The 139,114-nt window shown below is 45.5% G+C and overlaps 12 protein-coding genes and 1 non-coding gene across 14 annotated transcripts; 7 read left to right on the top strand and 6 right to left on the bottom strand.

Annotated features, from left to right (window-relative positions):
• Positions 1-9,035: 9,035 nt before the first annotated feature.
• Positions 9,036-12,033, bottom strand: LOC101069249 (probable phosphatase phospho2). Its single transcript, XM_003977364.3, has 4 exons — positions 11,930-12,033; positions 11,423-11,501; positions 11,200-11,294; positions 9,036-10,920 (listed from the first exon to the last, which is right to left on the bottom strand). Exons 2-4 carry the CDS (start codon positions 11,491-11,493, stop codon positions 10,355-10,357), a joined length of 732 nt encoding a protein of 243 aa, XP_003977413.1. The 5' UTR covers positions 11,494-11,501; positions 11,930-12,033; the 3' UTR covers positions 9,036-10,354.
• Positions 12,034-13,028: 995 nt separating this feature from the next.
• On the top strand, positions 13,029-17,056 carry LOC115252109 (synapse-associated protein 1-like). Its single transcript, XM_029846482.1, has 9 exons — positions 13,029-13,313; positions 14,044-14,162; positions 14,254-14,320; positions 14,863-14,936; positions 15,014-15,153; positions 15,276-15,427; positions 15,867-15,916; positions 15,998-16,154; positions 16,542-17,056. The coding sequence occupies exons 1-9, from the start codon at positions 13,112-13,114 to the stop codon at positions 16,673-16,675; spliced, it is 1,095 nt and encodes a 364-aa protein (XP_029702342.1). The 5' UTR covers positions 13,029-13,111; the 3' UTR covers positions 16,676-17,056.
• Positions 17,057-21,106: 4,050 nt separating this feature from the next.
• Positions 21,107-33,841, top strand: LOC101068791 (adhesion G-protein coupled receptor G5-like). Its single transcript, XM_011618510.2, has 15 exons — positions 21,107-21,527; positions 27,458-27,519; positions 27,904-28,169; positions 28,253-28,439; positions 28,523-28,568; positions 28,662-28,767; positions 28,971-29,093; positions 29,183-29,299; positions 30,020-30,062; positions 30,152-30,258; positions 30,387-30,502; positions 31,121-31,380; positions 31,466-31,565; positions 31,645-31,919; positions 32,365-33,841. The coding sequence occupies exons 2-15, from the start codon at positions 27,468-27,470 to the stop codon at positions 32,478-32,480; spliced, it is 1,914 nt and encodes a 637-aa protein (XP_011616812.2). The 5' UTR covers positions 21,107-21,527; positions 27,458-27,467; the 3' UTR covers positions 32,481-33,841.
• A 1,735-nt stretch (positions 33,842-35,576) lies between these two features.
• LOC101071674 (Y+L amino acid transporter 2-like) lies at positions 35,577-42,558 on the top strand. 2 transcript variants are annotated; one of them, XM_029846192.1, is made up of 10 exons: positions 35,577-35,815; positions 39,249-39,744; positions 40,116-40,241; positions 40,497-40,641; positions 40,730-40,853; positions 40,932-41,035; positions 41,116-41,212; positions 41,719-41,868; positions 42,002-42,185; positions 42,257-42,558. In XM_029846192.1, the coding sequence occupies exons 2-10, from the start codon at positions 39,285-39,287 to the stop codon at positions 42,322-42,324; spliced, it is 1,458 nt and encodes a 485-aa protein (XP_029702052.1). In that variant the 5' UTR covers positions 35,577-35,815; positions 39,249-39,284; the 3' UTR covers positions 42,325-42,558. The 2 variants fall into 2 exon arrangements, with proteins under 2 accessions (XP_029702052.1, XP_029702053.1); XM_029846193.1 differs by lacking the exon at positions 35,577-35,815 and adding an exon at positions 36,973-37,221.
• Positions 42,559-42,748: 190 nt separating this feature from the next.
• LOC101068336 (probable RNA polymerase II nuclear localization protein SLC7A6OS) lies at positions 42,749-45,161 on the bottom strand. The gene is made up of 5 exons (XM_003977360.3): positions 44,940-45,161; positions 44,176-44,490; positions 43,789-43,995; positions 43,574-43,703; positions 42,749-43,323 (listed from the first exon to the last, which is right to left on the bottom strand). The coding sequence occupies exons 1-5, from the start codon at positions 45,126-45,128 to the stop codon at positions 43,190-43,192; spliced, it is 975 nt and encodes a 324-aa protein (XP_003977409.1). The 5' UTR covers positions 45,129-45,161; the 3' UTR covers positions 42,749-43,189.
• A 1,048-nt stretch (positions 45,162-46,209) lies between these two features.
• On the top strand, positions 46,210-50,722 carry LOC115252021 (adhesion G-protein coupled receptor G5-like). The gene is made up of 12 exons (XM_029846191.1): positions 46,210-46,380; positions 46,591-46,642; positions 47,449-47,533; positions 47,615-47,740; positions 47,978-48,139; positions 48,223-48,277; positions 48,348-48,439; positions 48,529-48,647; positions 48,910-49,190; positions 49,325-49,427; positions 49,502-49,827; positions 49,915-50,722. The coding sequence occupies exons 1-12, from the start codon at positions 46,248-46,250 to the stop codon at positions 50,028-50,030; spliced, it is 1,650 nt and encodes a 549-aa protein (XP_029702051.1). The 5' UTR covers positions 46,210-46,247; the 3' UTR covers positions 50,031-50,722.
• A 235-nt stretch (positions 50,723-50,957) lies between these two features.
• Positions 50,958-52,671, bottom strand: LOC115251979 (probable RNA polymerase II nuclear localization protein SLC7A6OS). The gene is made up of 4 exons (XM_029846039.1): positions 52,483-52,671; positions 51,973-52,287; positions 51,684-51,792; positions 50,958-51,010 (listed from the first exon to the last, which is right to left on the bottom strand). The coding sequence occupies exons 1-4, from the start codon at positions 52,669-52,671 to the stop codon at positions 50,958-50,960; spliced, it is 666 nt and encodes a 221-aa protein (XP_029701899.1).
• A 5,717-nt stretch (positions 52,672-58,388) lies between these two features.
• On the top strand, positions 58,389-62,630 carry LOC115251973 (adhesion G-protein coupled receptor G5-like). The gene is made up of 12 exons (XM_029846023.1): positions 58,389-58,545; positions 58,756-58,807; positions 59,357-59,441; positions 59,523-59,648; positions 59,886-60,047; positions 60,131-60,185; positions 60,256-60,347; positions 60,437-60,555; positions 60,818-61,098; positions 61,233-61,335; positions 61,410-61,735; positions 61,823-62,630. Exons 1-12 carry the CDS (start codon positions 58,413-58,415, stop codon positions 61,936-61,938), a joined length of 1,650 nt encoding a protein of 549 aa, XP_029701883.1. The 5' UTR covers positions 58,389-58,412; the 3' UTR covers positions 61,939-62,630.
• Positions 62,536-64,571, bottom strand: LOC101073427 (probable RNA polymerase II nuclear localization protein SLC7A6OS). Its single transcript, XM_029846038.1, has 4 exons — positions 64,383-64,571; positions 63,873-64,187; positions 63,584-63,692; positions 62,536-62,540 (listed from the first exon to the last, which is right to left on the bottom strand). The coding sequence occupies exons 1-4, from the start codon at positions 64,569-64,571 to the stop codon at positions 62,536-62,538; spliced, it is 618 nt and encodes a 205-aa protein (XP_029701898.1).
• A 5,722-nt stretch (positions 64,572-70,293) lies between these two features.
• On the top strand, positions 70,294-74,458 carry LOC115251972 (adhesion G-protein coupled receptor G5-like). Its single transcript, XM_029846022.1, has 12 exons — positions 70,294-70,451; positions 70,662-70,713; positions 71,196-71,280; positions 71,362-71,487; positions 71,725-71,886; positions 71,970-72,024; positions 72,095-72,186; positions 72,276-72,394; positions 72,645-72,925; positions 73,060-73,162; positions 73,237-73,562; positions 73,650-74,458. The coding sequence occupies exons 1-12, from the start codon at positions 70,319-70,321 to the stop codon at positions 73,763-73,765; spliced, it is 1,650 nt and encodes a 549-aa protein (XP_029701882.1). The 5' UTR covers positions 70,294-70,318; the 3' UTR covers positions 73,766-74,458.
• A 3,758-nt stretch (positions 74,459-78,216) lies between these two features.
• LOC115251970 (matrix metalloproteinase-15-like) lies at positions 78,217-99,114 on the top strand. The gene is made up of 10 exons (XM_029846019.1): positions 78,217-79,065; positions 83,570-83,718; positions 83,840-83,962; positions 84,101-84,408; positions 87,339-87,500; positions 87,701-87,897; positions 90,166-90,304; positions 92,271-92,421; positions 93,150-93,268; positions 93,371-99,114. Exons 1-10 carry the CDS (start codon positions 78,946-78,948, stop codon positions 93,874-93,876), a joined length of 1,974 nt encoding a protein of 657 aa, XP_029701879.1. The 5' UTR covers positions 78,217-78,945; the 3' UTR covers positions 93,877-99,114.
• Positions 99,115-115,068: 15,954 nt separating this feature from the next.
• On the bottom strand, positions 115,069-120,085 carry LOC115251974 (7-dehydrocholesterol reductase-like). Its single transcript, XM_029846027.1, is given in 9 exon segments — positions 115,069-115,432; positions 115,435-115,825; positions 116,545-116,676; positions 117,599-117,803; positions 117,899-118,112; positions 118,207-118,297; positions 118,363-118,585; positions 118,711-118,810; positions 119,979-120,085. Coding segments are annotated over 8 exon segments (1,443 nt in total). The 5' UTR covers positions 118,800-118,810; positions 119,979-120,085; the 3' UTR covers positions 115,069-115,334.
• trnat-agu (transfer RNA threonine (anticodon AGU)) lies at positions 117,164-117,237 on the bottom strand. The gene has a single exon. It is a non-coding gene; the product is annotated as a tRNA-Thr (tRNA).
• Positions 120,086-139,114: the final 19,029 nt, after the last annotated feature.

The raw sequence follows: 139,114 nt of genomic DNA, 5'->3' as shown, positions 1-139,114 counted from the left end.
AAAATGAAACGCTCCAATAAACGTTTGATGATAAATGATGTGTGACCTACTGCTGACAACCATTTACCACCAGGTCATCAACCCCGTAATCCGCCCGGAAGACAGTTGATCTCTGTGATCAATCCAACTCAAACATGCAGGACAGTTAAAGGGGAACCGGAACCAGATTCTAGCAGAGGGCGTTCCCAGTGGCGGACGTGGCAGAAATGAGGAGAGCTGCAGATGTTTTCGGGGCGTCGCTCAAGTTTCCTGATGGAGGTAAAATGTTTTACACTTCTCAGTTGGCAGAACTCCATCATGTGCTTGAATGAAAGAGGAGGCCTTGTCCTTAAAACTGGAGCAGCATCCCAGAGCACTCTGCTTTGATTCCGCTGTCTGTCATCACTTTCAACTGTGTGTATGCGTATGCAAGTGTGTGTGTGTGTGTGTGTTTGTGTGCGTGGATGGGCGTGAATGGGCGTGTGTGTGGATGTTTTGAATGGTCCTCACAACTTCAAAGGCCCATTAAAGGGTTACGACACGGTTTTATGGTCGGGGGTTAGAGCTGGGTTTAGAAGAGGTTAGGGTCGGGGTTTGAGGGTTATCTGGGATGGTGTGTGTGTGTGTGTGGGGGGGGGGGGGGGGGGGGGGGGCAGTGTCCTTTAGAGCTGAGTGTAGTCGGAACTCTGAGGGGAAACCTGAGAGGAAGGACTCAGGTGATCTTTACTCGCGTCCCACCGTTTCTCCTCAGGATAGAGCAACAGCGCCCCCCTCTGGCGGGTGCCTCTATGACTCCAAGATTTAACCAACTTGTGGAGAACACAGAGATTTTGTCCGGTGTTCCATCTTCAGTGCACACTGGTGCAACTTAAAATGAAATAGGTCAAGGAGATTTAGATCTGGGCCATTACTGTCAAAAAGAACAATGAACATAGACTTTAGAGTAATTGGTAGAAAAGGGTAAGCATTTGTCATGTTCCTTCAGAGCGGGTTCTTTGCATACCTAATAGGATTTCACAGAACCTAAAAAATGTACATTTGCTTTATTGCAGCTAATGTCATATTTGTTATACACAAAACTAATTAATACATGTCACCCTTCCCTTACCTGAAGGGATAAAGCTTTTTTTTCTTTTCCTTTGGGGAAAAATGTTTGTTTTTAACTGCTGTAGCTGCAGAATTTTTCTTGTTGACATAATTTGGAATATCAATAGATTGTCAGTTATAACCCATAAATTAAATGAATGAACAGAGGAAAACGCATTGTCGTGAATAGTAAAAGCTGCAGTGGGGAAAGTTTGCTCCAAGCCACCAACAGGTCGTGGGAGAAACCCCCTTTGGGAAAAACAACCGATCCAGACGTGAGAGCACTCTGATGTGGGACTGACGGAACTACTAAACCAGTTCACCCATCACAGGGGAGGTGAGGCCGTATCTTTGGCTTAAGTTTGCGCTGCTTCGTCTCTTTGCTCCACGTATCCGAGGGAATGTAATTCTATATTTCTATATTTCCCCATGCTCTGCAGGTGGGTCCCTGCAGAGCATCAGTTAGCCCCAGTTTCATATGCCCAGCTCAGCATGACTCCGTCCCTCCTCCCGCCTCATCTCCTCCAGACCAGAGTGCCATCTCTTCTTTTGTGGCTGGGTCGACGTGTTCGCTGAGAGCGATGTGACCCCCCCGCCAGGTCCAGGTTTCTACTGAGAGCCCTCAGACACAACTCATATACAGCAGAAAGAGACGTGACAGGAATCGAGCTGAAATCGGAGCGTTTTTATGGAACTATAAATGGATCGACTTCTAATGGCTGAGAGCTTCTGAACAGATCTGACATCAGGGCACTTTTGAGTTGTTATGACAACAGACGATTACGTTTCAAAAGAGAATTTTTATTGAATTATATCATCTATTTGCAACCTCTAAAAGATCATTTATAAATGTTCATAAAGACCCTATTTATTAATATGTTATCTTCCACAAAAGGAATTATTTATGAGTCTGACTGAGGCAGAATTTACACTGATTCTATGTTGGTTTAATCCTTTTTTTATTTATTTTTTTTACAGTTTTTACATGACGAGCCATAACACAGAAGCAGTTTAAAAGTGTTGCATCGTACCTTTGTGTCTTCTTCTATAAACATGGTCCTCAGATCAACTGAAATTTATTGGAATAACTGCTGAAATAACATGGGACCATGGGAGTATTTAAGCATCCATAAAGAATCAACTCTGGCATTTTAACGCGATATTAAAAAGCTCCGAATCAACTGTAGAATCAGACCATTATTCTAAGTGGGATCAACAGTCCCATTTAGTGCTACAGTAAAGTTAATTTGGCCAGTAATATAACTCTAATTAAAAAGTCCACTGCACAATTGACCAAAAAAATGAATAGCTTAACCCTGTCCTTTAAAAGAATTTAACAAAATAGCCTTAAATTAAAGCCAATCTGACAAAGTGCATTATTAAACTGACCCTGCAGGCATTGATTAAACCTTTGTTGTATTAAGAATTTGGATAAAAGAGCTACATTTAGACTGGTGAACCGTTTTCCACTCACCCACCTGGTTCTGAGCAGCATGTTGTCATTACAGAGGAAATACAGAAATCCTCATTTCAGTGTAACACACCACCAAAAGAAAGACCAAGTCCCTGCTTATAAAACTGAGTCATCTGTCTCTCTTTCTCTCTCCTCTCTATTTCTATTTCTCCTTCTCTCTCTTGCTCTGTCTCTCCCTCTCCCCCCTCTCTTAATCTCCTCTCTCCTCACCTTTCTATATGCTTTTTAGTCTCGTCACTGTTTTATCTCCCACTTTTAAGGAGTCATTTTAAAATTGGGAGTTTGAACATAAACAGAGGCGGAGAGGAGGGAAAAAAGAGGTTGTGTTTGCAATGGAGACTCAGTGATGATGTTAATGAGGCTGTTTGGTGCAGGAGATGGGAGGGGAGGGTGTTTTTAAGGGTGGGGGATCCTTTTCTCCAGGAGTTGGGACCCAACATCTGTGACTAGGGATCATGTTGTTCAGGGGAGGTGTCTTTTAATCAGCCCAGTTTGACCACTTCAGTGCTGCTTTTATTAAAGTTTATGCTCCACACCGCGGTGCAAAGAAGAAGCTCTTCTCAGAGACAATCGGCAACAAACTTCAGGGTTGTTGGTCGGTCGATTATTTATTCTTGGCGGGGCGGGGACCAGGTTTTAGACCGGGACCATGCAGAGCCGCATCCGTCCTCAGCAGGCCCTGAGGCAGCTGGTCTACTCCCATGATCTGGTGGACGCACACAAGCTGCAGACAGTCCACATGGGCCCACATTATAGGCCATAGGTGTTTTTAGATCATTTAGATCACTTTTACTGTTTTAAACACAATTTTGATATGTTTGAATCTTGGAATATTTTGCCTGTGGGTTTTACTGATCATGCTTTGGTGCCATGTGGCGTTTTTACTCGCAACATTTTACCAAAAAGGCCTCTACTGGAATTTTAATTCATTTTTAGCATCTGATCTGAGTTTTAATGAAGCTCTTGGCTATTTTAGACTGGATTTAGGCAGAGGAAGGGTGAGTTCACCTGTCTCAGGCAGTGGTGGGACTGTGGGAAGACACAGATTAAAATGTTGCACACGCTCATTCTCACTGGTCACGTCAGCGGATCTATGAGAGATCCTGAGGCTAAGATGGTGGAGCTGGAACATTTGTTCAGTCCACAGAAAATCAAGGATCTGTTGAAATCTAACCTGAAAGCTAACTTGCTGGGTCCCAGAATACAAGGTGCCCTGGTCCAGGACATATTAGAGGTGGACGCACCTTCGAGCTTCTTCTTCAGCTCAGACGGGAACATGGAGGAGCTGGCTGACCCGGGACAGATCAGGAAGAGAGCGATGGAGTTCTACACCTCATTTTACAAGAATGAGTTTAAAGACAAAGAGGACATTTTTTGTGTTTTCAGTCAAGGACTGCCCCGGGTCACCAAGGAGACCAACCACCAGCTGTAGCACCCTTTGACGGCACAGGAGCTCTACCTGGCCCTACAGACAATGCAGGACCGAAAGGCCCTGGACATGGTTGGACTCTCTGTGGAGTTTTACAAGGCCTTCAGGGACATCCTCTCTCAAGACATCCTGGAGGTCTTCATTGAAAGCCTCACCACCAGCTCCCTGCCTCTGTCCTGCAGGAGAGTCGTCCCCCTCCTGCCAAAGAAGGGGAACGTCCACGATACTAAAAACTGGTGCCCAGACTATAAGACCACAGACTATAAGACTATAAGGCCCTGGAGCAGTCTTCCATTGGAACCAGACGTACGGTGTACCTGGCAGCTCAGTGGTCTGCCTGTCAGCCTCATTTGGGATGTTTTGGAGGTCTCCATTTCATCGGGGGTGAGTGTTGGTCTTCTTTCTTTAGGCCAAGAAAAGGCTTTTGATTGTGTGGAATGCAGCTTCCTGTGGAGAACTATGGAGAGGATCGGGTTGAGCACTGGTCTAATAACTAAGATCCAGGTGGGGTCTGTCAGGGCTGTGCTCTGTCCGGGATGTTCTATGCACTTTCCCTGGAACCCCTCCTCAATAAGCCTGTTTTTACCTGGTTTTAATAGTAATGCCATTTTATCTGCCTACGCTGATGATGTGATTGGTTTTTTTTAACAGACCAAGCAGATGTAGATGCAGTTTTAAACATTACAAACAGATTTTGTGTTGCGTCGGCTACGCGGGTGAACTGGGGGAGGAGTGAGGCCCTGTCAGTGAATAGCATCAGGGGTTCCCTGTTCTCCCTCTAAGCCTGACCTGAAGGAGAGACAGCCTCAAATATCTGTGTGTATCTGGGGAGTGAGGGTATGTAAAGGAAGAGCTGGGAGAACGGTATTGAAAGGGTGGAAGAGAAATGAAGAAAAAGAAGATGGCTGCACTCAGAAATGTCCTATAGAGGATGAGGGCTGGTTGTAAACAACCTTGTGGCCTCGCTGCTCTGGTGCCGTTTGGCCTGTTTGGAGCCACCTCCCAGATCCAGGCAAAGCTAGTTAACTTCTGGGACAGCTACCACTGGCTGCTACAGTCACTTCTATTTTTCTCCAGAGACTTATCCACCTTCCAGTTCATGGTGGCAGAGCGGAGCAGCACCATTCCTGGGCTAATGGGGGCGCTGTGTGGACTTCAGGACTGTCACCCTAAAGCAGCTGGTGGAGGCAGCAGGGCCGGTGCTGGCTGACTCCTGGACACTGAGTTCTGTGCTGGGACTACGTTTGCTGAGGCTGGTGGGCATCTACAAGGCCATACTGAACCTGGGAGTGCTCCAGCAACTGCGGGGTCATGAAGACATCCTGCGTTGCCTGAGCAGAGACCACTGGAATTGACAAACTCTCTCAATTAACAATGATTGAGTGTTTTACTATGTGTTTTATTATATTTATTAAACAAAAGTGTTCCTCTATCTCTCTCAGTGGAGCGTGCTGTGAGCTGAGTTTTAATGATTTTTAATGCGGCTGATTGGAGCAGAGGATGCTCCGATCTCTTAGCGTGGATGGATTCAGGGGAGGTCTCTTTAAATCACAGTTCAGTTTGACAACTTCTCTGTTGCTTTTATTGATGTTTAGGCTCCAAACAGCGACGCAGAGAGGGAGCTCTTTTAGAGACAATTGGCAATAATCTTCTGGGTTGTGGGTCCAATGATTATTTGTTCTTGAGTGGTGAGTTGAATTATACATCATGCAAAGCCGCGTCTGTCCTCTCAGCAGGTTCTGAGGCAGCTGGTCCACTCCCAAGGTCTAGTGGGCGCATGGAGAAGGACTCGCACAAGCACACATGGGCCCACATTAGAGATAACAGGGTGTATTTAGATGGTTTAGGTGAGTGTTATTGTTTTAAACACAATTTTAGTGTTTTAAATCATGTAATATAATGATCAATCCTTGCTTTTTTTTAGGAACATCTTACCAAAAAGCACCTATTGGCATTTTAACTCAGATTTAACTGCTGGTCTGAGTTTCTTCTATTTTTAGATGGGTTTCAGGCTGAAAGGCTGAATTCACCTGTCCGAAGCACTGATGAGACTAACAAAAGACAGAGATCAAAATGTTGCGCACTTCAGTGCCACTTGTCACATCACCAGATCGTTTGGGGGACTGAGATAGTGGAGCTAGAACATGTGACTGAGTCCATTAGAAATCCTCAAGACTGCCACGGGTCTCCAGAAAGATCAACCAACACCTGGAACACCTGGCAGTACAGGTGCTGCACGCAGCCAAAAACCCCGGACATTAATGGACCCTTGTGTTTTTTAAGGCCTTCTTAGACTTCCTATCTCGGGACATCCTGGATGTTTTTAACCTCACCAGGCCTCACCAGCAGTTCCCAACATCTGGTCTGCCAAGGAAGGGGAACCCACGGGATATTAAAAACTGACCCCCTGTGTCTTTACTCTGCACTGACAGATCCTTTCCAAAGCTTTGGCCATCCGGCTGAGAGAAAACATGGAGTAGTCATCCACCAGAACCAGACGTACAGCGTACAGGTCTATGGGAGACAATATTTGCCTCCTTAGGGATGATTTGGAGGCACTCCTCCAGAGAAGTGCCGATCTTCTTTCTTTAGGATTCAGGCTTAGATCAAGAAAAGACATTTGGTCGTGTTGAATGCAGCTTCCTGTGGACACCTATGGAGGTTTGGGTTCAGCACTGGTCTGTTAGCTAAGATCCAGGTGCTGTACAGTGACATTAAGAGCGTGCTGAAGGTTAATGGCAGCTTGTGCGCCCCTTTTAGAATCATTCGAACTGTCCTTTGGGGCTGTGCTCTGTCCAGGATGTTCCATGCACTCGCTCCCGCTCCACTAAATATGCTCGTCTGATTAAGCCTGTTTTTACCTGGATGTAATAGTAATGTTCCTTATGGCCTCTCTTTCTGGTGCTTCTTTGGTCTATTTCGAGCCACCATCGGACCTCTTGTTCCAGATCCAGGCAAACCTGATTTATTTCTTCTGGAGCAGTTACCACTGGGTGCTGCAGTCAGTTCTGGGTTCATCCAGAGATGAAGAGGGGGACAAGGCCTCATCCACCTGGCCAGTTTGCTCAGAGGTACCTCACAGGACCTCCTGTAGAGGGATGTGGCCAGCTGCTGAGTCCAGCATTTGAGCAACCTCTAACTCCCTGCAATGGCTGATCAAAAAGACTTGATGGCAGCACCATATTCAGCCCGATGAGGGTTCTGTGCAGTGCCGGTACTGACTGATTCCAGGACCCTGTGCTCTGTGCTGGGCTGCTCTCTCTATGCCTGGTAGAAAGAGCTCCGGAGCTCTGGAGACACAAACTGTCAGTGTGAGCGAGGAACCTTCTCCTCCATTACTGCAGGGGAGGAACGATCCCACGGACGCCTACACTGACCTCCAGCTGAGGTTTCAGCAGCCCTCTTCTGAACATTTACCACAAAACCCTGGGAGCCTCCAAGAGAGCGGACAGACGGTTTCTTTACATGAGCATTTTAAAGACAATAAAGGAGAAGAGTGTCAAAAAGAGAAGACACAGAAAGACTCAGAGGACAGAGTCCACAGTGGAGGACTCTGTCCTCCAATAGAGAATCTGTGTTTGAAATGAGCGTCTGTCATTTGGTCTTTCTTTGTTGTTGCTTTCAGCAGGAGACTCGGGCTTTTTTAGGGTTTAAATGGAGATTTTGATTCATTTTAACATTGCGTTTTCTGCCCCAGGTTTTATTGGCTTTTCATACGAAAAACAAACAAAAAAGGAATGGAGCAAGTGGTGGGTCCTTCATTTTGTGAGGGGAGAAGCTAAATTGGCAATTTACACGCACAGACAGGCTGCAGGACGGAGACACTTGTGATGTCCCGGTCATGTGGAAGCAGAACATTAAAGCCAGACTCGGGCTGGAATTCTACCTCTACAAGTCTACTAGAAACCTTTACACCCCTGTGGGGACGTGTCCTGTGTTCAATAACTGAACAAGAGGAGACACCTCAAAAACAATGTGTCTTGAAGAGTTCTTTTAGTATTTTACTATAAATCAAAGTGCTTTCAAAAGTCAAAAGTTTCTCTGTCTCTCTCTGACCCCCATAGTTACCCCCCCCCCCCCTCCCAACACACACACACACAAGCCTGGTCCTGCTCAAGGTTTGTTCCTGTTAAAAGAAAGCTTTGGGGGGTCTTATTGGGGGTCCTGGGTTTCGATAAAGCTCCTAAAGACTATTTTGTTTGTAACAGATGCTGTATCAATAAAGATGAAGTGAAAAGTCAGGAAATAAAAAAAATAAAAGTAAGCTTTGTTTGTGTGGACTGCGACTTCTGCTGCACATCTGCTGTCCAGTACAAAGATGTCCACCACAGAACCATCGTTTAGAGAATAAAAACTGAGTGTTCTTCAGCTCCTCTGAAGCCCCTGACTTTCATTCTGGTAACGCTGTCTGTTTTTATCTGACACATCAGAGATCACGGTGTTTGGGTCCGGCTCAGGCCGCCGAAGCTGATGTTCATCAACGTCACAGCAGAGAATCACCTCTCCTACCAAGATCTGGATCAGGATCAGTTACCGGGACAGTCGGGTCAACCTGTTCGTATTTATGGAAAACAGTGAAAAACGGTGTTTCTCAACATTTATGTGATTTAGTGGTGCCCAGCAGGAGGTCACACCACAGGGTCACACCCCCAATGCTGCTTAAATCCTGGGAATATTCATCATTGACATTGAAAACAACGCTAAACATCAGCAGACTTCTGGGCTTTTCTACCCAACAGAGGCGAGAACACATTCAATACTGAATGGCATTTAAAAAATACAGCACTAAATAAGAGAGTTCACATCCTGAGAGGCCCCTTTTTTAAAAAACTGCAAATATTGTAGATAATAAAACAACCAGGATTCACCGCTGGTGAATATCACTGAAAGATATTTAAACGATATAAGTTAAAAGATTTAAAAAGGCATAAATATAAACATGATAAAAATAAGTGAAGTTAAACTTGACAAACAGGAATACTAGAGGGAATATTTGAATAATAAGGAATTGTAAGGGAATATAGGACTTATTTAACTGTTTTATGAATAATAGTTCTGAAAAACATCCACAATTAAAACCATATTTTATTGATGACAGCATTTGATCAATAGCTTTCATTTGTGGCAGAGGAAACTTCTTAAACGTTGACGTCTGTGAGGGTTAAAATGATGAATTGATGGACACAAATCCCAACTCTTAGATCAGTAGAAGAAAAGTGAATAAAAATGGCTAAAAAGCAGCAACCTATGGAAATGACAGCCACAGGTTTTGTTCACCATCACCGGTGAATGTAAATTGTGATTTGTGTGCAGCAGCAGTGCTGGTTTTACCTCATTTGAGCAGCCGGCCAGAAAATGTGCACGATCATCTCTGTTTGCGTTGCTGGCAACAAAAAAAACAAACTTAACAGACATGGCTAGATTTTTAACAGTGCAAACGCCAATTCTAAGCCTACTTCCTGATTATATAAACATATTTTTTAAAAATCAATAGAGATGTTGCCAGGGGTGTATTTAGGGTGCTTTTTGTTTAGACAAAACTCTGTAAAAAAAATAATCAAAAAACTCTGTAAAATAATACCATGTGTCAGGTAGTGCAAATTAAAAATGAACAGCATTTTTCTGAACTTTTTGCAGCACAACAATTATAACATTAGCATGAGAAAATAATATTTCAGAGTTCTTGTTTGTGATAATATGAAAGATGTCACTAACAGCGCAGCACAACAGAGCACAACAGAGCTACGACTCCCAAAGTTCTGCCTCTCCAGTGTGGATCGATGCAGAAGCAGCACCCAAGAAAAAAATCACACAACTGAATAAATATGAGGTAGATCGATGGTTTAAAGGTCCTGGAATTAAAGGTCCTCCATTATTCAAATATATGATAATATTTGCATGTTTTATAGTGTTGTGTTCAAAGATGTGCAAAAGTTTGAGTGCGCGTGCGCGTGTGTGCGTGTGTGTGTGTGTGTGTGTGTGTGCACGATGCAGATTACTGGCAGCCTCAGGCTGATTTATTTCACCTGATACTGACTCAAAGCTCCTAATAAATGAAAATGCTGCCAATCTCCTGCTGGGACAGAACGAAGTAATAATTATCCGATAACCCCCCACCCCCATGACAGGGGGGTGTAAATCATAATGAAGATCTCCTATATTATACGAGTAGAACCTTATCTGAACTATGATCCACTATAAACCTGAACATTTACATTTTTAAAAACAAATCTCCTGGTAATTAACTATATTTAATGAATTCATTCATTGCTTCATTAATAATGGGTGAATCAATAAATAATCATAAAGCAAAATTGAACCCTTATCTGAATGAACGTCACATATTCAGTCATTCTTGTCTTTCCAAAGCTAAAATGTGATCCAGCCTATGGCTGCAAGCTTGCTTTCAGCTCCTGCAGGATGTCGCTGCCACTGCTCCAAGTAACGACTTTAGCTTTGAGACAATGGTTGTCTTTCTGTTTCCCAAGTTTAGCCAACAACTTTTCCAAAGTGTATCCCCGCCTCGGCATGGCAACATCATGTCCTCTGAGGCAAGAAGTAGGGCAGAGGTCGTTCCCGCCATCTCCCACGTAAAATATCCGCTTATACTCCGCGGCTCGGTCGCAGTGCTCCGACAGGTACAGCTCCAGGACTTTCCTCTTACACAGGTTCACGGGGCACTGCTGGCAGTCGTGAGAATGGTGGTGTCGCACCTCCATGTGGCCCTGCGCGTTGATACTGGCTGGGTTGGTGAAGATGTGATCGACCGCTGCACGGAGTGCAGCCGCCTGGAGGATCCACTCTATGAACATGGTGTTGGAGTCGGAGATGACTATGCAGTCAACGGTGCGTTTGTGTTCCAGAACAAATGTTAGCAAGTCTGCCATCCCGGCTGTCAGGGGGATGGTCTCCATCACACTGCGGACCCTGTCAGGACTGACCTCCTGCTCTCCTGCGCACACATCAGAGGAGACAAAGCTTTGGAATGATTCACCAAACTATTTAAAACTATGCGTCTCCAGCGTTCACATCTTCCACGGCCATTATTAGACAAAAAAGCCGATGTGAGGTCTTGAAACGTAGACATAATCAAAAATAAAGTCCAGGATATAGAAAAATGCAAAGTTTAAATCAACCTTGATGTTTCCTTACACGAAAAAGAGCAGCTCTCCTCAGCAGCAGGTACAATTCTAAGCAAATCTATACCGTAAAGAGAGGGACTGGCACTTACCTATGTAATTCATGACTCTGCCCATGAACTCTGTCCAGTGGCCTTTTGTGTAAGTATTCTTAATAGAGTCCGGAAGTGTCTGACCAGGAAGACATCTGACAAGAAAGCAACAAAGAGAGCTCAGACTGCAGGTAACCTGGAGAATCTGTCCCACTCTGTAGCAGGAAGCAGCTCCTTTATGAGGTACGTGAAGATGAACTGATATTTAACATGGATGTGTTACCTAAACACCCACGTGTCGCTGTTGTCATCGACAACAGTGTGGTCAAAATCGAACACCATCAGAATCTTCATTTTGTCACCTGTACAAAGACAAAAGTTTGACTTGGTAATAGGTTATTTGTTTATATTATCAAATAGAGCTTCATAAACTCTTTAATCAGCACAGGTCACGTGACACCTTCAAAAAAACATTCATAAGAATGGACACCTTTCAATCATACGTAATATTCCGTCAACACAAACATCCTCATATTATCCCTGGAGTCTTGGGGGTCATATAATGAACACTGCACAGTTTAAAAAAAAATTAGAAAACACTATGATTTCTATTATTTTATAAGCTTCCTTATATTTCCCCTGCAAAGCAGTCGGGCGAATTCAGCCAAATTATATTACAAAGGTTTAGGCATGACGGGGGTAGAATGGCAAAGACTACACGATAAATATGCATAATAATGTGACAGTAATAAAGCATATATTAGCGAATAACAATAACGCCAAACCCCACCTGTGTGTTCCTGCCGGTGACCGTCGCCTTCTTCTTCTTCGTTGTCTTATTTTGGGAGTTGTTGCTACTTGTGTGCTCACTGCTGCCCCCTACTGATGAGTTGGGGTTCTACATTACCTTAACCTTTCATTCCAATCAGCTTCCTTTGAGCATTGATGCACATTTTAAACTCAATCTGGAACATTTTTAGTTACCTACCCTTCAGTTACATCTATAAGTCACCTTCATGCTCAAGACACATGGAGTAACCTTATATTAAACGATCCTTAATGTACAGTTTTTAATGATGTATGAGGTCTTCTTATATGTCGTCATACATCATGGTTTAAGGATATCCAGGATGCACCATAAACAGAATGGCAAAAGGATAATTATGACTAAACTTGTTCCTCTGGATTTGCAGGTAAAATAAAAATGTGCTCATGCATTTATTTTGCATAAACTAAGAAACGATGTCTTCAAATTAACAGTTCCTGACTGTTAATACCAATCAAATTAAGGTCCGTTGGTTCTTAACAGTTAAATTGCGATTCTTTGAATGTTGCTCCTTTGAACTTTGATTGCCCCCACACACGCACACGCTACACGCACACTACAGTAATGACAGCAGTGCCCATATATGCCCACTAGGTGGCGGTAAAATCAAATTCACATATATTGCGGTCACAACTCAGAAAATTCAGAATATCAAATATTAAAGCCCCGATTTCTGTTCTGGCTCAGTGATGCTGAATAATGAAGGTTTTCCAAAACCTTTTGGTTCAATTGATTAGGACATTATTCATTAACATTATCTCAGTGCAAAAATGGTTTGGGAATATTTAAACATTGTAACCAGGAGAATCAACAGAGCAAGTGTAATGTCATGTTGAAAGGAGAGATATCACACGCTCATAATTAGTTAGTTAGTTAGTTAGTTAGTTAGTTAGTTAGTTAGTTAGTTAGTTAGTTAGTTAGTTAGTTAGTTAGTTAGTTAGTTCGTTTAAACTCCGAATCACTTGGTGGCGGTAATGCGTCACTTGTGACAGTCTCCGTTAGAAGGAAGAAGAAGAGTTGCCAGTCACGGACGTAACCAGCGAAGAAGAAAACGACGTCGGGTTCTTCCTGGTTATATGAAGTGCAAATAAAGCTTCGGTCAGATTATCGCTTTCCCAACATTGGTTTTATTTTATTCTGTCCGACATGTTCAAAAGTTTAGGGACGTGGTTGGGCCTGGAGAGTCCTGCGAATACGACGCCGGATGACGCAGAAAATGTGAAGGTGGAGCAGGAAGAAAAGGTTGTGGAAGCACAAAACGAGGTAAACAAACAACAGCAACCAGCTGATCAGGATGGAGAACCAGAGGAGAACCAGGAAAAGTCGGAGCAGGGCAAAGGACTGGGGGGTGAGAATCAACTGTTTCTCTAATGAGCTATTTCTATAATACATATATATGATTGTGATGTATAAAAGCCTGCACGAAAATAGAAATCCTGTGAAAAACATATCTATATACATACATGGCATTTTTGTCCTTTGGGTTGGCTAAATCATTAATATAGCTCAACCTTTAAAAGAGAGAATAGAGTGCATGGTGAAATTAATGGAAAATCAGAATTCTTCTGGACACATTAAGGTACAAACCCCTTCATGTTAAAGGAAAAGAAAACCAGATAAGACAGTTTAAAAGTCTGCTGGAGGTATTGTTGTAGCATGAACCTACACATATGTGTCTGTTGATGGGTGTGTATGACCTCTGCCAAGGAATTTATGTGAAAGCTGGCATCTGTCTCTCTCTCTGTCTGTCTGTCTGTCTGTTAATAAAATAACTCAAAATGTTCCGAATGGATTTTCAGGAATTTTTCAGCAAGGGTGGTAATTAGGCTAAGGAAGAGATGATTCAAATTTTTATATTGTTCCCAATTCCAAAGGTCATTTGACCCTCGATCTTCCAAAGATCAAAGCAAAGAAGCTTTTACCATATAGCCACCTACAATAATGTGACTCCTGGCAGAAGTGGTCATACGTATTCTGAACTGTTCTAAAGTCTCAGCACGTCAAATGGTAAATGACGTTTTGCGAACTGCCACGTGTGCGTGACACGTGCACTATCCTCTCTCTTCATCCACGGACAGATTTCATATTCAGTTTTGCCTCCACGGCCACAAAGAAGATCTCAGACTCTGTAGTTGAGACAGCACAGACCATCAAAAAGACTGTGGAGGAGGGGAAAATTGACAACATTATAGACAAGGTATGATTTCTCACCTTACTCAGACACGTTTTGCAGCATTTAGAAACTATTATGCCTCAGGACGTTTCAGGTATGTCCCATCTGTTTTCAGACTATTTTGGGAGATTTCCAGAAGGAGCAAGATAAGTTTGTCCAGGAGAAGAAATCCAAAAAATCAGGTACAACCACAGGCAAAAATGAAGTTGTTTATTCCTCCTGGATCTGTTCAATATTTCTGAGAAATAACGTCCAGGTTTGCCTCTTTATTTCCTGTCAACTGGCTCATCCGTTCATGCACAGTCCTAGGTGTGGACACTTGTCCTCTGACGTTAATATTACAGAGAATGCAGAATAATATTTAGACAGAATATTCACTACAAGGACTTCAGGTTTGAAGGGCTCCTCCATCATTTCCACAGGACATTAAGGTCATACCTTTCATTTCTCCTTTTGGCTGCGTTCCCATCACAGTCCTGTAGGACATCATTCATTTCTGACTCTGATTTCTAGGTTCTCCTGGATGTTCTTCAGCGTTGCTCAGGACCAGTGAGAACTTAGAATTGCTGCTCAGTGTGGGGCAGTTATGATAATTGATCCGGAGCTTTGGTATCAATCACAGCAGCACAGTTTGGGCCAGAGTCGCAATCTCCTCTTCAAACAAGACAAACTATTCCAGCAGCAGCCACTAATGTATATTTGTGTGCGTGCCGTTTCCGTCCAGATGCGGCTGTGCCTCCCTGGGTGGGCTACAACGAGGAGGAGACGATCCAGCAGCAGATCCTCGCTCTGTCGGCAGTAAGACCCAACTCCTCGCGCACCTCTGGTGAAACTGGCAGCTTTCTTCTTGCTGAACCTGTGCACTGTGATCCCAGGACAAAAGAAACTTCCTGCGAGACCCGCCCGCTGGTGTCCAGTTCTACTTTGACATGGAGCACATGTATCCTCTAGCTACAGTGATGCTGGAGGAAGACCAGCTGCTAAACCGCATGCGCTTCGACTTGGTTCCAAAGCAGTCAGTAGATTCCCGGTTCCCTGCCTGTTTTACTTTGTGTGCTTTCATTTGCGTGTTTGTTGTCTATAGTGTCGTCACATGGAAAATGTTACCTGAGAAATGTGCGTTGGTGCGTTCAACAGAGTGAAGGAAGAGGTTTTCTGGAGGAACTATTTCTATCGCGTGTCTCTGATCAAGCAGTCCGCTCAGCTCACAGCACTGGCAGCCCAGCAGCAGCAGCAGGATGTCGATGAGAGAGGGGCCAGCGTGTCTCCTGAAGACGTCATCTTAACAGGTCGGCCTTTCATCAATCACGCGTTAATCACAAATGCTCAACGTGGAGACAGACGAAAGCCGCTTTTGAAAAAGCAAGGCCTCTCCCATGAGGCTAAAAATGCTTTTTATCAGCATCCGATCAACACGCAACTAACAAAACAACCCGCCTTTATTTTACTAATAAACTACAGTGGTTGGTGGCAACATGAAATGTAATTATGCTACATAACCGTAAAAACACAAGATCAGCTGTGATGGTTGTCGGGGACTGGGATGAGACGTGGAGGGTTCTCAGTTCAAGCCCCAGACAAAACAGGAAAGATGTTCTGGTAGTAGGGGAAGGCGCCTCTGAGCAAGGGATCAACCCCCCCTAGATGGTCGCACAGGGCTGTGGACGAGCCTTCACCCACAGTGTGCACACTGCAACCTTACAGAGTTCCTCTGATTTGTTTTTGTAGACAAAGTACGGCCCAAAACTCCTCCGGTTTCCATCAGCGACATCCAGAAGGTGAGTAACTGAAGGTGTGCGGCTGTCTTCATGGTGTGTCCACAGATGAATCATTACACCGTGTGTCCTTGTGACGCCCAGCCACAGCGGGACGAAGAGGAGGACATGTCCACGAGTCCCGGGGTGTCAGAGTTCGTGAGCGATGCTTTTGACTCCACCGCCATTGACCAGGAGGACCTGAAGAAAGAGATGGAGCAGCTGGTGCTGGACAAGAAGGACAGCCTCCCGTCCCCTGATGGTAATCACCCCAACACCTTTCACATTATTCACAGCCATCATCAGAGTCACTTCCCTGTTCGTCTCTTGATGTAAATCAGTGGTGAAGCCTATGAGATGCACTGACGCGGAACTGGACCACGTGCAGCCATGAAACTTAATCCGCGAAAAGGGTTAAACAGACCAAATTCTGTTCAACTTGTTCTTTGTAGTGAGATTAGAGATTTTTAGAACATTTCACTTGGTTGTAGAGCCAAACGGCCAATAAAGTGGCCATAAAACCAGCTCGGTGAGGAAGTCTTGGAGCGTCACGCTCTGACCGTCTGTGTCCAGCCAGTTTTGCATTTTGTTATGAAATGGTTTGGCTTTAAAGTGACAGTTTGCTCATATGTGTAATGGCTCGCTGCAGAGTCCGAGGCAGCAGACTGGGAGGAGGAGTTGCAGCAGGAGCTGCAGGACTATGAGGTGGTGACCGAGTCGGACAACAAAGATGACCAGTGGGATGAGGAAATAGAGAAGATGCTGCAGGCCGACAACAGCTAAATGAGCGCTCCGATAGCATTTAAAGAAAGGGAAGAGTTCCCCCTCCTCTGCTCCTCCACTTCTGACGTTGTAAAGATTCTCCTGCTCGTGATGGTGAAAGTACTGGTATAGTCGCAGGAGTGACACTTCTGCTGTGCACGGTGGTCATGTTTATACTCAGAATTTATGATTCTGATCTGTTGCTCTCTTCCTCTGTCCTCTCTGGGGTTCATGACTTTGGCCACGCGGGGGCGCTCTAGTACAGAATCTAGATAAATGGCGTTTGAACTGAAAATACAATTTCTACTAATTTCATGGACGTCGATCCATGACGTCATACTATACTTCGACTTAAATATGTAAAATGACATATATGTAAATAAATGATTATAACATTTTGCAGATTTTTTGTCATCTTCTGTCCAGGCTGATATTTTGTTTCTCTGCATCGTATGACATATTCCATGTGAAAATTATTTTAGTTGCCATATGTACAGGCTGAATCTGAAACCATTTCTATTTAAACTATAAATACGATAAATATTACAATTAATTATGATATGATTTAAATAAAAAAAAACTCAATTTTGGTGGGTAAAAATTGGTGGTAAGAGGTAAAAAATAAACTTAATTATCACTTCACAGTCACTTTTTCTAGATTTAACACATTCTGCCAAAGGGCACAGTTTATTAAATAGGATTATTTAATGTTTTACGGTATCTGTTCATAAAAGTACAAAATTCAAATAACTTTCTCTCCATATATCTTTTGTTACTGGAAGTATTTAAAATAGCCAATATTGCAATAGAACCGTGTTGTACTACAATATTATACAGAATAATGCATCTTATATTTATGAAGATTCGGTAGATTTAGAACAAATGAGCTTGTGGTAGGTGTTTCATTATATCTAGTTATTGTTAAATATGAGATTAAACAAGGTCAACTTGTTAACCAGCTTAAAGCACAAAACATCCAAACCAGCAATTTTAGCAGCCTGACAGGAGAGAAAGAGACTAAAGTATAAATAAAGTCACTTCAGATTAATCCCTTTATATTGTTGCCGTGCCCATAAATGGTGTGTGTGGTGCATGATGGGAGTCTGCTGGAGCTCCTGGAATCTCAGCACTGCTGGTTCTTTTGTTACATGTCCTCACCGCTCCCAGCGGAACCATCAGCCCGGCTCTGAGCCGAACAACACATTTATTTTTACATAAAACCACAATGAGAGCGACTCCTTTCCTCTTTGGACTCTCCTCCTTTTTGTGATGATCATTCTAGTCCATGTGTGTGTGTGTGTGTGTGTGTGTGTGGAGGTGTGTGAGAAGAAAGTCAGCGGGTTAATGAGTCAGTAAGAGTGGAATTATGGGAAGGATTCCGGAAAGTTTTGGAAGTCGAGCGTCAAACACAGACGAGTCCGTGCATGCTCACGGCTCTGTGAGGGAGCAGATGGCGTCTGCAACACCAACACAGCTCCATCATCACACCGGCCCCGATGGATTGGAGAATAAAGAGTCATTTGCAGTGAGAATCAATGCGAGGATCAATAATGCCAATGATTTACCCCCCGTCTATTCAGGTGCACGTGGAGGCACACAGAGGAAATAATGAGACGTTTTAATGCGGCTTTGTTCTCTCCATATCTCACAGCCGTCACAGTCACCAGCTGTGTCTGGCTGTGACAGGAACACACACATGTTGCCATGGTGACAAAGCCCAGCAAAGGAGGAGCTGTGTGTGTGTTTATTGCTTGGTTTAACCGCCCTTTAATAATGCATAGAGTGCGCTCTGTGTGGAAACACACCAGCAGCAGATTTAACGGGCTTTCTTTCTTGTCTCCATCTTGCGCTCTGCACCTTCTAAAAGTCTTCAAAGCAAAGGGTGAAAATGAAAATGTGGTTTCAAGTTATGGTTTAAAGGTGTCACATTCACAGACAGAAGAGGGCTCAGTCAAAATAAAGTTTAAAACTAAGTGTGACGCCTACTGGAATTATTCTAATCTACCTTCTACTACTGTAAGAAACTGTCTTTTGTGCTTTATGACCTCCAATAACTGGTAAATGTTATAGATTTTAATGACATTTTTCGTTAATGTTGGTAATCAGCGTTTTTTTTAAAAATGGGTTTCTTTAATCTCTAATTTACTAATCAGGATAATCTGCTGCCTCCATCGGTAATCCTTTCACTGAGAGTCACCCTCGAGTACAAAACGAGTTAAATAAGGAGGCAGACAAACTGACTGAAGCTACTCCGATTAATTGGACTATTAATTTCGGAAATGAGGTGCACGGTGGAGGTCTGCACTTTATTATTATCCATTATTCATGAACCACTGCAAACTTTTAATACAGCAAAGTTCTGAGAATGGACAAAGGACGACGTGAGAGAGAGGATGAAGGTTTCGTGACAGCATCTGTCCCCGTTGCTCATACAGTTTCATCACACGTCTGCAGACGCCCGACCGCTGAAGGAACAAGACTTGAAAGCTTTGACATATGCCGACGTGTTTTATGTAAACCTGAAGTGAAAGCATCCTGGGTTTCCTGTCATACTGCTGAATGACGTCTTCTTTTTCCTCTTCCCACGAACTAAAGTCGCATGAACTGACATTCGATTGCTTCGACTTTTGACCTGACAATTCAAACTATTACATGAAAGGGAGGGGCTCTGATGAATTAGAATTGACTGCAGATTAAATCTTTACATTTGTGCAGCTGTCTGATGGACGATTCCCATTGTTTTAGGTTTATCTGTGGATCTTTAATAGAGACAAGAATTCCCTGAGAGAGCAGACTGCCAGGTCGGTCCTCACAGGAACAGTAATGTTTGGAGTGCACAGGGCTTTCTTGTTCAGATCTCAGCTGGATCTGATGCTGCAGCACATTTTGGCAGGAAACTCAAATTTCTGAGTCATTCCAGGGTTTTACCTCTTTAAACTAGCTTTCAACTCCATATCTCATGACAGGCCAGTTGTTTTGATCTGTCAGCTTATCTATCAAGGAAGGATCTTGTCTTTCTGCTCTTGTGTTTAAACAAATTTGGTCTGGTTGACTTTTGTCTCCTGTCTCTTATCACCAGACACCGTTTTCTTTAGTGTGTTTTCCTTCCACCTACTATGTTCTCGCAGCATTTCTTTTATGTGTGCTTACGCACGTGCAGGTTGGAGAAGTTGGACAGAAGGACGGCACAGCGGTCCTTATCTTTCCACACCTCAGATCCTGCACAGAAGCCTCAGGCTGCCAGACTTTCTCCTGTCAAACCTGCCAACATGCCTGGTTTTATATCTACAGTGCTCAATAAAGTGTCTGGGAAGATTCCAGTCACCCTGCTCATGGTCCTTCACTTTGTGTGTGTCGTTTCTTGTATGTGCAACAGTCAGGACAAGAATACACATTATATTGATTACACATTATAGAGTTGGAACATGTTGGGTATGTGAGGACATTTTGGCTGGGTCCCCACAACTTTGTCAGGAGGCTTAAGGGTTAAGGCTAGAAAGTTAGGACAGGGAAGTGCATTTTATCAATGAGTCCTTACAAAGGTAGAGGTACAAATATGTGTTATGTCTGTGTGTGCACCTGTCGGCCAGTGGGTGAGGCAGTGGGTGTTTTATTACACCGCACTTTAACTGACAAATACACAAAACTGCAGGTGTGTGTGTGTTAATAGAGGGGAGAGAAGAGGAACCAGGTGCTGGATCCGGATTTCACCTAAATATAAAATGTGGTGGATAAGAAACCTTAAGCTGTTGTGCAAGCATAAACAGTGGTTTTAGCCATGAGGTTTAAACATTAATCAACTTTAATAACTGCAGCTTTGTGCAAGAGTCACGTGTGTTTTACATATTTACTTATATCTTGAAAAAGCACAGGCAGATTTTTTTTTTTTTTTACTGAGTTTCCAATAAAGTATTTCATTAACAAACAGCAGAACCATAAAATCAACTGTAATGTCCATTGAAATCCACAGAAAAACAGAAAAATACCTCACACCCAAAGGTCACTTTAGCAAAACAACTCAACCAGATCCCTTAATAAAACAAGGTGAATATTTTATGACACATTTAAGATAGTGTAAGACAGGAAAACACCGTAAAACTCCCCGTACACACAGCTTCGTGGTGGTGTAAAGGGCGCATTTTGCTTGGCGACTCTGCAGCAACACAAGACCAGGAAGTGCTATAATAGCACAAAGTAATAGCACATATCTTGCGCGTTAAACCGTATATTACGCCTGTTGTGGGCAATGGCAAAATCCAATAGTTATATCTATGAGAGAAGAACGTTGAAAATTTGTTTTCAATGTGACCCGTAGCCCCCCAGCGCAAACACACCCTCATGACGCATTGCTGCGTAAACAACCCCCCGATAGTCCACGTTTAAGCTGAATACAAGAATAAGGTGACACCAGGTTGTATCTGTATTCCCATCATTTATTGTGAGAAAGAAAAATTGTAGCACATTTTTGAAAGAAACTTTCGCTTTGACATGTATTGCCAGTAAATCGGTGTTTTATTTTGAAAGTGCGGACCGGAAAGGCTCCCTCCTCCCTCGAGCCGCGGCTCTCGCGGCGCCGACTGTCCGCTCGCGAGCAGCAGGAGACGTTCACTGTCTGATCCTCCGAAGTTTTTGCGCTTGGAATTAAGATGTCCGTTCAAATGTCTCCGCGGTGATTTAAATACGTTTTCTAAGTTTTGTTTTCTTCGCTCTTTTACTCGTCCGACTTCGAGCGTCCCGCCGCCGCTTTTCTTTGACATTTTTTTCTATTTTAAAAGCTGTTTATTTGGAGCCATTGTGCACCTGCGGGCAAAGGTTTCTTATTAACCACGCGAATCAAAGCACCGGAAACCTCACCTGAGTTTACCTGAGCACGGTAAGAAGCGTAAATATCGCAGCAGACGATGCAGAACGAGTTTTATTTCAAATAATTTAGGTATTCGATTAGCATAGTTAGCACTCAGATTAGCAACCACTTTTTAAATTGGTGTCAGTGTATAATTGTTTGGATGTAGTTGATCTGTATAGCTGCACTTAATACTGGAGGGATGAAGGAGCTGCACTTTTATTGACAATTGTGGGACCAAAACCATCTTTTATCAGCTTTGTCACCGTTGTTAGTATTTGTCCTAGTTGTCCTTATTGACTAGTTTGGATTTCATGTTTTCATCTGAGGTAAGAAGTTCATTTGCTCCTAAATACTGATGTGAGAGACTGTCTGAGGTTTCTCGACAGTAGGCCCGATCAAAAGACACCACGTTTTTCTTTGAAGAAAAAAGGAAAGAAACACAAATGTGTGAAAATGTGTCACCTAGAAATTTGGGTTGACAACAGTCCCCTAGATCAGAGACGCAGCAGCAGACATGAGAGGGAAATGTATATTTAACAGAGTCGTGACTCATTCCAGGAACCCCGACTATAAAAGCAGATCATAGGCAAATTCACTGTTACCGGGGTGGTTGTGTAATGATTTGTGTGTGTACGTGTGTGTTGCTTATTGATTTATTCAGAGCCCCTCAGGAAATACCTGCAGAATTCCACCTGCACCTCCAATTTCCTCACAGAAGCCATCAAAAGGCAGATGAAGGAACACGTGCACGCTCCTGCAGGTGTACGCACGCTATCACTGCGGTGGCGCTGCAAAGAATGCGAGGTCTTTACTGGGCTGTAGCCTTGGGGAAATCCCACACACCCCAGCGATGTAAGATACAGTCCAACCTTTGAGCTCCAGAAGCTTCTGCTCTTCGACGGGCCGGGTGTTCATTTTGGCTTCGGCGCAGGTTTGTTTTCATTGTTTCCAGCTGGTGGTGGTGAGGAAGATATTGACAGGAGCAGTTTGTGTTGGAGGTCACCTTGAGAGAAAGGGAGGTGCAGATCATATCTTTTGTTGGTAACCAAGGCATCCGAAGTGCACTGAACCCAAATGAGATTACTCTTAAAAACACCCTGTATAGAGAAGTAATCCCTAAACTACATTCACTAACAAGTTCAGCGCAGCCTGGATGCATCTCGACTGTCCAAAGTTTAATTTTGTCAGCCTTATCTTAAGTTTAGGACTTGGTGTGAGCGGCCATATCCCATCTCCAGTTAACAGCCTCCAACCCCGACGTTGATCCCTTGACCCGCTCTTAAGCTCGCTGTCACTTCAGTCCTCTGGCTCCACACAAAAAGAGTCTTTTGTTTCCTTGAATTACTCTTCCACGCACATTCTTGTCTGCCCAACTGGGCTGCAGCTAGGGAAGCAGCGAGCACTTGTAAACGGATGAAAATGCATTTCTATACTGTCGTTTTCTAGTGTTACTGGTCACCTGCTGGACCAGACGTGAGGCTCACGTGGACTGTCCAGTTACCGGTGACACTGGAAACGTGGCTCCGGCTTAAGATCTTAAATGGCAAAATAGAGATTTGGTGTTTTGCTTGCCATGCTATTTCCACTTGCGTTGTTTTGACGCTCCGTTGTGGTTTAGATCAGGTGTTTCGGGTTTTTTCTGTCACGTATGCAGGCGATTTAGTGGTCGTGGCGCTGTCACTCACTTGAACAGCTTGGGCCGGGGGCTGCTGACTGTTTATCCTGACAATGCCAACGTCCCGCCCACTCACCCCAACCCCAGCTGCCGCCCCCCCCTCCATGACCTCTGTCTTGTTTTATCACATCACATGTGTGTAATTTGCATAGAGGGACTCTGCAAGTTTTTGTGTACTTGTACAAATGTGGTGTTTGTTTTCAGATTGATGCTATGTGCCAGACAAAATGAGTAAGATCTCAACAGAGATATGAGTCAGACTTCAGCGTCTATAGATGGGAAAACATGACACACGGAGGACATGTCAGGAAATCATGAAGCGACGCTCTTCTGGGGTCACCAGGGCCCCGTCTCCTACCGATGCCACGCCGCCACTGAAACAAGTGTCTGTGTGTGTCGTCACCGCGACGTGGAGGAGGAAGAAGCAGGGCAAGGCTGCAAGTGCCATGACAGAAATGACTAGGAGGGGGGGGCTTTGTTGAGAAGATGAGAAATGTGTGCAGCTCATGCGCTCGTTCATGCTGAATCTAACACTCACACCCACACAGGAACTGTGACCTGAAAACAGGGTAACATTCTTGCGCTGAATTGATGTGAGTGCCATACGGTGACAATAGAAGGGGAGAGTGTGTGTGTGTGGGGGGGGGGGTTAATGTGCCAGCAAGTTCCAACATGAGAGCTTAGAAAGGTGAATGTAGCTGGAAAAGATAAAGTCATTCTTCTACCATAAGAATGTCATATAAACGGACAGTATATTTATTTTTTTATCTCTCTCACACACACACACACACACACACACACACACACACACACACACACACACACACACACACTCACGTACACACGCAGTGTTAGCCTGTGGCTGATGAGGTAGAAAGTGTAGGCTTCGGTTGACTGATAACACCAGTTTATTGTTGTAAGCCAGTGTGATAAATTTCTGACTCACACCCCGTTTCAATGTTTTGTCTGACATCGTCGATGGAATCATCAAAGCCAGACGCTCACGTTTCAGTTTATTACCCACAGAGCTCGGAGACGTGAAACTTGTCTTCGTGCGTTGATTCCCAGGGTTTTTAGAGGTTATATTTAAATGATTTCCCTTTGATGAGTGCTGATTTTTCCCCACACTAAAAGTGCTGATTCCACATGTTTAAGGTGATGAAAAAATACATACAGATGTATTAATTCTCATGCTGCCAGTGTTAAAGCCTGAAAACATGTTTAATATTAATATAAGATGTGAAGAAGCAGCCAGTAGCATTAGAGTTAAAATCAAAGCACCTCATTTGTTAGCTTCATTACAAAGCTGGATTCTAAAATCTTCTGTTTGCTCACATCTATAATTAGTCCATTTGCAACATGTTTTACACTTTTATAGCTTCTGCTGTCCCACCTATACTGTATGAAAACCTTCACAGGGTGTGTGTGCAACACGATGCCCGTATCACAGGGGTGTGAAGTCGCGGAACTCAATTCTGCCTCTCTTAAATGATCAAAAAGAGGAAGCGTAGAAACCACAATTATGATGTGTGAAACAGTTTCTCCTATCTCCAGTCTGAAAAAAAAAAATTGATTTTGTAATGCTGTGGTTTGAAAATGTAAATGATTGTGACATGGATGTTTTCAGCTTACATAACTGCGACAAACAACACCCCCCAAACCAAACCACCAGCGCTCAGTATTGGCAGCGCCGGTCATTTAGGCGACCCAGATAGGCTCGTGTGTCAGTCACGCATGTCAATACCTGTGAAGACCTCCCGTTTGACGTAATCTGAATAACCGCAGTCAGCCTTGAGCGCATAAATGTGGTGTTTCTGTAGCATTTGAGGGGCTTAGAGACGACCTTGAGTCCCAAACGTGCTCTATAAATAGGGCAGAATTATTAGGCAAGTTGTATTTTTGAGGATTCATTTTATTATTGAACAACAACCATGTTCTTAAGGAACCCAAAAGACTCATTAATATCAAAGCTGAATATTTTTGGGAGTTTTCACTGTGAGTTTTAGCTATTTTAGGAGGATATCTGTGTGCAGGTGACTATTACTGTGCATAATTATTAGGCAACTTAACAAAAAACAAATACATACCCATTTCAATTATTTATTTTCACCAGGGAAACCAATATAACAGCTCAACATTCACAAATATACATTTCTGACATTCAAAAACAAATCAGTGACCAATGTAGCCACCTTTCTGTGCAAGGACACTCAAAAGCCGGCCAACCATGGATTCTGCCGGTGTTTTGATCTGTTCCCGATCCCGAGACACTGTTCAGAGAGGTGGACTGTTTTCCCTCCTTGTAAATCTCACATTTGATGAGGGACCACAGGTTCTCTATGGGGATCAGAGCAGGTGAACAAGGAGGCCATGTCATTAGTTTTCTTCTTTTAGGCCGTTTCTTGCCAGCCACAGTGTGGAGGACTTGGATGCGTGTGATGGAGCATTGTCCTGCATGAAAATCATGTTTTTTTGAAGGATGCGGACTTCTTCCTGCAGCACTGCTTGAAGAAGGTGTCTTCCAGAAACTGGGAGTTGAGCATGACTCCATCCTCAACCCGAAAAGGCCCCACAAGCTCATCTTTGATGATACCAGCCCATACCAGTACCCCACCTCCACCTTGCTGGTGTCTGAGTCAGACTGGAGCTCTCTGCCCTTTACCGATCCAGCCACGGGCCCATCAAGACTCACTCATTTCATCAGTCCATAAAACCTTAGAAAAATCAGTCTTGAGATATTTCTTGGCCCAGTCTTGACGTTTCTGCTTGTGTGTCTTGTTCAGTGGTGGTGGTTTTTCAGCCTTTCTTACCTCGGCCATGTCTCTGAGCATTGCACACCTTCTGCTTTTGGGCACTCCAGCTCTGAAATATGGCAAAACTGGTGGCAACTGGCATCTTGGCAGCTGCACGCTGGGCTTTTCTCAGTTCATGGGCAGTTATTTTGCACCTTGGTTTTTCTACACGCTTCTTGCGACCCTGTTAACTAAATGAAACGCTCGATTGTTCGATGATCACGCTTCAGAAGCTTGGCAATTTTAAGAGTGCTGCGTCCCTCTGCAAGATATCTCACTATTTTGGACTTTTCGGAGCCTGTCAAGTCCCTCTTCTGACCCATTTTGCCAAAGCAAGGGAAGTTGCCTAATAATTATGCACACCTGCTATAGGCTGTTGATGTCATTAGACCACACCCCTTCTCGTGACAGAGGTGCACATCACCTGATATGCTTAATTGGTAGTGGGCTTTCCAGCCTATACAGCTTGGAGTAAGACAACGTGCATAAAGAGGATAATGTGGTCAAAATGAATGGGTCTGGTGAACGCGTGATGCTAATAAACTGGGACGTCGAGTAGAAAAAGACCCATAAAATGGTGTCCAGAGGAGAACACCTAACAGCAGAGTGTCAGGTTAATGTTACGTTGGTGACATCTAAATATGGAGATTGTCCGTTATGTACAGTGGTCGTAAACTAAATATGAACATTAACAACAGTCGGCTGCGTGCATTTTCTTCCTCTACTTGTGGTTTTGCAGGATCCTGTCTTTGGTTACCAGAACGCTGTTCAGAACTGACACCTACATATTTAGAAAAATCACACTTCCTAAACAAATAGGGCGAGCACGGACGGACACCGCCACTTAGAGAAGTGTGCTGTGCCCCCTAGTTCCCTCTTTTATGCTTTTGTTTTTTCTATTCTATGTGTTTTTTTCTATTCTATAGGCTTAAACTCTAACAGGAAGTCATTATTGAAAGTCTTGTGATTAAAAAATAAATGGGACGAGGCGCAGAAAATAAGTGAGCCGTGAATATTTGTGGTTAAAATGCATCTGCATGTCTGTCTGCGACATTCACAGGAGTCTGTGACTGGAACCGGATAGTTTCATACTCGAACCCACTGCTGATAATTGGATCATATAGGGACAGAACGCTGAATGTCGGCCGCTGTATCGCGTTTCCTTGGAAGGAGAGGCAAAAAGGAAAAGACTGTTTCCATTGATAACAGCACAGAAAGGACCTTGTGTGTACTTTGAGTCTGCACTCGTTTCTATTCATTGATAAGAAAGTACAGAAAACAAGGTCTGGATGGGAAAGAAAGCATATTAATGCCGAGTTGTGTTACCGCTAGTTACAGATTCCTTGTTTTTGATGGGATGTGAAACATCGTGAGTGTCACGATTGTGGTTACAGAACAGGACTGAAACTTGGTTGCACACCCTTTTTCCTGCCTCTGCAGAAATAAACTATAGCGTTTAACAGCTTCGTTCCTTTGTTTCTATGTGGCAGATTATTCTCAATGGAGCTGCAGTGCCTGTTGGTGTTGACCCTGAGCGTCCTCTTCAGCACAGGTGAGACACGTTAGCTCCTGGGAACATGGAAAGATACTTAGATATCTATAGTAGGAATCTCCTTTTGCTCTAATTTGTCCTACTATACATTCCGTCTTACTGCTTATCTCCCAGTACAGCCTTCTCCTCTCTGCTGCTGTTTCTATTTCCAGTTGTGTTGCTAATCTTTTGTAAGGAAGCCTCGTTTTTAGATGTTCCAGCAGCTCTTTCAACAGTCTCTGTTCTAGTTCTCTTTGGCAAATCAACATTTTTTCTGTTTCTTATTAGAAATTAGGTGTTGTTTTTTTTTTGGAGGGGGAGAAGATTGTATATTTTATTTCAAATCCCGGTAATTCTCACCAAATTTGAGACAATCTGTGCCTTATCTGTCTTTGTGTCCTTCAGCCTCCTGTGAAAATGATTGGGATTTCCAGTTTTGTGGCACCTGGCGCCACGGCGGCCGCCCACGTACTCTCGGTGTCAACGTCTCCCCGGGCTGTAATGGCATCGCAGTCTCAGCCAATCAGAGCTCTCTGTCCATCTGGGGTGAAATCACCTCGCAGTGCCGGCACTCCCGCGTGATTCCCCTCACTGACACAGACGAGCTCAACTCAGCGGAGAGCCACTTTTGTTTGTACTGGGAGCCTTTTTACGACCAATTGAAGCTCCAGGTGAAAGATGGCAGATTTCTGCTGCCCTGAAAGTGAAGTGATGCAGGTGGTTTCATGCGTGAGTCTCTTCTTTTTTGCTGCAGTTCGGAGGAAAGAACCTCACTCTGTGCCCGCCCGCCAGCCTGCATGGCTCCTGCTGCACCGATCTGTCACATGACCGTAACGGACCCGATGGGGAATACGGCATCGTCGACGGAAGGCTCAAAGATGATTTGGTCACCGATAAAACACTGCTGACCTACTATTTTAATGCATCCTCCACTGACTGCAGTAAGGGCAAATCTGTATAAACACATCTAGAGAGCTTTTAACAATCTAGGCATGTAATTTATGACTTTTCTTTCCTTCCACAGAAGATTTATGTGATCAACAGAGCCAAAAATCCACCAGTGCCACCATGTAAATATCTTAGCCTTTGATGGTAGACGTATTGATACCAGTACACTCGACAGGATCCACGGATAAAAAAACGTGACGGTTCTGTTTGTCCAGGGTTTCTGGCGGGCGCCAGGCTACAGGGACTCTCGATCATCCCTGCGCTCGCAGCTCTGAAGTGCTCATGAAGGAGGATTTTAAAGGCCGCAACGTGACGTCGCCGGTAAGAAAACGGGGTTTTGTCACGTCAACTCGCATCGGTCCGGACAGTCGGCATCACAGGAGCCAAATAAAGCAACATAGCGCATTTTCTTAGCCAAAAGAACACGACTGTATTACAGGCGGGAAGGCTGCCGGTGCGAATCCCCTAAAACCCACATACCTCTGGTCTCGGTATCGGATTTATTTGCCTGTTTTAATTTCCAGCTGACGCAAGATGCTTCTGCGGAGCCAGCCATCACTGTCCAGATCCCCCCGGTTCTAAAAGAGGCCGCCAAAAACACCGACAAAGTCGTCTGCACGTTCTTCCAAAACAACTCCTTGTTCCAGGTATCTGCCCCAAAACGCACGTGCACGCGCACGCGCCGCTGCTGCAGGAGAGGTTTCGACTGGAACGCTCGCTTCTGTTTGTCTTTCAGGACGGTGCCCAGAACTTCAGGATTCTTGATGATGTTGTTGAGATAACCGTCGAGAATGAGATCATCCGTAACCTGCCCGAGCCAATCAGGATCGACTTTCGCCATGATGTCATAACTGTAGGTCACCACACGAAGGTTTTCTAATATAACTTTCTGTCCACGTGTCGCTGTGAACTCTGCAGTAAATTATCACAGAATTGGCCCAAGAGGAAGAAAATTAGCACCCGTGTCTCATGTCTGATTAGTTTTTCTTTTAGTGATGTTTCCTATAAGCTGCTTCTACACAGTAAAACCACACCTGGGGTTTTTCTTAGCTCACACATTGCAAACCAGATTCTAACCTCTAACCTGTTTGTTCCTTATTTGTCACACTCGGCGCACTAATGCAGTCATGCATGTCAGGAAAATGCTGCCTCGCCATTCTTTGTGTGTAGCGGGCGCCGCCATTTCACCTGAGTGTGTTACATTTCCCAGCACTGGCTGCTGAAGACAAAGAGCTGCTATTAAAGCAGACGTGCAGCTTTGTGGTTGAAAGCAAGCGAAGGAAACACATATGAAACATTGTTTTAATCTGATAACGTTTGCAGCAGAAACACTGATTCACTTTTATTCTCTTTGTTAATGTAGCTGGACTGACTTCAGGAAGCATTTTGCTTCTTTAGGTATTTCATTGTACTTTTAAACCCAAAACGTTTTGGTTTTTAGATAATAGCTTGTTTAAAACTGAATATAGTTGTTAGGACTTCGCCATTTGGTCGAACAGCTGCTGCGGCATCAGAGGGGCGGAGTCACACGAAGCCAAAATTTCCCTAATTGACTTTTCTTTTTTACCCCCAGAAATCTCATTCACGTACATGCGTTTCATGGGACACCAGGAAAGGTCGGTGTTTATTGCGGACGGATGCTTCTACGTTTGAGACCTTTTATTTTATTTATTTATTTTTTAAAAATGGGGATTTCTTTGCTCAGATCCTTTGCAGGTCCACTGGTCCTCGGAAGGATGTGAAACGCATCATCGTGGGTCAGAGCTCACCGAGTGCCTCTGCAACCACCTGACTTACTTCTCTGTGCTGGTGGTGAGATGATAAAAACTCTGCACAACAGTTAAATGAATTAAAATAGCTGGGAACACCAGCAGCTCGTTATTTTCTTGTTATTTTCTGCTAGTTTTGCTGCTCTGCTCAATTGTTCCGTCCTCTGACAGCAACTCCAACCAGGCCCAGTCTGCCACCTCCTGGCTTTGAGCGTCATTACATCTCTGGGCTGCGCCACGTCTGTGATCAGCAGCATTGCCGTCATCGTTTATATCTGCAGGAAGAGGTCATATCACCCTGTCACGATTCGTTGTTTGTTTAAATTAAGTCAGAATGCTGTAACAGATGCTAGCTTATCACTGTTTTCCAGTATTGAGTGGAATAGTTATAAAAAAACAGCAGCATGCTGCGATCCGGACGTAACGTCTGTTTACGTCACTCTTAAAAAATAAGAACAGTAAACCGATTAGTGTGACGAATATCGCAGTTTTCCGTGAGACACCCAGGTAAAGGGGGTGGAAACCCATTAAGTCATGTAATGCTTTAACCAGAGTTAAACTAGACGCATGCTCTGCAACTCCCACGCTGGCGTCTGGCACCTGGAACACAGGAAGTAACGCTTGCATCACGTATACAATTTTTCAACTTCCTGTTATTGGAAATGCTGACCGATGCCACTCGCTTATTATTTTGACGTAATAGCTCAACCACAACGGGCAAAAGCCACATACGTCCACCTAGTGGTGATGAGGAGGACACGTTGTCTTCAGTTATTCGATTTTCTCCCGTATGTGTCAACGGGGACAAGAATCGAATTCCGAGGAGACGCCAAAGTCTTCATTTGGTTCAAGCCGTGCGTGTAAACGTAGCGTTCCACACTTCTGTTCCTCTCTCTCTGCCGCAGGCATTCCAAGGACCAGGCCATCAAAATCCACCTGGGTTTAGCCTTTTCCCACGTCTTCCTCAATCTGCTCTTCTTCTTCACTGGTGTCCTGGCCAACGTCGGAGGTGCGAGCGTGTGCCTGTGGGTGGCGGCAGGTCTCCACTACGCTTTGCTCATGTCCTTGACCTGGATGGGCATCGAGGTTTTTCACACCTTCTGGTTGGTCTACAAGGTGTTCACCCCCAGCCCAAAGCCCGTCGTATGGAACGTCGTGGGTTTTGGTGAGTTTGTGACATAACTCGGTCACATGACATCCTGGATCGTTTAGTCACCGCCATCTGACCGTGCGTTCTGTCTGTTTTCTAGTCGCCCCTGCCGTTCCTGTTGTTATTCTTGTTGCAGTAGGCGACATTTATGGCAAGAGAGAGCTGCGGCACTGCGACGGCACCACTGATCCTTATTCGATGTAAGCTTTTTTATTCTGAAACATGTCGGGAAAGACTCGTTTTCGGCGTCCTGTTCTGAGTTTGTTTTTGTGATTGTAGGTGCTGGTTGAAAGACAACGACAGAGCCTGGCTGGCACACTACTTCACCACTATGACCATCCTGGTGGCCTTGGTGTCCTTTGGCCTTGTGATGCTCTACTTCGTTTTCAGGCAGATTCGGAGCAGGGAAGAATGGCGGCAGAACCGCGTGGCTTTCCTCAGCATGTGGGGCCTTAGCTGCCTCTTCGGCACAACCTGGGTTCTGGCCTTCCTCAGCTTTGGACCGTTCACGGAGTTCTTTATGTTCCTATTTTGCATCCTCAACTCTTTCCAAGGTTTGCACATGCTGAACGCCATCTCACCATCCAGTAGCGTATTTTTATCAGCGGCCACTGTTATCAAGCGTGTACACGGTGCACCGTGAGTGATTAGACGGGGGTTATTTTTATTGTTGGCATGGAGATTGGGTGGTTATATTTGGCTTTGCTGCATTGTATCAGCGTGGGAATGAGACAATGGCCGGTTGATCAGGGCCGTGTTTCGGTGGCGCCTATCTCAAAGCTGCTTCCTGTCGTGTGTGTTGGTTCAGGCCCAAAAACAGAGCCCTACCTTTCTCTTGTTACAGGATCCACGCTCTTTAGCTTGTGAAATTAGCTTTTTTTTTTTTAAAAAAAAGACATCCTCTGCCAACATCTGTAATCCTCACTACGTAATGACTTTATCTCCATTTAATGTAATGAATTGAATCTATATGTGTGTTATTTCTGTCTCCTCCTGCAGGGTTCTTTCTGATGCTGCGGTTCTGCATGCTGCAGTGGATAAGGAAGCAGGGGAGCGGCTCTTCTCTGGGCAGCAGCAGCGGCTCCACCAGACAACACATGCTTCAGGCTCAATAGAAGAGCTAGCTGGGAAGTGATGCAGCAAAACAGAAACCAGTCCGTGCTGAAGCATAGTTTTAGGATGACACGGTGTTGTGATCAGTATGTGGTAAAGAAGAGAAAGACTGTTCTCCGCCCTGGTGTGAGCAGAAGCGTGTCTGGAGTCTTTCTCTGTCATATATTTAGACTTGCTGTTAGTAGTTGAAATGTCTCACCATGGCTGAACTCTCCATATACGTCTCTTAGGTGTTAAATAGCACAGTCCAGCCTGACGTCGGCTCGAGCTGCTTGGCTCACCTTCGGGTGCAGAAGCGTCGGAACTCTGGGTGTGGATTTACATCTCAGGCTGAGAGGCTTTTATAAAGGAAATAAGCTCACCTGGTAGAAAAAAAACACCGCTCAAATTCCAAGATGGCTCGTAAAAATGTCACTGATGACATAAGAGTTTAGTTGATGCACCTTTGGTCACAGCATTTAATGCGTGGCTCCGTGTATTCAGCCTTTCCCAGTCACGCCATGTTGTTTTCTTCCTGTATTTGTGATGTTTTCATACCTTTTCTACAGATGGATCAATTGTGAGACCAAGCTAAATCATTTGAGGGGGGGACATTTTTATGGGGACGTTCTTTTGAAGGAAATTCAGGACCTGCTGTTGTCTGGATGTAGTTTTGCTTCTGATTTTGTTGTAAAACTACTTCAGATTTTGCTTGATTTCTTTGCAAGAGCTTGTTCAGGGCAACATACTGTAAAATGATTGTTCCTTCCTCCATCTCTCAGGATGGTCCAGGCCTGGAGCCTACCCTTCCACAATACCTAGACTGGGTCTAGTTTCTGAAGAGAGCTACTTTTAGATTTTAAATCAAAGGTTTCTGATAAACTTAAGCTTTTTCCTTAAGGAAAACAAGGGAAGTTAATTGGTTGCTGGCCTCTGGGCCATGATTTTTAGTTCGATGGAAAGAAATTATTTTATTAAAGCTTTATTTTTTACATTTTTAAACTTGGAATGTAGTTTTTTATTTGTAATTTTAATGATTTTGACAGTGTACATGCTTTCTTCTAGCACTTTAGATTGTTTTTTGTTTTTTAAGAATTTCAGTGAAGTGACTTGTTCATTTTTCCATTAGATTTCAAATATAGGAGCCAGAATATTCAGTGTAAATGAATAGAGATGTTTCCCCAGGAGGACTGTTTTATTCCTGATGGTGGTAGTTGAGTTAAATAATAATAACAGTAACAATCAGGTCTTTTTCAACTGAGCGTTTTATTCAGAAACCTTTCAGTTTTTAGATACTGTGATGTTTCTATTCTCTGACGATGTTTAAGTGATTTTGTATAGGTGAACTTGTTGCATTAAAATAACCTGCAAGTGGAAAAACCCAGTCATTTGATGTCTTCATATTTCCTCCCAAACACGAGTGCAAAGTTTCCCTCAGACATCTTTACCTTTGTGCTGCCTGTCTGCAGCTTTTGCTCTTACCCGCATTGATCAGCGGGCACTCAGGAAGTGTGTTTCTTCTGAACCACATAGAAACATCTGGGTCAGATGTAGGTTTTGTAAGTGAATGTGTAACTTTGTGGAGGCAGCCTGTGTGTATATATGGGTGTGTTTGCACCTTTCACCGCTCTCGCTTCAAATAGCGCCCATACGTTAGCAGCACTGCTCTAATTACACTCCTGGTCCTCACGCAGCAGCAGCAGCAGCAGCGTCAGGCTTGTGCAACAGCTCAGGCCTGCTCTGCATCTGTCATTCCTGCTATTGGACTCAATTCACACAAGGTTTTTCTTGGGGGGACAAATGATGTCAGCCCTGTTTTCACTTCGATGTGACCGAAACTGTGAATCAAAGGATGTCGCTGAGTGATCTCACAGTGGAGACGGTCACGAGTGAGCCCGAGAAAACATACAGTAAATAAGAACTGGACGTCCTTCCAAAACTGAAGACGAGAGTAAAACTGGTCAGAGGGGCTTCCAAGAGGCCCCGGCGATGCAGAAGGACAAGCACTGGCTCTCTACTGCCTATGAAAACTATGCTTACTTTATGTGTTAAGGCTATGGTTTAGTGAAAAGCTTCCAACCCTGGCAAAATTTCACAAAATATTCGGGCTTCTGCCAAAATTGCAGACGAACTTTGGCAGGTCGCCAACCCAAAGCATCCATCCAAATCAAGACTGTCCTCGCCATCTGGCAGATTTGAAGTTGTTTTGCAAAGAAAAATGGGCAAATATTGCCAGGTCAGACGTTTACCTCAAAATACTGCAACAAAAAAGTGCTCCCACCATATTCAAGGTAGTTTTCTATGTCTGGACTGGGTTTCTTCTCTTGAAGACGTTTCGAGAAGAAACCCAGTCCAGTTGACATGAAAACTACCTTTGATACAATGACCTGGATGATTGAGAATCTACACAGACTCCCACCATATTTATATCTAAACACTGGAAATATGTTCAGCTGCTACATATTTATCCAACTCTTATCGCAACACGCTCCCTAAATCCGTGTTTAATATGAGTTTAATATAAATTAAAACAGCGACTTTAGCGGCTGCGCTTCACTCTTTTAACCCGCCGTTTTAACGTCACTCCGCCACCAGGTGGCACTGTTTCGTTTTAAAAACAGCGGAAACGAACCACGCAAACCCCGCAACAACAGTGCACCGCGCGATCGTGATCCCGCCACTAAAATATTGGTTGTCCCCCGAATATCTCCGAACGGGCCAATTTAGCCCCCCGCTTAAAAAAAAAGAGATCAAATGAAGCATTCCACTCCTGAAAAACAAACGTCACTATTACAATGGAGGCAGTGACAAACAGGAAGATCAACATGTCCTGTCAGCGTTTCTAAGGATGTCGGCCTATTTAATCTAACAATTAGTTAAGTTGAAAAAGTGAAATCTTATATTTAGTCGATTCTTGGAGGGTCTATTATTATATTTGTATTAAAAACGTATAATTACATTCTTCTAATATAACACTTTATTACCGTGGTTATCACTGTCTAAATCGTAATAACGTAATAAGATTTCTATTGTAATACGTGACCCCCCTTTCCCCCTCCCCCCCGCCTATACTTCCGCCGGACTTTTGAGTATTTCGGGCGTCATTTTTGGGGCGTCAGCTTGGTGGTTTGGAAGCTGTCTGTGATTGGGCGCCTCTAATTGTACCTGGCGGAACACCTGTGCGGGAGCCGTGATTGACAGGTCTCCCCTGTCACCTGCGCTTTTATAACGTGCGCGTGGTGCAGGAGCGGGGTCACATGACGCCTCCTTGGTGCCGCAGCGGCAGCCAGTTGTTTACCGGCCCGATGCTCCAGTGAACGGTCCCGGTCGGCTGGCTGTCGGAGACAAACCACCGCAGGTAAATCAAGAGATAAACAACCCGAACGACTTGCGAACGGCGGCCATTTCGGGTGCAGCTGCTGGACTCGCTTCAAATTGGGCGATTTTACCTCCGTTTCAGGGACAAAAGAGGAGTCATCTCCGCGTAAAAGTGCGACAAGCTGGGCGTATTTAGCTGTGACCGGACGGTCGACATGAGAACCAAAATAAGAAGAGCCTTTGAGTTGGCCTTTAAAGTGTTTAGAGCCGACATTTCAGTCACTTTTTCTTCAAAAAAAATGTAAATTTTGATTTATTTTTAATTTTTTGGCTTGTTTTTACAAAACGTAAGCCTAATTTTGAAAATCTGTTAGCCGCTAATAACTGTAAGTTTATTTTGAAAGTCAAAGGCGGAAGTACATTAAGTGACAATGGCTCAATTAACAGCGTATATGGATGGGATATCTGCACATATTGTGGCATTAAAATGATTATTTTTTGACCTTTTATAGAGTGCTCCTATCCCCAGTGATCCTTACGTTTCAATCTGTCTAACCTGTGCTGCCTAATAGATGAAATTTGATTATTCATGGTGCTACAAGGACTAAGATGACCCTGTTCTTACTGTTTTTGCAGTCTTGAAGTCAATGTTTAAAAAAGAAACAACCCTTCAGTCAAATTGGAGAGTGAAAAGAGGAGTCTGGTCTGTCACGATGTGAGGGGAGAACAGTCGGGCACCTCGGGAGGGTGAACTTGTGACCATCCGGATGTGTTTAACAACAGGAGCAGCTGTTATTACTGAATAACTACTGTTGTGTCCTCCTATGTATAGGTGTTTGTTTTTGATCCTAGTATAGAACTTGAGTGCATTCCTGTGTAGAAGGAAATGAGCTGAAAGTCCACAAGGACAAATTGTGGTTCGACCTTCTGGCGCTGCTTCCACAAGAGGCCATTTTGAGCACAAATGAGAATAGATCTGTAATATAAAGATAACTCCATGGATGAAAATACGCAGATAAAGTGGCAGCCGAAGAGCCTCCTATCTACCCCCCGCCCCACCACCCCACCCTTTTTATTTTTAAAAGAAAACTAAAAACAATTAGTAGTTTAATTGCAGAGTGCTTATTGTTTATGATACCAACACACTGTTTTTGGAGGATATTTCTTCATATTGGGGCAGTAGGACCTCACAGTGTTCCGACAGCGCCACCCGGTGGCAGAGTGACGTTAAAGCAGGTCTAAAACGGTGCAAGGTTAAGCCCATCAGGGAGATAAAAGGCCGTGAAGGGTTTAATGTTTGAAGGAAAGTGTGAAAATGGCAGTTGGGTGTTGATTTAGGCACTAGCATGTAAATCGAGCGCTCGTCGCTTTGTTCGCTCATTGTTGGACCCAGTTGTGCTGCATTCTGCCTCATTGGTTATAAAGACAAGAGGCAGGAACAGACCAGTGAGTCACAGAGACTTTAGAGTCTCCAGTTAACCTGCTGAGCTTGTTTTGTACCACAGGAGGAAACCCACAAAAAAACAAAACACAAGTTTGACATCACCCCAGGATTTTGTAGCTATACTTGCAGGCAGATGCAGCATTTAAAAAAAAAAAAAAGAAGCATTGTGGTCACGTGTGACGGTCTGAGAATGAAGCTTTTATGTACTCCTGCATGCTAAATTCAAAACAGTGTAGAAACGGTGTCTATTGATATTCCATCTATCTTCACACAATATCATGTTTGCTTGAAAATGTGGCGGAACTTACCTGAAGAAGAAATGAGACATGTTATTGCAGGAGAAATTGTCTTGATTTGAGGGAAAAGATGGAATAAAACAGACCGGGAGAGTCTGGAGGAGCTGTCTTTCATAATGTGGAGCCTTTTGTGACCTCGAGCTGGGAAAGGTGCTGTATCTATAATTGTAACGGCGCAGGAGAAGGAGTGATCTACTCCCTTGGCTCTATCCTGACAGAACAATAGACCCTTGTACAAATGGAAAGTCCTCTCATTTCCTACATGTGCTGGTATTTGGTGAAGGTCGCGTGTGGGTAAAATCAGGTGCATCACAGGTCCTTCGCCTCATGTTTCCACACAGCTTCAGTAATTTCTTGAGCTGCATTTTAGAGCTCCACCTTCATACTTCAAAGCATCAGAGTAATGTTGGTATAGTCTTGTCTTTTTAATGGTAGCAGGATGGGGGGGGGGGGGGGGGGGGGGCAGAAAGGCTCGTGAAACCAGGTCGATAGTCTGGAAGGCGGCTTCTGTGTTTATTTATGAGCCCTTCAGATGGCATGCGCACCTGACATGTTGGCTCATGTTGTGGTTAAGAAGGGGCAAACTTCAATATGGGTAGGGGAAATTCAAAGGATTTCAGATGTTAATCTTGTCTTTTTTCCTAGTTCATTCGCACTTTCCACCGAAAAGGCTGCAGTTTTGTAGTTTACACCAGTCCTAGTCTTGATTGCAAAGGAGTTTTGTTGCTTTCATAAGGATTTTTGAGATGTTGGACGGAATTGTGCAGAACTGTCAAAGCTTTGCTCGCTCATTAAACCACAGGGATGCAACAAACACCCACTTTATTAAGTTCATTCTGGATCATGCGCACCGTTCAGATTATTCAGATTTAGATGATTGTTTTGTTAAAAGTACCCACAAAAGCTTTTGATCATGTTGTGCAGCTGAGTTTTTCTCTTCAGCCACATTAAAAGCAGCTGTGTGCTGGGCTACAGACACACCCCGTCTGTCTGGGTTGTTTTTCCAGAAACGGGAACAGAGTCTTTATGTGGTTGTGTGATTTTCAGATAAGTGAGAATTTGCTATTAATGGCTCTTTGAGTCATCTTCATGAGCCCTTTTCATTATGTGTGTTCTGTCAGTGACGAGGTTGAGGGCTGCTGTACCTGGGGTAATATTGTACTGCTGTAATGTGTCCCTCAAGATACAAAGTAAAGCACATCCAGAGCAAATTTCTGCTAATCCTGCTCTGCTTTTGCTCACTTATCCAGGGATGTCTGCTCAACTGGAGGCCTGGACGTTGCTTCCAGGGGCACAATTGAGTTTAGGAAAGACGGTTGAAATAAAGGGGGGTAGACGGGGTAGAGCATCCAAACTACTGGTGGTGTTCACGGTGGTTGGATCTGACATTGTTGTAAACCCTGAACATTTATTCCGTAATGTGATAGCAAAGCCTCGGCTGGCTCGTGTTTCCACTGTGGGGTGTGACCGTGCGGCGTGTGTGTTTTTGGCTGGTTATCAAATGTTCCCACGGGTCATCAGAGCAGCAGGATTTGCATTAATCAAATTATGAGGTTGTCCCATGAACAGGTCTGTCAGGAACGGTATTTACAGAACGCGGGACTTGTTTGATCCACTGTCTGTTGAGCTTGATACCGAGCTTGATATCTGTTGGCTGTGGGCCAGACCCACAACGAACCCCCCCCTGGAGTTCTCACTGTGTGACCCAGAAATGATTTCAACCTGTCGTTCAGGTTCCCCCGTGAGCTCCGAGCCTGGAGGAGGCCACCATGGCGCGTCCTGGAGAATCAAGAAGTGAGGCGAGTCCACCTAAAGAGAGCATGCAGCTGAAGAAGGAGATCTCGCTGCTCAATGGAGTCAGTCTGATCGTGGGAAACATGATTGGCTCCGGCATCTTTGTCTCCCCCAAGGGTGTGCTCATCTACAGCGCCTCCTACGGGCTCTCGCTGGTCATCTGGGCCATCGGAGGCCTGTTCTCAGTAGTGGGGGCGCTCTGTTACGCTGAGCTGGGCACCACTATCACCAAGTCGGGGGCGTCCTATGCATACATCCTGGAGTCCTTCGGTGGCTTCGTCGCCTTCATTCGTCTGTGGACGTCTCTGCTGATCATCGAGCCCACCAGCCAGGCCGTCATCGCCATCACATTTGCCAACTATCTGGTGCAGCCGCTCTTTCCGACGTGCGAGCCACCGTACGTGGCGTCCAGGCTGACCGCCGCAGCCTGTATCTGTAAGTACACATGTTCCAGGGCTGCTCATGTCTGGTTCTATCTGTAAGTACACATGTTCCAGGGCTGCTCATGTCTGGTTCTATCTGTAAGTACACATGTTCCAGGGCTGCTCATGTCTGGTTCTATCTGTAAGTACACATGTTCCAGGGCTGCTCATGCCTGGTTCTATCTGTAAGTACACATGTTCCAGGGCTGCTCATGCCTGGTTCTATCTGTAAGTACACATGTTCCAGGGCTGCTCATGTCTGGTTCTATCTGTAAGTACACATGTTCCAGGGCTGCTCATGTCTGGTTCTATCTGTAAGTACACATGTTCCAGGGCTGCTCATGCCTGGTTCATCTCTGAACCCTCCCCCCCCTCCCTCCGTAGGTTTACTGACCTTCATTAACTCTGCCTACGTGAAATGGGGGACCCGCGTGCAGGACATTTTCACCTATGCCAAGGTGGCTGCCCTCATCGTCATCATCATCACGGGACTTGTTAAGCTGTGTCAGGGTAAGTCACCTCCCTCCTGACCTCGGAGGGCATCGTTTTAGAGGGAGGAGGGAGTAAGATGAACCCAGGACATCGGGTTGCTTTTAATTGTGTGGATGCACATGTGTAATTATGGACTAGATCAACAATGGATGGTTCAACTCTTGTGCCGGGACACTATTTGAAACGGGCTCTCCCGGCTGGCCGGAGCAGATTAGATTTCCTACATTTTCTGTCACCTGATGATAACTTTTAATCGCTCTGCTTCTTTCATAGGCTACACGTCCAACTTTGAGTCATCTTTTCAGGGATCGTCCACAAATCCTGGCAATATTGCACTGGCACTCTACTCCGCCCTCTTCTCTTATTCTGGTTGGGACACTCTCAACTTTGTCACTGAGGAGATCAAAAACCCAGAAAGGTGCATTTAAAATCAGGATAGGAAATAAGGAAAGGGCTCAAGGCGGCTAAAAGCAGCCCAGAGGTGACGCAGCCTCTTGTCTTTCCAGGAATCTGCCCCTGGCCATCGCCATCTCCATGCCCTTTGTCACCATCATTTACATCCTCACCAACGTGGCCTACTACGCCGTTCTGGACATGAACGCCATCATGGCGAGTGACGCTGTGGCAGTGGTGAGTGGAGGAACAAAGCAGCAGCTGCACGTGCACGATCTGAACGTGCGCGGAGCCACCTTGTGCCTCTGATTTCAGACGTTTGCGGACCAGACTCTGGGCGTGATGAGCTGCGTCATCCCCATCGCCGTAGCTTTGTCCTGCTACGGGGGCCTCAACGCCTCCATCATAGCTGCATCCAGGTACCCGTGACCACACACGTGCGCTCCTGCTTTATTAGAACCCGTGACATGTCGTATTGGAGCTGCCCTGTTGTGTCCAGGTTGTTCTTTGTCGGCTCTCGCGAGGGTCACCTTCCGGATGCGCTGTCCATGATCCACGTGGAGAGGTTCACGCCGATACCTGCCCTCATCTTCAATGTACGGGATGGGATGTCGTATATTTTACAGCTGAGCGACAGTTTGTCCTGTTGGATTTTAAATGGTATCTTCCGAAATCATTGCGATCGTGTATCAGTCCAGCATAGCTCCAGCTTCTGATGAAATGAGGAGCCAGAAGTTAACTCTGAACAGCTTTTTAGCAGTTTTTCCTTTGGTTTAAAGACGACTATAAGACTACAGAGGTCCCAAAGGAGGGGCTGAACACACCTTTAAGCAGCAACGGTTTGTTCTGACCTGACCTTCACCTTTCTACTGACCGTCATTCAGCAGCCGGGTTGTTGGAGCCCGTGAGAGGTCAAAAATGATTAGACTTTTACTGTACTGTTCTAGACAAAACGCCTGTAGTCGGGGGGGGAACATGACAGAGCTGAGGTAAAGCGGAAACCTCCTCCTCACCGCGAGGGAATGGACCACTTCCTGTTGTCTTAAAGCAAAAACCTCGATGTATGTGAGGATAATGAAGTCCTTTTGCTCTTGTGTCTCAGTGTTTGATGGCACTCGTCTACCTGACCGTGGAAGATGTTTTCCAGCTCATCAACTACTACAGCTTCAGCTACTGGTTCTTTGTGGGTCTGTCCATCGCTGGACAGATCTACCTCCGTTGGCGAGAGCCCGAGAGACCCCGACCCGTCAAGGTGAGACCAGTGACACCGAGCTGCACCCGGTTTGGGTTTTTTCCCCCAACTTATCCTGCATGTGACTTGCTCGGCACACGTGTTTGAGGTCATTTAAACTCTAATTTTGCCTTCTGTGCCCGACTCTTCCCAGTTGACCTTGTTCTACCCAGTGGTCTTCTGCCTGTGTACCATCTTTCTGGTGGTGGTCCCGCTCTACAGCGACACCATCAACTCTCTGATCGGCATCGCCATCGCCTTGTCGGGCGTGCCCGTCTACTTCATGGGCGTCTATCTACCAGAGTCCAAGCGACCGCCGCTGATCACCAAACTGCTGCGTGAGTGGCGCACCCTTCTGCCGGCACTCCTTGTCCGCACCACTTCTGAACAGCGCGTTTGTCCCCTGCAGGTGCTTTGACCCGCATGACCCAGTACACCTGCTACTGCGTACAGACAGAGATGGGCAAGAGTGAGTGACGGCCTTTAACCAGCAGTCGGCTGAGAAGAGCCTGCGGCGACCGAGGAGACGACACTAGTGCACTTGTCCTCAGGAGAGCATGAACTGTATGACACTTTTGCCTGGTTTTATATCTTAGACTGCCAATAACATGTGCCTGGTCCTCTTTAAGTGGAACGATTGACTGATTTACCTCCAACACAACTCTTCCTCAGTTAAATAAAATGAAATCTTTTACCTTCAAATGAAAATTCAATGTTTTCCTGAGCCCCAGTGAAATAGCCGAGTGTTCAGAGCTGCTTCTGCAGGGTGTTGAGTCTTTATTTAATCCTTCGAGTGGCTGATTTATTCAGACTGCGCTGATGTCCGTCCCCATTTTGAGCCGAGTTGCTAAATTTCAGGGTCAACATTTGCATCTACTCAAGTCACCGTCTCAAATACTTCAGTTTGGTTTCAAAACTTTATACACATCTACATTAATTACACGGTTCTTTCAAAAGGGCACATCACACACACACACACACAGGTTTTACCTTCACATACAATAAAATACGAAATCACATTCCACCCACATTCCTGAAACACCAACATGCAACATCTCTAACGCCTCATACGTAGAAAAGAAACAACCCCAGCTGCACCTTTTCAGAAGTAGAACCATCACAATTATATATTTAATGCAGTCAAATTTGACTGACTTAAAACGTGGTGCTGAAGGTCAAGTGTTGACTCCACTGGAGGTTTAATGCCACAGGTCAACATGCTACAACGCAGATTTCTCTGGTTTTCTAACCTGCTATTGTAGCAGTTGTGTATTTATCTTAGTCCACCGAGTTTGGCGGCATTTAGGAATGAGTTTGCAACATCAAGGCTAGAAGGTGCCGATCAGTCTGAATCATACGTGCAGCCACCATCGTCTTCATCGTCACGTTCATCACAGCAGCTGAGCTCGCGCAACAGATCCCTCTGGTATTGGTGCCAGGTGCCCTGGCTGTACGAGTGTTCCTCCTCCCAGTAAGCTACACACACACACACACAGAGAAAACATGACTATTCCCATGGCCGCTCACTGTTCATGGATGCTGCTCATTAAAAGGGTTTGGTTTGATTTGGGCATCAACTGCAGTTTTAAGTAATTGAAACGATTAAACGACAATTAAATAAAATTAAAAAACACTCATTTGATCAGGGTTAGGTAAATTAAGACACTACGGAAGAATTATGTAGGTGTGAAGTAGGCAGGCCAAAGTCCACAACGTAGATACACACCACCATAGCGTTCCTCTTTGTCACCCTCTGAATCGCTCTCATCAGGGTAGTCGTTCCTCCAGTTTGCTTCATCATTTTCATCGTCCTCATCATCGTACACCTCCTCTTCGTGGACCACGAGGTCCGGCACCTGTTATAAACAGCAACATCCCAGTAAGACCAACTGCACCACTTAAACACAACCCCCCCCCCTTCCCATTCCTGCATCCACACACCAGTTCTCCTTCATCAGCATATGCTCGAACAGACAGGATGTCCTGGATCCACCCTGGTGTGGCCATTTCCTGGTAGTAAAGGTCATAGACGTATTCAGAATCCTGATCCCAGTTCTGCTCCCTCAGCCCGTCTCCAGATATGTTCAGGCGCTGCCGCAGCATCTTTGTGTTGTTGCACATGATCGCTTCCGTATCCGACGGCAACACCTGTACGACAGGAAACAGTCCATCATTATTCGCAGTTAGGATGTGATGCTAGCAAGAAAAATAGGGCCACGTTTCACACCAGCTTATTAGCGCTGAAACACACATCGTGTACAGATGCAGCTAGCATTACTGCCATCATAAATGAGGTGGGTTCTATTTCCTCTGCCAATACCAACCCACCTTGCTTGGTGACACACCTTGGTCCTCCTCGTCCTCATGAAGGAGATCTACCACCTGGATTTGACCTGGACATTTGTGCCTCTTCACCGTTTCTTCCACGAGAACATCAGCCACCGTCTCCTGGGGCTCAGGTGAGTCCAACAACTCTGTGCGGGATCTTGAGATTATTTTGTAGCGTTCCTCCCTCCGAGTGGACCATTTTGCATTTCTCAGTTTCCCAATTATCCGGTGGGAGCTTCCAGCAGACGGGCGCAAGGCATGGGCGACCCGTGGCCGAGCCAAGGCCTGTCGAACCTGCGTCTCAACTGGAGCATCCTGCCGGTGAGAACACACACTGTAAATTATGAGGAGATTTTTTTAAACTACTACACTTTTACAGTGAGTGAAGACATTGAACTCTGGGGAGCATTACCATCATCATCACTTTGTAAAAATTAACTTTTACCCAAATGGATGGTGAAATGGTGCCTAAAACGCTGTTCTGAAATCCAGACAGAACTAAAATCTGTTTTAATGCAACATTTCTGAGTAACCAGCCAGTATCGCAGCAAGCAAACCTACGCTAGCCGAGTGGCTTGCTAACAACAACTAGCTGACGCATTTCCTCTGAAACAACCCAACATAAAACTCATTCCGCCATGTTTACGATATTCCCCGAGGCGTTAATTAACGTGTTTTTATCCGTTTCCTTGCTCCGTTGGCACCAGGCGGCATTAGCCAGCACTGCCCGGTTAGCGCCGTGCTGCTGTCGGCGGGCCTCTTACCTGTGTCGCTACCGTCGCCACTAGTTTAAAGACGGAGCTTTCCACCTCGGCTTCACTGGGCTCCGGAACCGTTTCGCCTGGACTCTGAGACGTTTCGGGACGGATGCGTTTACACGCCAACAACAAGGCATCGGCTGGGTCGGTCCCCCTTTTTCGCTTGACTCGCAGAATCGTCGCGTTTGGATCCATATTGACGGAACTCGTTTTGATGACGTCAAGAGGAGGTTTTTATGCCGCAGCAACTACAAGACGTCACATCCGGTTCCGCCGTGCGGCCTATACCAACAAATTAGAAATAATTACCTGCGGTTTTGCACCAATATGCAATTAAAGTGTACTTGAGCGGACCTGTAATTAAAACAATGCGTTGACTCAAACGTCAATTTCAAAAGCGAGATGTGAGCGATTACTCAAAAATAGAGAAGGTTTAAACTTTGTGAGAGACTTCTATTATGAGAGGTTTAAATTAATATGTCTTGCATAAAATAGTAGTAGTTATTATCACAAAATTAATTTTATTGATTTATTTATTTTGTTTCATGCTACAAAATAATCAATACAGTTATAATTGAAAATCTGATTAACCTCTTTGGGTCTGAAAGAACCACATTTCCACAAAATATTTCAAAATGTAAATAATAGAAGTGTCATAAAATATTGTTGATAGTACCTTAAGATCAAACTAAATATTATTTCACTAATGACATGTTGAAAAGGAAGTTGAAAAGATCCTTAACTGTAGTCAGATTTTATCATTTCCCTCTGCTGTGTTGAACTGCTCATGCACAGATGAAGTGAATTCTGTTGTTATTAAGGTGTCATTTCAGTCACCATATTAGTACATTGCGTGCATTCAAATGAGGGCAGTGGTTTTGTTTCTTGTTGTGACATTTAGCACGATGATCATGTTACATGGGAACTTCCTCTATATTCCATTTTTAAAATAAAGATCACTTGTAGATGCTTTGTCTGTATATTATTATTATTAGAAGTAGTAGTAGTATAATTATTAGTATTATCATTATCATTATATTATCATTATTATTATTGTTATTATTATTATTATTATTATTAGTAGTAGTAGTAGTAGTAGTACTAGTACTAGTAGTAGTAGTAGTAGTAGTAGTAGTAGTAGTACTAGTACTACTAGTAGTAGTAGTAGTAGTAGTAGTAATATGGACCTTTTGAACTGAGACCACTTTTCCCACTGCTATAACACACAGACTTCTTTTGAAATACAGGTTATTGACTGACTTCCTGTATTTTTTGTCATCTAACCACAAGTATTGTAGATGTAAAACTCCGATCATGTCTAAGCAAATCTTCAGAAAGCAGAACAGTCATTCGACAGATCGTCCTTTCCCAGTGCCAACGTCCAGAACAATGTGGATTACTCTTTGTCTTTTTACACTTTTCTTTTTAGCAAGACTTGAAGCTCTGGGTGAGTTGTGTCGTCCTGTGTATCAGTGGTCCTGTCATGACATTTTTGGGGTCCAGTGAGGCTCATCACTCCAAAGTAAAACATTTACAAAGTGTCATTAGGGACTTTAACTGAATTTCTCTATTGTCACATTGGCTAAATGTGATGTTTTTCATGTTCTGGTTGGGTTTGGGTTTATCTTGTGACTTTCTCTGACCCTGATTTCTACAGACTGCAATGCTGTTCCCCACTGCTGTTCGCAAGCAAACGGCTCCTGGACAAAGTAAGTCAGGAAATGTGCTGTTAGTAATGATCCCTACTGCCCTGTGGCAGTTCACAGATTTATTCACTTGGTATTTTAAGTTTACTCTATGTGACAATAATAACTGATGTTTTGAAAGGATATTTTCCATCTGCTCCTGAAGTCAGATCTTCTGTAATTTTTCACTTTAACCCTCACTAATAGTTTTATTTTCTGTTCAATGTCTGACATTCTTTCAGTTTTTCTTTCACCCATTGAATATTTGATTGCTGATTAGCTCAGGAAGGTGTGATTGTGACCATGTCGGCTGATCAAAAATACTCATCCGATCTTAGAAATTATGACTATGAAGGTCAGACTCTCCTGGACCATGAGTGCTGGTATTCTTTAGTCAAGCTCGTGCTTAATCAGTCTGCTTTGTGATCAATTCAACAACATCTTCCGTCTTTTCTCGGCATACAAAGCTGAAAATAAATGATCTCTCACAGCCTTGTAATAGTAATAGTGACAGGAGGCAAAGTTAACTGTAACAGACGCTGCATAATTAAGTATCTGCACCTTCCTGTCAGCTGTATTAAAAAGAAACGTTCTAAAACCCTTTTGAGGAAAGTCAAGGCTTCTGACGCAGACAGACGCTCTCTGAAGTGATCCGTGTTACCCCCCCATGACGTGGCAACAAGGACTTTTAAGGAAATGAAACTTTCTGCAGCGTTATTTCGAATTTTCCTACACTTTGAATGCAGACGTTAGGTTTAAACATAAGTAGGCGTGAAACATGCAAGCCTCCAGTTCAGGTGTATTATAACTGATTAAATGTGTGTTGATAGGTGTTATGAGCGGGAAATTACCACCTGTAACCAGAGACTGCGACATTCTAACTTCCACCATCTGAGGGTAAATGTGTCGCAAGAAGTGAGGCCATATTTCCTGTACATAAACATGATATTCCGATTTAATACGCTTCCCTGTTCTAATTAATTTCTGTGTATTCAGGCTGAAAGATCAGTGACTAACTGTAGGGTTAACGTCCCATCCTCGGCTCTCCAAATGAGCAGAGGCAACATGTCCGATGATGAGGTGCTGCTGGTCGTCACTGTGCTCAACAGCAACTTCTTCCAGGTAAACAGCTGTAAACACTCTGAGCTCTACAAATATACCGTTCTTTAAGTAGAGAAAACAGCTGCAATTCAGAGATCATCACAGAGGAATGTGGATCAAATGGGGGAGAGATCTGTAAACATGTCGGAAAAATCCGAATGATATAAGAGGCTGTCGTTCAGGATAATGATTTTGTACAACTTTCAAACTCCCGGTGAGGGAATGTACATTAAAGTCACAGGTCCTTGTTGCTGGCAGCCTGCTCCCGCTCCAGGTGGGGGGAAAGGACGGTCAGCAGGGCGCTCTCACCACCGTTCAGGCACTGTTTTGGGCGACTCAGTTGTGGTCGTGAAGGCCGGCAGCAGACGTGTCAGGGACCTCTTACATCCTGTCAGATTGACCTTCAGACGCGATAAGGAGGTGAACGTCTTTCTTGCATTATTCTTGGACTATTATTCCATTCTTTTATTTCATTTTGAAGACGAGCGCGTTCGATGTTTCAGATAGAAGAGGCAGCTTGTGTGTTTTGGCAGGAGACATACCTGGATGACAGAACGGGTGAGCATCCAAACACAAGATGCAACAACATTTGTGGGGGTTTTGTAATTCTGTGTGTGTGTGTATGCAGGATATTGGAGCACAGAGGGTTGCCATACCAATGTGACTCAAGCTGAGATAGTTTGCTGCTGTGACCACCTCAGCTTTTTTGCTGTAGTTGTGGTAAATAGCGTGCATAACTAGTTTTAGTTTCAGCTGACGTTGCTCTTTTGGTTGATGAAACTTTCATAAGTTTCTCTTTTCTGTTGCAGAACCCAGTTTTATCAGTGGAAAAAGCCAGTGCCCCAGCATTGAGGTACATCAGCTTCACTGGATCCGCTCTGTCTGTCCTCTTCACAATCTTGGCTTTAATCATCTATGCCAGGATACAGTAAGTGAAGAGACCATCACCATCATCACCATCATCATCACTGACAGTTCTCAGAAACAGGAAGGAGCTGGTTATTTATACAGGGTGCACATTGATGCAATTAAGTGGAAATTCAGAAAAAAGATAACCTTTTTTAACGTGATTATTATGTCAGTTGGTGTCAAACACAAAAACACCCCTGATCCTGCATATTTGTCTGATTACATGGCTTCCATCTGTTCCATGCACGCCATAAAAGGTCACCATGTTGTTTGTCTTCCAGACAACGGCGTCCAGATAAGACAGTTTGTGTGCACCTCCACCTCACAGGAGCGTTGCTGTGCCTCCACCTCAGCTTCCTGCTGAGCAGCTGCTGGGTTTTGGTGCTTGATGTAGCTGATGAGGACTGGATCTGCAAGGGCCTGGGTCTCTTGTTACACTGCTCCCTGATGGCCACCTTCCTGTGGATGGCTGTGGAAGGGTTCCATCTCTACCTGCTCTTAGTCAGAGTCTTTAACATCTATATCAAGAGATACATGCTCAAGCTCAGCCTGGTGGCATGGGGTGAGGGGACCGTACCAAGTATTTAGGATCTTATTCTCTCCTATGTTTTCTTCAAAAATGGCTTAAATTGAAGTTCTGGCTTTGCTTTCAAGTCCAGCTGACGTCTCTTCTGTGCTTCTTTTGTCTTGGCGCAGGATTGCCAATGCTGACCGCGGCGCTCTGTGTGAGCTTTAACGTTTATGGTAAACACACAATTCAACTGAAAGGTGACGACAACTACAACTCAACTGTGCAGCTGTAAGATGCTGGAACTCACAGGGTGAATGCTAGATTTGCTTCTTTCTGAACTAAATCAGCTTCTCTTTCCCCAGATGTTGGATAAGCAGCCAGTTCCCGCAGGGCCTGTTGATCAGCTACATCACGACCGCGGCCTTACCCTTCCTGGTGGTACTGTTTAATTTTTGCATGGTCTGCCTGGTGGTGTTTAAGATGTGTGGATTGAGGAAGAGGACGAGAGGTGGTGGAAGCAGCAGTGGCTGGAAGAAGATGAACGACGACAACTGGGCCAGGCTGTGGAGGGATGGTTCCACTCTGCTGGGCCTCAGCTGTGTGCTGGGCCTACCTTGGGGCTTATCAGGACTCACCTACGTCTCTCTGCTTGGGATCTATTTATTCACTGTCCTAAACTCCCTGCAGGGTCAGTGCGAGCACAGTTTATATGAAATCCATACAGTTTTGTGGTGATTTGAGGACAAAATGACTGTTTTGCTGTCCTCTTTTTCAGGTATATTCATCTTCCTCTGGTCCCTGGCTCTGACCTGCAAGTCTCGAGCTGAAAAAAACTCCTCGCTCAGGAACACGTCCTCTCAAAAACTGATGACGATCAGTTCCAACAACTAATCTGTCAAGCATAAACTAATAATGCATCCAAACATCTCAAATGAACTCTTCATCCTCTCACTCGCCACAACGTTCCCAAGAACTTTGAAGATAAGGGGAAGGTTAGAAACAGGTTTTGGAATCAAGTTTGTTTTTCTGGATAGTGCAGCCTTATAAACCAGCAGTAACTAACCTGCTGCTAAAACAATCTGGCCCAGAACTGGACCAACAATCAAGAGTATGTGTAAATTTTCGCTTGAAAGCTGCTGAAGAAGCTCCTGTCTTCAGAATGAGCAGATTGGAGCAGCTTCTGAGTGACATCACACATCCAAATAAGGTGTTCTTGTCGGAAATGAGATCAAACTCATTAACATGAGTTAATGAATGTCAGGTGGATTGACTAGACAAGGGGTCGGCATCCCAAAATGTGGAAAGAGCCATATTGGAACAAAAAAACCAAAAACAAATCTGTGTGGAGCCGCAACAAGTTAAAAGCCTTATCATGAAGGCAACACATGCTGTAAGTGTCTATATTAGCTATATTAGCCTATTTTCAAAATAAGTAGGCTGCAAATCCATAATAAGCATTCCTGATTAAATGTTTATTCTCAGGGCAGCTCATCCTGGAGAGAATGACGCACCACGTGACCACTCTGGTGTATGATGGTGCTTTAAGTTTAACTTCTATTATAATGAGATGTTGAAATTAAATATTTATTATACACAGTTTTTACAGCATTGGGAAATTTTAAGAATGTTTGTCGTGTTTTTCCTGTGGCAGAAATTATATTAAAACAAAAAATATATTCACACCATCTTTTTCCATTTTCATATTTTTGAAAAAGCTCCAGAAAGCCACTAGGGCGGCGCTAAAGAGCCGAACGTATAAGTGTATATTATTCGTATTATTGCTATTATTATTATATTTTTTTATTATTATGATAATAATCAATCTTCATCCATGTTTTTCCTACCTGTTACCTTGTTTGACTTCCTCATCCCTGAAAAAAGTGGGTTTTAATGTTTTTGATGTGTTGACAACATACCTCAATTTGGTTTTTTTTTAATGATCCTGAAGAGAATTATATAACTAAATCAAATTATATTAGCAATCAGAAGAACAGCAACATCTGTGCGTTTCCATCGTTGGTGCTGGGTGGCGCCATCCCTCAGTTGTTACTTTTACTACTGACAAATTAAGGTCAGTTTAAGGTCATAGCAGGTAACAGAACACTGTCAGTGATATTGTGACTCTGCAGTCCAGAACTCATCAAGGACCAGAACTTTTCCTTGAGTTTCCTCATGGAGGCCACTCACAGGTTTTTTGGGTCGACCATCAGTCCCCCCCAGTCTCTTCCAGACCCCCCTGATGGGCGCCACCCTGTCAAAGTGTCCTCCGCAGCCCCTCTGAAGACTCTCGACATCTATTATTATTATTATCTACATCTTTTATTATTATCATTATTATTATTATTATTATTAGTAGTAGTAGTAGTAGTAGTAGTAGTAGCAGTAGTAGAGGTATTGGTTTAATCCATTTGAAGCAGGAAACCTTTAGAAAATGGTAAATGTATGTATTTGATTCCTAAAAAAGGGTTGGCTGTAAAAAAAGGGTTGGCTATATGTGTTTGTTTGTGTGTGTGTGTGTGTGTGTGTGTGTGTGTGTGTGTGTACTGCAGTCTTTTGGGTTTAGCATGTCATAACTGTGCAGCTTGTGAAGGCCTTTGAGGCAAACATCTACTCGATTGCTACACATGATTGCTTCCGTATCCGACGGCAACACCTGTACGACAGGAAACAGTCCATCATTATTCGCAGTTAGGATGTGATGCTAGCAAGAAAAATAGGGCCACGTTTCACACCAGCTTATTAGCGCTGAAACACACATCGTGTGCCGCTGCAGCTAGCATTACTGCCATCATAAATGAGGTGGGTTCTATTTCCTCTGCCAATACCAACCCACCTTGCTTGGTGACACACCTTGGTCCTCCTCGTCCTCATGAAGGAGATCTACCACCTGGATTTGACCTGGACATTTGTGCCTCTTCCCCGTTTCTTCCACGAGAACATCAGCCACCGTCTCCTGGGGCTCAGGTGAGTCCAACAACTCTGTGCGGGATCTTGAGATTATTTTGTAGCGTTCCTCCCTCCGAGTGGACCATTTTGCATTTCTCAGTTTCCCAATTATCCGATGGGAGCTACCAGTAGACGGGCGCAAGGCATGGGCGACCCGTGGCCGAGCCAAGGCCTGTCGAACCTGCGTCTCAACTGGAGCATCCTGCCGGTGAGAACACACACTGTAAATTATGAGGAGATTTTTTTAAACTACTACACTTTTACAGTGAGTGAAGACATTGAACTCACTGAGGCGTTAATTAACGTGTTTTTATCCGTTTCCTTGCTCCGTTGGCACCAGGCGGCATTAGCCAGCACTGCCCGGTTAGCGCCGTGCTGCTGTCGGCGGGCCTCTTACCTGTGTCGCTACCGTCGCCACTAGTTTAAAGACGGAGCTTTCCACCTCGGCTTCACTGGGCTCCGGAACCGTTTCGCCTGGACTCTGAGACGTTTCGGGACGGATGCGTTTACACGCCAACAACAAGGCATCGGCTGGGTCGGTCCCCCCTTTTCGCTTGACTCGCAGAATCGTCGCGTTTGGATCCATATTGACGGAACTCGTTTTGATGACGTCAAGAGGAGGTTTTTATGCCGCAGCAACTACAAGACGTCACATCCGGTTCCGCCGTGCGGCCTATACCAACAAATTAGAAATAATTACCTGCGGTTTTGCACCAATATGCAATTAAAGTGTACTTGAGCGGACCTGTAATTAAAACAATGCGTTGACTCAAACGTCAATTTCAAAAGCGAGATGTGAGCGATTACTCAAAAATAGAGAAGGTTTAAACTTTGTGAGAGACTTCTATTATGAGAGGTTTGTAGCGGTCACTTGTATATCATAATTCACCATCATTGTTCATATCTGTTCCATTGCCATAGTCCTGTTGAGCATTTTGCTATGTATGAGTTCCTCATTCGCTCGCGCTATTTGCCGACAACTAAGTCGGGTAATTTGGCACGGCCCCTTTAACGGACCGTAGGAGTTGAGGGGCGGGGGTGTGGTTTTTCCCGCTCTGATTTGATTTTTTCTACTACTTGTTGTGGCTTCAATAAAAGGCACACACGATTGTGTGTCAATGGTAATCTAAGTTGTATTGCCTTTACTTTGCAAACGCAACACTGGTGACCCCGACTCTCGCTGGACGTATCATTCAGTGACTTTTATTTTCGACCATGGCGACGAATGCAGTTTCATTGAAGCTGCCGGAGTTTTGGGAGACTTCGGCGACTGCGTGGTTTGCTCAAGCGGAGGCACAGTTCGCGCTGCGAGAAATCACCGCAGATGAGACCACATATTATTATGTGGTTTCTGCACTTGGGAGTGCTACGGCATCCAGAGTGGTAGGCATTCTTAAACAGCCACCGCCGGAGAACAAGTATGGCATTTTGAAGGCTCACCTCTTACGAACGTTCGAACTTTCCGACGCAGAGAGGGCTAGCCGCCTTTTCTCTTTGCAGGGGCTGGGTGATTCCAAGCCTTCCGAACTGATGGACAAAATGTTAGATCTTTTGGGTGAACACAAGCCCGATTTTCTCTTCATCCAGCTTTTCCTGCGACTGCTGCCTCCCCAAGTGCGGGCTGCTTTGGCCAACACAGCAATCTCGGACTGCCGTGCGCTTGCTGCTGAGGCGGATAAATTCTTCCTTGCCTCCCAACCGACCTATGTGGCTGCGTTCCTCCCGGCTGGCGCAGACGGTCCTGTGGTTGACGCTCCCGCTTTCACAGCTGCCGCAGCGGCTCCTCGGCATCAACAGGTTTCTGGGCTGTGCTTTTTCCATGCACGGTTTGGGGTCAAAGCCAGGCGGTGCCGCCCTCCATGCAGTTTCACCGGCCCACCTCCGCAGGGAAACGCCAGGGCCGGCGCTCAGCAGTAGCCATGAGCGTCGGCCGAACTGGCAGGCTGCTGTTCATCCAGGACACTCTCTCCGGACGACGGTTCCTCTGTGACACAGGTGCTCAGAGGAGTGTCCTGCCAGCGTCGAAGTTGGACATGCTGTCAGAGTCCCATGGGCCCTCTATGGAAGCAGCGAACGGCAGCCCCATCCGCACGTATGGGGTGAGGTATGTGGAGTTGTGTTTTGGTGGACAGCGTTTTGGATGGAACTTTGTGACTGCCAAGGTGACTGTGCCACTGATTGGTGCAGACTTCCTCTGCGCTTTTGGACTTCTGGTCGATGTCAAAAATAGACGCCTTGTGGATGCAGTCACTTTCTGTTCGTATGAATGCACTCTTGGTGTTACAGACTCAGTCAGGCTTTCCAGCATGCTCCCCACTGCAGACATTTTCCTTCGCCTCCTCACCGAGTTTCCTGCTCTGACTCAGCCCACATTTTCATCTGCCACGGCCAAGCATGGTGTGGAACACCACATCGCCACCACAGGCGCCCCTGTGCACGCTCGGGCCAGGCGTCTGGACCCGGCCAAGCTCTCCATTGCTCGAGCGGAGTTCGAGACAATGGAACGCCTGGGCATCATTCGCCGCTCCAAGAGCCCTTGGGCATCACCTCTGCACATGGTGGAGAAGCCGGGTGGGGGTTGGCGGCCATGTGGCGATTACCGCAGGCTCAACGATGCCACCACCCCGGACCGTTACCCTGTCCCCCACATACAAGATTTTTCCGCGCATCTGGCTGGGAAAACGGTCTTTTCGAAGGTGGACCTTGTCCGCGGCTACCACCAGGTACCAGTCCACCCTGCCGATGTCCCCAAGACGGCGGTAATCACCCCGTTCGGCCTGTTTGAGTTTTTACGGATGCCTTTTGGTCTTAAAAGCGCAGCACAGACTTTTCAGCGCCTGATGGACTCCGTCCTACGCGACCTGCCATTCCTATTTGTGTATTTGGATGACATCCTCGTCGCAAGCACGTCTCAGGCTGAGCACGTGGCACACCTCAGGGCTCTTTTCCAGCGCCTCAGCCAGCATGGGCTCATCATAAACCCGGCGAAGTGCCAGTTTGGACTGTCTACCATCGACTTCCTGGGCCATCACGTGACACGGTACGGAGCAGTTCCCCTGCCGGAAAAGGTGGAGGCCATCGCGAGCTTTCCTCGTCCAGTCACGGTCAAGGCGCTCCAGGAGTTCCTGGGTATGGTGAATTTTTACCACCGTTTCCTCCCCCGGGCAGCGGACCTCATGCGGCCACTGTATGACTGTTTGAAAGGGGCGGTTCCCAAGCACATGGTTGACTGGTCCGACGTGCGACAGCGCGCATTCGAGAATGTTAAGGCTGCTCTGGCCAATGCTACACTGTTGGCACACCCATTGCCTGACGCGCCAATCTCAATCACCACGGATGCCTCGGATTACGCAGTGGGTGCGGTGCATGAACAATGGGTAGAAGGTGCTTGGCAACCCCTGGCCTTTTTTAGTAGGCAGCTACGACCCAATGAGCGGAAGTACAGCACGTTTGACCGTGAGCTCCTTGGCCTCTACCTGGCCATTCGCCATTTCCGTCCTCTGCTTGAGGGCAGGTCTTTCACTGCCTTTGTGGAACACAAGCCCCTCACCTTCGCGATGGCAAAGACGGCAGAACCATGGTCGGCTCGGCAGCAGAGGCACCTTTCCTACATCTCCGAGTTCACCACGGACATTAAACACCTGGCTGGTAAGACCAATGTCGTTGCGGACTGCCTCTCCCGGGCCGTCACGGGCGCTGTCCACGTGGGACTTGACTACGGACAGATGGCAGTGGACCAAACCACAGACAGTGATGTCCAAGCTCTAAAGTCTGCAGCCACAGGGCTACAGCTGCGCGAGGTTCCTTTTGGGAGCACTGGTGTCACGCTTCTCTGTGATGTCAGTACCGGTCAGCTACGCCCTGTTGTGCCCGCGGTTTGGAGGCGGCGTGTGTTTGATTCAGTCCACAACCTCTCCCATCCGGGGAGGAAGGCTTCTCAACGTCTTGTAGCTGCTAAATTTGTTTGGCATGGGCTCAGAAAGGACGTCAGGGATTGGGCTGCCATGTGCGTCGCATGCCAGTGCTCAAAGGTACAGTGCCATGCTAGGGCCCCGCTGGCCCCATTTCCGGTGCCAGAGCGACGTTTTGACCATGTCCATGTGGACCTGGTTGGGCCTTTTCCCCCTTCCCGCGGCTGCACTTACCTCCTCACAATGGTGGACAGGACCACCCGCTGGCCGGAGGCGGTGCCCCTGCAGTCGGCCACCTCGGCCGAGGTGGCACGTGCGTTTATTGGGACTTGGGTTGCCCGTTTCGGTCCCCCTGCTGACATCTCATCTGACCGTGGCTCGCAATTCACCTCTGAGCTCTGGACTTCTGTAGGGGAGAGCCAAGGGGTGAAACTGCATCACACAACGGCATACCACCCACAGGCCAACGGCATGTGTGAGCGGTTTCACCGCTCCATGAAGGCTGCTCTTCGGGCGTCTCTGAAGGACAGTAGCTGGGTGGACAGACTTCCTTGGGTCTTGTTGGGGCTGCGCACCGCCCCCAAAGATGACCTGCAGTGTTCCTCGGCGGAGATGGTGTATGGAGAGCCACTGCGGGTGCCAGGTGAGTTTGTCCCCAACACTACAGCGCCTTGGTCTGCGAGCGCACAGCGTGCAACACTCCTTGATGCTGCCAAGGTTTTTGCACCCATCCCTATTTCCCAGCATGGTTTGCCACCATCCCATGTCCCACCATCCTTGGAGAGGGCAGACTATGTTTTTATCCGCCATGATGCTCATGGAGGCCCGCTGCAGCCACCTTATGATGGGCCTTTTCGTGTTTTGGAGAGCGGGGACAACGTGGGAGACCTGAACGCGTTACGATAGACCGCCTCAAGGCAGCTCACTTGGACCTTGGTCAGCCAGTTGCCACGGCCGTGCCCCCGCGGCGTGGACGCCCCCCCGCTCGGCCCAGTCCTCTGAGAGGAACACAGATCCCTGAAAGCTCTGTCAGTGCCACTGACCGCCCTGCGCGTCCTGTTTCCCCTGCTCCTCTAGCACCACCAATACCGCTTCGACGCACACGGTCTGGCCGGCCCGTTCGAGCCCCGACTCGTTGACTTTTCTTGCTTTTCGATGGTGAATTCTGGGGGGGCATGTGTAGCGGTCACTTGTATATCATAATTCACCATCATTGTTCATATCTGTTCCATTGCCATAGTCCTGTTGAGCATTTTGCTATGTATGAGTTCCTCATTCGCTCGCGCTATTTGCCGACAACTAAGTCGGGTAATTTGGCACGGCCCCTTTAACGGACCGTAGGAGTTGAGGGGCGGGGGTGTGGTTTTTCCCGCTCTGATTTGATTTTTTATACTACTTGTTGTGGCTTCAATAAAAGGCACACACGATTGTGTGTCAATGGTAATCTAAGTTGTATTGCCTTTACTTTGCAAACGCAACAGGTTTAAATTAATATGTCTTGCATAAAATAGTAGTAATTATTATCACAAAATTAATTTTATTGATTTATTTATTTTGTTTCATGCTACAAAATAATTAATACAGTTATAATTGAAAATCTGATTAACCTCTTTGGGTCTGAAAGAACCACATTTCCACAAAATATTTCAAAATGTAAATAATAGAAGTGTCATAAAATATTGTTGATAGTACCTTAAGATCAAACTAAATATTATTTCACTAATGATATTATAATATAGATTTCTACCTTAGGCAAATCCAAGCAGATGGTAGAAGACTATGTTCAATGCTTCAGAATTAAACTGACATGTAATTGATCCCTGACCTCTTCAGGCATGGTCACCGTCACATGATGCACGCCAGGAAGTTGAAAAGATCCTTAACTGTAGTCAGATTTTATCATTTCCCTCTGCTGTGTTGAACTGCTCATGCACAGATGAAGTGATTTCTGTAATTATTAAGGTGTCATTTCAGTCACCAAATTAGTACATTGCGTGCATTCAAATGAGGGCAGTGGTTTTGTTTCTTGTTGTGACATTTAGCACGATGATCATGTTACATGGGAACTTCCTCTATATTCCATTTTTAAAATAAAGATCACTTGTAGATGCTTTGTCTGTACATTATTATTATTAGAAGTAGTAGTAGTATAATTATTAGTATTATCATTATCATTATATTATCATTATTATTATTATTATTATTATTATCGTTATTATTATTATTATTAGTAGTAGTAGTAGTACTAGTACTACTACTAGTAGTAGTAGTAGTAGTAGTAATATGGACCTTTTGAACTGAGACCACTTTTCCCACTGCTGTAACACACAGACTTCTTTTGAAATACAGGTTATTGACTGACTTCCTGTATTTTTTGTCATCTAACCACAAGTAATGTAGAAGTAAAACTCCGATCATGTCTAAGCAAACCTTCAGAAAGCAGAACAGTCATTCGACAGATCGTCCTTTCCCAGTGCCAATTTCCAGAACAATGTGGATTACTCTTTGTCTTTTTACACTTTTCTTTTTAGCAAGAATTGAAGCTCTGGGTGAGTTGTGTCGTCCTGTGTATCAGTGGTCCTGTCATGACATTTTTGGGGTCCAGTGAGGCTCATCACTCCAAAGTAAAACATTTACAAAGTGTCATTAGGGACTTTAACTGAATTTCTCTATTGTCACATTGGCTAAATGTGATGTTTTTCATGTTCTGGTTGGGTTTGGGTTTATCTTGTGACTTTCTCTGACCCTGATTTCTACAGACTGCAATGCTGTTCCCCACTGGTGTTCGCAAGCAAACGGCTCCTGGACAAAGTAAGTCAGGAAATGTGCTGTTAGTAATGATCCCTACTGCCCTGTGGCAGTTCACAGATTTATTCACTTGGTATTTTAAGTTTACTCTATGTGACAATAATAACTGATGTTTTGAAAGGATATTTTCCATCTGCTCCTGAAGTCAGATCTTCTGTAATTTTTCATTTTAACCCTCACTAATAGTTTTATTTTCTGTTCAATGTCTGACATTCTTTCAGTTTTTCTTTCACCAATTGAATATTTGATTGCTGATTAGCTCAGGAAGGTGTGATTGTGACCATGTCGGCTGATCAAAAATACTCATCCGATCTTAGAAATTATGACTTGATGCCTTTAAAGGTCAGACTCTCCTGGACCATCTCTGAAGTGATCCGTGTTAGCCCCCCATGACGTGGCAACAAGGACTTTTAAGGAAATGAAACTTTCTGCAGCGTCATTTCGAATTTTCCTACACTTTGAATGCAGACGTTAGGTTTAAACATAAGTAGACGTGAAACGTGCAAGCCTCCAGTTCAGGTGTATTATAACTGATTAAATGTGTGTTGATAGGTGTTATGAGCGGGAAATTACCACCTGTAGGCAAAGACTGCGAAATTTTAACTTCCACCATCTGAGGGTAAATGTGTCGCAAGAAGTGAGGCCATATTTCCTGTACATAAACATGATATTCCGATTTAATACGCTTCCCTGTTCTAATTAATTTCTGTGTATTCAGGCTGAAAAATCAGTGTCTAACTGTAGGGTTAACGTCCCATCCTCGGCTCTCCAAATGAGCAGAGGCAACATGTCCGATGATGAGGTGCTGCTGGTCGTCACTGTGCTCAACAGCAACTTCTTCCAGGTAAACAGCTGTAAACACTCTGAGCTCTACAAATATACCGTTCTTTAAGTAGAGAAAACAGCTGCAATTCAGAGATCATCACAGAGGAATGTGGATCAAATGGGGGAGAGATCTGTAAACATGTCGGAAAAATCCGAATGATATAAGAGGCTGTCGTTCAGGATAATGATTTTGTACAACTTTCAAACTCCCAGTGAGGGAATGTACATTAAAGTCACAGGTCCTTGTTGCTGGCAGCCTGCTCCCGCTCCAGGTGGGGGGAAAGGACGGTCAGCAGGGCGCTCTCACCACCGTTCAGGCACTGTTTTGGGCGACTCAGTTGTGGTCGTGAAGGCCGGCAGCAGACGTGTCAGGGACCTCTTACATCCTGTCAGATTGACCTTCAGACGCGATAAGGAGGTGAACGTCTTTCTTGCATTATTCTTGGACTATTATTCCATTCTTTTATTTCATTTTGAAGACGAGCGCGTTCGATGTTTCAGATAGAAGAGGCAGCTTGTGTGTTTTGGCAGGAGACATACCTGGATGACAGAACGGGTGAGCATCCAAACACAAGATGCAACAACATTTGTGGGGGTTTTGTAATTCTGTGTGTGTGTGTATGCAGGATATTGGAGCACAGAGGGTTGCCATACCAATGTGACTCAAGCTGAGATAGTTTGCTGCTGTGACCACCTCAGCTTTTTTGCTGTAGTTGTGGTAAATAGCGTGCATAACTAGTTTTAGTTTCAGCTGACGTTGCTCTTTTGGTTGATGAAACTTTCATAAGTTTCTCTTTTCTGTTGCAGAACCCAGTTTTATCAGTGGAAAAAGCCAGTGCCCCAGCATTGAGGTACATCAGCTTCACTGGATCCGCTCTGTCTGTCCTCTTCACAATCTTGGCTTTAATCATCTATGCCAGGATACAGTAAGTGAAGAGACCATCACCATCATCACCATCATCATCACTGACAGTTCTCAGAAACAGGAAGGAGCTGGTTATTTATACAGGGTGCACATTGATGCAATTAAGTGGAAATTCAGAAAAAAGATAACCTTTTTTAACGTGATTATTATGTCAGTTGGTGTCAAACACAAAAACACCCCTGATCCTGCATATTTGTCTGATTACATGGCTTCCATCTGTTCCATGCACGCCATAAAAGGTCACCATGTTGTTTGTCTTCCAGACAACGGCGTCCAGATAAGACAGTTTGTGTGCACCTCCACCTCACAGGAGCGTTGCTGTGCCTCCACCTCAGCTTCCTGCTGAGCAGCTGCTGGGTTTTGGTGCTTGATGTAGCTGATGAGGACTGGATCTGCAAGGGCCTGGGTCTCTTGTTACACTGCTCCCTGATGGCCACCTTCCTGTGGATGGCTGTGGAAGGGTTCCATCTCTACCTGCTCTTAGTCAGAGTCTTTAACATCTATATCAAGAGATACATGCTCAAGCTCAGCCTGGTGGCATGGGGTGAGGGGACCGTACCAAGTATTTAGGATCTTATTCTCTCCTATGTTTTCTTCAAAAATGGCTTAAATTGAAGTTCTGGCTTTGCTTTCAAGTCCAGCTGACGTCTCTTCTGTGCTTCTTTTGTCTTGGCGCAGGATTGCCAATGCTGACCGCGGCGCTCTGTGTGAGCTTTAACGTTTATGGTAAACACACAATTCAACTGAAAGGTGACGACAACTACAACTCAACTGTGCAGCTGTAAGATGCTGGAACTCACAGGGTGAATGCTAGATTTGCTTCTTTCTGAACTAAATCAGCTTCTCTTTCCCCAGATGTTGGATAAGCAGCCAGTTCCCGCAGGGCCTGTTGATCAGCTACATCACGACCGCGGCCTTACCCTTCCTGGTGGTACTGTTTAATTTTTGCATGGTCTGCCTGGTGGTGTTTAAGATGTGTGGATTGAGGAAGAGGACGAGAGGTGGTGGAAGCAGCAGTGGCTGGAAGAAGATGAACGACGACAACTGGGCCAGGCTGTGGAGGGATGGTTCCACTCTGCTGGGCCTCAGCTGTGTGCTGGGCCTACCTTGGGGCTTATCAGGACTCACCTACGTCTCTCTGCTTGGGATCTATTTATTCACTGTCCTAAACTCCCTGCAGGGTCAGTGCGAGCACAGTTTATATGAAATCCATACAGTTTTGTGGTGATTTGAGGACAAAATGACTGTTTTGCTGTCCTCTTTTTCAGGTATATTCATCTTCCTCTGGTCCCTGGCTCTGACCTGCAAGTCTCGAGCTGAAAAAAACTCCTCGCTCAGGAACACGTCCTCTCAAAAACTGATGACGATCAGTTCCAACAACTAATCTGTCAAGCATAAACTAATAATGCATCCAAACATCTCAAATGAACTCTTCATCCTCTCACTCGCCACAACGTTCCCAAGAACTTTGAAGATAAGGGGAAGGTTAGAAACAGGTTTTGGAATCAAGTTTGTTTTTCTGGATAGTGCAGCCTTATAAACCAGCAGTAACTAACCTGCTGCTAAAACAATCTGGCCCAGAACTGGACCAACAATCAAGAGTATGTGTAAATTTTCGCTTGAAAGCTGCTGAAGAAGCTCCTGTCTTCAGAATGAGCAGATTGGAGCAGCTTCTGAGTGACATCACACATCCAAATAAGGTGTTCTTGTCGGAAATGAGATCAAACTCATTAACATGAGTTAATGAATGTCAGGTGGATTGACTAGACAAGGGGTCGGCATCCCAAAATGTGGAAAGAGCCATATTGGAACAAAAAAACCAAAAACAAATCTGTGTGGAGCCGCAACAAGTTAAAAGCCTTATCATGAAGGCAACACATGCTGTAAGTGTCTATATTAGCTATATTAGCCTATTTTCAAAATAAGTAGGCTGCAAATCCATAATAAGCATTCCTGATTAAATGTTTATTCTCAGGGCAGCTCATCCTGGAGAGAATGACGCACCACGTGACCACTCTGGTGTATGATGGTGCTTTAAGTTTAACTTCTATTATAATGAGATGTTGAAATTAAATATTTATTATACACAGTTTTTACAGCATTGGGAAATTTTAAGAATGTTTGTCGTGTTTTTCCTGTGGCAGAAATTATATTAAAACAAAAAATATATTCACACCATCTTTTTCCATTTTCATATTTTTGAAAAAGCTCCAGAAAGCCACTAGGGCGGCGCTAAAGAGCCGAACGTATAAGTGTATATTATTCGTATTATTGCTATTATTATTATATTTTTTTATTATTATGATAATAATCAATCTTCATCCATGTTTTTCCTACCTGTTACCTTGTTTGACTTCCTCATCCCTGAAAAAAGTGGGTTTTAATGTTTTTGATGTGTTGACAACATACCTCAATTTGGTTTTTTTTAATGATCCTGAAGAGAATTATATAACTAAATCAAATTATATTAGCAATCAGAAGAACAGCAACATCTGTGCGTTTCCATCGTTGGTGCTGGGTGGCGCCATCCCTCAGTTGTTACTTTTACTACTGACAAATTAAGGTCAGTTTAAGGTCATAGCAGGTAACAGAACACTGTCAGTGATATTGTGACTCTGCAGTCCAGAACTCATCAAGGACCAGAACTTTTCCTTGAGTTTCCTCATGGAGGCCACTCACAGGTTTTTTGGGTCGACCATCAGTCCCCCCCAGTCTCTTCCAGACCCCCCTGATGGGCGCCACCCTGTCAAAGTGTCCTCCGCAGCCCCTCTGAAGACTCTCGACATCTATTATTATTATTATCTACATCTTTTATTATTATCATTATTATTATTATTATTATTAGTAGTAGTAGTAGTAGTAGTAGTAGCAGTAGTAGAGGTATTGGTTTAATCCATTTGAAGCAGGAAACCTTTAGAAAATGGTAAATGTATGTATTTGATTCCTAAAAAAGGGTTGGCTGTAAAAAAAGGGTTGGCTATATGTGTTTGTTTGTGTGTGTGTGTGTGTGTGTGTGTGTGTGTGTGTACTGCAGTCTTTTGGGTTTAGCATGTCATAACTGTGCAGCTTGTGAAGGCCTTTGAGGCAAACATCTACTCGATTGCTACACATGATTGCTTCCGTATCCGACGGCAACACCTGTACGACAGGAAACAGTCCATCATTATTCGCAGTTAGGATGTGATGCTAGCAAGAAAAATAGGGCCACGTTTCACACCAGCTTATTAGCGCTGAAACACACATCGTGTGCCGCTGCAGCTAGCATTACTGCCATCATAAATGAGGTGGGTTCTATTTCCTCTGCCAATACCAACCCACCTTGCTTGGTGACACACCTTGGTCCTCCTCGTCCTCATGAAGGAGATCTACCACCTGGATTTGACCTGGACATTTGTGCCTCTTCCCCGTTTCTTCCACGAGAACATCAGCCACCGTCTCCTGGGGCTCAGGTGAGTCCAACAACTCTGTGCGGGATCTTGAGATTATTTTGTAGCGTTCCTCCCTCCGAGTGGACCATTTTGCATTTCTCAGTTTCCCAATTATCCGATGGGAGCTACCAGTAGACGGGCGCAAGGCATGGGCGACCCGTGGCCGAGCCAAGGCCTGTCGAACCTGCGTCTCAACTGGAGCATCCTGCCGGTGAGAACACACACTGTAAATTATGAGGAGATTTTTTTAAACTACTACACTTTTACAGTGAGTGAAGACATTGAACTCACTGAGGCGTTAATTAACGTGTTTTTATCCGTTTCCTTGCTCCGTTGGCACCAGGCGGCATTAGCCAGCACTGCCCGGTTAGCGCCGTGCTGCTGTCGGCGGGCCTCTTACCTGTGTCGCTACCGTCGCCACTAGTTTAAAGACGGAGCTTTCCACCTCGGCTTCACTGGGCTCCGGAACCGTTTCGCCTGGACTCTGAGACGTTTCGGGACGGATGCGTTTACACGCCAACAACAAGGCATCGGCTGGGTCGGTCCCCCCTTTTCGCTTGACTCGCAGAATCGTCGCGTTTGGATCCATATTGACGGAACTCGTTTTGATGACGTCAAGAGGAGGTTTTTATGCCGCAGCAACTACAAGACGTCACATCCGGTTCCGCCGTGCGGCCTATACCAACAAATTAGAAATAATTACCTGCGGTTTTGCACCAATATGCAATTAAAGTGTACTTGAGCGGACCTGTAATTAAAACAATGCGTTGACTCAAACGTCAATTTCAAAAGCGAGATGTGAGCGATTACTCAAAAATAGAGAAGGTTTAAACTTTGTGAGAGACTTCTATTATGAGAGGTTTGTAGCGGTCACTTGTATATCATAATTCACCATCATTGTTCATATCTGTTCCATTGCCATAGTCCTGTTGAGCATTTTGCTATGTATGAGTTCCTCATTCGCTCGCGCTATTTGCCGACAACTAAGTCGGGTAATTTGGCACGGCCCCTTTAACGGACCGTAGGAGTTGAGGGGCGGGGGTGTGGTTTTTCCCGCTCTGATTTGATTTTTTCTACTACTTGTTGTGGCTTCAATAAAAGGCACACACGATTGTGTGTCAATGGTAATCTAAGTTGTATTGCCTTTACTTTGCAAACGCAACACTGGTGACCCCGACTCTCGCTGGACGTATCATTCAGTGACTTTTATTTTCGACCATGGCGACGAATGCAGTTTCATTGAAGCTGCCGGAGTTTTGGGAGACTTCGGCGACTGCGTGGTTTGCTCAAGCGGAGGCACAGTTCGCGCTGCGAGAAATCACCGCAGATGAGACCACATATTATTATGTGGTTTCTGCACTTGGGAGTGCTACGGCATCCAGAGTGGTAGGCATTCTTAAACAGCCACCGCCGGAGAACAAGTATGGCATTTTGAAGGCTCACCTCTTACGAACGTTCGAACTTTCCGACGCAGAGAGGGCTAGCCGCCTTTTCTCTTTGCAGGGGCTGGGTGATTCCAAGCCTTCCGAACTGATGGACAAAATGTTAGATCTTTTGGGTGAACACAAGCCCGATTTTCTCTTCATCCAGCTTTTCCTGCGACTGCTGCCTCCCCAAGTGCGGGCTGCTTTGGCCAACACAGCAATCTCGGACTGCCGTGCGCTTGCTGCTGAGGCGGATAAATTCTTCCTTGCCTCCCAACCGACCTATGTGGCTGCGTTCCTCCCGGCTGGCGCAGACGGTCCTGTGGTTGACGCTCCCGCTTTCACAGCTGCCGCAGCGGCTCCTCGGCATCAACAGGTTTCTGGGCTGTGCTTTTTCCATGCACGGTTTGGGGTCAAAGCCAGGCGGTGCCGCCCTCCATGCAGTTTCACCGGCCCACCTCCGCAGGGAAACGCCAGGGCCGGCGCTCAGCAGTAGCCATGAGCGTCGGCCGAACTGGCAGGCTGCTGTTCATCCAGGACACTCTCTCCGGACGACGGTTCCTCTGTGACACAGGTGCTCAGAGGAGTGTCCTGCCAGCGTCGAAGTTGGACATGCTGTCAGAGTCCCATGGGCCCTCTATGGAAGCAGCGAACGGCAGCCCCATCCGCACGTATGGGGTGAGGTATGTGGAGTTGTGTTTTGGTGGACAGCGTTTTGGATGGAACTTTGTGACTGCCAAGGTGACTGTGCCACTGATTGGTGCAGACTTCCTCTGCGCTTTTGGACTTCTGGTCGATGTCAAAAATAGACGCCTTGTGGATGCAGTCACTTTCTGTTCGTATGAATGCACTCTTGGTGTTACAGACTCAGTCAGGCTTTCCAGCATGCTCCCCACTGCAGACATTTTCCTTCGCCTCCTCACCGAGTTTCCTGCTCTGACTCAGCCCACATTTTCATCTGCCACGGCCAAGCATGGTGTGGAACACCACATCGCCACCACAGGCGCCCCTGTGCACGCTCGGGCCAGGCGTCTGGACCCGGCCAAGCTCTCCATTGCTCGAGCGGAGTTCGAGACAATGGAACGCCTGGGCATCATTCGCCGCTCCAAGAGCCCTTGGGCATCACCTCTGCACATGGTGGAGAAGCCGGGTGGGGGTTGGCGGCCATGTGGCGATTACCGCAGGCTCAACGATGCCACCACCCCGGACCGTTACCCTGTCCCCCACATACAAGATTTTTCCGCGCATCTGGCTGGGAAAACGGTCTTTTCGAAGGTGGACCTTGTCCGCGGCTACCACCAGGTACCAGTCCACCCTGCCGATGTCCCCAAGACGGCGGTAATCACCCCGTTCGGCCTGTTTGAGTTTTTACGGATGCCTTTTGGTCTTAAAAGCGCAGCACAGACTTTTCAGCGCCTGATGGACTCCGTCCTACGCGACCTGCCATTCCTATTTGTGTATTTGGATGACATCCTCGTCGCAAGCACGTCTCAGGCTGAGCACGTGGCACACCTCAGGGCTCTTTTCCAGCGCCTCAGCCAGCATGGGCTCATCATAAACCCGGCGAAGTGCCAGTTTGGACTGTCTACCATCGACTTCCTGGGCCATCACGTGACACGGTACGGAGCAGTTCCCCTGCCGGAAAAGGTGGAGGCCATCGCGAGCTTTCCTCGTCCAGTCACGGTCAAGGCGCTCCAGGAGTTCCTGGGTATGGTGAATTTTTACCACCGTTTCCTCCCCCGGGCAGCGGACCTCATGCAGCCACTGTATGACTGTTTGAAAGGGGCGGTTCCCAAGCACATGGTTGACTGGTCCGACGTGCGACAGCGCGCATTCGAGAATGTTAAGGCTGCTCTGGCCAATGCTACACTGTTGGCACACCCATTGCCTGACGCGCCAATCTCAATCACCACGGATGCCTCGGATTACGCAGTGGGTGCGGTGCATGAACAATGGGTAGAAGGTGCTTGGCAACCCCTGGCCTTTTTTAGTAGGCAGCTACGACCCAATGAGCGGAAGTACAGCACGTTTGACCGTGAGCTCCTTGGCCTCTACCTGGCCATTCGCCATTTCCGTCCTCTGCTTGAGGGCAGGTCTTTCACTGCCTTTGTGGAACACAAGCCCCTCACCTTCGCGATGGCAAAGACGGCAGAACCATGGTCGGCTCGGCAGCAGAGGCACCTTTCCTACATCTCCGAGTTCACCACGGACATTAAACACCTGGCTGGTAAGACCAATGTCGTTGCGGACTGCCTCTCCCGGGCCGTCACGGGCGCTGTCCACGTGGGACTTGACTACGGACAGATGGCAGTGGACCAAACCACAGACAGTGATGTCCAAGCTCTAAAGTCTGCAGCCACAGGGCTACAGCTGCGCGAGGTTCCTTTTGGGAGCACTGGTGTCACGCTTCTCTGTGATGTCAGTACCGGTCAGCTACGCCCTGTTGTGCCCGCGGTTTGGAGGCGGCGTGTGTTTGATTCAGTCCACAACCTCTCCCATCCGGGGAGGAAGGCTTCTCAACGTCTTGTAGCTGCTAAATTTGTTTGGCATGGGCTCAGAAAGGACGTCAGGGATTGGGCTGCCATGTGCGTCGCATGCCAGTGCTCAAAGGTACAGTGCCATGCTAGGGCCCCGCTGGCCCCATTTCCGGTGCCAGAGCGACGTTTTGACCATGTCCATGTGGACCTGGTTGGGCCTTTTCCCCCTTCCCGCGGCTGCACTTACCTCCTCACAATGGTGGACAGGACCACCCGCTGGCCGGAGGCGGTGCCCCTGCAGTCGGCCACCTCGGCCGAGGTGGCACGTGCGTTTATTGGGACTTGGGTTGCCCGTTTCGGTCCCCCTGCTGACATCTCATCTGACCGTGGCTCGCAATTCACCTCTGAGCTCTGGACTTCTGTAGGGGAGAGCCAAGGGGTGAAACTGCATCACACAACGGCATACCACCCACAGGCCAACGGCATGTGTGAGCGGTTTCACCGCTCCATGAAGGCTGCTCTTCGGGCGTCTCTGAAGGACAGTAGCTGGGTGGACAGACTTCCTTGGGTCTTGTTGGGGCTGCGCACCGCCCCCAAAGATGACCTGCAGTGTTCCTCGGCGGAGATGGTGTATGGAGAGCCACTGCGGGTGCCAGGTGAGTTTGTCCCCAACACTACAGCGCCTTGGTCTGCGAGCGCACAGCGTGCAACACTCCTTGATGCTGCCAAGGTTTTTGCACCCATCCCTATTTCCCAGCATGGTTTGCCACCATCCCATGTCCCACCATCCTTGGAGAGGGCAGACTATGTTTTTATCCGCCATGATGCTCATGGAGGCCCGCTGCAGCCACCTTATGATGGGCCTTTTCGTGTTTTGGAGAGCGGGGACAACGTGGGAGACCTGAACGCGTTACGATAGACCGCCTCAAGGCAGCTCACTTGGACCTTGGTCAGCCAGTTGCCACGGCCGTGCCCCCGCGGCGTGGACGCCCCCCCGCTCGGCCCAGTCCTCTGAGAGGAACACAGATCCCTGAAAGCTCTGTCAGTGCCACTGACCGCCCTGCGCGTCCTGTTTCCCCTGCTCCTCTAGCACCACCAATACCGCTTCGACGCACACGGTCTGGCCGGCCCGTTCGAGCCCCGACTCGTTGACTTTTCTTGCTTTTCGATGGTGAATTCTGGGGGGGCATGTGTAGCGGTCACTTGTATATCATAATTCACCATCATTGTTCATATCTGTTCCATTGCCATAGTCCTGTTGAGCATTTTGCTATGTATGAGTTCCTCATTCGCTCGCGCTATTTGCCGACAACTAAGTCGGGTAATTTGGCACGGCCCCTTTAACGGACCGTAGGAGTTGAGGGGCGGGGGTGTGGTTTTTCCCGCTCTGATTTGATTTTTTATACTACTTGTTGTGGCTTCAATAAAAGGCACACACGATTGTGTGTCAATGGTAATCTAAGTTGTATTGCCTTTACTTTGCAAACGCAACAGGTTTAAATTAATATGTCTTGCATAAAATAGTAGTAATTATTATCACAAAATTAATTTTATTGATTTATTTATTTTGTTTCATGCTACAAAATAATTAATACAGTTATAATTGAAAATCTGATTAACCTCTTTGGGTCTGAAAGAACCACATTTCCACAAAATATTTCAAAATGTAAATAATAGAAGTGTCATAAAATATTGTTGATAGTACCTTAAGATCAAACTAAATATTATTTCACTAATGATATTATAATATAGATTTCTACCTTAGGCAAATCCAAGCAGATGGTAGAAGACTATGTTCAATGCTTCAGAATTAAACTGACATGTAATTGATCCCTGACCTCTTCAGGCATGGTCACCGTCACATGATGCACGCCAGGAAGTTGAAAAGATCCTTAACTGTAGTCAGATTTTATCATTTCCCTCTGCTGTGTTGAACTGCTCATGCACAGATGAAGTGATTTCTGTAATTATTAAGGTGTCATTTCAGTCACCAAATTAGTACATTGCGTGCATTCAAATGAGGGCAGTGGTTTTGTTTCTTGTTGTGACATTTAGCACGATGATCATGTTACATGGGAACTTCCTCTATATTCCATTTTTAAAATAAAGATCACTTGTAGATGCTTTGTCTGTACATTATTATTATTAGAAGTAGTAGTAGTATAATTATTAGTATTATCATTATCATTATATTATCATTATTATTATTATTATTATTATTATCGTTATTATTATTATTAGTAGTAGTAGTAGTAGTACTAGTACTACTACTAGTAGTAGTAGTAGTAGTAGTAGTAGTAATATGGACCTTTTGAACTGAGACCACTTTTCCCACTGCTGTAACACACAGACTTCTTTTGAAATACAGGTTATTGACTGACTTCCTGTATTTTTTGTCATCTAACCACAAGTAATGTAGAAGTAAAACTCCGATCATGTCTAAGCAAACCTTCAGAAAGCAGAACAGTCATTCGACAGATCGTCCTTTCCCAGTGCCAATTTCCAGAACAATGTGGATTACTCTTTGTCTTTTTACACTTTTCTTTTTAGCAAGAATTGAAGCTCTGGGTGAGTTGTGTCGTCCTGTGTATCAGTGGTCCTGTCATGACATTTTTGGGGTCCAGTGAGGCTCATCACTCCAAAGTAAAACATTTACAAAGTGTCATTAGGGACTTTAACTGAATTTCTCTATTGTCACATTGGCTAAATGTGATGTTTTTCATGTTCTGGTTGGGTTTGGGTTTATCTTGTGACTTTCTCTGACCCTGATTTCTACAGACTGCAATGCTGTTCCCCACTGGTGTTCGCAAGCAAACGGCTCCTGGACAAAGTAAGTCAGGAAATGTGCTGTTAGTAATGATCCCTACTGCCCTGTGGCAGTTCACAGATTTATTCACTTGGTATTTTAAGTTTACTCTATGTGACAATAATAACTGATGTTTTGAAAGGATATTTTCCATCTGCTCCTGAAGTCAGATCTTCTGTAATTTTTCATTTTAACCCTCACTAATAGTTTTATTTTCTGTTCAATGTCTGACATTCTTTCAGTTTTTCTTTCACCAATTGAATATTTGATTGCTGATTAGCTCAGGAAGGTGTGATTGTGACCATGTCGGCTGATCAAAAATACTCATCCGATCTTATGCACCATGACGTGGCAACAAGGACTTTTAAGGAAATGAAACTTTCTGCAGCGTCATTTCGAATTTTCCTACACTTTGAATGCAGACGTTAGGTTTAAACATAAGTAGACGTGAAACGTGCAAGCCTCCAGTTCAGGTGTATTATAACTGATTAAATGTGTGTTGATAGGTGTTATGAGCGGGAAATTACCACCTGTAGGCAAAGACTGCGAAATTTTAACTTCCACCATCTGAGGGTAAATGTGTCGCAAGAAGTGAGGCCATATTTCCTGTACATAAACATGATATTCCGATTTAATACGCTTCCCTGTTCTAATTAATTTCTGTGTATTCAGGCTGAAAAATCAGTGTCTAACTGTAGGGTTAACGTCCCATCCTCGGCTCTCCAAATGAGCAGAGGCAATGTGAACGATGATGAGGTGCTGCTGGTCGTCACTGTGCTCAACAGCAACTTCTTCCAGGTAAACAGCTGTAAACACTCTGAGCTCTACAGATATACCGTTCTTTAAGTAGAGAAAACAGCTGCAATTCAGAGATCATCACAGCAGGAATGTGGATCAAATGGGGGAGAGATCTGTAAACATGTCGGTAAAATCCGAATGATATAAGAGGCTGTCGTTCAGGATAATGATTTTGTACAACTTTCAAACTCCCAGTGAGGGAATGTACATTAATTCACATGTCCTTGTTGCTGGCAGCCTGCTCCCGCTCCAGGTGGGGGGAAAGGACGGTCAGCAGGGCGCTCTCACCACCGTTCAGGCACTGTTTTGGGCGACTCAGTTGTGGTCGTGAAGGCCGGCAGCAGACGTGTCAGGGACCTCTCACATCCTGTCAGATTGACCTTCAGACACGATAAGGAGGTGAACGTCTTTCTTGCATTATTCTTGGACTATTATTCCATTCTTTTATTTCATTTTGAAGACGAGCACGTTCGATGTTTCAGATAGAAGAGGCAGCTTGTGTGTTTTGGCAGGAGACATACCTGGATGACAGAACGGGTGAGCATCCAAACACAAGATGCAACAACATTTGTGGGGTTTTTGTAATTCTGTGTGTGTGTGTATGCAGGATATTGGAGCACAGAGGGTTGCCATACCAATGTGACTCAAGCTGAGATAGTTTGCTGCTGTGACCACCTCAGCTTCTTTGCTGTAGTTGTGGTAAATAGCGTGCATAACTAGTTTTAGTTTCAGCTGACGTTGCTCTTTTGGTTGATGAAACTTTCATAAGTTTCTCTTTTCTGTTGCAGAACCCAGTTTTATCAGTGGAAAAAGCCAGTGCCCCAGCATTGAGGTACATCAGCTTCACTGGATCCGCTCTGTCTGTCCTCTTCACAATCTTGGCTTTAATCATCTATGCCAGGATACAGTAAGTGAAGAGACCATCACCATCATCACCATCATCATCACTGACAGTTCTCAGAAACAGGAAGGAGCTGGTTATTTATACAGGGTGCACATTGATGCAATTAAGTGGAAATTCACCTTTTTTAACGTGATTATTATGTCAGTTGGTGTCAAACACAAAAACACCCCTGATCCTGCATATTTGTCTGATTACATGGCTTCCATCTGTTCCATGCACGCCATAAAAGGTCACCATGTTGTTTGTCTTCCAGACAACGGCGTCCAGATAAGACAGTTTGTGTGCACCTCCACCTCACAGGAGCGTTGCTGTGCCTCCACCTCAGCTTCCTGCTGAGCAGCTGCTGGGTTTTGGTGCTTGATGTAGCTGATGAGGACTGGATCTGCAAGGGCCTGGGTCTCTTGTTACACTGCTCCCTGATGGCCACCTTCCTGTGGATGGCTGTGGAAGGGTTCCATCTCTACCTGCTCTTAGTCAGAGTCTTTAACATCTATATCAAGAGATACATGCTCAAGCTCAGCCTGGTGGCATGGGGTGAGGGGATCGTACCAAGTATTTAGGATCTTATTCTCTCCTATGTTTTCTTCAAAAATGGCTTAAATTAAAGTTCTGGCTTTGCTTTCAAGTCCAGCTGACGTCTCTTCTGTGCTTCTTTTGTCTTGGCGCAGGATTGCCAACGCTGACCGCGGTGCTCTGTGTGAGCTTTAACGTTTATGGTAAACACACAATTCAACTGAAAGGTGACGACAACCACAACTCAACTGTGCAGCTGTAAGATGCTGGAACTCACAGGGTGAATGCTAGATTTGCTTCTTTCTGAACTAAATCAGCTTCTCTTTCCCCAGATGTTGGATAAGCAGCCAGTTCCCGCAGGACCTGTTGATCAGCTACATCACGACCGCGGCCTTACCCTTCCTGGTGGTACTGTTTAATTTTTGCATGGTCTGCCTGGTGGTGTTTAAGATGTGTGGATTGAGGAAGAGGACGAGAGGTGGTGGAAGCAGCAGTGGCTGGAAGAAGATGAACGACGACAACTGGGCCAGGCTGTGGAGGGATGGTTCCACTCTGCTGGGCCTCAGCTGTGTGCTGGGCCTACCTTGGGGCTTATCAGGACTCACCTACGTCTCTCTGCTTGGGATCTATTTATTCACTGTCCTAAACTCCCTGCAGGGTCAGTGCGAGCACAGTTTATATGAAATCCATACAGTTTTGTGGTGATTTGAGGACAAAATGACTGTTTTGCTGTCCTCTTTTTCAGGTATATTCATCTTCCTCTGGTCCCTGGCTCTGACCTGCAAGTCTCGAGCTGAAAAAAACTCCTCGCTCAGGAACACGTCCTCTCAAAAACTGATGACGATCAGTTCCAACAACTAATCTGTCAAGCATAAACTAATAATGCATCCAAACATCTCAAATGAACTCTTCATCCTCTCACTCGCCACAACGTTCCCAAGAACTTTGAAGATAAGGGGAAGGTTAGAAACAGGTTTTGGAATCAAGTTTGTTTTTCTGGATAGTGCAGCCTTATAAACCAGCAGTAACTAACCTGCTGCTAAAACAATCTGGCCCAGAACTGGACCAACAATCAAGAGTATGTGTAAATTTTCTCTTGAAAGTTGCTGAAGAAGCTCCTGTCTTCAGAATGAGCAGATTGGAGCAGCTTCTGAGTGACATCACACATCCAAATAAGGTGTTCTTGTAGGAAATGAGATCAAACTCATTAACATGAGTTAATGAATGTGAGGTGGATTGACTAGACAAGGGGTCGGCATCCCAAAATGTGGAAAGAGCCATATTGGAACAAAAAAACAAAAAACAAATCTGTCTGGAGCCGCAACAAGTTAAAAGCCTTATCATGAAGGCAACACATGCTGTAAGTGTCTATATTAGCTATATTAGCCTATTTTCAAAATAAGTAGGCTGCAAATCCATAATAAGTATTCCTGATTAAATGTTTATTCTCAGGGCAGCTCATCCTGGAGAGAATGACGCACCACGTGACCACTCTGGTGTACGATGGTGCTTTAAGTTTAACTTCCATTATAATGAGATGTTGAAATTAAATATTTATTATACACAGTTTTTACAGCATTGGAAAATTTTAAGAATGTTTGTCGTGTTTTTCCTGTGGCAGAAATTATATTAAAACAAAAAATATATTCACACCATCTTTTTCCATTTTCATATTTTTGAAAAAGCTCCAGAAAGCCACTAGGGCGGCGCTAAAGAGCCGAACGTATAGGTGTATATTATTGTTATTATTGTTATTATTGTTATCAATCTTCATCCATGTTTTTCCTACCTGTTACCTTGTTTGACTTCCTCATCCCTGAAAAAAAGTGGGTTTTAATGTTTTTGATGTGTTGACAACATACCTCTGTTTGTTTTTTTTAAAGATCCTGAAGAGAATTATATAACTAAATCAAATTATATTAGCAATCAGAAGAACAGCAACATCTGTGCGTTTCCATCGTTGGTGCTGGGTGGCGCCATCCCTCAGTTGTTACTTTTACTACTGACAAATTAAGGTCAGTTCAAGGTCATAGCAGGTAACAGAACACTGTCAGTGATATTGTGACTCTGCAGTCCAGAACTCATCAAGGACCAGAACTTTTCCTTGAGTTTCCTCATGGAGGCCACTCACAAGTTTTTTGGGTCGATCATCATTCCCCCCCAGTCTCTCCCAGACCCCCCTGATGGGCGCCACCCTGTCAAAGTGTCCTCTGCAGCCCCTCTGAAGACTCCCGACATCTATTATTATTATTATCTACATCTATTATTATTATTAGTAGTAGTAGTAGTAGAAGTATTGGTTTAATCCATTTGAAGCAGGAAACCTTTAGAAAATGGTAAATGTATGTATTTGATACCTAAAAAAGTGTTTTTTGTGTGCGTCTGTGTGTGTGTATGTGTGTGTGTGTGTGTGTGTATACTGCACTTATGTAGTCTTTTGGGTTTAGCATGTCATAACTGCTCGGCTTGTGAAGCCCTTTGAGGCAAACAATGTGATTCCTTTGAAGGAAAAAAATCACAAACAAACAAATCCAAAAAACAGGCACCAATATCTCATTTTGACCAAATCTGAGTTGGGCTGATGTATGAAATGGCTGCATGTCAGTCAGTTATACGACAGGGGGCAGTAGAACACCAAATACATCAAATACCAGAACGTAGCGTGGAAGTAAGAGCAACTTTTCTCCTTCCCAGTGGTACAAATACAAATCAACAAAAACCTTGACAGAAAACCTCTTTTGGTAGTTAATTTGACTCTTAAATGGTTCCCCAGACAGCACAGAAAGCAAATCAAGCACCTGCCAGTTCAGCAGGGAGCCATATTTTGTGTCCAAATATGGATTTGCTGCACTTTATAAACGTCTTCCTTCTTCGTCCCTAACTTTCACAGCATGATGCCTAAATCACAAATGCATCCTCCATCAGGCCTCCCCGGGACATCTTCATCCTCGATCCTCATGCTAGATCCTCCTCAGAAGTGGCTCCATTTCCAACATCTGGAGTGTGACCACTTTAAAAAGTTTAAAAAGCTTGTTGACTTACATGTTGAGGGATTCCCTTCTTCACCATCTTCCCAGGAGAGCTTTTGGAGGTGTGTTCCTCTTGGGAGGGACTGCAGAACAAAAAGATCCTGTCCAAATCCCAAATGTAGCCATTTTTTTATCCAGTCCCAGACCAGTGGGACTTTCAGAGGTCAGACTGTTCTTCCACTTTCCTTATTAAGCTTCTCTCAGCCTTACTTGTCGTGCTTCTTCCTGAACTATGGAAACTGGTCAGAAGCTGTAGGTAGTTAGTCCCATTGTCCACTACACAAATTGTGACCTCCGTTGACCTCCTCAGAGAGTCCAGGATGTCCTCTCAACAGGACCGTCACTCATGTCCCACAGAGAGCAGAAAATGATCTGTAAGTTTTGAAATTTTGTTTAAATATTCTGGCAACTTTGCTTTACTTTCTTACTTTTTATGGTAATAAAACTGTCATAATCATTCATATTATTATAGAAAGTCAGCGAGGATTTGTCTGCCGGAGTTTCCACATGAAAGATTTGGGCTTTTCAACAGATGACCGGTGTTGATTACAACCAGCAAAAGAACAGCACAGCAGAAAAAGAAAAAGTGCACATAGAAGCACTTTTTATGAGACTAATGAGTTGTTTTGGGGACAGGTGAACACTGAGGAGTCCACTCAGGTTCACTCAAAAAGGAAATAACTACACAGGGAAGCGATTAGACGCTCTTTGAACATATCAAAAATCAGCTTGAAGCTAACACGGGAGGTAAAAGTCTAAACCAGCAATAACTCTTAGTCGTTCACATAGTATGGATGGATTTTTAAACATGAGACAAGAGGACCGCACTCATGTGATTACAGTTTAATAGAAATACACAGAACATTTGTGGGGTTCAAGGAGTGGTGGTGAAGGAGTTTGGTGCTGTTATTTTCATCTTCAAATGTAAAATTACCACCTGTTTATAGAGCCAGCTGCAGCTTCTAATACACATTCTTTGTGTGTGTGTGTGTGTGTGTGTGTGTGTGTGTGTGTGTGTGTGTGTGTATAGGCAGGTGGTCTTTCTGCAGGTGGACAGAAAAGCACAAAACCAGACACGACAAACAAAAAAATCCACATGAGGGCAAATGAAAAGCACAAATAATTATCTAATAAAAACATTAACGCTAAAATAAAAAAGCAGATTAGACAAGCCAGTTTTATTTTATTTTATTTGATAAAACACTGAGAGTTTAGAAGTAGGAAGCTGAGCCGACAGGCCTGATAACATCTGGATGACTGAGATTTCCATGTGGCTACTTAAAACAAACAACAGACACGGGCGGATGCAGTTAAAAAGATTCACCGCTTCTAAATTCCGAGGTTATATAGATTATAGATGTCATATTAAAGAAAATGGCTGCAGGATTTCCTGTTCCCTTATAAGCCCTGGATGCTCTGAGAATTCTTTAGGTTAAGCTTTACACGTTCAACTGTCACTATACAGATAAATAAGGTGATGCTATAAACGCTAGACTTGGAGGCACCAGTCCTACCTTACGTTGGAAAGCTACATAAATTGTAGTGACTGTTATTCAAGGATCATTGCTGCAATAAGAAGACTGGGTCCCCTTCCATCACAATTACTAATCACTAATTTAGTTACCGTTCACTGTGGAAGACCCAAAACCAATGAAAGCAGAGAGCCCAACCATGTTCTCTCTGAAAATGTGCGTGTTCTGCTGTCAGCAAAAATGCTACCAAGAAGGGGATTTCCCAAGGGGCTCAAGCTGCTCCCTCCCCAACTGCACTTCCATGTTTTCCTTCCATGGTTTCCTTCATTTTGTAGTGATCATCTCATTAGCAAAGAAAACTAATGAGTCTTTCTGTACAATACTTATACAAACTCAGGTGTTGACTTTGTAACACCTGTATAATGTGGAGATGGGGCATATTTCTGTTATCGATTTCTTTTAACTGACACTTCTTCTTTATTCTTAACCTCAAAGGTTTGATCCTTTGGTGACTCCTAATGTTTGCATCGCTCTGGAACCGATGACACTAAGAAAGTGGATTCCTTTTCTCAAGAGCAATGGAGCCTGACCCCTGATAGATGCTTCGCTTTAACTTTATAACATGGAATTTGATGGTTGAAATAAAACCCGGTGTTTAAATATACATCTATACATGTATTGTATATGTCCTAACAGATGTGCGTAACGGAGTCAGATGTTGGGAGGTGTATTTTGAAAGTCCTGGCCGGATTACGTCGTTTCCGTCAAGTCGGACTTGACGCCTGGAGCTGCGCTCTCTGCTGAGCGGGGCAGCAGCGGGTCACTGTCCGTCCTGCTCCGGGAGAGAGAAGCACCGAGCGACCGACAGGTCTCAGGGCAACCGGACAAGTCCCCGGCTCTGGAAACATTTGGACTTACGCCGCAATCAAAGTACATCTACATGTGTTTAGAAATAGTTTTTAGAGGCGGGTGTTTTTTTTGGGAAAGCCGGCGACCGTTTTCCAAGCTGGGAAGACCTCAAACGCTCCATGATGCTACGGCTGAGCGAACAAGTGCGCTGAAGTTTGCGGCTTTTACTGCGGCCACCTCGTCGGCGATCAATTAAGCGCATTTACGAGACTTTAGCAGCACGACGCGGCGTTAACAACGATAACATATGATGATTTAACAGAAACGTCGCCCTTGCTCTTTAGCAAGGTGTTCCGTGGAAGTTACCTCTTAGTGACGACTTTTTTTTTTTATTATTATTTTTTTACTAAATTAATTGTTAAGGACCACAACTAACTGCGAAATACTAACTGGAACGGACGGACAGCTCGCCAACACCTCTGAAGGGGCAGTTGTAAAGACATTGTTTTGCTTGTGCTCCATGGTTTTCCAGTCTTTGTTGAAGACTGTCGCAGTTTTCTCTCCCAAACTTGCTCTCTACGGTTCTCATCTGGGCTCCTTCCATCATTAACCGAGGGCCGTGAAGGCGTCACAGGCGTGTCACCCCGGAGAGCGAAGCACGCGCGGACCGACTTCCCACGAGCCCGCCGTCATGGCCTGCACCCAGCGGAACGGTTACTTCTGGTTGCTGTGGAGACGGACCTTCCTCGCGCTGTCAGTGTGCGCGCTGGGTGCGCGTGGAGCAGGGGATCAGGCCACCTTTAACGCAGAGGTACAAACAGCGGAATTTATTTGGTGGTTCAATCACACATTACAGCACATTTAAACCTCCATTTTACAAATCTGGTCATTTCAGCACTTTTATATATTATTAGGAGTATTTAAGTTAATCTATATTTTTGTCAAATGCTTGCTGATATGATTGTGAGGGCCTAAACAAGGAAGGGTGTGTTGTTGTTGTTTTTTTGCTAAGTGTTTTATCAGCCATTTGTGTTTTTTATTCCTGTTTCCTTGTTCTTAAGTTGAGGGCAGTGGCTAAATCTTAATATTATTAATTAGAAATTTTGCCAAGTAAACTAATCCAACCAGGTTTAGCGACTGGGCAGCATCTGTTTTACCTTAAGAAGATAATAAGATTTTATTGCTCAATAATGCCCTCGAACAGACTCTTATTTCCTATGTGAGGAAGCCAAACTTGGCAAAGTACGGAGAGAAGCAGATGTGCAAATATTAGAATGTATCATTGGCACTGATACTGTCACAGGGTTAATGGGACTTGTGTCCAACTAAAACATGTTTGCAGCGTTGCAGTGTCCCGTTACAAAAGCGTGAAATCTTACTAAAGTGGATGATGTGATCCTCGATAGGAAGTCGGACACGTGACCACCTGGCGACAGATCAGAATTCATTAACCAGTGGGTCTTGACGTGTGTGTGTTAAACGACAGAACATGTTGAATATCTGCGGAGGCTTATGTCTTTAAGTCTTCAGCGCGGTTTTGAAGCCGCTTCAAAGGTCACAGCTGTTTTGCTGATCATTGACTGTAACAGTTCACGTGATTTATATTGATATGTGCAAGACTAAGTGGCTAACAATGCCCATCCTATGTGTGTCAAGTTTATACTTCCTGGTGTTATAAACAGCATGTCATCTGACGTCGTCCCCCATGTCAAGGAGGAGATCGTATTTTGTGTTTTAAGGCAAATGATGGGGCCCAAAATGCCCAAGCCACCTTTGTTATATAAAGGGCAACGTCATTTGATGTGTTCCACTTTGTGGTGGGTTACTTATTTTTCATAGGTGGCTGGAATGGTTCCAGAGTTCTTTAATCGCCCATGCACGACCAAGTTGGTGAAGTCGTGCCAAGAGCCTACTTTGTTCCTACACGAAGCAGCTGATATGCTCCACCTTTGATGCTGATAAGTGTTTCTGGCGTCAGAGAACTCTCATTCACACGGCAGCTAAAATAATGGATGTTAAAGGTGTGAACTGAAAAACGTTGTAATATAAGTGAAACAGGGGGGCCGTAAAGCAGATACCGTATAATCCAGCTAACTCGGGGGCCATTACGCTGGACATTATGTGTATTTAGCTCCATAAAATGTAAACGTAATGGTTTATTTTTATTACTTTTGAAGCCAGTCTGTTTAAATGAACCCAGATGATTTTACGTGCCCTCGCTGAGACACTGTCTCCTTTGGTTTTGATGGAGTTCTTCAGCTCCTCCGTCTGTGCCCAGGTGGGGTGGAGGGCGTGATTGACAGGAGCTCTGTGAGCTGGAGGTCAAACGCCAGGAACTGACCTGCGCCGCTACAAGAGCGGTGAAACAACGGAGGGAGAAAGTTGATGGGAACAGTAGTGATCAATCTCAGCTGTGTAGCATGTGATGGCTGAATGTGACAGCTGTTTTCTAACTGGGACGCTCTCATGCGCACGCACGCCCATCTAAACGTGCACCTACACACACACACACACTGTTCACCGGCAAGGCCTTGGACTCTGAGGCATCTAAAGAGATACAATGGAACCTTTTGTCTCACTGGCTCCCAGAGATAAAGTTAAAAAATACAGCAGCACTTTGTAGATACTACTTTGTAGGGGCCGAGTATAAATGAGAGAAGAGCTATAATCAGTAACTCACTCAACAACAGCTTCATCTGGACCAGGCTGGTATCAGTTCACTCAGCCCGTCGCTTCACTTCCCCCTGAATTCCACCACATGGGAACTCTCCTCATTTCTAATTCTTAAGTGCGAGATTTTGTCCAGGCATCCAGAAGTCCAGATGTGTAGTTTATTGTCTTCCACGCAGGAAAAATATGTGTGTCTTTCCCCTTCATGCCTGGTACATAACAAAATTAGCTGCATTAAATGATCATGCTGCTATTGGCTGCTTTTTCTCCCTGAGAGATGGCAGCAAACCAAGTTGGGGAATAAAAGCTGTCTTAGTGTTTTGGCTTGTGGTGTGTCCTGCACATACACACACACACACACACACACACCAGCAGGTTTTACAACTCCTTGTATACTTTGTTTTTGGCTCTGCTCTTGGCAGGTATAATCAAGGACTCTTTGAAAGACTATTTTACTATTCAAAGACACACCAGCGAGTCCTAGTGTGTCGGGCTACAAGGCCTGGTTTGGGTATCGGCTCCAGCTAAAAGCACTGCTAGCATGTTCTTGGGTGCTCCTTTACTTTGCCAACGCGACAATGCCCCTTTTAATTGGCAGCATTACCTTATGTGGCATTTAAATGTCTTCTATCATCAGCCAAAGGTTTTGAGCAAACCTTCGTAGCTCAACTTGGACCCTGAGCTGTCCACATTTTCCTTCTATCATATTATGCAAATGATGGTGTTTGGTTTGAGCTCTAAACTGTTTGGATACACTAATTTATTTGCCTTCTTTGGGTTTTGGTTGCTGGGGAGGCCATTTTCCTGCTTTTCACCTCTTTTTTCTGAAAGCATGTCTGATTTTTCTCAATTCCCCATGTTTCTTTTTTCTGGACAGACTGTCAGCACGGTTAATTACAATTGTTCTAATCTGAGTTTTGTTTCTAGACATTACCAAGCTATCTACAATGTTGCCTTGGTTACAGTGTGAGCACAGCTCAGTGTGTTGACGTCACCCTTTTTGTGTCGCGTTGAATGACACAAAGGGACAGTTCGAAATCTGAGTTGAGCCGAAACTGCAAGCAAGCACGCTGTTAAGATTGTTGAGGAAGTTTCCATTGTTGCATAAAGTCAATCACACTGTCTATTAATTTTAGTTTGGCTCTACTTCATCAATCAGATTTTAATATTGAGAGAAATGGAGGCATAGCTGGAGTGTTTACTAATACACTGCAGCAGTCAATGCTTATATTTGTGTGTGTGTGTGTGTGTGTGTGTGTGTGTGTGTGTGTGTGTGTGTGTGTGTGTCTGGCTTTTGGCTGCGTATCTGCAGTCTGTCTTTCATAATATAAAAGTGTCATAGTGAACAGACAAACCCAGCACTTGAAGCAAAAAACTCCTTCAGCATCTTCCAGCAAGTTTGAGACCTAAAGGAACACGTTGTCGACATACATTAGTGTACAACCCAGGCTAAAAGACTGTAAAAACTTCACACACAGACACACATTTATTTGTATTTGGTCTATTTCATAGAACAGTTAAGATGATGGGAATTCTGAAACTGGGGATTTTATCCCATGACGCTCTAATTTAAAAAAAAAAAAAAAATTTGGGAGACTAATTTAAATAAATGAAAGGAAAGCATCACAGAGTTTGTTCACGACTGAAGAGCTGATGAGTCTCGGCTGGACAACGGAGGCCTGGGGCTTTCCCTCCAACAACAATATTAACAATGTAACACTCAGGAGAAGAGGTGACCTCACCCTGAGAATCCGCATCAACATATCAGAGAACAACGTTAGCTGTGTGGAGTGGAAATACACAATTTTAGAAAAGCACGAGAACAATCAGCGAACTAATTTAAAAAGCTTCAAATGCAAAACACGCCACTGCCTCTTATTTATATTCTCTTACCTTCTCTTTGCTGCTCCACCACTTAAGCGGCTGGTGTTTTAATATTTGTGCGTCTGTGTGCTTGTGCTTTCATACATGTGTGTGTTTGTAGAGGAGCAGGAAGAACTCCAAAGTACCTAAACTGGACATGACCCTGGCCCACCTCTGCCATTAGATAAGGAACCTTAAAATATGTTGGGAAACACACACTCTCTCTCTCCCTCACACACACACACACACACACACACACACACACACACACACACACGCACAAACAAATGTGAACTTCCTGAAACACTATCTAAACATTTGCTCACTTGTACACACACACACACACACACACACACACACACACACACACACACACACACACTCCCTGACACCATGTGTAGGACTTGCGTTTCAGATTGCTTGTGTGTGTGTGTGTGTGTGTGTGTGTGTGCGGTCTTAAGTTTCTCCATAACAGGTGGGACAGGGTGAGTGTCATTTGTATTTGAGTTGGATCATTTTCACTCAGCCCTGTGTGACCCCCCCGCCCCCCACCCCTCCCCCAGGGTTCATGCTCTTCTCTCAGATGTGGACGAGCCCTTCGGCTCCTGAAACGCACCTAAAATTATTAAAGGCAGAACTGGAATCATTTCGGAAAGCAGCTGTTCTTCCACGCGAACGCGGCGCGCGGTATCACCAACACACCGAGTCTAAAGGTCGCCGGTTTGCTCTTACATGACATCACATGATAAACGGAATCCTGTGTTTGTCTCCCGTGTCCCCAGTCATGGCTGAGGATGTATGGCTATCTGCCCCAGGCCAGCAGGCAGATGTCCACCATGCGATCAGCGCAGATCCTGTCCGGCGCCGTCAGCGACATGCAGCGCTTCTACGGCCTGGAGGTCACAGGAAAGATGGACCCTGAAACCATTCGGTTAGTGTTGCGATTCCATGTGGAGACCAAGTCCTGGAGAACAGGAGTGGAGGCGCAACCTTCAGCACCGTCCTCCTTGTGGGCCTTCGTCTTGAGCCGACTTCTTTTCCCGTCTCCGCAGTGCAATGAAGCGACCCCGCTGTGGGGTCCCAGACAAGTTCGGAGGACAAATCAAAACCAACGTGCGACGGAAGCGCTACGCCCTCACTGGACACAAGTGGAGCAAGAAGCAGCTCACTTACAGGTAATGACAAACAAACCCAGCTCTGGTCTCTGAGTAGAAGTGTGTTTAATTTTAATCCTCTCCCTGTTTTCTGCTGATGAAATCAAAAGAGAAAGGTCGCTTAAGCTTCACCCTTTCTCTTCTTTTTGTTTTCTATAGTATCCAGAATTACACTCCCAAGATCGGGGAGTATAACTCTTATGAAGCCATCCGCCGGGCGTTCAAAGTCTGGGAGGGAGTGACTCCGTTGACATTTGATGAAATCCCCTACCAGGAGATCAAATATGGACGCCGCAAGGAGCCCGATATCATGATCTTCTTTGCTTCAGGTTTCCATGGGGACAGCTCTCCTTTTGATGGAGAAGGAGGCTTCCTAGCTCATGCCTACTTCCCAGGACCTGGGATGGGTGGAGACACACATTTTGACTCCGATGAACCTTGGACTATTGGCAACCAGAACATACAAGGTAACCGATACCCACCCGTGTGTGTAGTGATTATCATGTTTTGATCCAGGTTCAGTACAGGTGGCGGGATGTTGTGGTTTAGTGGAGTTCACCTGTGTCCTCAAGGAATCCTCATTCATGAACGTAATTGTGGAGAGAAAGGAAACCAAAAAAGAACTTGGATAATTGCAAGATGACGAAATATGTTTATGGTGTCTGCTGCGTTGTGGAAGTGGCCAACCACCAGGACCAGCGGTGGGTTTGTTTTAGGTTGGATTGGCTCAAATAGACTGTCTCTGTGTCCCTGTCCAGGGTTTTAAAGAGACACAGTCGTTACCTGAACAGAACCTCCTCATGAAACCGGCCCACAGCTCAAAGTCACGCCATTCACTTGTTTGTTTGTTTATGGCACCTTATTTTCTGTCAAAGGCCTCAAAGTAATGCAAAAACAGTTTACATGACTTCCTGAAGTAAAAAACGCAATTTTCATTGAAGGAACTGTTGCTAAATGGGGTGAATTCCTATTTTATGTGAAGTTTAGTAGAGTTATTATTGATTTATAGTCACATTTGCACATCAGAACTTGTATATTTCTGACAATACCTATAACTTGGGTCTAACTTCTACCACATTGACATGTAACTTTACAAGAAGACCCCTAAAACTACTTGTGTTACCTGGAGTTAAAGTCCAAGGACGTGTATGTTCAGAAGTAAGAATTAAGCAGGAACTTTAAATGTCTTCCTTACTCTGAACTCATTACCGCTGCTGACTGGAGTGGGTTTTCTTGTAATAATGGGCTTCCCGGCCCTGTTATCTGCATACACAGACAGCTGAAATATGTGTGTGTGTGTGTGTGTGTGTGTGAAGGGAGGGGGGGTCCAGCTTTGTCTGGGACATGTCACAGGACAGATCACAGGCTGCCACCGTTAGCGTTAGCACGCTGCACTCAGGAGATGTGCAGGCTTGTCCTCTTGTCGCACCACACTGTTGCACAATTTAAGAGCAAAGCAAAGAAAATTTCCAAGTTGTCTCGGAGCAGATCACGACGAGCAGGCTCAGCTTTTCTCAGCTGCTTGAATGCGGCAGGTTTTCAGAGGCCCTGTTGCAGTAGTGTTCCCATTAAAGGCCGTTAAAAAATAACCATATGATGCAAATTGAAGATGAGTTTCATGTGATAAAAGCTCCTTTTCCAGGTTGGTGCAAGTCAAAGCTGGCAAAACGTCCGTTTTATTTCTCAAATGCTGGTTTGAATTTCCTCTAATATTTAATGTATTAAAGTCTGGGTGAGTGTGCTGGTTAATTCCAGGATATGAGCTTGAGTCACCCTGAAACCTCCTGATTTTAACTTCAAAAAGGAGACTCAAAGAGCCTCCTTTCATAACAGGTCAGAGGCTTTTGAGCCTGGATGCAGGACCAGTCTGGCAACAGCGATTGGGACATCCCCAGTAAAGCAGATTGTGTAGAATTAGCTACAGATTTGTTGTTTTTGAAGCACCTTCTTTCTGCTCCCTGACAAAATGGCTGTTTTTTTTTTCTGTTCTGCTTAAGGTCATGAAGCCCTTTTCATGTGACCTTTCCTATTTTACTCTGAGCTAACTGATTTGTTCCTTCTGCTGTTTCCCTGATGAGGCCGATCGCATGACTGCCGCTGTAGTTGTGGAAAATAAACACTTTATCCTTGCGTATGTGGGCTTTAAAAATAGGGAAGGAGGAAAGGCATCCGGCACATTTCCCATTTTGAGTCCTAATCTCCCAGGGGTGTGATGTCACTGGCACAAATCTGATCAGTCAGCGTGGTCTATCGGGCCAAAATAAATGACTTGGAAGTTCACAGTTCATAGAGGGGGGGGGGAGGAGGAGGCTACAAAGAGGTACTGTATTGATTCAGGGGAAGTGCCCAAATGTGCGCTGGCTGCTCTTCAGAGAAGATCTCTGTTGAGTCTGTTGGTGTATTGTTCCTTAAATATCTGTAAGAATACTTTAGTGTGGGGAGGAAGTTGGTCACTGGGTCACCTAGGAAACAGCATCCCATGGAATGGTTAAAAATGTCATTAAATGTCTGAAGTTCCCAGCATGTGTGGGATTTATCTGCCGGAGCTGTGGTGAAAGGTGCTGATATGTACAGCTGTTGTGGGCCGGGCTGGCGTTGGTAGACTGGTATGCAGTATTATTAGGCACCGTCCCCTCATCCAGATACTGTGAATGTGTAACCTGCCAAGAGGGTGTGACACATTTATTGCAGTCAAAGCAGGCCAGGGTAGATATCTGATCAGTTATCAATTCCAGATTCCCCTCCCTGATACCCAAACAGAGGCACAGTGACAACAGCCTCATAAAACCTGACTCAGATGAGGAACAAAATGGGCAGACTTTACGTCTGGAATGCCAGAAAACATGCAGCTACGTCAGAGGAGCACCGGTAGGTGGTCCATACCTGGCGTGATGAGGTGTCACCACATTAAAATGAGCAGTTTGGTTTGTCTGAAAGCTGAAAGCTGCTCTCAGATGCGTTGCACTGAGGCGCTAGCGTCATCTCCATTTGTTAGTACTCCCGTGAATGCCCGTGCACGTGTGCTGTCGCCGTCTTTCAGGACTCGTTGTGCTGGAAACGGGTTCTATTTGCATCCATTATCTGGCAATCATTTTAGTTCTGCTGCGAAAGATCAATTTATGTTAACGTATTCATGAGCCCTTGTTCGGCCTGAGACTGAAGCAGTCATGTCGAAGATTATGAAATGGATTAGCCTAATTTCGCTCAGGTTTGACAGATTTTCATATTTTCAGAGAGGTTTTGATCCCGATCCAAACTCCTGTAAACTCTGAAACCATCTAATGTCCCAAGTTCATGTTTTTAAGACTGCACATATCTGCCTGCGTGTGGACAATGCCTTTCTTTATCCGGCAAAGACGCAGAGGAATAAAGTGCAGATTGTCTTATTCTCCTACAGGGAATGACCTCTTTCTGGTGGCGGTCCATGAGCTGGGTCATGCCCTGGGTTTGGAGCACTCCAACAACCCTCTGGCCATTATGGCTCCATTCTACCAGTGGATGGAGACAGACAACTTTCAGCTGCCTGACGATGACCGGCGGGGCATCCAGCAGATCTATGGTGAGATGAGAGTAGCATCAGTGTCCTGAGGGTTCCTCCATGTAGAAAGATCACGTATGAAAATGTTGATGAACACTCTGTAATTCTGTCTTTTATGTTTATTGTGGAATTAACCTAAAAGTTAATGCCTTTTCGGTTTTTATACAGTTGAACGTGCCCCTTGAGCTAGTTGTCAACCCGCTGTGTTTGATCTCTCCAAGGTCAGCCAGACAGCGGCCCCACACAGGCCCTGCCCACAGTCACAGCCCGTCGCCCGGAGCCGAGGCCGCCTCAGTCACCCCCCCGGCACCCTGACCGCCCCAGGGCGACAGAAAGACCGGACCACTATGGTCCCAATATCTGCGAAGGGAACTTTGACACTGTTGCGATGCTCCGGGGAGAAATGTTTGTCTTCAAGGTGAGCGGATGAGACGATTTTGAGCCACTTTTGTGAAGCGCAACATTTTTTTTTTGTCAGGGGTTTCATTTAAAAAGCTCCAAATTCCTAAAAAAATGGCCTGAAAATGTTCAAACTCGTTGCTAAATCTGTAATATAAAACAATATCTACTCACTGAAATCAACGACACTTAGCAGCTAAGCTACATCTTCCCCTGAACGGGTGGAACTTCAAGGTTTGACGGTTTTAAAACATGCGGTGAGGAGCTGGCAACTTCCTGTTGCTGCAGCTTCATGTCCATCCCCTGTGTGATGTCTAGAAAGCCACTCCCATCAACCGGCTTTGATGGTCAAGCGTAGGAGGATCCTCCCCCCAAGTATCCACCCTCCCCGCTGAGCCACCATACCGCACAGAAAACACACAACTGCTTCGGTTTCCTCCGGAGATGTGCAGAAATGCTGGTGCTGCTCATCCCTGGAAGCACAGCCTGTATCCGCAGCACGTTCCCGAACTCAAGCCCTTGCTGCTGTGCCTGCTGATGGATAACAGCGTGTCCACCTACCCTCCTCTATATTTCCCCCCCGTTTTTAGCAATAAATTGTCCTGCACCTTTTATTGTCATGTTTCATGACCAACCATCGCGCCTTTGTTTGATGTTGGTGGCCTTGCCTTGTTTCGACATCAGAGAGGCGGCGTTGCTGCATCTGTTGTTGTCACATAGCTGCTCGTAATCTTTTTATGGCTTGGTAATTGGTGTCACTGTGTTGCCTGAAAGGCAGATGTGACTCAGCCTTTTTTTATAGGCAGTCAATAGCTGCAGTTTCCAGCAAGCAATCTCATAGAAACGCACCTTCAGTCACCAACTTGAGTTGATTCAACCTGCTTCAACAGCAGCATCTACTTCCTCGTTAGCTACAACCTGCGGCCACGGAAATGAAGCGCCATAAAAACTGGGCGTGTTGTGGTGAGGAGGAAGCATCCCAGCTTCCACTATAACGTGATATCTACTGGGGGGAACATGAACAAGTCAGAGGAATCCAGTGTTGACAGATAATAGACACAACACAACAGAGGCTTTAATGGAAAAATTCCATCACTTCACTTCAAGAAACAATTGGAAGATGTCTGAAATGTGGAAATGTAAAACAGTCCATATGTACAATAGTATAATTTATAATTACATGCCAATAGGCTTTTACTTACATTAAACGTGACATATAAAACCATAAGTAATGATTACTGTAGAGCTGCATGTGAATATTTGTCTATAAATATCTCCCCGTAAGGGTTTCTGGCAGACTCCGGGGGACAGAAGACAATGCACAGCTGCATGGGCTCCAACTGTTCACACACTTGTGTCTTCTTAGGTTTCCTCTAAGCCAGTAATCTCTGCTTTTTAGTTCTTTGCTAGCAGTGTCTGAAATAAACCTCTACTTCAGAGGTCACATTCGGAATAAGCTGCTTCTCCATATGATGCATTTGATTTCACGAAAAGGCTTTTTAGTTTTGCGCTTCGGCATTTCCGGGATTAGCAAATCAGAATGACTTTTAAGGGGGTTTATATATTTGGCTGCAGTTTGACCTTTGCTAACCTTCCAGGATCGTACTTTCTTTTCCATTCATGTAGCATAAAAATGTTATTTATCAATAAATCCATGCGGGCTGCCTGTCCTCAGCCCCATTCCAACCCTCAAAAGGGCTTTTTGTGCTCTGACTGGATGTAATTTGTTGTTGATGAGCACATCAGCACGTCTGTCCCCTCCACTCACTCATGCTCATTAAAAGCAGGGCTGTGAACCTGAGCCCCCCCCTTCCCCGCTGCTAAAAGTGAGCCAGCAGAGAACAGTGAGCTACTTTGAATTTTCAGACTCCCACGTGGTGATGTGCTCCGCTCTGAGGACTAATATGGTCCTTCAGACGTTAGCTGGTTAAACGTGCTGAGCTGTCAGACCACACAGAGTGAAGCACCTGCATCCTGTCTTCCCTTTCAACTTATCTCCTTTCTGATTAAATCACCAGAAAGAAAGCTTCACTTTTTCTGTTCCTTCTGTCGTTGTTGTCAAGCTACATAGAAAAGTGGGAAACGTGCACGGACAAACTAAATAACTTTAAAAAAAAGGTGTGATTTTACTTTTTATTGCAGCCTTTGAAACAATAGAACATGTGATATAGTGAGACATAGTCAGAGTGGAGAAGAGTCATTTTTATTGTTCTCCCCAACAGCAGATAAAGAAAAGGGAGACTGTTTTCCATCAGTGTTCAACTGTCATCCAATCTCGTCCCATCAGGGCCGCTGGTTCTGGCGGGTGCGCAGGAACAGGGTTCTGGATAACTACCCCATGCCCATCAATCACTTCTGGAGAGGGTTGCCTGGAGACATCGACGCCGCGTACGAAAGGCACGACGGCAGGTTCGTCTTCTTTAAAGGTAAGAGCATCGCCCGCTGATACTCTTTCAGCTGTGGAAAGGAGGAATTACACCCGCTTCATTTAGCTCCCTTTAAAGCGCCTGTGGTACATTATGTGTTTGACAGCAGCGCACCTGCATGACAATGATGGACAAAAAGTCCAATAAAGGAGATCTTCTGGTCACAATCACCTCTTTCCTTCTTTGAGATTCAGGGCAGGAGGAGACCCGAAGGGCTCAGACCAATATATATATTAGCAACATGATTTACCTTCTTATTTAATCTCCACATATTAGAGTGGAATCTTCTTATACAATCTAAACAAACATCCACTCCGCCGTGGAGATAAGGAAAATGTTTGGACATGTAAGAAGAAGCGGTCCCAGTCCAGCCCTGCCTGACGTCCTGCTATTGATTTGCTTTCCAGAGGATGATTAGGTTTATTCTGATGCCTGCTAGTAATTTGGTTTCACATGAGACTATTGAGTTTGTTTAAACAGGCAAAAAAAAAACACAGACCACAACTAAAATGAACATGAACACACACACAACACACTGGAACCACCACAGCAGACGAGAGCAGAGGAGATCTTTAATGTTCCTCCGGCTAATTCAGTCTGCGGCCTCGGCTCTAAATAAATTAAATGCGCAATACGCACAGCATCCGAGTCGCAATGTCACCTTCAATTACAGAGGTCAGAGTTCAGAAAGAGCAAAACCAGCCTCTGCGATCTCAGCCACGAGTTAACGTGGTTCTTTGCTGCGCTACAATCGAAGCGATGTTGAACTCGTGGAGTAACAAATGTTGCTGCTGCATATTTGAAGTCAAAGGTAACAGAGCCCGTCTGCGTTGCCCATTAAACCTGCTCCAGTCCCGAAAACGCACCACCTCTATCGCTCTGAAGTCAAACTGCTGAGTCAGGGTTCTGTTCACTTTCCAACAAGTCGTTATTACATTCGGAGAATTTACAAGCGCGTGTAAACGCTGGTGTATTTTCTCTGATTGTTCTTCTACTCTCTTTTTAATGCCTCGCTCAGGTCCACAGCCTCGGTGCCATTAAATGAAACGTGCGTGCGGGAGCAGAGTGCACGCCTGTGCACGAGTACATCTGTGTTTGGATGTCTGGAACAGAGTTACGCATCTCTGGTTGCCTTTTTTTTTTTTTATAAACGCCTGCAAATGAAAAAATGTAAACTGTTATTGGCAGTTACAAGCTGCTGTGAAAACACACTCATGCACACACACACGCGCGCGCGCACGCACCATATGGAGCTATTCTCCGTGGATGAGTGGCGCTGTTTGCCAGCAGGGTATGAAATAATTTGCGGTGCGGTGTCGGCCTCTCTTCAGGGATTGAAGCCTGTGAGGAAACCGAGGTGGTGCATAATGTTTCTAAAAGTCTTTTTAGTCAACCCGCAGTGTTGCGCAACTTTGGATGGATCCGTTTGACAGCGCGCATCAGCCGTGCCGCTGCCGTCCTCTCGCGGGGGCATGAAAGGCAGCCAGCGGTTCCGTCTCATAAATCAGGTTGAACTGAAGCAGCCACGTAAATGACAACGGATCGTAACCCATCGCGAACGCCAGCGTGCGTTTTAATATCATGGGATCTTAACCGCGGTCTACGTGCAGTGAATGATGTTATTTCAACCGATTATTGTCGTTAAATAACGTCACCGAAGCGGCTCTGTGTTCTCCATCTGTTGACTAGCTTGATTAATGGTCGAACTACCCTATAAAATGACAAAACTAGCATCTTCAAATGTTTTTGCTATTATCGGACAAATAAGGATTCAATACAATATTAAAATGTCAAAATTTCAATCCTATATAAGTCAATTTTATGAGTAAACATCACGCTAAACATCAGTTTTCTCGTCAACTATTGATTCTTCAAATTGAAATGTTTATATCTCTTTGGTTTGCTGTTTTTCTTTGTGTTATCCAGTGTTGGATGTGTTTTTAAAGCCTCTTCTTTCCTCCGTCAGGAAATCGATACTGGCTTTTCAGGGAGGCGAATCTGGAAATGGGTTATCCTCTTGAGCTGGTTGATTTTGGTCGAGATATTCCGTACGACCGTGTAGACACAGCCATCTGGTGGGAGCCCTCTGGCTACACTTACTTGTTTCAAGGAGACTGGTAATTAAACACAACAGCATCACAAAAACCCTCTAGACAGCCAGTCACACCATCCATCAGCCTCTCCTGGTAGAAATGGCTCAAATTAAAAAAAACTATAGCCATTAAATCATCCAAATCATTCATAGTTATCGGCACTATGACCACTGACAGGTCAGGACCTGGAAACGCCACCTGCATTTTGCCAAATTTTTTCCTCAATGATGACGTTTCAGAAGAAGGAATGGGCCAGTTAGAGCTGGGTGAGAGCGTTTCCACATCTCTGGTGGCGTGTTCCCAGTCTGCAGTGGGATATCAGTGGGTCCGATAGAAGGTGTCTGAACACACATGACAGCTTGTTGCTAATGGGGCTGCATAGCTGCTCAACAACACTCAGCTCAACTGGACCGCAGAGCAATGAAACACGGCGTGGGCGGCTTGATGCTCAGAATAATGTTCTGCTGGGAACCCTTCTGTCATCCGTCGCACACCGTGAACACCGCTTCATTCAAACAATAATTCCTGATGGCTCTTCCAGCAGGATAATACGGCCAACATTGTTTACTGAGGGGAAACCAACACACTATGAGACCGGTGGTCTCTGTAAACCAGTAAATTCCTGCTTAGCACCGCGTGACTGGCAGGTTTTCATGTTCTGTGTACATATTTTGCTGTGTAGATGTGTGAGAACTTTGCTTTGTTTGCTTGTTTAGACAGTTTAGGAAGAGTAACAACGCAGGTCTGTGCAGGTACTGGCGCTTTGACGAGAAGTCGCGCTTGGCTGATCGAGGCTACCCAAAACCAATCAGCGTCTGGGGATCATCAGTTCCCTCCGCGCCCAAAGGGGCCTTCCTCAGTGATGACGGGGGTATGTCCGAGTGTGTGTGTGAGAGAGAGACGAGAGACATGTCTAAGAAACCGAGAATGTGCTGCTACGCTGGCTGACATCCTTTAATTTGTCCGTCTCTAGCATACACATTCTTCTACAAAGGATCCAAATACTGGAAGTTTGACAATCTCCGCATGAAGAGTGAACCCGGTTACCCCAAGTCCATCCTGAAAGATTTCATGGGCTGCAGCGTGGACCTGGACCCAGACAGAGACACAGACACCGGACGGAAATACCCAGACGTCAACCGCCCGCCATTCAACCCCGACGCCGGACGCACTGATGACAAGAGCAAAGACCGGGACGAAAACCACCATAACAGAACAACCAAAGACCCCGGTAGACGGCCAGACAACGACGACGACGACCGCCGCGAGGGTCGGGAGGAAGATACCAACGAGGTGGACGTGGTGCTGAAGGTGGACGACAACAAGGAACGGACCATGACCATCCTGATGGTCATCATCCCACTGGTCCTGGTACTGTGCATCCTGGGGCTGATCTACGCCATCATCAACACGCTGCAGAGCAAAGGGGCGCCGAGGCTGCTGGTGCACTGCAAGCGCTCGCTGCAGGACTGGGTGTGACCCTTGGTGAGGTAGGGGGCGCTGGAATTCTGGAACTGGACCTCAGACCAACCAACCTCCTCTAATCCATCCCTATGTGTTCCACATATCTGTGCTCAGTGGTAGTTGATGCAATACTGTACTGATACACACACTAGAACATAAATTATGTCTTACACACACACACACACACACACATGGACACACTCACACACAGGGCTCTAGTGATGCAGGTAACATTGCTATCTTAGTTGTCTTTTAACAGAAATAAGTATCATTTTTGCCACATATTTAGGATTATTCTGTGTGACCTTGGGGAGTGAAGGCGCCGCTCAGCACATTCGCCACCCGCCTGATGCCGCGACGTCAGAACGTGCGCAGGAGTCAGGCTCAGGTGTTGATCACACACGGAACCACTATCCAAAACCATCTCCGCCATCTTGTCCGAAGGTAGCGTTTTTGTCTGCCCCGCCCACACCGGCGGTGAACAGGTCTCTTCATGAACCCGTTGGTGTTGTGCTGGATGAACACGCATTAAAAAGTGAAGGTTGCACAGGCTGATGATGATGATGATGATGATGATGATGATGATGCATCAGGCTCTGACAGTAGCAGAAATATGTGGTCAAACATACGGTACTGTAATATACACACACGTGTATATTTGCATAGGTACACAATACTCAAAGGAGTACGCAAAACAGTGAAGAGACGCTTCCATTTGAGTGAGGGTTGTGCAGCTGTTAGCATCTGGACTCCTACGTGTGTGTGTGAAAGCTAATCTGACTCCAACATGTGTAAAAACTGCTTAACGTGTTGTTGTGTGAATGCCTTCAGCTTGGTGCTGCGTGTAGGTTGAGCAGATCTGTGCCAGGTGTTGTTCTGCGTTGTTCTGTGTGTGTGTGTGTGTGTGTGTGTGTGTGTGTGTTTTCCGCACATTTCGGGAGATCTCATTCAGTGCTGCATTGAAATCTAAATCCTCATATTTCTTCTAGAACTGTCAGGGTTCCTGTCAGCTGCTGACGGAAGCGTTCGGTCACCACGTGTTTATCTGAAAACACACCAATAAATGAGGGAAGGGGCTTGTGCACGTGTGTTGAGCGGATACTGTGAAGTGGTGCAGGTGGGGCGGTGGATACTCCTTAAACATAGAAGCGACCTTCGGGCTAAAGCGGTAGCACCACACACCTCCTCCTGTGTCCCACGGTGCTCTACAATGCATTTACTGTAGTTGATTTAGGTGAGAGAGACGTTTGCACATTTTTTTTTCTATTGTTTTAGCTTGGGTTTGTACTGTGTATGTCGCTATTGTTATTATCATGATCTCTAAACCAGGAAGGCCTTTCCATTCTCCTGCTTCCCCTCATCTCAGTGGGGGTTTCCCCCTCAGAGAAAGACATTTTAAGAAGTGATTTGAGGATAGAACGCCATCATTCAGGTCGATTTCTGCAGTTTCCTTCGCCTCTTTGTGCTGCCATATCATGCTCTGGTGCCTGTGCCTGTAATCTTTATTGAAAGGTCTTTTCGCCTCTGATATTTCCATCCCATTGAGAAGCTGTGCCCACACTTATCTGTGCTGCGGTGTCAAACACTTGACTGTAACTTCCTGGTTCCCAGTTGACCCACTGAGATTGATGAGCAATCAGGGATTATTTCCACTTTGGCCGTGAGCATTTTTGGCTCACCTCCAGATAGAATCACTGTCTAATAGAACTAAAGGGATCGGCGGCCATTGCACGTACGGTTGTTTGTTTTCTTCCACAGGATTTCACGTGTGTTTGTGCCGAACCTGAAGTTTCGGGGCTCCGTCAGCGCCTCTGAATTGTGAGGTTTTATAACGGGCTCGTTTGTGTGCAGTCGCTCTGAGATCAAAGCGCAGTAAATCTGCTTATAATGTTTAAGTTTTCCACATGGCAGCTATATCACAGTCTGCACTGCTGGGTTTTGTCCTGTCCAATGCCGAAACACTGCAGCCATTTTATATTATCTTAAGAAATCAACAGATTCCAGTCGCGAGATTAAAAAGATTCCCCAATGCCCACTTAATCCCACTTAACACAGGACCAAAAAAGAACATTTCTTAGACGATAAAGTCACCTATGGACGCACAACTTAAGACAAAGAGCAAAGACATCCTAATGGGACTCAACCCTCCTCCAGGGACCAGTGTTAAGAGCCTTGCTCAAGGGCCCACAGTGGTGATAACGATGAGGGTGTGGACAATCTTCCCAACTGGCGAGGCCACCGAGCTGTCATTCATGGTTGCAACAACCCTTAAGGGTCTTGCACAATAAATTTGTTCACACTACTGCTCCCGTGTTATGGCCACATGGTCGGGGTTACCCTGTTTCTTTCCCTTATATGGAATCCATTTAAAGACCTCTTTGGCTGAAAGGGTAAACAGACTTTAAAGGGGTCCTCGTCCCTCAGCTGCCATTTATTTTCAGCTTTTCACGTACGTAGCTAATTCTCCAGCCATGTGACAAGTGCTTTGAGCTGTAGGGACGTACTAATGGTTCCGCTCCTTGTGAAATAATACAAGTCTGAGGTTTTTCATCGCGTCTACAGGTCAGAGACATAAAAATGGAATAAACAAAGCAGAGTCACAGCTTTTTACTGACAGAACAGGATGTAGCAACAGCAGTGGCAGGTAGACAAACCGCTAACAAAAACCTTTGTAGACCCGGAATCAAGCGGGCTGTCTGTTGTAAACGTGAAGCGTCGTCTTGAAGCGGCAGGGTGGGCCCTGGCTGCACGGGCTCGTGTGAACGGGCTAATCCCCTTCATTAAAACCCAGCAGGTGTTTGCAAATGCTGGTAACCCCAAGTGCCCTGAAAACATCCACTTTGAACTCTCAGAACCAAAACATGGTCCCCTCTAAGCTACATAGTGATCATATTTGGACCACATCTGCAGTAAGGCTCCCCTCCCAGTCAGTAACTGGTCCCCCTGCTGTGAAACGTGTATTCTAACAATGACGCCTGGCTAGAGAAAATGACTGAAGTTGATTGTTGTGATAGTAGAAAGTGGTCCGAAAGTGGTGGTCTTGTGACCCAAAACTGCCAAGACGCAGTAAAGTTGATAATTGGCGGAAGGAGCAGTGGAAGACGCGGAGGGAAAACTGCTTCATGTATGAATGGGAGGAAGGGTCGTCTGAGGTGTAACAGTAAGCTGACCGCTGGGGGTGGGGGCAGCGGGGTCAAGTTACACAGATGTGGACATGGAGGGGAAGAGAGAGACTTCCTGCAGCTGAGGCAAGGAAAGTGGGGGAGGGAGCTGACCTGATCTGGCTGTGCTGGTAAAGCTAAAAGGCTCACCTTATCCACACGCTAGCTCGGCGTTAGCCTTATGTTTGTACGTGACGGGCTGAGGTTCGTCTAAGAGGCAGCCTCGAAACCCCGAGGCTGCCGCAAGCCTCTGGCGGGGTGACGACGGGCAGCGGTGACAGACGGATGAACAGACACCTGGACTGAAAGGAAGAAAAGGAAAGAGCAGCATCATTTATCACCAACGAGTCATTGATCTGTGGCCAGTTTATAGCTGTTGCTAGGAAACGGTCCATCACTCACCTCATTGTCAGGGGAGCTTTGTGGCACACTCAGCTAATCAGTATTAAAAGCTCCATTAACCTTTCTCTCGCTCCCGGCTCCGTCTCAGGGAGAGACGGCCTCTGTTCAAACATTGTGAGCTAGAATATTGAGCATTTGATCAATAACACAACTGATTTGATTCCATTCTCGGCATAACGTTTGATCACACGATGTTTTATCATTTCCCTGCCAATTTTTTACCGAACAATGTCAGTCTATCGTCACTCTTTTAACACGCTAAATGTATCCTGCCAGTTTCGGGGTGATTCTGGGTTATTTTTCTAAGTTAGAGGACTGTCGGCGTCCTGTCATGGATTCAACCATTGTGTGTGCAGGAAGCTGCTTTTGTTGTGGTAGCAGTTTGGAATCATCTCTAAGGAACTACTACATAAATAGAGTGTGATAGACAATGAGGGTGTTGATGAAAGGCTACAGGAAAGAGGACAAAATGTTAGTAGCCTGTGGTGCCTCACTGGCAGGAACCCATCGTGGCCACTGTTCCCTCCTCTGTGGGGGAACAAGCAAAGGAAGAACGACCACTCACCCTCATCTCATCTCAGTTTACTATCTCCCAAATAGTCTTTAGACTGGGGGAGGAGCGAGAGAGCCCCCACACACGCAGAGGGAATATGCAAACTGCACATAGAAAAAGGGTGGGATCCGAACCCTCGGCCTTCCCGTGACGCCTGGCCGTTAAACACAAACAAAATAGCTGTCGCAGCTGATGGACGCCCCCCCCCCCAACACCTGAGGGGATCACAACAATGGCCGTCTCCCTCCCATGCAGATTTCTGTGCCAACATCACCTCTGTGGTTGTCCTCCGCCCTCTCTGCTCCACCCTCGGGGCCCGGCCTCGCAGAGTCACATCCTTGTTCCAAGGGGAGGGGTGGGGGGGGGGGTTGTGTCGGCTAACATGATGTCATATTCTCATAAAAACTTTACTGTCAAATTCTTGATGGTCCTCACATGTGGGGATGTTGTGCTTTCCTGACAAAATAGAAACGATCCCATAGTTATTTGTTCAAGCAGCTTATGCTGATCTGTGCCTGCGTTATAAGTGGAGCGCCCTCTAGTGGCTACGGCCGTGACAACAATTGGATGTCTTGAACTGCCATCGTGCTCTACTTGAAGTTGTATTTAGGGTTCAGGCAGAGATCCGATCAAAGCGAAAAGAGAATCTTTCAATCTGTGCCGCCTTAATTATGGAGGATTTACGGTCAAAGGGGAGTCTTTAGGTTTTGTGGGTCTTCTAACTTTGTTCCTTCCAATGATCTTCGCCTGACTAACTCCTCTGCTCACTGAACCAGAAGAGGAAGTCAGCTTCCATGATGAGTCCAGGAGATCAGAACTCTGTTTCTGGAGCGACCAGCAGAACTGACACGGACTTTTCTCATCACGCCTTTGGGTTTCTTTTCTTAAACTCTGAAGATTTCACACTTCAGCCCCGAGCGAAATACAACAAATGATTCTGAAAGCATTTTAATTAATTTGTCTTAGTTTGATTTCCTATTTTGTCTTTCTACAAACGGCCAGATGTTTTGGCCAGTAATGCTTTTTTTTTTTTTTTTGTTGGTGTTTCTGTTTTTCAAAATTAACGTAAAGCATTCGTGTTTTGTGTTCACCTCTAGTAGCCATGCTGGACATGTTCACATTAAACTCTTCTGAAATCAGCCTGTTTGCTTCAGCATTTTATCAAGACATTGTTGCAACAAAGCCCACACACACACACACACACACACCCACACTAGCTCTCTTCCTGCGGTGAGGTCAGCATCCATAGGGCCTTACTTCCTGTTTCACATGAACTGGCTGTTGGACACTCACGATGGGGACCAGAGGACAAGAGGAGGTGCTGCTGGTCACCAGGAAGCCACATGAGCAGGAAAGAAGTTTGTGGAGCCAGAAGAAGCCGAGCACGCAACGCCGTCCCACAGTTTGTGATGCTCCGATTACACAAGAAGAAGTTGTGGCAGACGTAAATCAGATGTTTGCAAGACTGGGAGTCAGTCATCCGAGTCCAGAAAGAAGTGACACCTACTCACATCCCAGACGTGCAGGCGTAATTGGCTAAACTTGGCCTCCAATGACAGCAATTTGATTTCCTCCTGCACTATTAAAAGAGCCCACAGTCTGCAAGGCTCTCAGCTGTCAGCACAACAGATGAAAGAACAAGGAAGGAAAAGGGCAAATAACAAATCAACCACTTTGGGATATCAGCGTTCCTCTTGAAATATCGACATTTCTGCACTTAGCGAGAAAGAAAGAGGCTCAAACTTCTCCAGACTTGCTGCCTTCACAGGCAAATTTCCATTTTGCCGTTTGGCTGCCGTCATTATTGCGCATGTGTAGACAAAACTCTTGAATCATTTTCTTATGAACATAATCATCACATGCTCGACCAGACCAGACATGAGACGGACACACACGTCATTTGGGGGGTCATTATTTTAAAGTGGTTGTTTTCGAGATCTCACTTCAGATTTAATCCTGCGTGTGACAGCTTATGGAGGTGACACACATAGATGAGCGTGCACGTGCTACGTGTGCCTTTGCTTCCCTGTAGGTGTGCTATAAAATACATTTAAATGGTTTAAGGTGATAACGTGCAGGTGCGGATGTGCAGCAGATAAAGGACACAAACACGGGACAGGAGCAGACGAGTGTCCACCTCTTTGGTTCTGGGTCTCAAAATTTCCTGTAATGGATGGCAGCAGTTGGATCATCACGTCAGTGAGGTTGGAAAGTCACCAGATATCCCCTCCAACTGTTCCTGGAGCCAAAAAATGTTTGATTTAATGACACAAAATAGTCGGTTCTGCTCAAGTGAAGCCTCTCTGGCTGAGAACACGCGCGTTACGTCAGAACCACATGATGAAATGGATTCTATACGGGACTCTTCTTCCGGTCACCTTTGAACACTTTAAACTTCCCGTCTGTGTTCACACGCTGAAGGCGGAGCCTAACAGGCTCATCAGGAATTAACAGCTATGCACATTTATGCAGGTTAGAGATGCAGGTTAGGAGCCGCCTTTGGCTTTACACTTCAACAGCAGCAGCCCGGGATTGAACCAGCGACCAACAGCCGCTGACACAAGACACAAAAGTTGTTTTGAGGTTGTGTTTTGTCTCCATTATGAAACAACAGTCAAAGACACTCAGGAAACCATTTAGATTGGGATTCTGTAATCGAGCGCCAGTCCCAGGTTCAGCCCAGCGGATCACCGAGCCCGAAACATACTGATGGTAAAACCACATGCTGGTGTGTGTGTACAGGGTCAGACCATCGCCATGAGGATGTGATGTAGTCTAAATTCCCCCCCATAAACCAAACGACAAACCCAGTTCCTCCTCGATTTCATTGTTTGACAGTGAGGTAACGCTAACATCTGGAGCCGTAATGGAAGTCAGACCAGCGTGATTTGGTGATAGATTTGGCACACACACCCACTCACACAGCCGAGGGCGTGGACACACTCCTGTCGGGAATGACGACCAGTGTTTGCTCAGCACCGCGGGGCAGGAAAACCAGGAGAGTTGGTGTTTAGGGGGGAATAAAAAGAGAAAGTTTACTGTCACATGTGGCTGAAAAACCCTCTAAAACATGACCAGCAGGAGTTTGTAGGTGCTGCACCTGTGTGAAACGGCACCTCCGGATCCATATGAGAGGACGGCAATGGCAGCCATTCTCTGTAATATCCCTAATCTCGACTCGAGAGAGCAGATAAGGGCTGAACGAGGAGTGAGGGGTTCTTTTGAAGCACAAACTCAGCCTTTTCTCCCCGTGTAAAATGAGATTGAAGCGCCATGTGCTCGGCCCGGTGGTACGCAGAGAACCCAGCTGGACTGAAGCATCGGAGCGCAAACAACACCTGCAAGCACTCACAAACGTGCGCTCCCACACACGCCAAGAATGCATAAATTAACATTCAACAACAATTAAGAAGAGCTGCAGGTGCACCAAAAAAAACAGAAAAAGACTTTTTGGGGTTTGCAATGGAATAATATTTGCTTTTTTTTTTTAATTCTTGGACGCCGTCTGAAGTGTGAAAGTGTGGAGACAGACAAATGGACTGGACGTGGACGGGTCCCACCAGGACAGCAGCCTCTCTGTCCACGTGTTCAGCCTAGAAGCTCATCAGAAACAAGAGAGCGGCAGTTTTCTCTGCACGTCTCCAACACTGTACAGTTAAACCAACATAACTGGCCCATATTTTATCACCTCAAGATTCATAAGATCCGTTGAGCGACTTTAAATTAAAATGCCAGATGTGCATGTGACACAAGCGGTGCTCGTGTGCATCACTTACTCCAACCTTGTTATTAGATTCTCCTCACATCAACTGTTTCACCATTTGTTGTATAGAAAAAGTGAAATGTGCCAGTGACCTGTAATACAACCCTGCTGTGTGTGTGTGTGTGTGTGTGTGTGTGTGTGTGTGTGTGTGTGTGTGTGTGAGTGTGCGTGTGTGTTTGATGTGACATGTTTCCCCCCAGCTGTACTATAAAACCTGTCTTGGTGTGAATCCACGTGTGTTTACAGCGTTAGCTTAAGGGGAACGTGCTCAGTCCGGCTTCATACTTATGGTAAACCTATTATCATAACAAGTGCCAGAGAAAGCCCATAAAACTATGGGATGTAATAAAGTTAATGAGCAAAACATCACAAGGGACACCTGGCACGTGCATCTGCGTGGATGCGAGGGGGACCGCAGCCTGAGCGAGCTGTGAAGATGGTCTCTGTCTCCAGCTGGAAATACAAACACTGGTGGTTTCAGCTGGTTCCTTTTCCCAGTTACATCCCAGTACATCCAGCTTGATCACTTGATCACCTCATGATCACTGCCAAGACGCGCCGTCTGATGTCATTAACCTTTTAGCAACCTTAAAACGATCACTTGACGCTGTCATTGTGTGGAACCACTTCCAGAAACACGCCGGTGTCTCGTGCCCTGTCTCGTAGACGCAAGCGGCGTTCCCATATGCTAACAAGTGTTTCACAGATGTGTACAGCTTTGGATCCCAGATCAGAGCAGGGTCCACCTCAGGTTGGGTGCGGTTCTGCTTCACCTGGTTCCAACTTTCACGCTTTAATCCGAGGAGAAAACGCTGCTCTGCTGGGCTCTCCACCGTCCTCAGGACTTAACCAACATGCTTTATGTCCAGCGCTCAGCTCAAACTGATCCCAGATAAGTCATGTGCCTCTTCTGTACAGACAGGCCCTGGCTTGTAGTGACCCAGACTCTGGAACTGCAAGAATCTGTGCTAAAGTTAGCCGCCACACAGCGGATCACTGTCCCAGCTGATCACTGCTTTATGTAATAATCATGTATTTGACAACTAACTCCTCTTTGAATTCCTTAAGGGGGACAGTCTCAGCTGTCCAGAGAACTGCATACTCCCTTTAACTCTAAAGAAATGACAGTTTAAACAGCAGGATAGCACCTATTTGTCATTTATTTATGGAACTATCTCTGTCCCCTTGAGCTATTTTTAGCAGAGCCCTGGTTCAGTGCTCAGACTCCAAAGTCAAAGAGATCTCCATCCACGTCACTGTCGCTGCGTCCGCTGATTCTTGTCCTGTGGACATCTGTCCTTCATTCAGAGGCGGCTGGACCGAGGTCTGACAGGTGTAGCCGGGCTCGCTCACCTCCAGCCGCACCTACGCTGAGTTGAGCTGCCAGAGAACAGCGGGGAGCCGCATTTGTGGGGCCACACGGCGAGACACGAGCCCGCGGCCGCTGGGCGACCGCAGATGCCGTCATGTTTTCCAGCAGCTGCAGTGAGACCACGGTTTTATCAGGCCGCCTGAAAACAGGCAGCGTTAAAAACGGCGTCGCTTGAAGCCCACGTAGAAACTCCAGGAGTGGAGGAGCGACATTAATTCAACAATCTCCACTCCAGAGTAACTCTAAAAGTAATTCTATTATGTTGTCAATGACTGCTTATATATGGTCTGAGGACTTCACTGTGATTGGGACACCGACAACAATGTTACAAATCTTTCCACTCCTCTTAAATGACAAAATGTCCGCTCTGGTGTTATATTTTGTTTTGCTAGTGCAGTTATTATTGCAGGTTTTGGGGTTTTGTTCTGGTCTCTGAGCAGGAAGATGTCCCACAAGTTCGCGTCCTGTTCATCTAAAACAGGGGTGGGCAAACATTTTGATTCGTGGGCCACAATGGGTTCTAACATTTGACAAAGGGGCCGGACCAGGAGCAGATGGATGGATGGAGTGCTTTGGTAACCTCACCTCATTGGAGAAAAAATACACATCTTGGGATATGGAGAAAACATGTGCTTTAATTTCAAATGAAAATGAAGAGAAGCATTACAACAAAATATCTGACTTTGGAATGAGTCTTAAAAGACTTAAAATCAAATGAATAAAATGTGCCTTTTTAAAAAAAATTAATAACCATTTCTATTTTAAAGCACTGAAAGTTCTGTTATCCTTCAGGATATCACCATCACTCTCCTCCTGACTGTCTTTTTTCTAGTTGGAAAACACCAGAATTGCAGTGAAAATTTAACATTAACAAGGTTTATTCATTTAATTTTTCAAGTTTGGCGGGCCGGATTAAAACGTTTAACGGGCTGCGTGTGGCCCTCGGGCCTTAGTTTGCCCATGCCTGATCTAAAACAATGTGATTGCTGAGAAAAAAAAAACATTTCCAGGGTGATTAAAGCAGGAATTTAACTGAATTCAATCCTCCATTTTCTGTGTGCAATAGTCATATAACACACACACACACACACACACACACACACACACACACACATTTTTGCATCTCTCCTGCAATTATTCCCCATTTCCATCCTTCTAACGGCAGAACCACTTCTCTGCCACCTTCATCTTCTGCTATCACTTGTGCTGTTCCATTGACACCAGTTTGCTCTCCCTCCGTTTGAACCTCCACGTCTGATCCTGCCCGGGGCCGTGAGGGTTCTTCAGATGGCCTCCTCAAAGTTAAGCTGTGCCGGCTCACTGATTCGCATGAAAAGGAAATGTGAAGAAAGAAAGTCAGGAAAAAGAGTGAGCAAAAGCCCTCAGAGCCAGGCCCCTGCTGACACTAGTTCTTTCAAATGGCTTTGACTTCAAATGCACATTTAAAGCAAATTAAAATCTAATGGTCTAGTATGTAAATGAAGTGGAACGTATCAGCTCCAGCGTCTGATGTTTGATTGGATAATCCAGAGATGTCTCTCTTTATTTCCCTTAGTTATAAAGTTGATTCTCATGTTTAAGACTCACGTTCTGATGTTTATAATTGGAGTCCAGCGTTCCCCCGGCCTGGCCTCAGAAGGCGTTCCAGGCTTCGTTTCATGTCATCCCGGAGCAGCTTCAGTCATCATGTACTATTATCTATTATCCACTCTTATGTAAATAGGTGGGTGTCTGCTGATGAAGGTGACGGAGCCCCTTCAACATCTGCTCCGAATCTTTGGAAGCAAAGATTCTGCCCATATCAGCCTCATTTGTAGCACTAAAATGTTCAAGTCTAAAAATCTACTTTTAATCTGCCTTTTAGTCCAGAGGAGAATGAGCAGACTGGTTTGAGATGATAGAAAGGCAACAGGAACTCTGGCCAGAAACTGGCTTAAACAACGTAGTATAGGTCCATCATTCCCTCTATCAAGGGTTCAGGCTGCTCATGCCGGTTTATTGGTGCGTGTGTGTGTGTGTGTGTGTGTGTGTGTGGGGGGGGGGGGGTGTATTTTCTTGTCCCACTTTGGGCCTCTTAGTACCAACTGAGCATCATTTAAGCACCACAGCCTCCCTGAGTGTTGTTGCTGACCATGTTTGTCCCTTCATGACCACAGTGGACCATCTTCTGATGGCTACTTCCTGCTGGATGATGTCACATCTCACACTGGTTTCTGGACCACGACAATGAGGTGACTCTCCTCCAGTGGCCTCCACCAGAGTCACCAGATCTGAGCAACCAGTTAGGGACCGGTGCCATCGTCATTTCAAAGAATATATGATTATAAGTTCTTGAGTTCTGAAAAGAATCAGTAGCAACAAATGGTAATCAAGCTTGAAAAGATCTGGAAAGATTTGGTTGAGAAGAGCCCAAGAGCTCGGAGGGATGTAAAAAATGACTTAAATAAGCTGAGTAAATCAGTGAATTCTAAAATAATCCAAACGACACGTCTCTAAAAAGTCATTTATTCAACAAGCAACTCTTCTTCAGAAGTCCAGCGAGAGCAAAACAGCGCCACACATGATTCCACATCATGACAAACGGAAATGTTTGACATTGACGGCGGGAGGTCGGATATATAATGACCAGAACCATCAGAACCGCCAGAACCGCCAGTGGATGTGCCAACAGTGCTCAGCAAAACAGAGAAACACTATCGCTGCCAAAAGTGCCTCATCAGGGATGTCCGCAGAGAAGGACCGTGTCACCTTGGATCATCAGTGAGGTATTTACACCCACACACACACCGACACACACACACACACACACATACACACACAGGACAGACGCCACTAGTGCATTAGTATGTCTGTCACCAAAGTGGTCATTATTAGAATAGTTGCTGCTGATACAGACCTTCATTTAAAGTAAGCTAATAGCTCACTGTCGCCTGCACACACCCACCGCCGCACATACACACACACTGAAACACACCCGCTCATCCACAAAGGCACACAGACGGCACACACGGATAATTATACATTCCAGGGACACATTGTCTCAGGATGGCGAGTGTCCATCCCTGTCTGTCTCCATCAGCAACGGCTCCTCCTGATACCTGGGGACATGAACGCCAAAATAAAAGACCACCAATGAAATGTCTGTTTTTTCTTCTTCAGTGTTTAAACACGTAGCGTAAAAGAGAATAAAAGAATATGAGTGGAGTGGAGCCATAATTCCTGGGCTACCTCGTACAGCAACTTTCTGTTTCCAACATCTGGCAGGAGTCTTCATCACCACATCTTCTCCCGCTCCTCCTTTATCCCTAAGAACTATCCCAGCTTCTTCTTCTTCTTTCCAGACTTTGGTTTGATTGGGGATGAGCCAGTCGGGGGTCCTGCTCACTCTTGGCCTGCAGGCTGATGTCAGCCATGCAATATCCAGGAGGAGGTCCATGGTTATTCCCCTTATTTATTACACCTCAAGGAAACGTGGCCAGCTGGTTTTAAGTGGGCTTCTGGGGCTGTTCTTCACACTCTCTGTGGGTGTTTAGAGGGTGTGTGAGCATCTGATCGATGGTGAACTTTAAACATAGGGGAAATTGTTGAAGTTGAAGGCTTAAGTGGTCGTGTAGGTGGTCATCGGCTTCACTGATTCCTGACACACTTATGCACAACTCGGTTATGTTATTGGCCATTAAAGCACAGAACCTCTCAGAAACTCTGCACATGTATACAGAAGCCAAAACAGGATCTGACATCAGACCCTTTCCTTTAATCTCGTGTGAAGATCTTTTCACAATCAGCCTGCTCAAATGCGATGAAAACTAAAGGGATGGCTGTCTAGGTTTAGGAGTGATGTCATCCATGCCGTGCTAAATGCAGGCTCCTGCAGGCAGTGAGCAGCGTGGAATGAATCATGCTGGAGTCAAACCGAGTCCTCCAGGGCTAAGGAGGGTCAATTAGGGCCATGGCACAGGATGAGGAGCCAAAGAGGGCTGCGTTGGCTTCACTAAAGACCCGTAAAGTCAAGAGAAATCCTGACCGGCAGCTTCACCGAACAGCGTATGACATTTTCTGCATTTTAATCTGAGCAGGTTTCCAGTACAGGAGTACCGGTGGTTTATTCTCCCGCTTTTGTTCAAACCTGGAGACGAGAATTCAGCTCACGCACTCGGAATTCTCACTGATGTAGGCTGAGAATTTTACACTCTGGGGCTTTAACTGGGCGAGGTTCTTGGAAACAGTTCAATTGCCTCCTGATTGCCCCGTCAGTATTGTTGCTGTATAAATAGTGTATTTTTGTGTGTGTTTCTGTGCCCGTCCTCTCCTCTCCTCTCCTCTCCTCTCCTCTCCTCTCCTCTCCTCTCCTCTCCTCTCCTCTCCTCTCCTCTCCTCTCCTCTCCTCTCTCCTCTCCTCTCCTACCTATTCTCTCCTCTCCTCTCCTCTCCCTCCTCTCCTCTCCTCTCCTCTCCTCTCCTCTCCTCTCCTCTCCTCTCCTCTCCTCTCCTCTCCTCTCCTCTCCTCTCCTCCCCCATCAGCAGGAGGGTCCCCCTACATGAGCCTGGTCCTGCTCAAGGTTTCTTCCTGTTAAAGGGGAGTTTTTCCTGCCACTGTTGCTTGTCTGGGGTCAGGCCCTGGGATTCTGGAAATATATTCATATACTATATAAATAAAGATTGATTTGATTTGATTTGATTGGAGATTGATACCACAAATTCCTCAGCATGAACAGATGTTGGGCTGGATGACAGCGACAGCGATATTTGTGCAGTGTTGGAGTGAAGATATCATCGTGCCAGTGAGCTAAGCTGAGCTTCTGTGAGAGAACCTTCCAAGGTGATGACTAAGAGTCCAAAGTTTCCGCTCATCTCCTGGAAAACAGCCCAGAAAGCTCTTTAAATGTAGGTGGCTAAAAGGACACAAGGACAGAAGTACCCACAAAGGGTACTTCTCCAGGGTTGTGTGTGGTCAACACACCTGCTCGAATTGATACGACATTGACGCTGTTGAGGAGAAAGTGGATTATGACTACTTCAAAACTACTCTGGCTGAATTCAACAGAGAGAAACCAGGAATCCGGGTCAGGTCTTGGGTGTCTTATCAGTCCTTAAAGCAGCAGGAGCCCCCCCTTCCCCCCATATGTGCCTGGATCCGCTCAGGGTTTCTTCCTGTTAAAGGGAAGTTTTGTTCCTGCCACTGTTACTTGCTGGGGGTCGGGTCCTGGAGTTCTGTAATGAATTGAATTGAATTGATAGATGGTGTCTGATGTCACCTGGAAGCATCTTTGCAGTCCAAGTGTTCCTATTAAATCAATCGAGTTCTGAATGTTCCTGGTTCTGCCTTAAAAAAAGGTGAGTTGTTTCAGGAATTGTGTGGATTTGCAATTGTCATGAAATTTGAAGTCCAAATGATGTGTGTTCCATGTTTATTGTCGTTGCAGGTCTTAAAATCACCCATCAGTAAACTTTGTTTTGCTTCATTCAAGAAAAGTGACCTTGAGGAAGCAGCTTGGAGATACTGCTCCATCTCCGTGGCTCATTTTCATTCTTATTCATTCATCCTGCATCTCTGTATTTATGGGCCTTTTCCTGTCCACTACCACCCCCCCCCCCCCCACCCCCACCCACCCCCACCCCCCACCCCCCCCACACACACACACACACAGGTTCCACAAAGGAGATAAGAACACTAATGTGATTTGGGGTGGGGGTGGGGTTTAATTTAATAGAAATTCCATTAGGCTAATGGAACTGTAGACTGTCCACCCAGACTCCTACACACACACACACACACACACACACACACACTCTCACACACACACACGCAGCGTACTCCACTGCTGATATTGTACAGCTTGAGAATGGGAAGCAATTAGCATTCAGAACTGAGCCGCCATATTAAATGAACGTCCCTAAAGATGGGACATGGAAGGTTAACAGAGGAGGACGGAGCAGCGCGTGCCTGTGCTGGTGAAGAAGGAGAATTGTGGATGGGTCTTCAAAGTCAAACGAATTGGCCCCCAAAATAAGGAGGAGAAGGCATTAGATAAAGCATCTGACGTGACCATCAGACAGTGTCCAGGCTCCAGGGTTCAGCCTGGCCGAGAAACAAAATGGATGCCAGCTGTGCGCACCATTGGTGGTGCACAAGAAGAGTGTGTTTTCCTCGCAGCAACCCCCCCCCCCCCCCCCCCCCCCCCCACACACACACACACACACTGGCGAAGTCTCATTCATATTCAGGTGTGTCAGCTGATTTATTTGCACTGACTATTCCAAGTGTGGAAATTTTGGACAAGTGACAACTAGTACGAAGAGGACGTCCATGAGCTCTCCAGTTTGAATCCCGCTTGTTTGTCCTCTGCTGCCTCTTTCATTTTCGGCACTTAATGTCCCAATTCCTCTCAAAACAGAGGGATAAAGTGTCCCAAAAAAACAGCAGACATCCTGGCATGTGGCCATTTGAGCCATTGATCAAGCTTTAAGTGGCAGTCCATCAAAGGGAATCTGTCTGGCTGTTATTAAGGTGTAATAAGATATTGTCTTATGCAACAAGATCAATTGATGTTCCTTTTAATGTCGTCAATGAATGTATCCAGGGCAAAAATGGAAATTGACTGGATTCTCTAAGGGATTTTTACGTAAAGCTAAAAACTCAAGAAAAAACTAAAGTAAACACTAGAAAGGTGCAGGTCAAAAGGTAAAGACGGCGGTAAAAAAGTCATTAGTGTGCGTGTGGAAAGCAGACACAACAGGTGTCAGCCTGAGCGTGCTCACTGGTCCGGACGCTGCATAAAGGGGCGCACAAACATGCTGTAAACTCGGCATATTGTTGCTCCGTCTGGGGAGGCAACGTGCACTCAGACGTCCTGCCCGCTAATACAATTTTACTGGAGGAAACAAGGGAGGAGAGGCAGTCGGTGTCTGCGCTCGCTCTTCATCCATTTCCCCGTCGGTCTCTTCTAATTCTGGCTTGATGGGATTATTGCTCGACTTGTTGCCTTGATTCCAGATGGATTATTGTTGACATTGCTTGTAATTACAGTGACTGGAGTCTTTCTGCACTGGCGTGGATTTTCGGATCATCTTGTCAGCTCAAACACTGTATGAGGCATTGGCCCACTCACTCACACTCACACACACACACACACACACACACACACACACACACACACACACACCCTCCAGGCTCCGCTGCTTCACTGCTCCACCTCTGGGTGACAACTGACACTTAAAAAAAATTCAGAAATAATATCTGCAGCCAAATGTCCCTCCGGTAGCGAGCCGCCACTCACAGAACAGATCAAATTCTGTTGTATGTTTGGGAATCATAAGGAGGCCTTTTTGCTTTAGTCTCATCAGATATTTGTGATCTGGAAGCTCAGTGGTAACTGGCCACCTGGGCGCCGAAGCTGTACTGGATTCCTGATTGGTAGATCAGCAGAGGGGCGGGGCTACAGACCAAAACACACCAATGTTAGCTTGCATTAGATACGAGCCCTCCTGTTTAAGTGTCTTTCCTGTGTTTGTGGTACCTGCCCACACGTCACCAGTCTTTCTGACCTGCTTTAGCTTGCTGCTCCTCCGCCACCACCCACTTCAACCTGTGATCAGCTAATTACAGGACCGATATCTTGCAAAAATCATGTCCCATTACTTCCAGGAAACCCGTGATGCTGCAGGGTGGAGGCAGAGCCGATGGCTGAGGACGGCCTTCGACCGGCCCTTGGGGCTCTTCGTCTTCCCGGTGTCCCTTCTGCCTCCAGTGGCTCAGGGTGTTCCTTGTCCTTTAGGGTACAGGTGATGCTGTGTCACACCTGTGCTCTCCAAGCTGCCACTGCTCAGCCATCAGAGGGGGTCCAAACCCGGCACACAACCTGTTCAAGTGGGTAGACTCAGGATGCAAAATGAGCATCAAAACCCACAGGGCCCGTTTCCACGGCAGCTTCTCCCCAGCCACCAGTGGAGGAGTGGAAACAATCAGCTCTCCCTCAAGATGTGCATTATTTATGATGGGCAGCACTCAGTAGCGATTAGCCACTTTGCTATTTATTCTTACATACATTTACTTATTTCTTTACAGTGTACCACTGCAGCTTGCAGCATTGACACTTTTGTAGACATTTTAGCGCTGTTTTGGTGATTATATCAAGCATCTGTTTGGTCTTTCATTTCCTTTAGCGTGACTTTGTGAGAGCAAAACAATTCCGACGTTCCTGTGCTGTGGTTTACTCGTGAAAATAGCAATAAATGCTATCGTGTTCTATTCATCCATCATTTGCTCAGTTCTACTTTCATGTTTTCTTTTATATTTGTTAATGGATGCTGCTGTTTTAATTATGATATTATATTTAACCTTATTTATTGATGGGAAGTTTGGATTTTTCTTAATCAGTCCATCTGTCTACTGAACAATACTCCTGTCATTTCGGGAAAAGACATTAAAAAAAGGAGAGAGATCCAAGACGAAAAGAGAATGAAACATTTTCATTCTCAGCAGCTCACTGAGGAATATTCCAGGTTTGCATCGTCAGCGGTAAGACAGGAAGTAGGAAGTGGGGAGAGGAAGTGCAGACGGGCTGATGACAATGCCGCCACATCCGATTAGCATGCGGCGCACAGCACCAGTGGCTGGTGGAAGTCCATCCATTCACCGTCTGCCCTGTTCAGCAGATGAATGCAATCACACAAACACCTCAGGTTTCAGGGAAATTAGTACACAACCTATTTCCATCCACTCCTCAGGAGTTAATGAGTCTTTTTTGTGCTTTTCTTAAATCATTATATGCATAAACGTCCAAAATAATGGAACCAGTAATACAAAGAACATAGGAAAATGAATATTATGTCATGTTTCTTCTGACCAGCCCGACCTGTGAGACTGACAACCTGTAGAAAAGGGGTTCCAAGGCGTCTACAGTCACCATATTACCATAAATCCACTTCAGGAGTCGTGACTGTCATCGTGTGCGTAGGAGAACGTCTGTCAAAGATCCATTATTGAATCGTGATTTCAGGTGCAGCGACCTGGCAGACGTCACCAGCCTGTAACCTTTCACACTCGGAGGCAGAAACAGGCGGCTGAGCTCTTGTTCTCATATTTAATCGGAGCGGCAACATTTTCCGGCTGTGTTTTCGCCTTGTGCAAGTGTGGCTGAAGGGTAATGGAGGCGTGATTGCTTCTTCTAATTTATTAAAGAGGAAGCTGTTAGTGGGGGTGTGAGCTGCTGCTTCTGCTGCTGCCGCTTCAGTAAGTCAGCTAATTGGTCAGGGGAAGCATGTTCTGCACCTCTTTACATGGTCAGAGCTGCAGCAGCCACAAAAAAGGTGATTTTAAACCGTGTTTTGCTAAAATAAGCTAATTTATTAGCACTAAATAGAAGCAGCTCCTCATATCCACTGAAGTGAGAACACTTGGGGTCTGTTGGTACCAGTAAGGAGAACATCTCCCGTCCATCAGACTCCATGAAAGGGTGTTTCTAATGGCACCGAGAGAGTCATGCTAGCAACCCGGTCTGGGCGGAGTGATACGGTATCCCCCTGTGCTGTGAGGAGGTTCAGCTCGGCGCACCAGAGTTCTCAGACAAACCCGCAGCAGGACATCCCATCCCATCCAGGACCACAGAGCAGCCACCGCAAACATCTCACGCTTTTATGGCGAGCGGAAGAGGGAAGCTTTTACCTCAACGACACCCTATCATCTCGCGTCACATCTGAGGTCAGCTAGTGCTGTTATAATGTAATACAGAAGTAAGAAAACCAGCACGTCCAGTATTGCGTCACCCTTCTTGCCTTTAGGCACATTAATCTTCACTAATCAGCCCCGGGCGTCACAGCCTGATTTATAATCTGCCAATCAGTCTGTTCCAGCTCAGGGGGCCACGGCGGAACTGCGGAGGAGCCACGATCCGAACCTGTGAAACACACGTGATTAAATGAGGCTCCAAAAGTGGCGTTAACATGAGATGCAGCCTCTGGTTCGGCGGGTTGTTATTTCCACCGCATCTACTGTGGCTTCGCTGCGTCGGCTGTCAATCCTTATTAATCCCGGTAATTCCTCCCTAATCCTGCCTTTAATTAAACTGTGATTTACAAATAGTGAAGTCGGAAATTCGGGCAGAACTTTTGACAGCTTATTCTCGGCCCGTTTCAATGTGTCAGGAAGAAAAGAGGCTGTTTCTCTCACGGGGGGAACGGAAGTGCGATAAAAGTGTCGTCAGTGGGCTGCGACATCATTAATATACCCCCTTTAATGAGATTCTGTGTCAGAATCTTTGATTGTTATCTTTTAAATAATAAGGTCGGCTTATTTCACAAGTGTATTATCTACCAGCGAAGCAGACTGGGGGTCAAAGGTCAGAGAAATAGAACAACACCAAGAAAGAAGTTCGTCAAACTTAGCAAAATGGCCGCCGTTGTGTTATTATTGCGATGCACTTAATTATTGCTTCGGTAATATTTAAATATGGGATTCTGCTACTGCAAGAGTACCCAAAAGATGATTAGACTCATTAACGAGGTTTCTCAGACGCTACATCACTGAAGTATTGATCAGTGAGCATCTGCAGGCAGAGGTCACTCATTCATTTCAAGCAACACGTTGCAACACACACACACACACACACACACACACACACTGCGGTGGTTTAAATTGCTCCTCCGTGCATCCAAACGCGCCGACAGCATTATGAGTTATTGGCATTATTAGTGCTGGTGTGGAACATCTGAACATCAGCCTTTTCTCCTTGGTGCCTACGGAGGCTTGATGCAGTCTGCTGACAAATCACCCTCACTCCCTCCTTCCTCTTCCTCTCACTCACAAGCCTCATCCCCCCCCCCCAAATCTGAAATTTAAAACTAATGTAGCCTGTAGGAATATCAAACCCTGTTTGTCTGAAGAGTGGCACAGATTTCTATGACTGTTCTGTCTTTCAATTCACGAAGGTTCTTTGATTCCTGCAGCATAAACTTGTTTTTTTCTACTAGCAGCTTTTCACGGTGCCTTAGAAAGTTTGGGTCGTTTAGTTTGAAGTGCAATTCAACTAAACAGAGCTCCATTGGGTGCAGCCTGATGTGATGGGATGTCAGTTAGTCTTGTGAGAGGTTTGGGTTGTCTCGTTCTCCAGCCAGACATTAGCAGGCTTCTGCTGCCCTCTTGTGGCCAATTGTAGGATTACAACAACCGCACAAAAACAGCGGTGTGGATGGATGTAAACTTACATTGTGTTTATAACACATATAGTAACGCGTACAACTGTACATTTTCACACCCTTTTCATGATTTTCTATAATGTTTGATGTTGTTTGGCTGAATGCAAATGTTGAATAAATGGATAAAAAGTATTCTCTCTTCAGCTCACACACCCCAAGAATGATAAAGCACAATTTTAGTCATTTTTGAAAATGTATCAAATAAGAGGTTTCTTTAAAAAAACACAAACTTGTTCCATTGTCTGAAGCACTCAGTGTTTGCCAGAGCTACCCATCACCATCTCTAAACACCCAAATGTTACGGCAGAGTGGCAGGAACTTGAAAACCTGCCAAGTCTTGCGGTCTTGAGCGTAAATTGAGGTTTTTTTTTTTTTTTATAACCTGCATTACCAAAATGGGGGAAAATGACTTGTTTTATTTTGAAGCATAATTTGCCTGCACAAAAACAGGCTAAGAGGTGGGGTGAGTGGGGCAGAAGCAGCAAAAAGCACTTTCTGAAAAGGAATTTTAATATTGTCTATTTGAGGTTTGAATGCTTCCAAATGTTTAAGCGAAAAACTTTAAAAGCAGCAGCAGCCAGCAGTTCCGAAACAGGCGTCACCACCAGGCAACTAGCTTATTATTATTATTACTAGCTTATCATTTGTTAAATTTGTTATATTTTTGGATCCAATAAAATGTGTACATGAGTTTTCCATCCTCAGCATCACGTACCAAACCCTGATGGTCCCTGAAAATGAACGTCCCCTGAAGAAAATCAGCTAAAATACGATTTGCATTTATGTGGGTAACAGTTAGCAGCCGGCCCAGCACGGTACAAAATGTTGACTTTTGTTTATTTCTGTAAAAATAAAAAAGTTTGTGAGGTATAAATCCATGATGTCCAACTGTCCCACAGCAGGAAACCAGCCGATATAACTGGTTTCAATTTATGAATTTATATAAAGACATTTCTGGACTAGGAAGGTGTTGAATGTTGACAATACACACACACACACACACACTGATTATCCTGATGCTCTCAGCCCTCACACACCATCGCTCCTCTCTAAATCTAAAAGATCCCGGGGAATCAGCCGGTGCGGCACGGCGTCGGTGTAGCGCTTCCAGTCTTTGCCGTATTGCTGCTGCAGCGGTGCTCGTCGCGTACGCAGCGGTGGACCAGCAGGATGGTCATGTAGATGATGTAGAAGTACGGGAGGAGGTGTCCGAAGCCACAGGCGGCGCAGTAGGCCAGCGATCCCATCAGGTCGCCCGTGTAGTTGAAGTGGCGCGCCACTCCCCAGAAACCTGAGGTCAGCAGCTTACTGCGGTGGACCTCGCCGTCACCGGAGCGGTACGAGCACTCGATAAAGGTGGGTTTGCGGCCCCAGATGGTGCAGGAGCCGTTGCTGCGCCGGAACAGGTCCTTCTGGTGGTTGGTGGACCGGAAGATGTAATATCCCACCAGGCCGAGCAGGAGCACAGCCAGAGCGTGAAGGTTGGACAGCTGGACCGGGTGGTAGACCAGGTACAGACCCTGACGACACAAAATACAACCCTTCTGCTCAACTGTGATGCAAAAACGGACTGTTGAGGCTAATTCTCCTGTGGAGTTCCCACACTCATTAAGACGGTGCTGTTGTGCTCAATGTTCTGCTTCCCCGCAGGTTTTTTTGTACCATATTTTCCGAACGATAAGTTTTTCATAGTTTGTCAGGGGGTGTGACTTGTACTCCGGAGCGACTTATATGTTAAATAAATACATTATTACAGAATTTCACATGTTCGTTATTTTCACGCTGATAACCACAAGAGGGCGCTCTAGGCGTGTGTACCCGAGGAACGAGTTCCTTTCGCGACGCAGAAGAAGAAGCGGTGCTTCGTCTATGAGTTAGACTTGATTGTTTGGTAAACTTGCTCGGATGTTCTTTATGCTATAGTTATCTGAATAACTGTTAATATGTTACGTTAATAAGCAGACACGTACTCAGTTCGTTGTGGGTCATGTAGCTGAATTTGTTACGTTAGCATACCGTAACGCTATTGCTAATCCATGCTAATGGATTGCTAATAGCCTTTCAAGATTAAATGTATGTTCTTGATCTTGGATTTATCAATAAATTTTCCCCCAAAATGCGATTTATATATCTATTTTTCTTCTTTATTATGCATTTTTTGGCTAGTGCGACTTAAACTCCGGAGCGACATATAGTCCAGAAAATACGGTACTTGATTTGTCTCTAACAGGAGTTTTACCTGTAATGTGTAGAGGTAGGGCAGCCACACACAGTCCCCCCAGCCCAGATACCATCCAAAGTGGTCGTGGCAGATGTCGATGGTCTTCAGGTACCACGCCTCGTTCCAGAAGAAGTCCAGCACATAAATGGCCTCCATGGAAGCACAAAGCGCAGTTTTGTGGTTAGTTCGAGGACCGAAGGTGTCGTCTGGCATTATTTTGGGCGGGGGATTAATCTTTACAGGGGTGATCAAAATGGATCTATCGTCGTAGAAGGATTCTGTAGAGGGAAATTACTCTTCATTACACACAAGATGCATGCAGTAAATACAAACACACAATTACTGCAAGACAGTTATGTGTTGATCTGTGTTATGATCACCCCCCAGGCTCTGTTTATTCCTCCGGTGCTGCTGCAGAAACTCTGCAACACAAGTCTCACGGCCCTGAATGCAATCAGTGAGGAGAATAAGCTGCCCTCAACAGGAGGGTGCAGTGCCCTGCTCAAAGGCACCTCAGAAGTGTTCCAAAAATGGGCCCTCGGGTCTGGCTCCATAACTACTCCCCTTAGTTCGGACTTGACTCAGATCCCCTGCATCCCTACAGACTGAGCTTCTGCCGTCCTTCAAAAGGGTCTTAAGGCACTGCTGGGACTCGAACCCAGGATCTCCTGTTTACTAGACAGGCACTTTAACCAGCTAAGCCACAGCACCACAGAAACAACCCCCTGGGGACTCAATCATGAACTGATAAAACAATAATAGATAATATTCAGATCATCTGATCTGAAGATGCTGCTGCGTAAAGTCTGTAACGCCATAACAGAAGAACCCCCGGCGCCAAACAAACTGATGTCGGAACAACAGTTTTGGGCGGCCGAGAACAAACCAGGGGGGGTTATTGGATTATATATTTCTTATATAATAAAGGTGGCCTACAGGTCTGAACCTGTCACAGTGAGGTTATAAAAGCTCTCTCTTCACTGGGAGCACGAGCTAGATCCCATGTCCTCGCAAATATCCTTAAACTCTGAACGAACCGGGAGAGTTTAACTCCAGCGTGTTGATTCGTTACCTGCAGCACGTTGACGAGGATCATGGAGTTTGTGACGTGCCCGTAGAGCTCCTGCTGCTTGGCCATGTAGGACAGGTTGATGAGCGTCCAGGCCACGATGCCGGGGCGACCGTTGAAGAACAGCTTGAAGTCAAACCACTTGCCGACGCGGGGGTTGAATTCGATGCCCATCATAAAGTCATAGACGAAGTTCCCCGTGAATTTGCTGCAGCAACAAATGAGAGAAAACCCCTCAGGATGAAGCGAGACGTGCTGAGCTAGCCACGTTTAGCGACGGCTAGCATCTTCAGCACCACTCACCAGTCTTCGGAGTTCGTGGGGAACAGGTAAGCCTTGGTGAACGCAAAGGTGGACACAGCGTAGCCCAGAATGTTGGCGCACCACATGAGGGGGATCCAGTTGTCGAAGATGATGGTGGGAGAAAACCAGCGGAAATGGTGGGCGTTGGCGAACCACAGCGCATGAGTGATGAGCCAGCACTGCAAGCCGTTAATCTTGTACTTGTTAATTAGCCCTGCAGGAACGAACGAAGAGGAAAAACAAAGCTTGCCTCCTCGCCGCGGTTTGATGTGTTATTCAAATGAGGGGTTGACGTGAGTCCTAATTACCAGCAGGAGTTCGCGCTCCGTCCTGCACTCCCCCGACATACCCGGGGATCACCTTGTGAGTGACGTCAGGGACGCACATGTACAGGAACACCTGAAGGAACAAACCAGCTGTGACTGGCGCTTGTTCGCCCCCCGCGCTCCGACACGCGGCCTTACCTGGAAGGCCACCCAGACGGAGTAGATCTTGGCAGCTGACCAGGAGAAGGAGGCCGTGCGCTCCCAGATGGACAGCAGGCTGGCGTCTCCGCGGAGCAGCTGCAGCAGCGGCTGGCTGAGGGAGCACTGGTGCTGGTCGCACGCCATCACAAAGTAAAAGACGATGAAAGGCGCAAAGCAAAGGAGGCCCAGCACCGAGATCAGGGAGAACCAGTCCACCTCCCTGGGCGTCATAGACAGACAAAGGGAGAGTTTCCCCACTGGCGACTGCTAATGCCTAATGATGGGTTTGTGTCTTGTCTGGAAACCAAACTGAAATTCTAATCCTATAATAACACAAACACTCACCACGCTCTGCCCCACTGGGCCGGCGGCTCCGTTCGCTCTGATGTCTCCTTGTTGCCTCTCTGCTGGACGTTCCGCCTGGTCGCCTCCATCGCTGCTGGACCTGGGATTTCGGATAAATGGTCAGACGTAGGAGACTTTGGTTCAGAGAAATGATGCGTTGGCATGCCGAACTTTGGGTACAATCAAAGCTCCCTCCGGACTGTGCGCCGTGTGACAACAGCTACAACACGCGCGTTATTCTCCCTTATTTTCAGCTGTAGCTCCGTCTGAGGCGGGCCGGGCTGGGAGGGTTTCTGGTTCAAATCCCAGTGGCGACCCAAAAAGAATGTAGGTATTCCTATAGTATAGCTGCTCCTTATGAAACATGGGATTTACTACCCGGAATTGCGCTGACTTGGCTGCAAAAGGTGACCCGAGGGGTCGGGGTGCTGAGCACACCCGAGGCCTCGAGCTCTCCTGCTCAGCATATCAGATAAATAAAACTGAACATCTCAGCTATACTGATACTGATATCTTTTAAAATGGATTCTTACACCTTGAAATCATTTCCTGATAGCTTGTGTGTCGTCCCACGAGAGCGTTTATGGCACCAGATAATGAGTGATTGGGGAATACAAGTGCCTGTCCTTGGAGAGGTGATAGTAGAGCCTCAGGTGGAGGCCGGTTAGGTAAACTTACATGTGCACGCGTGCTCATGCCAACAGGCACACAGGCGTGCACGCACATGCATTTATAGTTAATAACCTGATGTTAATTTTAGGGGGACAGTCTGCAGCCATGCGTTGGTTTCTCCCATGTCTGCACTAAATGGAGGATCCCATATCCAAACGTAACCGTTTTCTGCTTATTACTGCTATTAACCCGAAGCAGAAGGTAATAATTAAAGGGATGTGTTTGTGAATTAGCCTGTGATGAAGCCGGTGCCTCGGCAGCCGTGACACCCCCCCCCCCCCCAACCCCCCCCCAACGCACGGCGCTGCGCTCCTCCGCGTTTTTACAATCGCTGGGGGGGAAGTTGCATAACGTCTCAATAATCCAACTGTTGTCTTAGTTGACATAAATACTAAGTCAATTTGTCGACAAATCTGGTTGTGTTGTGCCTTTATCCATCCCCTAATGACGATAAACCCGGTAGACAAAATAACGGAACCCTACAATGCCTCACAGAACCCATATAACCACAATAAAAACAAACAAACAAACAAACCAAAACATTTATGCATTAAAGTGAGGAATACTGCAGTGTGACGATAAAACATCTTACTCACCGGGAGCTAAATGGACCTAAGGTTCGAGGGCTGGGGACGGGTTCGTGTTGGCAGCAGCTGGGCTCACAGGTCAACACATAACCGCTGGACACAGCCCTCAGGAGCTCCACAAACCACGCCCCAAAACCCGGGCATGACCAATGGCATCTAAGCAGGGGCGGGGGCTGGCAAATAACGACGACTCTGATTGGACAATACTGACTAGAACCACCACCGGCTGATGAGCTCGCTACTGGGTTGAATGGCGGAACCAGTGTCGGGGAAGTGGGAAGGATGAGCTGCTACTGGTATCTTATGCATCAGTATGTGACACATGCGATGCAGTTTTAGATAACGCTGAATTTATCGCATAAATTACGCAAACTGTGGATGTTGCTCCAAAAATGTAGGAAAATAACTGCCCACGTGTGCAGTTCCAACGACCTGACCTTAGTAGTTTGTTGATTGTGACATTATATTATCAAACGTTTTCGACTGGTCGTTGTAAAAGGCTGTAACAGACGCTATATAAATAAAGATTGATTGAAAAGTTTATTGTCTGGCCAAATAAACAGAATACAATCTGTACATATATCAAATACTACCACCAGGTGGGCTGTTTGTCTAAAATGAAGTTGACGCGATCCACGGAAGAGAAAATGCCAATGAAAAGGAAACTGGTGGTGGGAGACAATGTTGTTTGACATATTCGTTTTATTTTCAGTTTCAGAGAGTGTTGTGAAGAAATGAATCTGTGGATCAGTCAAAAATTGTTGAAAAGTGTTATGAAAAAAACAAACTGAGAGTTAGGAAGAGGTACATTTGATCCTTCTACATCTCTGACTTCTCTCGCACCTTCTGATTTTATCAAGAGGCCTACAGACCAAAACGTACCTTTTTCACTCTGTCCGCCTGTATCTGCGATCTTGTTGATGACCACGGGTGAGAGGGAGCGGGGACTGACAGGAGATCGGGGTCTTCACCTTTCAACACGGCTCTTTCTTCACCACAACGGTCCTGGAGACGCTGCACCAACCTGCCTTTCAATCTCACCCTCCATCTTTCAGTCACTCGAGAAGACTCCGAGATACTTGAACTCCTTCCCATGCGACAGGACTTCCTCCAGTAGAGGGCAAGCCGCCCTTCCTTCGTCAATAACCACGGCCTCGACGTGGAGTTACTGACTCACAGCTACGAACCCCCAGCACATGCAGCATAGAAGTTCTGTCCATCTTCCTTTCTTCTTCGCTCTGGCTGCCCTGATATCAAGATCAAAGCAAATGATGCAGGTAGTGTTTTTACAAAAAAAGACGTTAATAAAGAAATCCCTGCCAATGATTTCAGACGGCATCATTGTGCTTAAATGTCGTCACAGTTTAAGTACATTTGTCTTGGTAAAACATTCCGATGAAGTAAAATCAAGAGTGACGTCATTTGACTGACTGATTATGTAGCGCTATTGAGGCTCAGGAACGAATGTTTCAACCAAATAATCATCGTTAAAGACGATGCTTTCAAACTAAATGGTGTCACCCCAACGACCCCCCCCAGAGCAGACTCATTATTCCAGGCCTTTTGGGAGCCTCTGGAGTTCACCCAGGACAATATATATATATAAAACACAGTTCTTTAGCTGTGAACAAATGACTGTAGCACTACAAACCTGACGCTCTGGGCTCTAATTCCTGTCTGTCTGCCTGCCTGTCTGTCTGTCTGTCTGTCTGTCTGTCTGTCTGTCTCTAAACATAACTGTCGTAAAATGTTCACTGAAATGTCGATCACAGGCCAAGGAACAGATCCCATTTGGTCATGTTCCAGATCCCGGCGGGACTCTGACCCTTGTTCTTCCAAAGATCAAGGCCAAGGGGCTTTGATCATAAGGCAGCCTATTATGTTACGTAACCGTGTTACACGTATAACGCGCTCTGTCCAAACGCATTAGATCGGAGCAGTATTCTCTGACGTGCTGTAGGGTTCCGCGTCTACAGTCGAGGCAGATTTGGTCCCAAACGCGGACTAATAAGACCAAGTTTAACCAGGTTAATAAAAAGCTCAGTATGAACCAGAAATGTAGGAAATTCCAACTTTTCATTGGGACTAAAACACAACAGGAACTGGTAGACCAGGAGTAATCCATTAAACTAAGAACAGATAAATGTGTATTACTAGAAAGAAGCGCGGCAGGAAAAACTGGGGCCTGACGCTGACCTGCTGGTCGCCGAAACAGGCTGATGTTGTTGAGCTGGTAATGGGACTGAGCCACCATCCTGCAGAGAAGGTGGACGATTATAATCTCTCAGCAGCCACGAGACAAAGTAGGGTTCAAAAACAGAAATTACTTTCAAAAAGACTTTTGAATTTGTCCAATTTGTAGTCTCTGCGGTGCAATTAAGGTTATCCGAAGACAGAGGGGCAACGCAGCTAATAATAATTGCCCTCAAATGAGGGTGTCCACTGGAGTGACTTCAGCTGCTTGTTGCGCAAGAAGGTCCAGCACAAGTTTGGAGTGATAATTGTGGCGTGCTTGGACAAACGTGCGCGTACAGCAGCATGTAAAGAAGGTATGATTGAACGGGCACAGGTAGAAGACAGTTCATTTGGTGACCTGACTCTCACGTACACCCACCTGACAATGAGGTCCAATTAAAGTTTTAATTGAGAAATGCTGAGTGGAGGGGGATTCATTTCTACCTGATGAGGCCACATAATTGTGTCTTTATTGATGCTTGAACGATGAAACCACGGTCTGTTTCTTGGAATTGGGCCTCATTGTGATCATTTATTACGGGAATATATAATGATTTGCCTTTTAAAATAACTGGTTCCGGCACCTGTTCATACAGAACAAAATGGTTCCATCCTGTATTTACAGCTGTAGATGATCTGCTACAGGTCAAACCCACCATCGGCCTGGAATCAGGGCTTCTCAGCTCAATATTTGATGAATATCAGAATCCTCCAGCTGATTGTTCCGAGGATTTTTATGCGCAACCGTCTGCAGCGCTTCCACGGATCGGCGTGGAAGGAAATAGCAAAAGAAAAAACAGGGGATCATTAATTGAGACCACAGTTTGGAAAACGCCTGTTTAATGAGCTCGTGTTTCTGCTGCAACCACACAACCACCCTGCTTTGTACCAACTGTTTGGGCTGCTGACTCTTGGCATGTGTGTGTGTGTGTGTGTGTGTGCGTGGACATTTTCTGAACCGCCTTTTATCTTAAATGACTGTTTCGGACTACAGGAATCCCACTGTGAGCGGTGGAAAAGGCAGCATGTGGCAGAGCTCATTGAATCTCTTGCTTGACTGACTGGTTTCTGGAGGGTGACTGTTCACTCAGAAAGTCCCAGAGCTCAGATTCACAGCCTGGGTGGTCCTGAAGATCATCATATACCTTATATTAATGCATATGAATACACTGATTATATAAAACACTGTTCAATGATCAGTTCATGTGAACTGTTATTGCTATTTTATTAACGGTATTAATTCTTCAAATGCAAATCAACAGGCAGAGGAATGATCAGGAATAATCCATCATGGAGACACGAGGGGTGAAGCGAGACACTTTCACCAAAGACATTCTGGCTCAGAAGGGAAGGAGATGCGGGTTTAAAACCACCCGTGGGGGAAGTGGGAGCAATTAGGTAGACAGGAGGGTAATTAGGGTTACAAGAGGCAGAGAGAGGGAGGCAGAGAGAACCAGAAGAAAATCCTGACGTGACAGAAGCACACAGACAGTAATGTCAGCTTCCATCTAAGTCTGAGGCCTCCAGGAGCTGTGGTGCAACTTGATTTGATCAATTCTGTTATGGTTGGTGTTGTAGAAGGAAACTGGTTTACGAGCGACCTTTTAGGCGCACAACCCCACCATGAAGACCCACCATGAAGACCCCATCATTCAGACCCCACCATGAAGACCCCACCATGAAGACCCCACCATGAAGACCCCCATCATCAGACCCCACCATTCAGACCCCATCATGAAGACCCCATCATTCAGACCCCACCATGAAGACCCCACCATTCAGACCCCACCATGAAGACCCCATCATTCAGACCCCATCATTCAGACCCCATCATTCAGATCCCCAAAATGAAGACCCATCATTCAGACCCCCAATCATTCAGACCCCACCATTCAGACCCCACCATGCAGACCCCAACCATGCAGACCCCACCATGAGACCCCATCATTCAGACCCCATCTTCAGATCCCCAAAATGAAGACCCATCATGAAGACCCCATCATTCAGACCCCACCATGAAGACCCACCATGAAGACCCCATCATTCAGACCCCCACCATTCAGACCCCATCATGAAGACCCCATCATTCAGACCCCATCATTCAGACCCCACCATTCAGACCCATCATTCAGATCCCAAATGAAGACCCATCATGAAGACCCCATCATTCAGACCCCACCATGCAGGACCACCATCGCAGACCCCACCATGAAGACCCCATCATTCAGACCCCACCATGAAGACTCCCACCATGCAGGACCCCACCATGAAGACCCCATCATTCAGACCCCACCATGAAGGACCCACCATGCCGACCCCACATGCAACGACCCCCATGAAGACCCTACCATTTCAGGACACCCACCATGAAGACCCCATCATTCAGACCCCCATCATTCAAACCCCACCATGCAGACCCACCATGCAGACCCACCCATGAAGGACCCCATCATCAGACCCACCCATGAAGACCCCACCATGCAGACCCCACCATGAAGACCCCATCATTCAGACCCCACCATGAAGACCCCACCATGCAGCCCCATCATGAAGACCCCATCATTGCAGACCCCACCATGAAGACCCCACCATGCAGACCCCACCATGCAGACCCCACCATGAAAGACCCACCATCAGACCCCCACCATTCAGACCCCCACCATGCAGACCACACATAATCTAATTCCAGTTTTCCTGGCTGGATATTCCTCCCAGTATGGTTCCGTCAGCATTCCTGAGATGAGTCTGAGGCTCATATTGCAGCTCTGAACGTTTCAGTCAAATTTCCCTCAAAGATTCAGTAAAATGGCAAATTTTAGGGTTTTGTGAAAATAGCTTCTTTTCTTCAGAAAAGTGCTCCACAATCAGCTCATCGGTCACAGAGAGACTGTAAAACTCAGATGCGACGGAGACCGGAAAAGGGAATTTTCTGAGAACTCACGTCCCTCCAGAGAACTACAGGCCGTGTCAACTATTGTTCAATAAAATCCTTTATTGTTCCATATTGTCATGACGATTGTAGCATTTTCACTGGTAGCCTCCTAATAGCCATGAACGATAATCCAACCAATATTTATATTGAAAATGCTCAACAATGCACGTTGTGTGCAAACCTGACGGCACTTGAAATGTTCGTCCGTCTTCCTCTCCACAAAATGCTGGGAAAAGCCCTCTATTACGACACAAAAATGAAGATTTGTCCTCAAAGGAGGCAGATTATTAGCATCCCATTCAATGTTAGCGTATCTGCTAGAGCCGTTCTCACAAAACTTTAACTTTCAAGCAACGAGGCTATTAGATCAGGATTCCTTAGATCTGCCCACATAAGATGGCTCAAGAATGTTGAAATAAAAAAAGCTAAAAAAAAATGCTAAAAAAAAAGCACCAATCAGCATTTAATAACAAGGTGAACATGAATTAAAGGCGGTGGTTGTAATACAGATTTGTGTATCGGATGATCTACAGCGAGATTAGCCTGTTACCTTCTAAGATTTCTATCCATCTCAGTCAAGGATTCCAATTAAGCCCGTGCAGAAACACGAGTTAACGTGCAACGTTCACGTCACACAAGCGTGACAACTTTTATTAGAGGCCATAAAAGGGAGGCAGCACGATCTGCAAGAGCAACGGCAACAAACGACCCACTTTGGAAAGATGCATCAACATTTGTTCATTTCATAAAAGCTTGCCGCTCTCTTTGGATGTTTAAGCACTATCATTTCGCCAAAACCTTCTTAATGGGTTCCAAAATGGAACCTCTTCTGGTTGGAGCGGCGTCCTCAGCTATGCTCTTTGTTTTGTCAACGTTTCCTTCTCCTCCTGAGCTCCAGCTCGAATTCATACCAATAAAATATGCACAGCTTGACAAAAGAGGGACCAAAAATTAAAGCTAATTAGGACACAAAACGCAGAGAAATCTGTTGAGGAGATCGTTTGTTCAAAACACGTACAAGTACAATTGTGTAATTTGGTGTTTTGTACGCTTGACAGTTTATCACTCTGAAATTTTGCTTGTGATGGCTTGTTGGATCATCTTAATCACCTCAAAATTAGCCGCAGAGGAGGAAACTAGCGCAAACATTTCACACATTCGTCATATATATGCAGATATAGACTTCAGGGAGTATTAATAATAAAGTTCAGTAATATTACGTTTTTTTCACCCAGACTTCTTGTTTTGATCACGTTGGGTTTCAAACTTCTTCAAATATTTTCTAAAGAAAATATTAATATAGCCCTAAAAATAAGAAAATGTGGGATGACGTGGATGTGACGCTTAGCTATAATTCCGAGAAGGCTGATTATGAGCATTTTGTCTGCTTATTTTCTGACAAACAAATATTTAAATGAAGAATCAAGTTTGAAATTTAAGAGATTATAAAGGTCAATCCACAAAGTAAGTACATTCCAAAAATAGATGACATATTTTTTTAGTCTATAACGCCACAAAAACCAGCAAAAATGGAGTCAGTATTTATTCTGTACTTAAAATTGGTCTGACTGGATTTCATTTTAAGGCTAACCTGACCTTATTGTAATTTTCTTGACAAGATGCATTTCCCCAACCTATATCACAACTATATCAACCTGTGAACCTGCTGAAGGTTTGGAAACAACTGTCTGTGAATTAATCATCTCTTGACTGATGTTTAGTGGCAACAACCTTGGGACAGTCATTTCCTACCTTTAGGACACCAAGAACCTTCTGCACCATCAGGAATCACATGAAACACACGTTGTTGTTCTCTGTAACGGGACCAGGGAACCAGGGAGTGACTGAAATTCCTAATAAGTGAAGAACTGACCTTTGTCGTTCAAACCTCCTGCTTGACGGGGATGCCTGAGGGCTTACTCCTCTCAGAACGTGCTGTAACTGGCGCACAGTTCACATTTTGTTGTTCAAGTTGAGACCAGAGGCCAGCGAGAAAAGTAGCTACAGCTTTGATTGCCCTCGGCAACTTGAAGCTTTACGTTTATAGGCTAATAGCATCTAGGCTGGCATAGGCTTATAGGCTAGTAGCATCCTAGGCTAGCATAGGCTATATAGGCATAGAAGCATCTAGGCTAGTAATATGTGATATAGGCAAGTATCATCTCTTGTTAGTATAGGGACAGGTGATATAGGCTAGTAGCATCTAGGCTAGTATAGGCTATAATAGGCTAGTAGCATCTAGGCTGGCATAGGCTATATAGGCTAGTACATCTAGGCTGGCATAGGCTATATAGGCTAGTAGCATCTAGGCTGGCATAGGCTATATAGAACTAGTAGCTCTAGGCTAGCATAGGCTATATAGACTAGTAGGCATCTAGGCTGGCATAGGCTATATAGGCTAGTAGCATCTAGGCTGGCATATGCTATATAAGCTAGTAGCATCTAGGCTAGCATAGGCTATATAGGCTAGAAGCATCTAGGCTGGCATAGGCTATATAGGCTAGTAGCATCTAGGCTAGCATAGGCTATATAGGCTAGAAGCATCTAGGCTGGCATAGGCATATAGGCTAGTAGCATCTAGGCTAGCATAGGCTATATAGGCTAGAAGCATCTAGGCTAGTATAGGCTAGAACAGGCATGGGCAAACTAAGGCCCGGGGGCCACACGCGGCCCGTTAAACGTTTTAATCCGGCCCGCCAAACTTGAAAAATTAAATGAATAAATCTTGTTAATGTTAAATTTTCACTGCAATTCTGGTGTTTTCCCACTAGAAAAAAGACAGTCAGGAGGAGAGTGATGGTGATATCCTGAAGGATAACAGAACTTTCAGTGCTTTAAAATAGAAATGGTTATTAATTTTTTTTAAAAAGGCACATTTTATTCATTTGATTTTAAGTGTTTTAAGACTCATTCCAAAGTCATATATTTTGTTGTAATGCTTCTCTTCATTTTCATTTGAAATTAAAGCACATGTTTTCTCCATATCCCAAGATGTGTATTTTTTCCTCCAATGAGGTGAGGTTACCAAAGCACTCCATCCATCCATCTGCTCCTGGTCCGGCCCCTTTGTCAAATGTTAGAACCCATTGTGGCCCACGAATCAAAATGTTTGCCCACCCCTGGGCTAGAAGCATCTAGGCTAGTATATGTGATATAGGCTAGTATCATCTTTGTTAGTATAGGTGATATAGGCTAGTAGCATCTAGGCTAGTATAGGTGATATAGGCTAGTAGCATCTAGGCTAGCATAGGCTATATAGAATAGAGCATTTGCTGGCTGACTTGTGGACAGTGTTCCACCAGCTAGAGAGACTCATTGTTCCTCTATTTTAAATGATAAATAGAAAATAATTGCCTGGGTAAAAGGAACAGATCTGCGGAGCGCCTTGACTGTGACACTATGAATGTCAAAACTGAGAATGTCAAAACTTCCAGAAGGGCCACATGGAAGTTTGAACCGTTACCATCTGGATATAACATTTTAGCCGATTTTTATAAAGCATCGCTACCAACTTAGAAAAGGAACCAAAACTTTCTCCTTCAATAAGTTCGGAATAGCCTAAAACATCAGGCACCAGCCTTCCGTTGTTTGGAAGGTGTGTGCCAGTCAGAAAACCAGCCTGTGATTCGTTAATTATGCCACCGAAGGCTCCTTTTCACTCGGTCGCCAGGCACACGGCAACGATCTCATAGTGGTTATTCAGAAGTGAGCTGGCTCTCCAATTATCTAGCAGTAAAATATCCTTCCGTGCTTTGGGGATCAGGGTCATTAACCCTAGAGTCTCGTAGAAAGCGAGCCTCCGCTAGCGACGCTCTCTATAGACTCGGTGCAAAAGAGCGCGAAATGTCTCAGAAATGACTTAAACAGCGAGGGTGTCGTCCCAGCGTCCCCCAGACTCTTATTTATAATAATAGCATCTTCAGTATGCTAGGAGCTTCACGTCGTTCCCTATTAGCATTACCGATGCTCTCGATAGCGCCCCAACGTTAAAGAAGCTCTCTGTAGCGTCTCTCGCACGTCTTTAGGTCTTTCGGGCCTCGTGTCATTGAGGACATCGGAACTCTGATGTCGGTTCTCCAGCTCGACGAAGGAACTGGAATTTTCTTCCCCATTCCACAAAAGTTCCCTTTTTTACGTGGAACATGTCAGTTGAATTGTAATATTTGTAACTGCTCTGTTTCTGTTGCAGCTGGGGTGGCTGGAATCATTCTGACTCCTTTATCTCGTTTCAACGGCTCCTTGTCGTCCCACACAGTTCTGATCTCCTGATGTGTAAATATACGTTATGTTGTACGTTAAATCTGCATCTTCACGAATTAAAGTATCGATATTTTTGATACTACGTGAGTTCCAGATTCTACAAGATTACCCAGTAAATATTTGATCATTGAAAGAATTCAAAATGACCATTTGGGGCTCATTAAAGGGGAAAATGTCCAATAAAGGAGTTCCCGCTGGACGATTTGTCCTGTCAGGTCTCCAAAAGTCCTCCCCCCCCGACATCATTAGGTCCAGAATGGGACACTTGGGGAAAGTCCCCAACCGAGCTCTTGGTCCTCAGGACGGGGGGTCTTCTTCAAGCAGTAGCTGTCTGGTCCTCAGGTGCTCCGATGTCTCGGCCAGTTTCTAGGTTACGTCTGCACGATTAAGGCACCAGTCAGGTGGATCACGCCTCTGTGATCCACCACTGGTCTCTGGCCACGTCTGCGCACCAGGTCAAGAACTTCTGGGAACCTCTCTTGGGGTTCCAGAGCCATCTTTTGATGCATCTCAATCGTCTTCTGCTTTTTCCTCCGTTAGACCAAGACTTCCTCTAATGTTCCAACACCGTCCTCCAGTGTTCCAGTGTCCTCCAGTGTTCCAGCACGGTCCTCCAGTGTTCCAGCACCGTCCTCCAGTGTTCCAGTGTCCTCCAGTGTTCCAGCACCGTCCTCCAGTGTTCTAGTGTCCTCCAGTGTCCTCCAGTGTTCCAGTGTCCTCCAGTGTTCCAGCGCCGTCCTCCAGTGTTCCAGTGTCCTCCAGTGTTCCAGCACCGTCCTCCAGTGTTCCAGTGTCCTCCAGTGTTCCAGCGCCGTCCTCCAGTGTTCCAGTGTCCTCCAGTGTTCCAGTGCCGTCCTCCAGTGTTCCAGTGTCCTCCAGTGTTCCAGCACCGTCCTCCAGTGTTCCAGTGTCCTCCAGTGTTCCAGCGCCGTCCTCCAGTGTTCCAGCACCGTCCTCCAGTGTTCCAGCACCGTCCTCCAGTGTTCCAGTGTCCTCCAGTGTTCCAGTGTCCTCCAGTGTTCCAGCACCGTCCTCCAGTGTTCCAGCACCATCCTCCAGTGTTCCAGCACCATCCTCCAGTGTTCCAGTATCCTCCAGTGTTCCAGTGTCCTCCAGTGTTCCCAGTATTCGTGGGCTCCTGTGATGGTCAGACTGAGACTTTCATTCATCATTATTAGTCACAACTAACGAGTGATCAGGGAATAATCTTAAGGACCTGATTCAGGCTGAAGAACAGAAGATGGAGGATGTTTAAGAAACACTTTCAGAATGGGAAAAGCGTCTGTCTCACGTTCCAGAGCTTCTATCTGGATTATTCTGCCAACTGCTTATTAAAGATCATGTTTGTGATAATTAGCATGTCCTGCTGAATGAATTGAATTATCGCCATGGCAACATCTAAATAAATGAAAGGCTAAAAATGAATTTCAAAATTTACAGGATATCCGCCCATCGTGCTGTCCTCACTCATCGTGCTGTCCTCGCCCATCGTGCTGTCCTCGCCCATCGTGCTGTCCTCGCTCATCGTGCTGTCCTCGCCCATCGTGCTGTCCTCGCCCATCGTGCTGTCCTCACCATCGTTCTGTCCGCACCCATCGTGCTGTCCTCACCCATCGTGCTGTCCTCACCCATCTTACTGTCCTCACCCATCGTGCTGTCCCCACCCATTGTGCTGTCCTCACTCATCGTGCTGTCCTCACCCATCTTACTGTCCTCAGCCATCGTGCTGTCCTTGGTCATCGTTCTGTCCTCACCCATCGTGCTGTCCCCACCCATCGTGCTGTCCTCACCCATCTTACTGTCCTCACCCATCGCTGTCCTCACCCATCGTCATCATCGTTCCCTCTCGGTGCTCCTCTGGCCTTTCCTTCTGCTCCCAACTCCCCTGAATCTGTCTCCACGTCCACGTGTCTTATCTCCGTCTCCTCCTTCTCGCCCCGTCTCTGCGTACAGTGAAGCTCTTCCATACGTGAAGCTCTCGCACACTTTTGCTGATCTTTTTAATCTCCTTAACCTATTTGCATATTCATGCTGTGATTTTCCTCCCAGGTTGCGTTTCAATAATCCAAACGTGGTCTCTGTTTGTCAGCCGTGACGCTCTCCTATATTAATGAATATAATTGAACATATTCCAGCCTTCAGAAGATGATGCCAACAGGGGTGTAGGAACAAGTAGTGACATATGGAGGCCCATTTTTCACAACCTCATTTATTTTCCTCTGAAACCACAACAGCTGGAGCTGGATCCCTCTTTCTTAATGGTCCATGGACGTGGTTCTTTTTGTTGGGATGCGTCTTTTTATACATCCTGGGTGAAGAACACCAACAGAGACGTGGATTCATTCATTGTGTGACGGTCTTTGCCCGTGTAGGGTTCATTAATTGGATTCCAAGGGTTCTCCGGTGGAGCGGCGTCCCCTTTCTCCGCTCCTGTTCCTTCCTTTGAAAGTGGGTCAGGTTTATAAACCGATGAGCCGCGTCAGAACCGCCGCAGCCGCCCATCCTGACGATTAAGAGGAAATTAGCACCGTCTCTGATGACATTAGCGATACCAAAACTGCGCGTTTGTAGCGATTTTAAGCCTCGCAAATGTGTTGACTGTTTTACTTTCGGAATGTTTGCGTATTTGGAGAGGGGGAGGAGGAAGCACAGCCCTCAGAGATACCGATCTGAGATGTTCCCTTTGAAGCCCTGTTCTTGTAGTAACTGTGGATAATTGATCCATTCCTTTGATTCCAGCTCCACGTCCCTCCACAGCTGAAAACCCCCCTCGCTCCACGTTTACAGAGAATCCAGAAAGTGCAGTCAGACGACCTTCTTGAGGCTTTGAAGCGGCCGTAATGATTGCTCCTAAAAGAAACTTTTCCTGGATCACAGATTAATTTGCCTGCATCGATGTGGCTTCCAACTTTATGTTCAAGCACGTTTGCACAAAAAGACCCATAATTACAAACACGTCTGAATCACAACAAAACCAGAGTAACATATGGCTAAATATATATATATATATATATAATATATATATATATATATATATGCACCCCTATTGATTCAGAAAAGTGACTTTCTTGTCTTCTAAGCCTCCCGCAGTATCAATAACATTCCTACGTATGATTAGAGTGACAGTTTAATTGCGTTTTAATGGTGTTTAATCGTGTTTTAATCTTGATACACCCACTAATTCCTTAAATAACTGTATACGTCAAACTGGGCTCAACGTTCGCTGCTGCTGTCAAACCCCTATTAGAGCATCGGGAGGATCCGGCAGGAGTTTCCCCCTTTAATTAGCAAAGTGAATCAATGAAGCCGAGAAGGAGCAGTGGACGGTAGCGTGTGACACCTGGGGGACCTGGACGCCATCGTTAGATGCTGCTATTCATGAAAGCACGTGGACGCCGGCGTTTAGATGTTCTCACCCAGGAGAAGAACCGGAGCTTTGGATCACCGCTGCCATCTGTCCCCGATGCCATCCACTCAGGCACAGCTTACATCATTAGGTTGTGTCTGTGTCTGGAATCAACAGGTGCACGTGCTCGCGCACGGTCTGAAACACGTGAACAGAAACCAAGGGACTCGCCCTTGAGTTCTGTATTTATATACAAACTCTTTATGTACTATTTCTATGCTGTATATACGCGTCCTGTTCATGCGTACCATTTAGGGATATTCAGGTCCACAGACGTTTTAACCTGGAATGTTTTTATATTATTATTATTATTATTTTAATTCTAGCTAATTATTCTTTTTAGTTGCGCGCTTACAATTTTTAGATATTCGAGTTCATTTCATTCTTCATTCATTCAACAAAACATGAAGGGGAACTTTTACAGGACGCCGACATTTGGTGCAAGAAGAATTCAAAGAAAAGCTGGTGAAAACTGTAGACAGACAGACAGGTAGACAGATGGACAGACAGACGGACAGACACAGACAGACAGACAGACAGATAATCCCCTGCAGAGTCCAGTCGTATGTGTCTCCGCTGGGACATTAAAGCACCAAGGGAGCTGGTCTGGGCTCCCACAGTGAAGCACATATGACCCCTAAATGTCTTAGCAAGTCCATGCTCGACTTCCAAAAATAGGAAAAGGGAACAGTTATTCCTCACAGTTATTCCTTGATGTAGAGAGCAGCTGGATTTGTCTCCACACCGTCTCCAACTGGAGGCTTTTTTGGACGTTGGTCACATGACAGGAAGTATCGCCCTATTCGCTCGACCTGATACAGCTGCAACAGTGGAGTCGAAGACTCCGGGAACGTCCAGGTGAAGTCCATGAACCCGATAAACCGTTCCCCTTGTGGGGACACAACAACCAACGGTGTCCACAGAGACAGAGACGGATGGTAGAAATCACTCTTGTCTGAATGAGGCTGCGTCTGAGTCGGCCGGCAGGTATCGATGTCCCCCCCCCTCGGTCCAGAACTGATCGTTCCCGTGACGATCCGCCCGACGTTTTTTCCTTCAGCTCCATTACCGTAGCTCATATGTCACCGGCGGACCGGGCCGGCACGTCCCATGAACTATACATCCAGTAGCAGGACGAGGACATCCTTAACGTCCCCCCCGGCGGCAGAACGAGCCACAATTTAAAAACTTGACGGACGTTTTCAAAGCCCGTGATCAAAGAGAGAGAGAAAGAAAGACGCTATTTTGTGCCGCCAGATAATAATAAACCGAGTAAACGACGCCAGTATCGGCAGCTCCTGCGTCTGCTCTCAAAACTGCCCTTTAGAGGTGCTCACAGGGACATCCTGGACACAGGCAGTGATTGACGAGCATGAGGACAGAAGCCCCGTGACACAGGTCTGGAGTCAGCTATTCATTAGCCGCGCTAATGGGAGGTGAGAGGGAAGCGCTCAGATGATCTGTCTGTGCTGCAGCCAGCACACAAACACTCTCCAAGCCTCGTTTTTGGATCCTGTTATTCCCATCTACTCCCCACACGCGCACGCTTTCCAAACATGCACAATAGGGAAGGGGATGCCTTCACAAAGTGGCTCATCCGACTCCCCCAGAGACTGAGGACAGGACTGGTGATGCGTGTCTACCTGCGGCCACTGACACGTTAACGTGTGCGAGACTGAGGGAACAAGTAAACCTGTTAGAGAGGCCAGAATTAAGGAATTCATCCTTCATTCATCATCAAACTGTTGCCTGTAGATTCTGTTGGGTCATGACGCTCGTCAAAGCTGCATTTTTACTGTCACAGTATATGACAGCGTTGCACTAAACTACGCTGCTACTATAATATGCTATGCACTATACTCTGCTATACTCTGTTATGCTATACTCTGCTATGCTATAATGCTATGCTACACTAACTCTGCTGTACTCTGCCATGCTATAACTAAACTCTGCTATGCTGTACTATGCTACACTATACTATCCTATTCTGTACTCTGCTATGCTACACTAAACTCTGCTATGCTGTACTATGCTACACTATACTATCCTATTCTATACTCTGCTATGCTACACTATATTGTGCTTTGTTATGCTATACTCTGTATGCTATACTCTACTATGCTACACTATACTCTGCTATACTATACTCTGCTATGCTACACTATACACTGCTATGTTTATTCTGCTATGCTACACTATACACTAAACTCTGCTATACTCTGTTATGCTATACTCTGCTATGCTACGCTACACTACTCTGCTATAATCTGCTATGCTACACTCTGATGTGCTACACTAAACTCTGCTATACTCTGTTATGCTATACTCTGCTATGCTACGCTACACTCTGCTATGCTACACTCTGATGTGCTACACTAAACTCTGCTATAATCTGCTATGCTACACTCTGCTATGCTACACTAAACTCTGCTATACTCTGTTATGCTATACTCTGCTATGCTATGCTACACTCTGCTATAATCTGCTATGCTACACTACTCTGCTATGCTATACTAGACATTCCCCAAAATTGTTATAAACCACCACATCATGTGCAGACATACGGAGCAACATTGTGCTACACATATTTCATAATTTATGTAAATTCTAACCAAGCGAACGTTGTTTTGGGCTCTTCAAGCTAATGTGGGAACGAACGCAGGCAGAACAAGGCTGTTAAGTTTTTGACATCCTCAAGATTTCCTCCCTCAGTTAGTTCAGCGGTAGAATTCTTGCTCTCCTTTATGACCTTTTTGTTGTTTTAGCAAACGAGGTTTTACACACACACACACACACACACACACACACACACCTACCTCATAGGTCCCATATTTAAACTGGTATATTTAGGATGCTGAGCTCTCGTGTTATATGCTGATTTCATTATTTTCTGAATCTTAATGGGCTCCTACCTCATAATCACCACTGAATCATTCTGCCAATATTATCAACCACACATAAATCTCTTCTGACACTCTTCAACAGCAAACTATATACTGTTGCCGTACAGTAATCAGTAGCATTACCTAATGCAGACGTTCATCTTGAAGTGCACGCTGGAGATTTATTTCATTGTTGCTCTGAGCTCTAACTTCTCTCAAAAATCAATTATTTTATTGATCTGTGGCCTCTTTGCTATTGAATCTGCTCTCACGACCTGCTCATTTTTAAAATAGATCAAACAGAAGCTTTTCTTCTCCTACCTGGAGGATTCTTGCTGCGTCTGCCTATGAAATCCATCCAATAATGATTGTCCATGGACACGTTTGCTCCAGCCAGGCCTCTGTGCACGAGGCACACGCCACACTCAGGGAAGCACCAACATGCATGTAGCTCTGAAATGTGGCCTCACAAGCCTCCAGTACTGTATTAAATTACATTAAATTACAAATATCAAGCTATTCTCACCATTGCAATCAAATATTTTGCCCTTTTTGTAATAAAACTATATAAAGAAATAGAAATATATAGAAATAACGGCCGTTCCTTCCTCCAGTCAAGCACGGGGTCCTGACAGGGGGCAGTTTTTTGGCTCTGGAGCGACGACACAGGCAGAAAACAGTCGTCCAGCCGTACAAAAACACAGCTTTTGCACCTCACCTGCTCAACGCGACGCTTCCGCGAAGCGTTTTTGCCGATTACTGCTCTAGTTTACCGTGAAAGTAGCAACAGGAGTACTTTACGGGAGGAAATGAGGGTTCCGGGGGGGTCAGAGCAAAACCTATTTTGCAGCTTTAACTTATACGATCCTCTTCTCGTGAATCTCTCTCTCCTTGAAATGTCAGGCTGAATTACTCTAATGGCAGAACTTGACATTGTGCAGGCTGGTAGGAAATGTTATTAGTGATATTGGAGCCTGACAAATAGAGCCCCGACTGTAGGTCAGGAGAAAACTTTTGAGAGTAATGACATCAGATCCGTGCACCATCAAAGAGGCACTGTTGCTAAAATTCATCCAACCAGAAGTGAGTTTGAACCATAAAGGTGTCACAGGAACATTTAGGCTCACTTGAAAGGTGAGCGGCAACATTTCTAATTAAATAAATCTGATTTTAGTTTGTTTACCGCTGGCTGGAGATCACAAGATGCTAAATTGCTAAATTCGGGCTGCCATGCCTTTGATTCCACGCTACGCCCCCCAGAACAACGGCGTGATTCACAGCAGCCGCTGGCAGCGGGTGGAGATTACCCAGCGGGAACGGTGCACATGCTCTAATCATGCCCTGGTAATTACAGGCACGCCGGGATTTGGCAGACAGAAATTGGCAGTTGCGTTAAAGTCCCGTGGGATTAACGATGATTGATGACGCGCTGCAGCGGTGACGTTGTGAAACGTGTGCTAAAGGCGTGTGCTTCCTCACCATTGTGCATAACTGTTGGCCGGCTCTGGTGACACAGGTGAGGCTGACAGGTGACGCCCTGACAGTCTCCGTCAGGTGTGTGTAGTTCTGGGCGTCGGGCGGTTCCGCTCGCGGTGTATTGGCGTTAATTGTGGCGCTTCCGTCTGTTAAAACAGGTAACAATCACGCGTGTCTTCCTGTTCAATCGAAACAAATGATGTGACTTTTAAAAGATGGCAATTTTACACGTCAGAGATGATAAAATGACAATATTTGTGTTTTTCCCCCCGTCCAGTGAACACGTGAACGCAACCATCGGACATCTCGTCACGTATACGTGCAAATGTAGTTTATCATTCCTCTTCTTCGCCCAGTCTTAACCTATCAATGCTAGCTTGTAAAGAATCGTGTTCTGAGTCCAAAAATGATATTTTAATTCAATATCTTTAATTGCATATGTGCATGAAAACCTACAGTATATTGACGGGAAAGGTGAATGTTTCATTTAGGGTCTATTTTATATTAAAATGGGGAATAATGATGAAACAGACTTTATAACACTGTTGCACTGTGTTATTGTATGTGAAATGTCGCTGATGAAATAATTAATGTGAGGTCTTTGGCACTTTGACCACCGATACCTCTCTTCGCCTGTAGATGGCAGTGTTTTTCAACCTCCTGTTTCCATGGGTCAGGTTACTAATACTGAATTAGAACACACAGTATGTTCCACCCTGCTTTTATACTCAGTACCTATGTAATAAACAAACCTTCCTGTAGCTATAACTAAAACATTTCAGTAAAAGGACAAAAAAAACATACTTAACACTTATCATGCAGCTGGTGTCATCCTTGGCTCACCTACACTCACTATTTTAGGCTCTTCAGTCCTCCTTAGCTGCCTTTAATGTCTGGTGTTCAGTAGCTTCAGTCTGCTTGTTCCTTCTGGTCTCCCATCTTCTCTCCCCTGCTGTCTGCTGACCTTCTCCCGTAGAGTTCCAAGTTTCCTTTTACGTTCATTAAAATCTCTTTAACCTTCCCATCTGTCTCCGCCTCATTCCAGCATCTACATGTGTGCCGAGCGTCTAAATAAGCTTGTGGGCCCTGCCTTCGTTCAAACATATATGAAAATAAAGCCTCCTTTCAGGGAGCAGGGCCAGGGCACGCTGCAGAATTCAGACAAATAGCTTTTTTTTAACTGCTGCTTTCCACATTTTGCTCAAATTGCTGATTTTTAGGAGCACTGAGCTGGTTAAACTCTGCAGGAATCGGATGCCAGTTCAATCGGATGTCACATCTGTTCAGGATTGTATAAAAAGACACTTTTTAGAAATACTTTTGACAGTGGGAAAAACTGCATGCCTTAAGTGCATCTATTTCCCCTCAGTAAAAATAAAAAGCAGCAGTATTTTGCAGAAAATTGGAGATGTGCACATAAACGCTGGCAAAAGCAGCAGCAGGAGTCGGGTCAGCTAAATATGTGGCTCCTGATCAATTTACATAACTATAAATAAATAACAATATAATAATTGCACAGCAACAATCTTATGCATAATTAATATTCATAACAGAAATGTGTTTATAATTATAATATATGCCTCTTGTGGCCAATCCTGATAATATATTGCAGTGTACACAATAGTGCTGCAAGTGCTAATAATTACATTATTTATGAGATTGTAGCACGTGTATGAGACACAGAGAGTGCAGACAATTAAAGACCTGCAGAGCGTGTTCAATATCACAATCCCCCCCCCCCCCCACTGCAAAATTAGTGAGTCAACATGGGTGTTTAAAACAAGGGTACACCTGCTTAAAACCCAGTTGGGTTTGACGTGCATGATGGGGGGGGGGGGGGGGGTCATGTTTTCATGTTTCCTGCTCATCTGCTTGTTCCTCAAATGCCGACAATGCGCTGGTTTAAACCGGTTAGACAATTGAAAGCGACCGTACCGACCTCAGGTGCGGTCCA

The sequence above is a fragment of the Takifugu rubripes genome, chromosome 13 (assembly GCF_901000725.2).
Source record: "Takifugu rubripes chromosome 13, fTakRub1.2, whole genome shotgun sequence".
Lineage (NCBI taxonomy): Eukaryota > Metazoa > Chordata > Actinopteri > Tetraodontiformes > Tetraodontidae > Takifugu > Takifugu rubripes.
This window is presented reverse-complemented; position numbering and strand designations above follow the sequence as displayed.

What these genes read in the sequence shown, in the direction of transcription:
- LOC101073427 (XM_029846038.1), bottom strand. Translation starts at nt 64,571, where the DNA reads ATGGATCCAAACGCGACGATTCTGCGAGTCAAGCGAAAAGGGGGGACC. An exon ending in TGGCGACGGTAGCGACACAG is followed by an intron (nt 64,188 to 64,382) that starts GTAAGAGGCCCG and finishes TCTCACCGGCAG; the next exon opens with GATGCTCCAGTTGAGACGCA. An exon ending in AAGGTGTGTCACCAAGCAAG is followed by an intron (nt 63,693 to 63,872) that starts GTGGGTTGGTAT and finishes CCTGTCGTACAG; the next exon opens with GTGTTGCCGTCGGATACGGA.
- LOC101068336 (XM_003977360.3), bottom strand. Translation starts at nt 45,128, where the DNA reads ATGGATCCAAACGCGACGATTCTGCGAGTCAAGCGAAAAAGGGGGACC. An exon ending in AAGGTGTGTCACCAAGCAAG is followed by an intron (nt 43,996 to 44,175) that starts GTGGGTTGGTAT and finishes CCTGTCGTACAG; the next exon opens with GTGTTGCCGTCGGATACGGA. An exon ending in ATGCTGATGAAGGAGAACTG is followed by an intron (nt 43,704 to 43,788) that starts GTGTGTGGATGC and finishes TGTTTATAACAG; the next exon opens with GTGCCGGACCTCGTGGTCCA.
- LOC101068791 (XM_011618510.2), top strand. Translation starts at nt 27,468, where the DNA reads ATGGAGCTGCAGTGCCTGTTGGTGTTGACCCTGAGCGTCCTCTTCAGC. An exon ending in GAGCGTCCTCTTCAGCACAG is followed by an intron (nt 27,520 to 27,903) that starts GTGAGACACGTT and finishes TGTGTCCTTCAG; the next exon opens with CCTCCTGTGAAAATGATTGG. An exon ending in ACGACCAATTGAAGCTCCAG is followed by an intron (nt 28,170 to 28,252) that starts GTGAAAGATGGC and finishes TTTTTGCTGCAG; the next exon opens with TTCGGAGGAAAGAACCTCAC.
- LOC115251973 (XM_029846023.1), top strand. Translation starts at nt 58,413, where the DNA reads ATGTCTAAGCAAACCTTCAGAAAGCAGAACAGTCATTCGACAGATCGT. An exon ending in ATACCTGGATGACAGAACGG is followed by an intron (nt 60,186 to 60,255) that starts GTGAGCATCCAA and finishes GTGTGTATGCAG; the next exon opens with GATATTGGAGCACAGAGGGT. An exon ending in ATCATCTATGCCAGGATACA is followed by an intron (nt 60,556 to 60,817) that starts GTAAGTGAAGAG and finishes TTTGTCTTCCAG; the next exon opens with ACAACGGCGTCCAGATAAGA.
- LOC101069249 (XM_003977364.3), bottom strand. Translation starts at nt 11,493, where the DNA reads ATGAAGATTCTGATGGTGTTCGATTTTGACCACACTGTTGTCGATGAC. An exon ending in AGCGACACGTGGGTGTTTAG is followed by an intron (nt 11,295 to 11,422) that starts GTAACACATCCA and finishes CTTTCTTGTCAG; the next exon opens with ATGTCTTCCTGGTCAGACAC. An exon ending in CAGAGTCATGAATTACATAG is followed by an intron (nt 10,921 to 11,199) that starts GTAAGTGCCAGT and finishes ATGTGTGCGCAG; the next exon opens with GAGAGCAGGAGGTCAGTCCT.
- LOC115251979 (XM_029846039.1), bottom strand. Translation starts at nt 52,671, where the DNA reads ATGGATCCAAACGCGACGATTCTGCGAGTCAAGCGAAAAGGGGGGACC. An exon ending in AAGGTGTGTCACCAAGCAAG is followed by an intron (nt 51,793 to 51,972) that starts GTGGGTTGGTAT and finishes CCTGTCGTACAG; the next exon opens with GTGTTGCCGTCGGATACGGA. An exon ending in GCTAAACCCAAAAGACTGCA is followed by an intron (nt 51,011 to 51,683) that starts GTACACACACAC and finishes CACTTTTTTCAG; the next exon opens with GGATGAGGAAGTCAAACAAG.
- LOC115252021 (XM_029846191.1), top strand. Translation starts at nt 46,248, where the DNA reads ATGTCTAAGCAAATCTTCAGAAAGCAGAACAGTCATTCGACAGATCGT. An exon ending in GCTTTTTTGCTGTAGTTGTG is followed by an intron (nt 48,440 to 48,528) that starts GTAAATAGCGTG and finishes TTTCTGTTGCAG; the next exon opens with AACCCAGTTTTATCAGTGGA. An exon ending in GCTCAGCCTGGTGGCATGGG is followed by an intron (nt 49,191 to 49,324) that starts GTGAGGGGACCG and finishes GTCTTGGCGCAG; the next exon opens with GATTGCCAATGCTGACCGCG.
- LOC115252109 (XM_029846482.1), top strand. Translation starts at nt 13,112, where the DNA reads ATGTTCAAAAGTTTAGGGACGTGGTTGGGCCTGGAGAGTCCTGCGAAT. An exon ending in TTCGACTTGGTTCCAAAGCA is followed by an intron (nt 15,154 to 15,275) that starts GTCAGTAGATTC and finishes TGCGTTCAACAG; the next exon opens with AGTGAAGGAAGAGGTTTTCT. An exon ending in TGAAGACGTCATCTTAACAG is followed by an intron (nt 15,428 to 15,866) that starts GTCGGCCTTTCA and finishes TTGTTTTTGTAG; the next exon opens with ACAAAGTACGGCCCAAAACT.
- LOC115251972 (XM_029846022.1), top strand. Translation starts at nt 70,319, where the DNA reads ATGTCTAAGCAAACCTTCAGAAAGCAGAACAGTCATTCGACAGATCGT. An exon ending in GCTCAGCCTGGTGGCATGGG is followed by an intron (nt 72,926 to 73,059) that starts GTGAGGGGATCG and finishes GTCTTGGCGCAG; the next exon opens with GATTGCCAACGCTGACCGCG. An exon ending in TGTCCTAAACTCCCTGCAGG is followed by an intron (nt 73,563 to 73,649) that starts GTCAGTGCGAGC and finishes CCTCTTTTTCAG; the next exon opens with GTATATTCATCTTCCTCTGG.
- LOC115251970 (XM_029846019.1), top strand. Translation starts at nt 78,946, where the DNA reads ATGGCCTGCACCCAGCGGAACGGTTACTTCTGGTTGCTGTGGAGACGG. An exon ending in AGGCCACCTTTAACGCAGAG is followed by an intron (nt 79,066 to 83,569) that starts GTACAAACAGCG and finishes CCGTGTCCCCAG; the next exon opens with TCATGGCTGAGGATGTATGG. An exon ending in CTTCCTCAGTGATGACGGGG is followed by an intron (nt 93,269 to 93,370) that starts GTATGTCCGAGT and finishes GTCCGTCTCTAG; the next exon opens with CATACACATTCTTCTACAAA.
- LOC101071674 (XM_029846192.1), top strand. Translation starts at nt 39,285, where the DNA reads ATGGCGCGTCCTGGAGAATCAAGAAGTGAGGCGAGTCCACCTAAAGAG. An exon ending in CGAGTGACGCTGTGGCAGTG is followed by an intron (nt 40,854 to 40,931) that starts GTGAGTGGAGGA and finishes CTCTGATTTCAG; the next exon opens with ACGTTTGCGGACCAGACTCT. An exon ending in TACCTGCCCTCATCTTCAAT is followed by an intron (nt 41,213 to 41,718) that starts GTACGGGATGGG and finishes CTTGTGTCTCAG; the next exon opens with TGTTTGATGGCACTCGTCTA.